Raw genomic sequence first — 141,048 nt, forward strand, 5'->3', positions numbered from 1 at the left:
ACAGTTCCCACTCACCCGAATGCCGTCGGAACCCTGCTCCGGGCGCCCCTCCTGCTGGCATCTGTGGGGGGGCTTTTGAAAAGAAGCAGAAGTCTCCCTTCTCCCCCCAGCTCATTGCAGAAGCACAATTTCAACCTTTCTGAAAGGAAATCCTGGACTCGGTCTGCCTTCCCTGCTGGATTACTGAGCAGCGGGGGAGGTGAGCAAAGGTTCAGAACAGTAATAAAGGTCATAGCACCTCCCGAGGAGGGCTCACAACTCACTTCAGCCTTTGCACCTGGGGACTCGCCATGGATTTGAGGGCGTGCTTTGGGAGGTCAGGAGAACTAGCCGGGGCCTGTCCTCACTGCCCAGAGGTGCAGAGGGTGATCCTCTGGGGCCGACTCAAGGGAGCAGCAAATGCTTCTTGGGGGATGGGGCTAAGGCCCCAGGAGCAGGCCTTGTGCCCAGAGGAGTTCCTAGGACCCATGCCCAGGAGCGATCGGTCTGGTGAGGGAGAGGGGCCATGGAGGAAAGGTCGACGAAGGCCAGGCAAGGGTCCCACAGGGCTGGCTTCAGCAGGACCCTCCGGGGCAGCCAGGGGAGGCTTCTCAGGCTGGGGCTCACCCTTGCCACCCGTGGTCAGTCACTGGTGGAGGGCTGCCCTGGGCGGCTGTGAACCCTCGGGCACCTTCGCTGTCAGCAAGTGCAGGCGAGGGGCCTCTGGGAACCTAGATGGGGAATGGACCAGACGGGATGTGGGTGGAGAACTGGGGGAGGGAGATGAGCCCTTCGGGGCTGAGAGCCAGGTCATTGGCCTTGACTGCCCTCAGCATCACAGAGTCACCAAACGACAGCTGTGATGACAGATAAGTACACAGCCACCTAGGCCAGCCACACCTCCAGATGCTCATAGGCCAGGAAGGTCCCAACCTGGGAGAGCACTGAGCTGTCCACGGTTCGGGCCTCCTGGGCTGGGCTCTGAGCTCACTGCCCTGTACCCATGGGACCAGGCCTCCCTCTCTCTGGGCAAAAGACACTGTCAGCGTGGCAGCGGGCTTTCTCTCCTCGGGTGGTGTCCTGAGCCTTGGACCGCAGGCCCAGCCACATGCAGATCGAGGTGTGTTGAGATGGAAATTCGGTCATGTTGTTATATCTCAGGAGCCAGGAGGTGGTCGGCACCCTTGCTCCTGGGGGGCGTTTGCAAGCAGCGCCACCCTGGGGCCAGCTGCAGTGGGCTGTCCTTTGGCCACTGGTCAACATGAAGGGCACTGTGCTTTGTGACTCAAGACAGGACCCAAAGGACCATATGTGACCGGGCACAAGGCCCTGCACACGAAGCCACAGGGCAGGGCTGGGTGCCCTGCAGGGGGAGCTCACAGTGCTGCTGAAACTGCCCCGTGCACGGCTCACCCTCTCCCTGCCACAGACGAGCCCGCTGGCCCTCACACAGGGCCGGTCAGCATATTCAAAAGCCACTTCCTCTGAGCCCCACTCCCTGCCTTTCTGCAGAGACATGTGTCCTCACCGGCATTTTGCTAGAAGACCCTTTCAGCTAAAACCGTCTCCTCCCTGAGATGAACAACACACTCGCCCCACTACACCTGTGGGATCCTGGCGGTTTGTTAGACTCCGTCCTCTCTTCCACCGGGAAGACAAGAAGCAAGGACAAGACCTTCCTCCCCGAGCAGATGTGGCAGTTTTGCTAAGTGACAGTGAGAAGTAATTAGCACGGATCCCCCTGCCTGCAACCTGTCTGCAGCGAGTCCCGGATGCCGTCAGCCGCCTCTGGAACGCATGGATAATTCATGGCTGCCTCCCGCGTGCTCTTGGAGAGAGGGGCGGCCACACTCGGAGGCAGGGGTGAGCTCGGGCTGGGTGGCTCCTGCTGGAAGGGTTTTCCGCGTGCAGCTCACCGGCGAGGACCCACTCCCGCTGGCCCTTTGGAACGCAGGGGGCACCCATCGACCCCCTGGAGCTGGGCCCTGAGGGTGGCTGAGCTAGTTTTGGGGTCCCCACCTCTCTCTTACAGCTATTGAGGACTCGTTCCATCGCCCAATGAGTCTTCCTGGAGCACTGGATGAATGAGCCCGGTCTGTCCCTGGGCATCAGCAGGGACAGGTCGCTGACGGCTCCCAGTGTTCCTCAGATGCAGGAAGGAGCCGGCAGGGAACCTGCAGGACAGTGAGGAGCAGGGTCCTGGCAAGGGCGCAGCTCCCAGCTCTCCTGGGGCCGTGGCCTTTCTCCACACACGCGACATTCGGGGCGGGGCCATTCCCTGGCTTCAGAGGTTCACTGACTCACACAGCACACATGTTGACCATGCGAGGGTCTCGTAGACAGGTGGCCACTCTCTGTGTGGTACATGCGTGTGCTTGCATGTAATCTATGTGCACATGTGTCTATGCATGTGCATGCTGTGTGAGTTTGTATACGTGAAATCTTCCGTGTGTGATTATCCTTCCTCATGTGTTTCTTTTGGGTAGTGCACACACGTGTCTGTCTATGTTGGGTGCATGCCACCGCCTCAGAACTCTGGTGCCTGAGCCCTCAGGTGTCGGAGCAGCCGGTTCCTCTGTCGTCCGGCACCATGTACCCACGAGGAATGTGAGGTGACTGTCGCCGCAGTAACAACTCATCTCGTGGTTGTTTTTTCATTGGAGGGATTTTCTCTTCTGATTCTTCCTTAGATAAGCAGCAGTGAGGACAAATGGGCAGTGAAACATTTCTCCCAAGGACATCGCCTGCCTGTGTGACATGGGTCACGGTCGCCATTGAGCTTAAATAAAACGCCCTCCAGTTGAAGTTCATGCCCCTTGGTCGTTATCTGGGAGGAGGAGGATGCGAACTTGCGAGCTGTCTCAGGCGGAGCCGAGGAACTCACACTGAGTGTTTCTGGTGTGGAAAGGCCCTGGCTGGAGTCCCCCAAGTCCGGGTGCAGAGGTGGGGAAGCGGGTCCCGGGCATTGCTCACCCGGGTAGAGTCGGTTTGGAGACTTTTCCTCAACTGCGAGTCTCACTTGGATGCCGGCCGCACCCGCAGTGCTGCTCGCTGAGCAGAATAATGAATGCATTTCACTATTTTAAAGATCCCACAGCGCAGCGCGGTGAACTGGTACCTCTGCTGTCCATGGTACCTACCATTCACGAGGCATGTTCTTGCCCAGCGTAAAAAGGCTGAGTTCCGAAGTCGTGGGATCAAACTGTTTTCGTTTTTTAATTTACAACCCGTCTGCACTGCTGAGCTGGGAGAGCCCCGGCTCCTTCACGGGTCAAGTGGGCACGAGAACCACGTCACATCCCCGGCATCCTGGTGAGGACTGAGGGGATAATTCAGGGGCGATGCCTGCATCCGGCTCAGACCTAGCCGGTCCTGACTCACGCTGCCGCGGCCATGGCTCCTAGCGGGGGCGCTGGATCGATGCGGGGCAAAGAAGTGGCCAGCAACGCTGGGTGTGAGGGACCCATCAGTGCGGAAGGGCAGGAGTGCTTGGGAAAGTATTTCTTGGAGAAGCTGCTGTTGCAGAACTCCTGGAGGTGCGGGGGCATTCTGCAGAAAGCAGCAGGGGAGGGACAACGTCCGCCCAGTCTCCCGCGGGGCGAGGCCGGCTGGGCGGGCGTCAGGTGTGTGCGCACTCTCAGCTGCCTTCCTCCACCTTGCAGGGCGGCTGCTTCGTCTGAACGTGTGCTTGTCTTGTTGCCGAGTCCCGTGGCCCACGCTCCCTGCGTTCTGTGTCTGTGCCTTCATTTGGGTCCTGAATGCAGGGGTCTAGTTCCAGCACAAAATAGTGTGTGTTGGTTGCTGCTTCAGAACACACACGTGTGTGTGCGTGGGGGACGACGCAGATGGGTGGAGAAGGAGCTCCAGTTGGAGCTGAAAGGTGGGCGGGGCCTGCAGCGGGGGTGGGGCCTGCAGCAAGGGTGGGGGGGGAGGGGAGGTGAGGGTAGACGCTGCCCCCCTGCGACTAGGATGAGGGTGCAGGTAGAGCTGCCTTCGGAGCCTGCTTGTTATTCACGGAAGAAAGCAAAATCTTGCAGAAATAAGATAAATGCTCCGTGCAATTGCACAGGTTGTCTTGTCAAATTAAAAACCCGAGCGGTGCAGCAGCAGCTTAAATTCTTTCTGCTGCTTTGTGCCTCCTCCAGCAAAGAGAATAATAACCAGAAGCAAACGTCGGGAGGAGACGGAAGCGGGGAAGAAAATTCCAGCACAGGTGAGGCCGGGCTGGTCTGCCTCACAGATCAGCAGACTGTTCACACGCCACGGGGGCTGCCCCACTGGGCGCAGGGAGGCTGCGACTACTTTGGGAACTGTCGGTCTCTGCCTCTGAAAGCGCTGGGAGCTGGTGCTTTGGTCCTGCTGTCCAGGCGAGAGACGTGTGAAGGGGCCAACTCACAGCGGGCCCACCCAGCACCAGATATGTGCAGAAGCAACGCCAACTGCGGGTCTTGCCCCAAAGCACGTGCCAGACGTGCGAGACCCGCCTCCGGACACCAGCCGGTTCCCTGCAGAGGTGCCAGAGCCGCTGGTGGAGGGCGGCCTGCCCTTCCACACACGGCGCCCTCCATAGAGAAAGCAACCCCACCACGACCAAACCGCGACCTAAACCTGACACAGAACACGGAAATGAACTCGAAGTAGATGATGGAGCTGACGTAAAGCTAAAACCGTGAAACTTCTAGGGGAAAAACAACACAGAATAGTCTTTGCAGTCTAGGACAAGGTGAATAGTTCTCAAACTCAATACCAACCAAGAACATGATCTCTTTAAAAAGCGACAGACTGGAGTTTTCATCAAAATTAAAAATAAAACTTTCATGGAAGCCCACGTGAAGAAGATGAAGAGAGGAGGTGCAGCCTCGGGGAACAGGTTTACAAACCATACACCCGCTGAGGGGTTGGTACTTAGGATACACAAAGCCTTCTTAACACTCAGCAGTGAGAAAACCTTCAACAGTCCGACCAGAAGATAGGCAAAACTCCATAGAGACAGTTCACCGGAAGGACATACAGACGGCGGATGAGCACGTGGAAAGATGCTCCACATCACCAGCCACGAAGAAGTATAAACGTCGGTCACAGCAAGGTGCCACCTACTCAGCTCTCCCCTACTTCCCACACGTAAATTGGGCCCTTCAGGTGCTGATTCCCAGGCGGGTGGGCTTGTGTACATTCTAGGACCCTGTGGGCCTCTCCAGTGAACTCTCCTGTGAGTCTGGGAGTTTCTGCTGCTGCCATAACCCCCACAGGTTTTTAGAGCCAGAGAATTCGAGGCTTCATTTCCCCACACTGGAACCCTGGGTTGAGCCGTCTGCCACACTCCCCAGTTGTTCCTCCCAGTACACCCACACGCAAATGTGCGACCGCCCGCTCCACCAGCCACTGCCTTACCGGGACTCCTCTCCTCCCTGGCTGCCCGTGTCCACCCCTCCTACAGATAAGGATGAATGTTTCTTTTTTAACTCCTTGGTTGTCGGACTTCCATACAGTTCTATTTTCTGGCAGTTCTGCTTGTTTTTGTCTTTAAATTTGTTGTTGTCCTTCTTTTGGTTGTGCAAGGAGCCAAAGTATGTCTGCCTACACCTCCATCTTGGCCAGAAGTTGCACATGTTGTTAAATGAAAAGAAAAGCTTGTATGAACATCATAGTGTGAATATAAATTTATATAACTTCTTTGTGAGGCAACATGACAATGTTAATCAGGAAGACACCTACGACAAGGGGAAACAAACCATAAGTCCAGTATCCAACTTTTATGAGTTGACCCTAAGAAAATAACTGGACAGGCCAGTCATTAAAGTATTATCCGTAACAGTGAACAAAGCAGAAACAAGTGAAAAGAAAGATTGGTTGGCAAATGAGGCACACGCGGAAAGCTCTTCCACCTATCATGACGCTGTGGTCCTGTGTTTACCAAAGTGAGACTCTTTTCCAGCTAAATCGGGTTGACGTCATCGGGCACCAAAGGAGGTGCCACGGCTCCATGCCTGGGTTCACGCTGCACACGGCGGGGGCTGCTGGGGAGGGGAGAGGCCAGCCTCCGCCGTGTAGTCTGCGGGTGGCAGGTTTCAGCGAATCATATGTTTTTAAAATGTTTACCCCTTTGGGCACTTGTCATCATTTCTGCAGTGACGACTTGTACACATAAAACCATAAAGCCTTCTGAGGTACCCCACTGTGGGGGATTTTAATTTGGTCGGTTACAGTCTCTACTTTTAGGAGATGTGTTGCCAGGAAAAACCTGAATGGAAGCGGCCACGTTTCTTCTGGGTCTGACAAGGAGGGACAAGCCGCCTCTGAGGTTAGAGCCGGCTCTGCAGCCAGCGCCCCGCGGAGACTCGGGCACGGTGTTTAGGGCGCTCGGTGGGATGCCCTTGAGGAGGCAGGGCTGGCATTTAGTCCCAAGAGAGGGCCCACGAGCCAGCCCAAGAGGGGCTTGACCGCAAGCTCGGAGAGGGCAGAGAACGTGTCTCCAGGTGCCGCGTGCCTGGCCAGTGCCTAGAATTCTGAAACACTTGCTACGTCAGGTAGATGAACTGACTTTGCTAACTGCCTGCCCTGCGCTGGACAATGTTCTCTGCATGGGGAGCAGGACTGGGGGTACAGAGTCCTGGTGTCTCATGAGGGCGGGGGGGAGGGTAAAGAGGTCAGCAGCAGGGGCAAGCCCTGAGGAAGCTCTCAGGAAAGGAACCATTCCCGCCCAGGTGGCCTGGGATGACATGGGGTGTGGGGGGTGGGGCTTCAGCACCCAGGAGCAGAGGGCCCGGGGGGCTGGGGGGCCGGACCAGGGCAGGTAGTGGGAGTTAGTCACGGGGAGCGTGGAAGCCTCATTGAGGAGCTGGGTTTCGTCCCAGGGTTTCTGGGAAGCTATTAGCTGGCTTCACTTTTTTTTAAACCTGCAGTTTTAAAGTAGATTTAGAGTTACAGAAGAGAGAGGTCCTCCGCACTCCTGCCCTGGTCCACCCGCTGCCGACGTCTCACCGGCCCCTGGTGCATCTGTAACAATGAAGGAGCTGACACTGGAGTCTGACTGCCAGTCTCACTGCAGGGCTTCTCCGATTTCACTACTTGTTTGCATTCATGTCTTTTTTATGGTGTGGGGTCTAACCACATAGTTGTTCTGCTCTCAACACGACGCTTCTGACCATGGGAAACTTGCTCCCCGGATGCATGCGTGAGGAACTCGATGTGGGAGGGGACATGTCTGTCACATCCTCAGAGGAGGTCGCCGGGACCAGATGGACGGGTGACGGACAGCAGTATTAGCATGAAGGCCGGGTGTGCTGAGGACCGTGGGTGCCTGAGAGCAGATTCCTGTGGAGCTGGGAGTGGGGTAGAGCTTGGGGGGGTTCTGATTGCCAGGCTAGGGAGTCTGGAAGTCATCTGGTACTTCTCCAATGCTGGCCCCAGTGTTTGCCTTCCAGCAGAACCTGCTAAAAAAAATAGTGCAAAACACCACGAAACTTACCTATCAGTTCCCCTCACTGGCAAGGGAGCACCAGAGCACAGAGTTGCTGCAGGCCCCCGAGGCCCTGAGTGGGGAGCCCCTGAGTGGGGAGCCCCCTGCGGGGCAGAGGGCATACCATCAGCAAGCCACAGCTGTGGGCCAGGTGAGTGACATGCATGGGGCACTAGGGGTTGTCACACTTGTCGGGGACACGAGGGGGGCTCGTTCCCTCGTCCGGGGCGGGAAGCACCTGTATCTGGATCAGGTGGGTGGAAGGGAAGGCGTGGCCTTTGCAGGGTGGGGAGAGTGGGAGGGGGAGGACAGAGGAGTCTGCCTGCCCGTCCGTGGGGACGAGGGGCCTGGGCGATGCTAACGCAGGCAGGAATGAGGAACCCCCCACCCCAGGGGGGAGGGAAGGTGTGTGGGCCCATTTAGAGGCACGGGTGGGGCGGCCGTGCTCCTGGGCGCCACGGGCTGCACCTCCTCTGGCTGCGATCTCAAGGAGTAATTAGGCGGGACACTCAGGACCTCAGAAGATACATGGTGGACCCAGCCGCCTTTGAACTGAACTTGAGTGGCCGTCGCCCAGACCCATGTCTGCCGTTTTTGCCTGAGGGTTTTTGCAACATGGTGGCAGACAGGGCAGGATAATGACCACAAATGACTGCCCGCGAGGAAACCACGTTTAATATTTAATATGCAATAACAACCACTAGCCGAAGGGCTCCTTCTCCTCAGGGGCCGAGCGGGGTTTATTGGTTGGGACGTTCCAGTTCAGTAATGAGCTCATTATCTCCCGGGCCTCCTCTGAGGGACCTGCGCCCCAGGAAGGCGCAACCCCTGCATCCTCTCCACTGCCTTCCAGCAGGAGTCGGACTCACCCCGCCCTGACCCCAGCCCCACACCTCCCCCAGACACTGTCCTTGCAGCTTCTCCGCAATGTCTCGGCCCCTCCCACCATGCAGACATAAGCACCGGCCCTGTACTCGCTCTCGCTTTGTGCAGAGACCAGACCGTCTGGGATGGCCTCCGCTAGGGGGACCTCGCAGCCCGTGGGTCGTCTGAATCAGGACAAGCTGAGCTGCGAGTGAGCCTGTGATGTGCTCTGAGCCCCCCACCCGAGGGCCTTCGGAACCAGGAACTTCGGGGTTGGGTCTGGCACTGTCCCCCTGATACAAGCTGTGACCGGCTGGCTCGGCTGAAGGGCCGTGCCCCTTCCTGAACTCCTCGCCTGTTTGGTTGTGTGGCCCCTCCCTCCCCAAGGAATCTCGAATGGGGGCTTCATTCGTACTCGTTCTTCCTGCCGCTTTGATCGCGGTAGCCTGCGCGCGCAGTAGGCGCTGGTCTGCGTTTGCTGGATGGACAAGTGCGCAGGCCACACTTCCGCAGCGGGGGTGGGCTCCTCTTCTGGGGTGAGGGGTCGGTGCCGTGCAGCCCCTCAGGTGCTGCTCTCCTCCAGCCACTTGAAAGAAACCCTCGTCTGGCTCGTGGCGTGGAGCTTGTGTCTGGTGGTGGCAGATGGGACTGGCTCTCAGAACAGAGACGCAAATGGTAATGGCAGCAATGCTCCGTGGAGGGAGGGCTGCCATGTACCCAGTTCTGTGTCTGGCACTTCACATCGGTTTCCAGCTGCTTCCCACCGCAGCAACGCCGCCACTACCGACCCAGCGCATGGAGGAGGAGAGGGGACTCGAGTCCCAGCTACAGCAGCGTCAGGACAGCCGGGGGACCCGATGGCCAGAGGTCGGGGCGTTTGTGAGAAGGATTTTTTAACCGCCAGGGTGGTTAGCCCACGGAGGCTGGCACTCGGTGCTCACAGCGGCACAGACAGCTTCTCGGTGACTCGTAAGGCGGCTTCCCGTCGGACCCCCCAGAACAAAGCAGCAGGGACATCAGCAAATGTCATTTCACACCCGGACTTGCCAGGACCTCACGACCTTCCTTCGTCCTTGTTCCCCTTTGAGTCAAGCGAGCACCTCGGGTGAGTGACCTGCGATGGTGACATGCCCCCTTCCCTGAGAAGCTGGGAGTCCAGCAACTGTCACCGTACCTTCTTTTCTGGGACAGTCACATGCACGTGCCAGACACGGGCTTTGCGCCCATCACTGTAACTGCGCTGCTCCGGCAGACGACAAGGGCAGTGACCTCTGTCCATGTGCACAGGTAGTGGTGTCCTCTCCCCGACCTGGGGCTGAGTGCGAGGGGCTGGCAGCCCTGAAACGTTTCCTAAATAATTACACAGGCTGGACTGAGACAGCCTAATGCCACCCAGCAGAGGGGTGTGGCTTCGTGGTCCAGGGCGGTGCCCCCTGAATCTACAACTAGGCAGTGAATGGGGGGCGGCAGTGGTGAGACCATGTGTTTGCTGATTGGCCTTGAATAATTTACACTTCCTTCTGCCCGTGAGCAAGCAGCCCCTCGCGGCCGGAGTGAGCCAACTAGAGGGCGCTGCCGTGTGCCTGCAGGTGCATGGCACCACGGCAGAAATTTGGGGAAGGGCGGGAGGGGAGACCAGCTGTCCACTGGGGACTTGACCGTCAAGGACGTAGCCTTTCAAGTGCCCCAGGAACAGATGGGACCAGGGTGCGCCAAGGGCTGTGCTCTCCGTGAGAGGCTCCAAGGTGACAGGGAAGGGGTCTGCCTGCCGGTCACACTGCACAGAGAGTGGCCCCTGTGAGCCAAGAAGAGTGGTGTTCGTGGACGAGAGAACTCAGGGCCTCCAGTCTGTGCTGAGGGGAAACAAAAGAGCTAGTGCAGCGGAAGGGGGCTCCTGCCCCCGAGGTTCGTGTCTCGGGTTTTCTGGTTCCATTTTCCGTGAATTTTTTTAAGTGATCAAAATGCGAAGCGTGAACACTGGGTACGCTTCCATTAGGTGGCAGCACGCGTTCTTTTAAAAACACTCTTTGTTCAGCACCTACTGTGTGCTGGTGTTCTGGGCAGGCAGCAGGGCCCCAGGCCGGGAGAGCCCCGGGCATCTTGCCGCCTAGAGGGTAACAGGGTAGCAAGTGTTAGGGGCTTATAATCTGTCACGAGAAACAGCAGCTGGCTTTACATGACATATGACAGTTAGAGAAAAAGTATTTTATCTAACTCAGAGATATAATTTCATTACAATGTTATAAAAATGCGTGGCAAGTAAATATTAAAATAGTTATTAAGAAAGTCAGAAATCATCTTTAGTTATAAAATTAAGTGGTGCTCTTCCAATAGGTTTAAACTTTGTGCAGCCAAAATTACGAAGTGAAGCGAAAGCCACAAGTCTGGAAGATGAAAAGAGCTTTCCAGTTTGCAGTGGGAACGGTGGTGTTGGGGAGCCCCTCCCCCAGAGTCGGGCATCCGGGCTCCGCAGAATGGGCTGGCCAGGCGGGGACGGCAAGGTTCCCGCCACCAACCCAAACACCCGCCCTTGTTTGGTGCCGTGTGCCTCAAGCACAAACCCTCCTCAGGTTCTGGGGCACTGCTTCCACCCCCCAGTGGACCCCTTCCTTGTACGCAGACCCCCCCGAGCCCCTCCCCTTCCCCGTGCGAGGACTCCAATCACTACACGGCCGCTGGGCTGAGCTGCTCTGAAAGACGTCGCGGCCGCAGCTTTGGCTGCAGAAATCCGTCCTTTGTTTTTTCCAGCCTTCCGGTCAAGCAGGCCCACCCAGGATTTCAGTTCCTTTGGAGGCTGTTTTTCAGCCAATGAAAAGGAAGAAGGAAAATACCAGTAACATCGCCTAATGGCTGCTGGGGATGAGAAGACCCCCTGATGATTTCTATCCCCCTTCGACCAGAGGCGGGGGCCTTCCACCCCCTTCTCTGCTTCAGCGTTTCCTTCTGTGTTATAAACACAGTAAAATGTTCGCTTGTTTGGAAAGCAGAGACATAAAGCACCAAAGACCCGCAATCCCCGTCTTAATGACGGCACTATTGTTTCGATGTGTGGCTTCCACTGTTCTCCCCAATACTTTACTATTTATTAGATGGTTGCAGTCCTACTCAGTATGATTGCAAGTCATGATTTGAACTTAAGCTTTTCATCTGAGTGGTTAGTTCTCTGACATCTACATTGCTCCCCTGTGTTTAAAAACCCACGCGGTGGGGAGCATCGGCCCGTCCAGGGGAAAGCAGCATCCGTCGGGACAGATCTCCTTCAGGACAGATCTCCGCTTGTCTGGTCGCCGGGTCCGGTGCCGTAGACATGGGCAGGAGCTCTTCATCTGTGCTGACTGATGCTTTCCAAGAACTCGTTATCCCCGTCGGCTCATGGCAAGTTGTCGGAACTGCTGTCCGAGAGTTCGTCCCCATTTAGGTCTCTCTGGATTCATCAGCTTCGCCAGATTTGGGGGGGATGGTGGGGGAGGGGAGAACATTTTCCTCGGCCCTCTTAGGGTCCCTGAGTGGATGTGAAGGTTAAGCCCTCAGAGGCAGGTAAGCCGGAGAGCCACACACGTATTTAACAGGACGCGGGACCCTTTGCAAGCACAGGACGACCGAGCAGACCTGCGTCATCGTGCACTAGGTTTGACGAAGAAGATGGGACAGTGGCCATGGAGGAAGGTGACGGGTGGGGAGTCCGAGGTCAGCGCCGTGCACTGGGAAACAGCGAGGCCTGCTTGTTGGGGTTCTTCTGGGTCCCTTGTCCAGGGAAACAAGGACGCCCTCCCTTGGGGGAAGGGAAGGCGCCCGTCCCATGGGGGCTCCGTGACCGTTTCAGGGGAGAAGGGTGCGGCGGGCAGAGCAATCTTCCTGCTCCCGCCGGTTTCTCAGTCTCCTTCATTCTGAGCTATTCCGCCTGCCCAGGGGCCGCGTTCTGGGCACTGTGTCCTGAACCCAATCAGCGGTTTGCCCCGGGAACTCCGTTCTCCAACGGGCCCAAGATACGCCACTGATTTTCGGTTTGTTTGGCTTTTTCCTGCCGGAAGGACTAGAGTGATGACTTTCAAGCCCTTGACATGTAAGAACTTGAAAGGCGACAAGTCTTCTTCTAATTGAAGGGCAGACTCCCACTTGCATGCATGTCTCGAACTCGATCGCCCATCCTCTCCTTCAGGTGGTAATTTATGTGCTGGAGAAACCCAGTTCTTAGCATTTTCCAAGTGAGCTGGAGACGCCTGGTTTCCCCCAGGAAACATTACCTGGCGAAGGGGAGGCGGAATTAATTCCAGGTGGCACTTTGTGGGGCAGCCTGAAGGGACAGAGATCAGAGGAGCAGGGGGAATTGCTTCTCCCTCTCGTCAGATGAGCCCCGGCTGGGGCACAGTCACTTCAGGGACATTGCCCGCCACCCGTGTCCACCTTCCCAGAGATGCTGCGGTTAAAACGTACCAGTGCAAACGCACTGGAAAATGATGCCTTTTCTCCACCTCCCGGGACTGAGAAGCGTAATCGAGACGGCCCTAAAGTGCTTCTCCACTCCGCCTCCCTTGTTGCCTCTGGTGGTCACTGCATCCTGGGGACCAGTCCCCGAGTCTTTGCGGGGAGCAGGCCAGTGCCCTCCCAGGCTCCCAGTCTCCCGGAGGCCCCCGCCGGCCTGCTTTGTGTGGTTGAGAGCAAGGGCGCACTTCAGGTGGTCGGGAGGAGGCGCCTGCATGCCCTGGAGTTAACGTCCTCACAGGCAACCCCACCCTGCCCACAGCATCCTGTTACCGCAACAGGAGCTGATGGAGCAAACACCTGACATGCAGGGCCCCGCCGTCTTCCTCAGCGTGGTGCTGGTGTCTTCCCCAGACAGCATCCATCACAGCCTACGGGAGTTCGCTACGCGCTCTCACTCAGCCTCAGGCCAGGCGCAGGGCCAGGGCTCCTGAGTTCACCTCTCCCCTCCCCCACTCCCTCCTCGGCCCTGGACCACGGGCCGGCCAAGCTGGGCAAGCAACGCCCACCTACGTACGGACGGACACATAACTGGAGGGTGTTGATCCACTTCCTTTGCACGGGGCAGGCCACCTCCGCAAGTGCCCACACGACGCCCGGGGATCCTTTCAGGAGCCCTGTGAAGTGGGGGGTGGGCACCGGGGAGCTGTGCCCCATGCAGGAGAATAGTCAAAGCAACTCAAACTCCCAGTTTTCTGTGCGAGGCCAAAGCTTGGAGGGTCTGCCTCATAAATAATAGGCCAAGGTGAGAGACAAGGAGAGACAAGGAAAGATCCACAAACGGGAGAAAAGGGGAAAGCGGGCTTCTTGGGGGCGGGGGTCCTGATCCTCTGGACAGCTGGCAACTCGGTGATCCTCCTCACGTTCATGGGGGCGTGTGGATTTCTACAGCGGGACAGACGCTCCTTGGGAGGTGGTCCGTAAGCATGCCCCGTCCTGCCTGCTTTCAAAAATGAGGAGAATTTGGTTTCTCTGTCTGCAGGCAGACGGGTAAGCGACCCAAACGAGAGCGTCTTGGGAAACCCTCTGTGCCGCCCGCAGGCTGCTCAGGAAGCGTGTTTTCGACGGCTCCCACCCGGCGCGGCGGGAGGGGCCATCAGGGGGGACAGCTGCCGCCGAAACGCGCCCTGTCTGCTGGCCGGGCCGGGCGAGATGGTGCTGCAGCGCGGTGCCCCACAGCCATGGAGACTTCCTTTCCGGTTTTCGGGCTGGACCTTGGAGTGACGAGTGAGGCGAACGCAAGAAGTCCATTCAGTGTGATTTGAACCGAACGCCAGGCTAGTCCATCGCCTCAGGTCCTTCGATCCAGCTGGTGGGCAGGGCCAGGAGGAGGAAAGCTCAGTCTGGTTACCCCTCCTCACCTCAGCGCTCATCCGAATCACTTGGGACGATTCCAACCAAGGCGTCACGTGGAAGGCGCGAGGCCAGGGCCACCCGCAGTGACGTCCTGACAAGACAGAGCCACTCGCCCACAGGGCTGTGCTCTGAGGACTGAAAGAGACTGCCAGCTGGACCGAGCTCTCCCTGGAAACCCCCGTGGGGGTGACATGGCTCCTGCCACAGGACCAGGGATGACAGTGACCAGGACCGAAGTCAGACCTACTGTAGTCACTGCTGGCCTAATTAATAATGACCACTGCGGAGGTCACACCTGGAGGATTAAAGAAAAGAGGATATTAACATTTTTTAAAGATTTTATTTATTTATATTTAGAGAGAGGGGAAGGGAGGGAGAAAGAGAGGGAGAGAAACATCAATGTGTGGTTGCCTCTCGTGTGCCCCCTACTGGGGACCTGGCCCACAACCCAGGCATGTGCCCTGCCTGGGAACTGAACCAGCGACCCCTTGGTTCACAGCCTGCGCTCAGTCCACTGAGCCACACCATCCAGGGTGGATACTAACACTTAAGCACCCCACAAAACGCAGTGCTGAGTTCACAGAGTGGAGTGCAAGTCTGCAAGCCGCGGGTTTCACAGCAAATGAACTGGATCAGGGGGAGGCCGGGATCGGCCTAATTAATGCCGGCGTCGGGGCCTGCCCAGAAGCCTCGGCAGCAGAATCAGCAGACGATCAAAGGGAGTTTTAGAATTTCTTACACAGAATGAATACGTGCGAAATTCTGTCCTCTAGTCCCACAAAACGCGTACCAGGCGAAATCAAATTTAGCTAACTAAATTAGCATTGCGTGAACCCATGCTTTTGATTTACCAGGCTGTACTAACGTTTACTGAAGACTCATCACAAAATTATGGATTGTTTGAGGTGTAAGCACCCTACTGACTGCTCTGGCCCCCCTGCCGCCCCAGATGCCTCCCTCGCCCTCTTTTTAATTCCCTAGACATGTTCTTGTCCTCTGTTCACTTGCTGAAAACACCCAGAGACCGGGGACCAGGGGCCGGGGGACCTCTCCTCTCCCGTCTCTCTCTGAAACGGACGGGGGTGGGGGGGGCATACGCTATGTCAAGTGCTCAGAGAGGCGGACACTGAGGGAAGAGCTGGTGGCGAGGGCGGTGCAGGGCGGGTTCCTTCAAGGCTGCTCAACAGGGGAGAGCAGTCACAGACAGCCGAGCACCGGCGGCATCATGGCGGAGGGAGGGGCTGGGGGAAGGGGACCCGGTTTCGTGAAGGGGGGCTTCTGCTGCAAGGACGGGCGCCCTTTCCTTTACTGCCATCGGGGAGGTTGAGCCCCTCCCAGGGAGCAGTGAGGGCGAGGTCAGAGTTCGCAGCGCGGGTGGGAGGTGTTGGACGCCGAGGTCATCTCCGACCTCCTTCTCCCCCACCGACGCTGCCCCCTCTTGTCTGAAATGTCACCCACTCAGCGTGTAAGGGACAGACAGTTAAAGAAATACACTTTTGCAATCAAAGATCACTTCACAAACAACACGATGCCCAGGGCTTGGATACTCAGTTGCAGGAGTTCTGTCCTCTTGTGATGACCCACAAAGGGATGTGGGGTGCTTCTGTCACCCCCAGAAAAGGGTCCCTAGTTCCCTTCCCCAACTGATCTCCCAAGGGGACGAGCCCTTTTGCATTCCGGTCACTCTACGTGAGTGGAGTTGTTTGTAGCTTTATTCTAAGATCTCATAGAAGCACAATCCTACAGAGCGCATTCTTACATCCAACTTCTGGTGATCCACCGTGTGCTTGTGTGTTAACAATAGTTCATTTCTTCTTATCGACACGTATCATTTCATTTTGTGAATAGACCCCAATTTCTCCCCCACTCACCGGCTGCTGTGGAAGTTCTCATATACATCTTTTTGTGCACACACCTGTTTTCACCTTTTCTACTCTTAGTGCCTAAGAGTAGAATTGCTGGGTGGTGGTGGAGTTGTATATTTAAGTGTGTACACAGCTGCCCCACACGTTCTCCGTGGGATGGTTCTACATGCCGTTCTGAAGCCCCCTGAAGCAGCGGGGCACTGGCGGGCGATGGTAGTCAGGCCGGTGGAAGGGAAGCCCCATCTCGTTTGAGTCCAGATTTCCCCGATGGCTTGCGACCCCTCTCCAAGCCTAGCAGTAACCATGAACTTATCTTCTTTCGTCAAGGGTCTGTTCACGTCCTTCCCCCACTATTTTAATCATCTTTTTATTATTGATTTGTTGGAGTTATTTCAACATTCTGGACACAAGTCCTTGTGTTCGATAAATGTGTGAATATTTTTCTTCCTTTTCTGTGGTTGTCTATTCACATCTCTAATGGGGTCCTTTAAAGAGCACATTTAAAATGTTTTAATGAATCCCATTTCATCTTTATTTTGCTTTTTAGACGTTTTGTCTAAAAAAAATCTCAGCCTACATCAAGGTTGTGAAAATATTCTGTTTGCTCCTAGAAGCTACACGGTGCCAGCTTTTGCATTTCGGTCTATACACAATTATTATTATTGTTAATTACCATTTCCATAGGGGCCAGGTGGGGTCACACTTATTCTTTCCCACCATATATAGCCATGCAGTTGTGTCGACACTGTTTATTAAAAACACGTTCCTTTCCCTACGGAACTGACTCGGTGCCTGACTCAAAACTCAGTGCGACCCCGTCTATTTCTGGACCTTTCATTCTGGTCCATGGAGATTCTATTCACATCATTTTGGTGTTTGTTTAACTTATTATTCAGTTCGTCTACCATTCTATTTTCCCACAATTTTTTTCTCTTTAAAACATCATTTATTGATTTTATAGAGAGAGGAAAGGTTCCGGAGTGGAGAGAGAAAAAGGAACACTGATGTGAGAGAAACATTGATCAGTTGTGTCCCATATGTGCCCTGACTGGGGATCGAACCCACAACCTAGGTGTGTGCTATGTATGTGCCCTGACTGGGGATTGAACCTGAAACTGTTTAGTGTATGTGGGACAACACTCCAACCAACGGAGCCACCCAGCCAGGGTTGATTGATTCTTTGACTCATGCATTATTTGGAGGTACAGAATTTGGCTTCATTTCCAACCATTCTGAGCTTTCCTAGATGTCATTGTTCTATTAGTTCACCCTATTTTCGGCAGAGGACCTATTCTGCCTGTTCCAGTCCTTTGAATCTCACGGAGACGTGTCCTCACGGTGCATCACCTCCCTGTCTGTGCGTGTTTGTGCGTGTTCTGCGTGTTGGGTACTCCACGTGGTTGGGAGTGCGGAGTCGTGTTTGAGAGAGAGAGAACTGTGAAGACCTCAGACTGAGACAGCAGGTTATTCTAGTTCTCTCATCTCTGCCAACTCTTACTTACGTTTCCTCGGTCTCTCGTTATTTGCATACATGTGGGATTGTCATGTCCTGAATTGACTCTTGAATAATTATGAAATAGCCCTCATGGTCTCTAGTGATCCTACTTGTCTTAAATTTTTCCCTGATATTAATGTAATTTTATTTTGCTTCTTTTTTACCCAATACATCTTTTTCCACTCATACTTTCAACCTGTGGGTCTACATTTAGTGTTTTCAGTAAATGGCTTACAGTCAGGTCTTGATTTTTTTCCCCCTTGAAATTTGACAGTCTCTGGCTTTTGTGTGGAACGTTCGTGCTGTTACCTTTCAATGTGGTTGTTCGTGTAGTTGGTTTTAGGTCTGGCCTTTTGTCCATTTTCTCTATTCCACTGTTCTTCTTCGTTCCTGTCTTCAGCTGAGCTAACTGAATGTTTTTATAGTCCTCCTTTTATTCCCTCTTTTTTTGGCAGCTATATCTTTCATATGTATTTTAGTGGTTGATTTAGATATCGCAAAACTGATTTTTTAATTATCACGAGGGCTTCAAATAACGTTACCATTTCACGAGCCGTGTAAAAATCTCCGTGTGTAGCCGTATAACCCCATCCGTTCCCCAAACGCTCTGCGCCCTCACGGGCACGCAGTTTACTTTTGCGTCTGGTGCGCACCCTTCGCTACCCTGCCCTCTGCGCCCTGAAGAGCCAAGAGTCCAGGGTCAGTTCCCATCACCCCGAACGACGCACAGCGGCATTTTGGGGGAGTGCATACCTGCTGGACACAAATTCTCTCAGCTCTGTCTGTCTAAAATGTCTTTGTACGTCTTCATTCTGAACTAGGGGCTTCCACGGGCTCTGCTTCCACTCTTCTGGGCGCTTTCCCTGCACGAAATGTCTTTCCCTCTCAAAGCGTGTGTAAGATTCTCTGTCCTGGACATCAGCAGCTGGGTAGGATGTTTCCAGCTCTGGTTCCCTTGGGTCGAAATTGCCTGGAATTTGCTGAGGCTTTTGGATCTGCAGGCTGATGTCTTGCATCACTGTTTAGTGGCCTCCACACATGATTTCAAGCGCTTTTCCCCCCACTTTTTCTTATTACCACCTGTCTTTGGGGAACTCAAGTTACACTTATATCAGACTCCTTGGTTTTGATTGGTAGTTCTCAGGCATTGGCTTCTGGTTTTAGAAATTCCTTTTATTTCGTTTTGTGTTTCAATTTGAAGAGTCTATAAGGTCATCTCTTTATGTTTACTGACCCTCTGTTCTGCTGTGTTTTATTAAGCCTGTTGATGAAATATTAACATCTCATATCGTGTTATTACTGCCTTTCCAATTGTTAATGAAGTTTTCAGTTCATTTATCTGTTCCTATATGTTGGTCATTCTTATGCTGGTTCTTTTAACACATTTTTCATAGTTACATTGAAGCCCTTGTCTGCTAACCCAACAACTAGGTCACCTTTGGGTTTGTTCTGATGCCTATTTTTTCCTTTGAAAATACGTCACTTTTTCCTCCTCCTGTGTCTCACGATTTTCCAGATATTTTATATACAGTAGTTGGCAGTGAATAAAGGTCCCTTGCCCCCGATACGGCGGTACCGCCTCTTTTTTCGTCAAGATGCTGTCCCTGGGGCTGGGCCGGCCTCCGCTGTGATGGAGGCCGGTCCCGGCTGTGCAGGGATACGTCCCATTGGGGACATTGGCTCGTTTCATGTTCCTGTGTCCTCACCTCTCTGACGGGTCTTGAGAAGCCGCGACATTGTGGCATGGCTGTCTTGTCCTCACTGTTTATACGGTATCAGCAGTCCCCTGTGCCTTTCTGCCTTCTTAGGCTTAGAGAGCTCTCTTATCTTTGTCATTATGATTATGGTGATGATTTTATTACCTGCAACAATGGTTTTCCCCCCGCATCGAGTAATGAAGCTGTAATATAAACCCTCTGATAGGCCGTGTGGCCTCAGGACAACTGTTGGCTGTGGAACCCGTGGGCTTTGTGGGAACCGTGCCGGCTGTCGTCCCTGAACTGCACGGGTGTGGCGGGGGCCACTGGGTCCCAGCTGGCCTCCATATCCACCTAAAGCTGACACTGCACCCGAGGAGGCCGTGTCCACTGCCCAGCTCTCCGCCCGGCCCCTCGGAGGCCAGCTGGGAGGCTCCACAGTCAGATCCGACCTGCAGGCAGCTGCGGTTCTGGGGGGAGAGCCTGGGACCTGAGTGGGGGCCGCGGGGAGCCCTTGCACGTGGGCGTCAAATAGGAAGCTGGCAACTGCTTGTAACTCTTACAACATTTCAGAGACGAGGGACAGCAGACTGGGGGGGACAGAGGCGGCTAAGAGAATTAGGCTTTTTCTAAGAGGTTCCCCAGGGTCAACTGAGTCCATTCAAAAGATGTTTATGGAGCATCTGCTCCATTTCAGGCTCTGGGTTAGGACAGCTCAGTGTCGGATCCTGTGGACTGGATGCCGGTGGTTTCCCCAGCGGGGGGTACTCAGGGCACATGGTCCCACTCTGCCTGCACCGCTGCCCATGACGCAGAGGTCGCCCCAATGCCTGCTGTGTGGGCTCGGAGACAAACAGAAGGCGAGTTGCTTCCCGAAGTTCACAGCTCAAGCGGCGCCAAGCGGAGCCAGCGCTTGACTCGAGGCCGGGGGGATTACAATCATTCTCCCCGACAGGTGAAGAAACCGGGGCGCTGCGGCGGCCAATCGCGCACTTCATTCATGTCGGCACGGACGGCCTTTGCCTGTCTCACATCTCGGTCTCCTGTACCTGCCGTAATGTCTGGCGCGCTGTCGGATGTCAGTGTCCATCTGAGCGAAGCAGTTGAGTTATCAGTGAATGCCGGGCACCAGGAACCCGGGGGTGAGTCAGGGGCACTCCTGCCCCTCCCCCATTGGAGAGGCGATGGGCAAATACGTGAGATGCTGACAGGGGTCTCAAAGGAAGTGGGAGACATCTAGCACAGTGTCCTGTCATCGTCCCCATCTCTTTATTTTGCTGTCTCCCCCACGAGACCCTGAAGCTGCTAACGGAGGGTCTGACCCATTTCATCTTTTTATTCTCTCAGGCCTGGAGCATGACTCTCTGTGCGCGGCTGGTGGGTGGGTGTCCACCGGGGAAGCAGAGAGACTTTCTAGACCAGGGCAGACTGTCACCCAGCGGTGGTGGCAGCTCTGCGAGGTTTATTAGGACAAAGTGGATGGGCTGCCACCTACCTGTGAAGAGGAGGAGCTTTGTCTGGACCGAGGAATCGGGGTGGGGGGTGTGCTGGGATCCCGCGGCTCGGGGAAGAGGAGACGGGAGGAGGAAGAAGGAGATGGTGGAAGGAAGGGAGGCCCTTGACGTTCGTTACCCGGACCCCTGGACCAGCCACGTCTGACACAGGCCCCTGGGCTTCTTGGTTCTGGGCTTGTGAATTCCCTGTTTTTATTCATGTAGTTTGAGTTCAGTTCCCATTTTGCAACTGAAAGGATTTTGACTTTAAGTTGATAAGCCCCTGTTCGGCGACTGTGTTTCCAACTGCTTTCTGCGTCTGTTTAAAGCAGAAGTTGGCAGACCGCAACCAGCCGGCCGAATCGAACCCCCTGTTTGCTGACAGCCCCTGAGCGGAGGAGAAGGACGGCTACCGAGTTTTGAAATGGCTGAAAAACAAAAAGGGCATTTCGTGATGTGAACGTGATGTGAAACTCAGATCCCGGCGTCCTGAACACTCACCCATCATGTCCTGTCCACCCTGCTTCCTGATTCCCGGGAGGCAGAGTCGGAGGTTTCCCGAGAAGGTAGGACCCCAAAGCCAGACACACCGACTGTCCGGTCCTTCACCGAGGACGTCAGCCAGCCCTGGTCTAGAGAACGTCATTCATGGTCCCTGAAGACGTGCCCTTAGGGGTGTGAGGGGGCAGGGGGCCCCTGCCCCGCCAGGGGAGGCTAACCTCAGCTCCTGTCCCCTTCTCCTTCCTCCTTCCTCCTCCCTTCTCCTCTTCCTTCTGATGCCCGTGAGTTCTAGGCTCTCGGGCACTGGCGAGTGGAAAGAGCACCTGGCTGGGCCCTGAAAACCATTCACCAGCCATGACACCCCTGGGTCCCCGTCACGCTCCCTGACCTCCCGTTTCCGCATGGGGGGAAGCGGGGCTGCTGAGCGAAGGTCGCCTCCTGGGTGGGTGGCGAAGGTGAGTGACAACGCAGCAGCCACCTGCAGTCCGCAGGAACCGCCCACAGCGCCGGCTCTCGCTCCTTCCCTGGGCGGAGCCAGTGAGATGCGCCTCTGGAGTAAAGCGTGGGGCGGGCAGCTGATGGGGAAGACCACTCAATGTTGCAACAGGCGCTGCGTGTCCAGATCGCCTAGCTAATTTTACATACTGAACCCTGACTCTGAAAAATCTAGAATAGTACAAATTATAATGTAAAGCTCCCCCTGTCCCTCAGATATTCTTCCAAAGGCTGCCGCGGCCTTCACCTTGTCTGCCCCGGGGAGGGTCCCTGCGGGCCACCACGGAGCACAGGACGTGCGCAGGGGCGCGGCCCTCTGCCCCGCCCCTTTCCCTCCGTCCCCCGCACCAGTGCAGAGGGACCGCAGCGCCCTCACCCGCACCTGGCGGAAGTTTACTCTGAAAGACGTATGGTCACATTCGCCAGGGAGCTGCACGAGGACAGCGACAGCAGCACTGTTTGGAACAGTTTAACGTTGGAAAGGACCCAGCTCGCCATCAGCGGCAGGGCTGTGGAGACGCTGCGGTGCATTGAATACGATGGATCAGCAGCCAGCGACGGGCATGGGGAACTGCAGCCATGCCAGCAACGGGGCGAAGGGCTCCAGCACTGCGCTCTGGGTCAGAAGTCAGGGTGGGGGGCGACCCTGGGCAGGAGGGACAGAGCCAGAGCGTGTGGCGTGCCGGCGCACGCCATGTTCTGACACCCCAGGTGCGCGTGGGTTACCCATGTGTGCGCACTTATGGTTTTGTGTACATTCCTGTGAGTAGGATTCTCTTTAATAAAATTCATAGTAGAAAATTTTTAAAAACATATCTTGGAAGCCGATTTCTGAGCAGATGGGTTTACCCACTCCTTTCGGAGCTGCGGAGACCGGCCGCGCGCAGAGCCTCGGCATCTTCCCTTTGCCACTCGCCCTCTGATGCACAATGAAGTCGTTTCCAGCTGCTCTTTTCCAAGATGTTTCCTAACCGCCCTTCTCAATGGAAACAGGCTGTTAAGAGCACAGACAGATGACACCTGGCTGAATAGAATCACTTCTGCCTCACTGCTGCCAAGAGGCAGGTCGCCTGCCGCGGACCACCGTGCAGGTGCTCGGGGCTCTGAGCCGCCCCCCACGGGTGCAGGCGTCTTGTGGGCCGCCTCGCCCCCTGCACAGCCCGGGGCCTGCTAATGGGCATTCCCCAGGCCCCGCGCTGTGGTTTGCATATTTCTTCACTGTGAGGAACGCCCAAGTGTTCTGCATATTAATGAAACCATTCACAACCTCCTTTGCAGGCGTAAAATATTCAGCATCAGACATACTGTTTTGCTCCTATTTCAGCCAAGTTTAATTTCTCTTAACCGGCTTTGGTTTTTTTTTTGTTTTGTTTTGTTTTGTAAAGCAAAATTAATGTATAATCTCAGTGTTTAAATCTCAATTCTCAGCAATTCACGACAGATTGCAAGTGAATCTGATTTGTTCGTTAACACCTAATGGGTTGAAATAATTTATTGTGCAAACATTTCCAGGAAAACAACGCCACTTGAGCAAAAGCAAATCAGGAAATGTTACTTGTTTATCTAATAAACTACCCCAGGGTGAGCAAGTGCATTAGCATTGCACAAACTTTGTGACTTATTTATCATCACTATTTATTATTAAAACTTTATCTGTTTCAACTTAGTGAATGGGCGCCTTGGGATACACTGCTTGCAGCAACAACAACAAAATAAAGTTTATGCAATTTGCATAATATTGTACAAAGAATATTAGCTTAGAACAATATGAATCCCTGGATCATTTGCACAGCCTTTTGGTGTTTAATGCTGGTAAATATTTAAATAACAGCAAGCTCGTGTAATTATGAAGATTTCTCTTTCTAATCTGCCCAGATGTACGGCTGCTGTGAATCACCTCGACTGACCACGTGGTCTGGCCAGGAAGACAGGGGCCTTGCAGCCCACACTCCGCTTGGGAGAGGGGTCTCAGGCAAGGTGCTGCAGCCCGCCTTTCTCCTGGCCCGCCGAGATAACAGCATCAGTGCTTCACACGAATGGGGTGCTGCTTACGATGGCAGGTGGGTCCTGTGCTGGTGGGTCCTTTTTCAGGAACGAGGTGGCTGCACATGAAGAGCTGGTCTGAGTCACACCGCAGGGTCTTTGCATGAGCTGCCTTCTCCTCCCAACCAGCTGCTGGACTCCCAGTGACAGCTTCCGCAGCTGTCTGGCCGCATCTGAGTGGCTCCATGTCTGTCCTGACTCCTCCCCTCAATCTGGCTGGGTCTCCCGGTTATGTGCTTTCTAAGATCACTTATTCAAATGTCTTTCCTCTCCAGTGGACTCTGAGCCCCAGGAGAAGGGAACGCACCTGTGTTAGACCCCACTGTGTCTGGGGTATGACCAAGGACAAGTGCCGAATTACATGTTAGTTGAATGACAGAGTCAACAAATGGATACCTATAGCCATCCATTTAGAGAAATGTCTGCATAATCAACAATCACATGCTATATTACCTTTCAAATTAGACAAATTAAAAAGTGAATTAGAATGCCTAGTGTTGGCAAGAGTTTAGGGATGTAAGAACTCTCAGACACATCAGGAGAATGATTTAGCTGCATAAAGTCTTAAAGTGATTGTTTTATTTTTTATTTTTTTGGCTCAGAACATAGATTCCTGGGAATTTAGGCTAAAGCAGTAATTTGGGAATGTGCGAACATGTTCGGTCCCAAGGATATTCATCATGGTGCTGTTTAAAATTGTGAAAAATTATAAACAACTTAAATGGTCAACAGCAGAGGATTAGCTGAGAGAGCCGCAATTCATCTCTGTGATGGAACACCGTGAAGGCGTTACAGCAGCGATTGAGAAACATTGTAATGACTTGGGAGGAGGTCTGTGATACATTCTGGAGGGAATAAAGCAAACACAAAGGCCAGTTAACTGTGGTGCCACTTCTGTAACGATATTCGTGCAATTACAAGATGTACATTAACATATGAGCTAAAATGTAACAGAAGTCATGGCGGTTTGCTGAGATTTTGGTTTGAACATGAGCCTTCCTGAAAATCGACAGCAAAAAGGAAACAAATGCACCTGGGCCTTGCATGTCTGGCTTGGCCCGCACGGAGAGGAGTTATTTAAGGGACTGTGGGGGACCAGTGACCGGGCTGCGCAGCCGAGTGGAATGTATGTTAAGGACAGAAAGAACATTGAAGGAATTTTCTTTTCAGTGATTATATTGTTAATTATTATATTGGCATTTTTACTTGGAAGCTACTTAACTAAATTACAGGAGAAAACAAGGAATTATGTTAATGTCATCAGTCAATAAGATATTCAGCTTAAGAGAAGTAGAAAAAAAATTAAAGTATTTAGAAAAAAGCCCGGAAACCTCCCATTTGAACGAGAAACAGCGGTGTAGACTCCTGGTGTATTTTCCGTCCAATGCACCTTCCTGGCCCTCCCTGTCCAACTGAGCAGGGCCAGGCACCAGGAATGACCGGGCAGCAGGGAGTGACCGGGAGTCTGCTGTGAGTGCCCGACACTTCCCACAGAAGGAGCCAGAGCTCTCTGGACCAGTGGCCGACTCCAGACTGGGAGGGGCGGGAAATGCAGGAGAAGAAACTGGGTCATCTTATCTTGTCCCTGGAAGCAAGGCTCCCGGGGCAGGGCTCCGAAACCGGCCTGCGTGCTCTCCGCCCGCCAGCCAGGGCTCACCCAGACCATCCATAAGAAGAAAGACGACAGCGGATGAAACCACATGGGCTGTGCTGAAATCCACGCAGAAGACAGGTAACGAAAACGACGATGACGATTTGCTTCCTTTCGAGGCACAGAAGGGAGCCGGCTGCCTTTCAGAAAGACCAGCAAATAACCAGAAGGGACCTAACATCTTCCCTGCCTTCGTTCCACAGCAAAACCTCTGGGTAACCAAATGGTTTCTCTTCACAGTGAAGGTTCCTGGCTGGATTATGCAGAGGGAGCGACAGGGTCAGGAGGCCGCACTTCCCGACCCCAGATGCTGTCACTGCCCCCTGCCTGCTGGCTTCACACACACAGAGACAGCCAGACAGTGCGTGGCTCTGGTTGGAACTGCTCGCCACCACTTACGGCAGTGTCTCCCCGAAATACGGGACCCGGAGACAGGGGACAGGGAGACGTGTCCAGCGGCACCACAGGGACGCAGTCGGCCAAATTTAGAATGTAAGGAACCCTGTGACCTCACAGACAGACGGCAGAGAAATTAAAAAGAGAGGGGAGAGCGCCTATAGAGAGATAGATGCGCAGCGTGGCCTCGTGCGGGTTCTACCTTGAACAAGCAGATGGTAAAAAAGAAAAGAAAGAGAACAATTGAAACACACACCTGATATTTGGTGATATTCACAAGCTATTGTCATTTGTCCTGTGTGATCATGGTATTGTGCTTATTTTGAAAACAACTTTTCCCTTCCAGAGACACACACTAAACTTATTCCCAGAACAACTCACCGGGATGTGTGATGGATACTGGCCTCCTTTGCACTCGGGGTTTTCCAGGTTCTCAAGACCCTTTCGTTTGGGAGACTCCAAGTGGGAATCTTTGTCTCTTCAGTGCTTACAACGGTGCTCTTGTCTTACTGACCCGCACCATGCCTGCGCTTCTCCTGCTTTCCCGTTTTGTAACCCCCTTGGGCACGGAAGGTAACCCAGACCGGTTCTTTGTCTCACTTTCCTTCTCTGTATTCACCATCCGAGAGTAACCACATTACGTTGAATGAAATGACATTGACCTGAAGGGACTCGGGTCCAACCTGGGATGTGCCAGCAACTAGATGTGACATCGGCTCCTGCTGCTGAGCAGCGGCCTCTCCAAACGGGAAAGCAGCGCCACCGTCACCTTCCACGCCGCAGGGAGCGGCGCGGCCCTGGCAACGAGGGTACGTGTTCACGCCCAGTACACAAAGGCAGCTAAGGATAATTCCGTTTTCTTGGGCCAGTCACGGACTGTGGTATAATGTTCTCAACACGTTCGTCTGTCCTCGCTGGGAGATGTTCATGGAATGCTCTAGACCAGGAATTTGGGAGTACCGGTGCTCCCATGAAGACACACCTAAATGTATGGTGGAGGGCCAGGCAGATTGAGGATGAGGATGGCGGTTCCGGAATTATCCGCATAAATGCAGCCACAGCCTCCACAGCTATAAGGCATCGGCTTGACCTGAGTTGGTGAGAAAGGGTTTCATGGAAACAGCTCAAACCGTATCCCTGATCTAATTAGCTTGTTTACAAAGTTTAATGGATTTATTTTCCCTGAAAGACCTTTCTCTGGAGTTCCCTACAGTGCTTTTTCTGGAGAGTCTTATAGTTACTTGTTACCAAAACCCAGCTCAAAAAAAAATAGGTTTTTTTTTCTTTTAAAAGGGACAATATCGTCCCACTGAATGGAAAGGCCGGAGGCCAGCTTGCCGGGCGTGGTTGACCAGGTGTACGGCAGCGTCTTCAGGAGTGTCACTGTCCCGTCTCTGTGTTCTCGGAGCATCTTCATCCTCCTCAGGCTCTCTCTACGTGGTGATGGAGGGGTCACCAGTGGCTCGCCAGCCCTGTCTCACCTGCCTGGCAACCCCACTGGAAAGAGCGCTGAGCCACAGATGAGCCTGGCTCCCATTGGGTCTGCATCCCTGAACAGCAACACTGGCCAGGGGCACGAGGTCTGTTGGCCAGGCTGGGGTCCCACGGTCAGCTCCAGAACCACAGTAAAGGCTCCACCCACAGACTGCACTCCTTGAAAGGAAAATAGATGCCTGGCAGGCACCCTCACATCGGACAGGCACCCCCACATCGGACAGGCACTGTGGAACGTGCAATGATTTTTGATCTATAACTTCGCTCCACGGTGTGGCCTGGCCTGGCCTTCCAGGCTGAAGTAGTGGCAGAAAGACAACTTTGGGAGCGGGTGGAAGTGCGCTGTTCTGTAGTTCGGGATGGGGGAGGAGCCGGAGGACGGGGCACACTGCCTGATCGCCCTCTGTCGTTCCCCCCCAGGATGCCAAGGCAGAGATCGTACCCGGTCCAGTTATTGGCGGATCGTTATTTTCTGAGGTCTTACGAAAAAGAAACTTCTGTTCTTTGAGATTTTAGGACCGGCAGTGTCAACCCCATCAAGCTATCCTTCCTCGTTTCAGCCTGTGGAAGGTTACCCAGTGATGTGACTTCATCGGAGAACGTGGAGACTGCTGACTTAGAACTTGTCCAGTGGTCAGAGAGTGGGGGCGACACAGCCAGAAAGTCCTGTCGGCCGCCTGAGAAAGGCGGCGTCCGAGCAGTGCGTGGGGACAGGACGTTCAGACAGTGAAGCGTTCCTCCGCGTGGGCAGGTGGCTGTGGGTGAAATCTGGGCTCATGGGTACTGACCGCCGAGTGTACTGTGTGCTTTGCTGCGCACTAGCGATACAAACAGAAATGCGTGCGTGTGTGCTGGTGTGACATGGTGATCTACAATATGGAACATGTACTTGAACTTTGTCCCCCTTTCGGCCACACAGCCCCTAAAACCCTTGGGGTTTCCAAAGTGGGCAGAGCCCTAAAGGTGTCTGTGAGGTTAAGGAGGGGACTTCCGGAAAGCACCTGCGGATGGGCCTCCTGGAGGTTGGCTCAGCCACCAGTCACCAATGGCCAGTGAGGTCATCGATCATGTCTGTGTGAAGAGACCTCCATAGACCCCCAAGGACGGGCTTGGGGCCCCCGGGCTGGTGAACAAATGGGGGTGGGAGGCAGCGGTACTGGGAGAGGCCGCGGAAGTTTCCAACCCTTCCCCACACCTGCGCACCCCCCCCCACCCCCTGGCTGCTCGTGGGTCACACCCTCCTACGATAACCTGGTGATCCAGTAACCAGCGTGCTCCTCCGAGTCCTGTGAGCCAATTCATTGAACCCCTGAGCGGGGGGTGCGGGGGGTGTGGGAACTTCTGATGAGTCCATCAGAAGCACAGGGAACAACCTGGACTCACAACAGGTATGTGACGCGGGGGGAGGGGAGCAGCCCTAGAGGGCGGAGCCTTTAGCCCGTGGAATCCGGTGTCATCTCAGGGTGGACGGTGGCCCAAGTGGGCTCATCTGCAGGGCACCAGCTGGTGTCCAGAGGATTACCTGGTGGTGTGGGGGAAAGAAACCCCCCCACACACCGGAAATTGGCCTCAGAACACAAAGACAAACTCGGGGTTCCTGGCGTCAGCTGCCTCGTGCCCTGCTTGTAACAGGCGGCTCAGTGTAATTTTAAAAAAAGACAGAGAGGGCTGAAGAGGCGAACAGCTGGGACCTTTCTGTGTTTAAATAGAGTTTTATTTCTAGATCTGCCAATAGGCTCAACAGAATTAAAATCGTCTTCGATTTTAGGATTTTTACGCCAAAGCTCCTTAGACCCGCAGTGTGCAAGTGTGAATCTCTGGAACGGGTGAGTTAATTTGCCGTGCCGCGGCGTGGCGTGGCGTGGCATACCGTGATGGCGGTCTGTAATCGCTGTTCCTCTCTGCCTGCCCAGCGACTCAGGGTTGCTTCCGTCTCTGCATGTCTAAGGGCATGTCCACCTGGGAGCCGGCTGGCTTGTGTGCAGAAACACATACTCAGCGGGCTTGGGAAGGACCAGGCCAGGGCTGCTGAAACCCTGGGGGCGAGGCTTAAGCCTGTTAGCACTTAGCGGCCTCTGGTTCCTACACATCGAGCTCACCGTCCACCTTCAGCAGAGAAGTCAGCACACAAACACCCAAGGACGCTCCTTTAATGTCCTCCAGGGCTGGTGCAGGAAGGTCGCTCATCCAAAAGCCCGGAAGACCTGGGCTAATTTGGAAGTCTCTATAAATGCCCGATTCCAAGGAGCGTCCCCAGCCCTGTGGGGGCTGGGAGCAGTGGCGGAGTGCAAACAGGGTCTTCCTGAGCTCATTCACTCCCTTAAATCTCTGTGGGTGATATTCGGGATGGTCCTACTGCTGTCACCTCCGGGACACATTTTTCCTTACGTTTGGGGGGAGGCAGGAATCTGTCGCCTGGTGCATTTCAGTCTGTCTCTCCACTGAAGCAGGTTTCCAAATATGTGTCTGCCATACTAGGACGGACTGAGGTCCCGGCAGAGTTTTTGCACAAGAGTTTTCGGAACAGTCGGCGGTTGCATTGGCACAAGGCAGTACCTCTCTCTAATCAAGGAGGTCTGGGCTCTCCTCTGGGTCCGGGGGCTCCCGATATACTCAACAATGAAAACATCTTGAGCCAAGGTGTTAAGAATTGACATTTCCTTTAAATATTTGCCTTGAAGCCAAGGTGTTAAGAATTGGTATTTCCTTTAAATATTTGCCTTGAAGAAATTCACGCCTTTTCCACAGCAAAGTGCAATGACGGTAGGCATGATGTCCCCCTGGCAGCTGCTGGTCGGGCATCTGAGAATGTGGGCTGGCCCCATGCGTGGCGGGGGGCGGGGGGACGCACAGCGAGGGCGGCTGGGTACTCAACCACATGACGGACCCCCACCTCCCGTGGGGTCTTCATGTGGATGCCCTCCACCCAGACTCTTTGCAGTTGAGCCCACCGCCTCCTTATTTCCTGGGTCCATCAAGTGTTGCAGCTGAAATGACCCTGTTGACATGGACCTGGCTCCGCCCAGTGCTCCGCCCAGTGCTCCACCCCCAGCTCCCAGGCCACTGATTGGTGTAGACGTGGCTCCGCCCAGTGCTCCGCCCCCAGGTCCCAGGCCACCAGCCCACTCCTTTGAACTGATAAGATAATTAGAGGCTGGGTCTGCTGGGTCTTCGGTCTCCCGCAGTAAACACAGTAAACACGTCTGGCAAGTCCTCGTGCTGATCTGCTTAAGTGGATGGATTGTTGACAAGATGCGATTCTAGCTATTAGCTGCCGACCCTTTCATCTTGGAAGGCACTGTTTTCTCTCTTCTTTACACTGGTTTGACAATTTATACAACTTGAAATGTTTTCCCATGCGTTATCTCGTCCGATCGTAAATTCATGCTTGGGGCTTACACAACAGACATTTCCTACGTTTTCAGAGGAGGAAGCGGAGACAGGGGGCCGCCGGAGGCCAGTGCGAGAAGGGGGCCCCTGGCTCCCCAGGAAGTCTGTGTTCCCCGCGGCGCCTCGTGGGCTGGGCGGATCCATGAGCATCGCGCTGGTTGTCGTGAATTAAGCTGTAAACGGCGGGACGCTGCAGCTCGGGCTGATCCAGCCTCGGGGACATTCGCGATGCTGCGCATCAGAAACTGCAGAGGCAGCCTGGGATCCGGGCGCGGATGGCAGGCTCTGGAGACTGTATCTGCCCTTCTCCGGGCCACCCTCCCTCGGAGTGTTGTCCTGCCCTCCAGCAGACAGGGAGGCGGCTGCGGGCTACTGAGGCATCACGCCCAGACAGAACACCCCCAGAGGAGCAGGGGACGTTCCTGTCTGTCTTTGTCCTTGGAGCACGGAGGCCTTTCTTGTAGGCGTCCCCAGCACGTTTCTGATTTTCCAGTCCGGCATTCGGTCCAGGTTGCACCCCCCAAACAGCCCATGGACAGGGAAGGGGCGTCCATGACCCGATTAGAACAATCGATCGGCTCATTGGAAGTGCATGTGGGTTAGTGAGGCCCAGAGGTACCACTTTGCTGATTTAAAACACGTTGGTTGCAAACATCTGGCTGTTCAAGGAAACAGGGTCTGGGGTCTGGCAGGCTGTTGCTGTCACTGTCCTGCACTGGTCCCTGTGTCCACACATGCTAGTCCCCTGCCACGCTGGCTCAGAGCCTGGCCATGAGACTTCCTCTGGCCAATGAGAAAATAGGAAATGTCACACAAGGAGCTTCCTTCTGGTTGCTTTTGGGACCTGTTACGGATTGAATTGTGGTTTCCCATGGCCCACAGGTTGAAGTCCGAACCCTCACTGTGACCATAGTGAATGAGGGGTCTTTAAAGAGCTGGTTAAGGTTAAAGGAGGTCCTAAGGGTGGGCCCCTGACCCGACAGGATTGGTGTCTGCAGGAGAAGCAAAGGGGCCACCAGGCCGAACGTTCTCCGAGCACAGAGCGAAGGCCATGTAGAGACACGGCCAGAGGCAAAGCCTCACCGTGAACCAGACTGGCCACCACCTGGGGCTTGGAGTTTGCCTTCAGAACCTTAAGAAAATGGATTTCCGGTTTTTAAGCCACTCAGTTTGCAGGGCTCTGTTATAATGCGGTGAGCAGACTGACCCAGGAACCGGGCCGCCCCTCACACGGACAGCTCTGGTCCGATCTGCTGGATGATGGAGGACATCAGCTGGTCACCTGCAAACCTCACCCCAGAGCCAGCCAGCCGACCTGCAGGCGTGTGGCTGAGGCAGCTGACCACCGGCTGACCACAGAGTGCATCCAAGCCGATCCACCCAAATGGCTGACCCACAAGCCAAGAGCCACACAAATGGTTGTTTTAAGCCGGGCAGTGTGGGGGAGGTCTGTTCCGCAGCAATAGGTAACACGTGTGTGGACATGTGGTTTCAGTCACAGGCTTCTGTACCCTGCAGACAGGCCCGAGGTACACGTGGTCCTCCCGGTCCAACGTGGAATGCATTCGTCTACCCTGCGGGTCAGAGCCACATTTACAGGGGTGTCGCCAAGTGAAGGAGCAAGGCAGGCTAGGTGTAAAAATTAGTCTGGAAGGAGAGTTTTGTCTTCCTCTTTCATTAAAGACACAGACAGACACATTCTTACACCAGAAGAAAACAGCAGCGGGGGCGAGATCCCTGCTGACAAGTGGCCCGCACAGTCTCAACAATGGGGACACTGCAGGCAGCCGCAGCGCCTGTGGGGGGCTGGATGTGCGCCACTGAAGGGGGTGGCCACGATTCAGCTGGCCCTTGTGGCCACATGGCATGTGGGCTCCGTGTCTTCTTACTAGGGCTTCCAGTATTCCAAGAGAAATCAGAAACTCGCTTTTTAATAGACTCCATTATTTTATTTTATTTTTTAATGTATTGCTTTCAGAAAAAGAGGGCAAGGGACAGCAGAGGAGAGGTGGGGAGAGGAGAGGGAGAAACATCCATTTGTTTTTCTGCACTCGATGGTTGATTATGTGCCCTGACTGGGGATCGACCCCACCACCGTGGCAAATCAGGACAATGCTGTAACCAACTGAGCCACTCTGCCAGGGCTTAACATTGATTCCATTTAAAGTAAACCACCGTACGGGCTAAATAAAACCCATGTTAGCCTCAACTGCTTCTTGAGAACACCTGCTCTCCACACACTCACTAACAAAGTTATGTAAAACACTGATGTCGAATAACAGGTTTTGACTTTCCCACTGGTTTGGGACTTGCACATTTGCGATGACAGAAGCAAATGGAAGACTTTTCAGAGAAGTGGGTTCCAAATCTGAATATAATAGAGAGGAAATAAAACAATGGAAAAAACTACAGTCTGTGATTGCAGGCCTTCCTGCCTCCAAGCTCAGAGCACACAAATAAATAAAACACAAAACCCTGATATGCATAGACTCGGCAGAAAAAGGTTTTCACGTTCAGAAAAATAAACAAATGAGGGTTTGTTCCTTTACATGCCGAAACGATTCCCTGCCAGACGGTGAGTTCCTTGAAACACGCGGGCGGGTTTTATTTACGTTGGTCTCCCTCACAGAGCCTAGTCGAAGGGAAGTCAACGAATGGACAAATGAGTATCCACATGGATTTACAGGTGACGAAACGCACATCGGGGACTTGGCTGGGAAGTGGGCCGGGGTGGGCTAGGAGCAAGCACTCAGGAGCCAGGAAAGTGGGCTTTTCTTCCCACCTGCTTTTCCATTTCGGAAAGGCAGTTACCTACCTTCTCTGCACCTCTATTCCTCATGTGTAAAATGAAGATAATAAAAAATACCTACCCGACAGTGTTATTACGAAGATAAAATGGAAACCCACACGTAGGCTGTGCAGCAGAGCCTGAGATGTAATGTAGGTCCCTAGACATCGTTACCGAGGTTGATGGCTAGTTAGCATTAAACAGTGGATTTCTAGGTGCACGGGGAGGAGAGACAATGGCCCATGCAATTCCTCAGGGACGTAGCTTTTGAACAAGGCCGTATGAATTTGGACTAGATTAAGTAAAAGCGTTCTTCATATGGATTTTGTGAGAATTGACTTGAGTCGCATCTTGAGCGCAGGCCCGAGGAAGCCAGAAGGAAGTACAATGCTGTTTCTAAAGCATTTTCTGCAGCAACGAGGCCCCGATCCTTCCCCGGGGAAAGATTCTTGGCTACAGAATTGGCCGTTTTCGGCAGCACACGCTGATGTCGTAATGAGGGGATAAAACATGCAGGTCCATAGCGGCCATTCGCAGAGTAGTCAGTACAGCCTAATTGTCTTCGAACCAGCAGAGAGAAATTGCGTTCTCTACGCTGGGAGAAGCTCGCGGCTTTTCATTTTCTGCATCCTTTTGGGTGTTATTGTTTTCCTTCTCCCTTTGTCCTAATAAGGAGTGTGCTCTCCAGAGCAAAATAGACTCTAGTCTTAAGCATTTCTGAAGGAAGAGCTATTGTAGCTGGAAATTACTGAATAATTCTCAGAGTATTATTTTGCAATTATTACTGCTTTTTAGCTATTATATTCCTGACATTGGCTGGGACCTCCTAGTCCACTGAGAGGCACGCAAGGTCAGGACCAGCACCCGTCACTTACTCCGCAAAAGAAAAAATGCTCCTGACACCCAGTGGGTGGGGAGTGGTCAGCAGGTGGCTGCCATTCTGTCCTGGGGGTGGCTTTCTTGAATGTGGGCTATTTTGAGCCTGATGGAAAAAATTAGCTTCTTTACCAGTTCTATAAATTGATCCTATGCACACATAATGTGAATATAGCAAACTTAAAAAAAAAACAACCCAAAAACTAGAGCTGAGAGTGGTGAGAATGGTGGAAAAAATTGCATTGGAATGAGGCTAAAAATTCAACAACTTCTACTGAAACGGCAGGTGATATCGCCCTGCGACCACCCCTACCCTCCACCAGGGGGTTCCCCCGAGCTGCTCCACATTTCTTGCCCCTTCCCCAGGTTTGTCCTGGAACTCCAAACACTGGCAGCATCGCCATCGTCTGCCAAGGCCACCCTGAGAGCGCACACCTAACCCATCCAGATCCAGGGAGCAGAAGAGCACCCCTTAAAAGGCAGTGAAGTTACCAGAGTGATCTGTCACAAGTGTGTAACCAAATTTATTGAAGGTAAGCATTATGAAGGTAAGCATGCATCCTGGGTTATACTTCCTGTTCCGGTGTAATTATTCGGAGTGCCCACTTGCTATGCCAAGATGGTCCTGGTTGGATAAAAATCTCCTGTGGTCACCCTACATACTGCCCTTACTCGTTGTTTGTCTACAGTGGTGCTTTACAACAAATATATAAGGAGCCACATGTTTAGATTTTTCTAGAAGCCCTATAGAAACAAAGAGGTGAAATTAATTTAATAATATATTTTATTAACCTCATTACTACTCACATGTAATTAATGTAAAAGAAATGAGGTCATTCATTCATTCATTCATTCATTTTGGTCTTTGAAATCTGGAGGAGGGGCTGTTTCACCTGTAGCCCTTCTGGGTTCGGACGAGGAAGATCCAGGTGAGGACCCAGGCGAGGGGCTGGGGAACACTTGCTCCGCGGGACACTCGGGGCCTTGGGCAGCAGCCATTCGCCCAGTACTTGATGGCTCAGCAACAGCCCCACCACCACTGCTCTCATTGGCTCCATCCCGAGACCTGCTCTAGGTCCCGGTGCCAACAGGGATAAAGCCTATTGTATCAGGCGGGAAAAACAGGCCAAGCCCGAGCGTGGAGTCACCACAGGGTCAATGTCCAAGAATGCGCTGAACTGATTGGCTGCCACTGCTCTCTGTCAGGGGGCTGGGGCGGGGCTTCCTGGTTCTCGTGCTGCTCTGGAAGTTCCCGGGAGAAGTTGGAGACTCCTTGCTCCGGGCGAGGCGGGCTGAAGGCAGATGAGCGTGGGTTTGACCAGCCAGGGGGCGGACGTGCGTGGCTGGCGTGTCCAGGCGGCTGCGGGGCAGCAGGTCCCCGCCCCACGTGCCAGGACTCTACAGGTTACAGAGAGGCCTTCACGGGTGGGTCCGGCACCCTGCGCCCCCCCAGGCCGACGTGGAACGGCTCCCACTGTGGGAACAGCACAAGGGGGGCTCCGTTCCGGGGAGGCCAGCGCTGCGCGTCCCCACTGGAGGGTCGGCCAGAGAGTCGGCGGAGGCGTGTCTGCCCGATGACCTCGTCCCCTCGAGCCCCCTGAGCGTGCGCCCCAGGACTGCGGGCCCCCTCGGGCTCCGCGGGGAACTGGACGCTGCGGCACCCGCGGAGAGGGGAGGCGGCGGTTGGACAGACGGCCCCCTGCCCGGGAAGTCGTGGAGGACACGTGCACCCTGCGTCGCCCTCTGCGCCTGGTGGACCTTTGCGCTCTGCTCCCGTGCCCTGTGGGGAAGACCACGCGGACCTGCACAGGTTCGTAGGTGTGAGTTATGAACGCTTCCGCCTCACCTGGCTGTGCCTGCCACGAACCAGCCAGCGAGGCTGACCCGCGAGCTGGAGGACGCAGGAACCAGGCGGGCTCCGTGCAAACTCAGACTCGTGCCCTGGCCCCAGAGCTCTGAGGGGTGTCCAGGAGGTGCCAGCAGGGCGGGGACCAGGTGAGGCTCGTGCAGCCAGCCTTGCCAACAACGGCTGGGAGCAGCCCGCATGTCGTTTCCGGGAGCACCATCCAAGGGCTAACATATCCCTGCAGCGGTTTACCGTCTGCACAGTGCATCCGGAGATGGTTCTGAGGATTTAAATGAGATCATGAAAACGGTGAGCTCGGAAGTGGGGTTAACACAGAGGGGCAGCCCCGGGGGATGCCAGCCCAGGTGGAGGTTCTGAGCATCACTGCTGGGGGTGGACGAGGGGCCTCCCTGTCTGGGGGCTCCCCGGTCTTGCCGGCAGTGTGGGGCACAGGGGCATGCACTGGCTGCCCCGCGGGCTTGCTCGGATGGTTTTATGTGAGTAGAAGGCGAAGTCCTTGCATTTTTAAATGTGCGATGCTGACCCACCCGCCTTCTGAATCGGTGGAACGCGTTCTAGGTTAGTAAATGTTCCAGAAAAGTCACAGGCGGAACTTCATTGCATGGACCTTGTGAGCATAGCCTAACCCGGACTCTGAGTTCACATACATCACAGTCAAACGTGCACGCTGCTCTTCACTACGCAGGAGTTGGGGGGAAGAGGTAAAGCACATTTTAAGAAAACGACGATTGAATTAAACCCTGGCAGAACCCTCAGACTCCGGCTCCTGCCCCTTACTTGGGTCGTGACCCTGGGTCACTTAGCCCTGGCGAAGGGTCTCGTAAATGAGGTCACTTACAACGGGTCCTGGACTTTTGTTACTGAGTGATTGAAAACGAACAGACAAAAACACTGGATTTTAACTTTGTCTTCAAACGATGACATGAAAATTGTAGGTTGAAGTTATATTTTCTATTTAGATAATAATCACAGTTACGAGTTCATTTTCAAGTAAAGAATGTCTTGATTTTCCCCCAACATTGAAAATTATGGTAAAATGCACGTAACATAACAATTCCCCATTTTCCCCTGCACAGTCCCATGGCCTTAAGCACACTCATAGTGTCACACCACCGCCCCCCCACTGGCTCCAGAGCGTTTCATCTTCCTAAACGGAAACTCTGCACGCCCCTCCCCCAGCCCCTGGTGCCCACCCGTCCACCTTCAGTCTCTAGGAGCTTGTCTAGTACCTCATGTAGCTGGAATCAGACAGCATTTGTCCCTCTGTGGCCGGCCCGTACCACTCTTCCTCACGAGGCTGGGTCACAGCACCATAGTGCCCCAGAGCTGTCAGGAAGGGGCTGTTCCTGCAGAGTCGTGCAAGGCCTTCCTCGGCCGTGCAAGAACACGCCTTACATGCTCTCCTGAGCTGTAACTTACAGTGCAGTGCTTGTGCCTTCAGTTTTCCGCTCCATGAATTCGTGCAAGTGAGTGTAGCCATGTTGGCTCCGCCCAGGTCCAGAGTCTTCCCTGTGCTGCTTTGGTCAGTAACTTCTCCCCCCCACCACCATGAGAGGACTTCCTTTCCATGGATGAGTGCTGGCTGCCCTTGGACTTCATGGAAGCGGAAGGAGCGTTTTGTGCCTGGCTTTCCTCGTGACCTCACCTTGCTGTTTGTTCGGGTTGCTGCTCTCGGCAGTTTGTGCTTTCGTACACCAAGTGCGTCTTCCTGCTCGGAGTGCGCCACGGTTTGCTACTCGTTCTCCCCGTGATGGGCATTTGGGTGGTTTTAATTGCTCATTATAAACAAAGTTGCTATAACCACTCTGCCAAGAACATTTCTAGAGTCAAATAATTTTTCTTTTAAAACGTCTGTGTTGTCATCACCCTTGCAAATTTCTTTTTCAGTTCTTGGCTCTTGTCTTCATCTGGGAAGGCTTCCACGTGAGACTGTGTTTCCCAAAATCGTGGTTATGTACTTTGTAAAATGCTGCGTCATCTGCAAGATTTCCACATTTCCTTTCAAACCAATTGGTCCTGTCCTTTCAGGGGCTGTGCGCGGATGGAAGGAGCTGGCTGAGGAAGACGGGCGTGGCGCCGTGGCGGCGCGGGGTGGGAGCTGGAGGTGAGTGGGCGCGGATGTTTCAAAGGCGCTCTGAGCAGTGTGTTTTTGTTATGACAACTCTTTCTTCTCTATAGGACCTTGCGCCCGGGGAGTGGGTTAATGCGGACTCAGCCAACAAGGCCCTCTGCACCTTCCCTCTGAAGCCTGCTGCTGTAGGGCTCCCTGAACTGCCACTTTGGAAGTTCATCTTCCTGACCTTTAGCCCCTCACGCAGCAGTCTTTGATTGGTGGCTCACACGCAGGGCGAGGGGGACAGTTGTCACTGAAATTACAGACTGCAGACTGGCGATTTGAATTGCATGAGCATTCAGGCCTTCCTGGAGGAAGATATGCAAAGCCCAGGGTTTTATTCATCCATCAGGAAGTGCAGCTAAATCCCCCTGACAGTATCACAGTGGGGGACGCGCTCAGAACCGCATTTTAATGAGGATGCATTTTGACTTTTCAAGTGAAAGGGAAGTAGGGCAGGGATTTCTTTAGATCTTCCTAATTAATAGCCCAGTGCATTCGTCAGGGCCATTGTGTTCCTCCAGAGAAAGTGATCCAATGGCAGAGACATGTACACGGGTATTTATGTGTACACGCACATACATGAGGTTTTGTAGGAATTGGCGCCTGCACTATGGGGGCCAAAAAGTCCCGTCCTCTGCGAGCTGGAGAGCCAGGAAGGCCAGCGGTGTGGCTCAGCCGCAGGTGCGGCCTGAGGGCCGGGAGCGCCGGCAGCGGCCCAGGGCAGGAGAAGGTGGATGTCCCAGCTCAGGCGGGGACCACCTGTCTGCTGCCCGGTGGTTGTGTGTGGGCCTGCCACAGATCAGGGGTGCCCACCCGTGTGGGGAAAGTGGCGGCTCTCCTCAGTGTACTGATTTACACGCTGATCTCTTGCACACACAGCCAATTTTATCTTCATGAGCAGGAGGTGACAGAGTATCTTTTTGTTACCAGCCTGGCGTACAAGTGCATCACGGCATCGCAACAGGAGCCCTGGGACAGCTGCCGTTCTGGGCGGAGCTGCCCTCAGGCCCCTCCGACTCGAGGGCAGTCATGTCTGTGACGAAACCAGACATCTCTCCGCCCTCAGTCCATGACCTCTGGGCTGTGTCGGACCATTCGGGAGCGGTCACTGCACTCGCTGTTTGGGGGACGTCTGTGGGCAGCGCAGGGAGCAGGCTGGACTGTCTCCGTCCTGTTGGCCCTGGAGCAGCCTCTGTGGGGAGCGGGTGTGTGTCCAGCAGGATAGAGGCCTCTGGGGCGTGGTTGGAGGTGGCTGGCCGAGTGGTCCGTGTTCGGTGAGTGGTAGGCAGAACCCGGAGCGGCCCCTCTGTGAGAGGGAGCTCACCTTCTGGGGAACACGCGTCTGGCCCACGTGTGTTCCTGGTCGCCCTCACTCTGTCTCCTGTGCCGGCCAATGGGGTGGCAGCGTCCCTGTCCACGCCCCTCCCCCTGTTACAGGAGGTGTCGCCCTGGGCTGTACAGGAGACTGTAGACACAGATGCTGTGCGAGATGGCGTGTTTCTTTGTCTTCTTTGAACTGAATTAAGTGGGACTCCGAGGCAGGGTCCCGGTGGCCCGGAGGGAAGGTCAGTCACTGCAGTCTCCTCTGTCAGGGCACAGAGATTCTGCAGATGTGGGAGAACCCCGGGGTTGCTCTGCTCCTCCTCAGTCTCTGGGGCCCACTGCTGATGCCCCCCCGTGAACCGTGCTCTCTCTGGAAAGCAAACCCAGAAAGGCCCCTTTCCTGCTCTGTTGCAAACCGTTGTCCTCGCCGAAGCGTGGGATCAGCTTTGTGCACCGTGCTCCCCAGCCCCCCCCGGGGAAGGGACGGATCGTAGATTCCAGGCACGCGCTCGCCTGGGCTGTCGGCACCCCAAGAGCAGGGCAGGGCCTGCCGCAGCCCCAAGCCCAGCTCAGTGCCCGGTGAGGAGCAGGGGTTCTGTCGGGAGCTGCTGGGTGAATGACACGGTGGGACAGGTGTCAGGGCCCAGCCGTTAAAAAATGGGCAGTGGCCAACTGGGGGGACACGTTCCTGAGATCCACGAGCCCTTTGCTGTGCAGAGCAGCCCGGGGGCCCCCGAACACCAGGAAGTCCAGCGTGTCATGTTCCCCCTTCATGGGCTGTGCTCTTCTGTGTCATGGTGAAGGAACCCTCGGCCCGGGGCGGTGAAGATACCCTCTCACATTGTATCCAGATGCTTTGTCTTAACTGTCACCTTTCACCGTTAGATCTACGGGTCACTCGAAACTGTTTCCTCTATAATCGGAGACAACGTTGCTTTCGTCGTGAATTAAAAACCAGACAGGAGGGTCCGTTTCTCATTTCCCTGTAGTGTTGTGGGTTCTCTTTGTTCATTCCAGGAGTCCTCAGCCGGGGGTGATTGCGCCCCCTCCAGGGCACATTATTCATTATTGTCGTTTGTGCGTGTGTGTGTAACTGCTGGCATCCAATGTTCCTAGACTTCCTGCAGCGCACAGGTCACCCGCATGCCGCAGAGTCACCTACCCCGAGTGTCGCAGTGCCGAGGCCATCTGTGCCGGCCCCCAGCCTTGGCTGTTCCTTTGCTTTTGTGTTTCCGCATGCAGTTTGTAAACCACTGTGCCAGTTTCAGAAAAGGTGTCTCCTGGGATCTCGACCAGGTGGGTTGGAATCTGTACATCCATCCGCTTGGGAACATTAGCATCTCCCCAATACCTAGTGCTATTATTCACGAACACGATACATCCTGACACTTGTCAAGCTCTTTGAAATTTTCTGTTATTTTTGTAATCTCTATATGTTGCACGTCTTTTTTTAGATTTATTCCTAGGTATTTGATATTTCTACTGATGTTATAAATATTATCAATTCTTTCCATTTCAACTTCTGGTTACTTGTGGTTGGCATGTAAAATGATGTTGCTTTTGCATGTTGACGTGTGTAGTGGTGATGCTGAATTCTCGTAATAATTCTGTGAGTTGGTGTCTTCTTCTGGATTTTCTATATATTGGTATTAAATATGAGAGCTTTATTTTTTCCAGATGTTAGTGTGTTTATTTGTTTATTGCTTATTGGTGAGAATGTCCAGAACAATTTTAATGAATGACTGTCCTTGTTTCCAGTGTTGGCGGAGAGTTTCCGTATGTTACCATGAAATTGTCCCTGGCCACTTGTCCTGCTTTGAAGTCCGCTGTGTCTGAGATGAATGTAGCTACTCTTTCCGTCTGTTGATTAGTGTTAGCATGGCATATTTTCCTTTACCCATTTACTTTTAACTTGAATATCAAGTGTCTTTATATCTAAGTGGGTTTCTTGCAAATGACATAGTACTGGGTCTTGTTTTCTGATCCACTCTGACAACCCCTGGGTTTTAACTGGTGTCATTGGCCTGTTGTTGTGCAAAGTGATTGTTGATACAGTTGGATTAATATCTATTGTCTTGTTACTGTTTCCTATTTATTACCCTTGTTCTTTGTTCCTATTTTTGTCTCCTACTGTTTTTCTTCCTGTTGTGGTTTTAACTGGGCATTTTATATGATTCCATTTTCTCTCCTTTCTTACATCAGTCATACTTCCTATTATCTGCGGTTAATCATCTCCCTAGAGTTTGCAACACACATTCACAGGTCATTCAAGTCCACGTGCAGGTAACACTGTATTGCCGCGGCCATAGTGCAGGTGCCTCGTAATGACAAAGTAATTCACATTCTCCTTCCTCTCCCTTGTGTTATGTTACCATTGATTTACTTAGATACAAGCTTGCGTAAGCATATATACATCAATTATGTGTCACATAAGTATCAGCGTACATAATCTGATACATTGCCGCTGTTACTACTTCAAACAAACTGTTGTCTGTTAGATCAATTAAGATTAAGAAAAATAAATTTTTATTGTACCTTCACTCATCCACTTATTCCTTATCTAAGGGGGCAGTGTGCGATGGAGTCCCAGTTGAGATTCTGGGCCGCTGAAGGCTTGGGTGAGCTCCCCAGATTGGCTAGACTTGAGAGTGCGGTTGTGCGTCACAGCTTGAAAGGCATGACGCTGTCAGGACGCTGTAGACTGAGCGTGGCCGGGAGGTTTGCACTCACACCTCTCCCAGTGTCCACTCTGCATGTCCTCCTGTCCGCTGGTTTTGCTTTGCAGCTTTCTGCTGGACTGCAGTGGTACCGGTCAGTTCAGCACTTTCCTGAGGTCTGTGAGCAATCCTGGTGAATTGCCAAATTCAAGGCGTTTGTGGGAGCCCCTGAATTTGTGGCCCATCGGTCACTCGGGAGGGAGGCTGTGGGGTCTTCGAACACGTGGTGTGGCTGCCCAAGTGAGGTGGCTCCCGGGCAACTGTGCCCTCAACTTGGAGCTTTGGCCCCACTCTGGGTCGCTGGTGCCAGAAGTCCCTTCAGCTTTGCAATCTGGTTCCCTTTCCAATGGTAAACCCGTTTTGCGTCTCTAGAGTAAATCTGGCTCAGCCACCGTGCGTTATCTGTGTCATCTTCCCACGTACATGTCACCAAAGACTCGCTGATGCTGGGGTCGGGACTGTGCACCGGGCTCATGAGTGGGGTCTGCCTGCAGGTGCTCCTCTCGCAGAGCCCCCCACACAGTGCTAGGGAGCGCCTTTTCCCTGTGCCCTTGAGCTTGTGTACGACTGACACCCTCTGCTCCTTCAATACTTGGAGCGTTTTTACCAATAAAATTTCCTGTATCCAGAGTGTTTTTTTAAGAGATACAGGATATTCATATAGCTGTTTCTTACTCTGTCAATTTTGGAAAGTTGTGGCTTTCTAAAAAGCTGTCAATTTCATAAACATGTCTGTGCTTACAGGGTAAAGCCATCCATAATATCCTTCAGTTAACTTTTCAGTGTGTGCAGATTCTCTCGGCCGCGATTTTCGATCTTGTCCATCTCATGGCACATATAAAGTAACTAACAATCCGTGGCACACCACAAACATGTTTTATACTGATCTGACAAAAAATGATATAATCTTGATTCCTTCACACAGGACAGCTGCTGTTGTGTTGCCATTCTCATCTTTATTTTTGGACCATCTGGGGGAAAAGAGGTCGGTGCCCCTCACTCGGTCAGGAGCTGCACGCTCTACCGATGCTCCTGGAACCGCCGCATCAGAAACGCCGTCTCTCACGTTTCCGCGGTTGGCCGTTTGCTGCGCCCGCATCTTCCTCCAGATCGGTCTTGGTGGGGACCGACCGGTTCTCTCCCAAGGTGCCAGCCCTTGGCTTTGCCGACTTCCTCTCTCGCACATCTGTTTCCTGTTTGATTCCCTGCTGCCCTTGCCTCCTGCTCCTCCCCTCCCAACGCCCCGATTTCTCAGTAGGAATTTCTCGAGACTGACAGTCAGGCAGCAGGTGTCTCGGTTTTTGCCTCTCGTGCGCGCACACCGAAGACCGTGGCTTTGTTCCTCCGCACAGCACAGCTGCGTGCCGCACACCCCTGTTTCCACGGGTGTGAGTGAGCGTTTCGTGTCTGTCTGAGGAGCGTGCGGATTCTGCGGTTGTTGGGTGTGGCGTTCCTGTCAACTAGGCCAAGTTTATGGCAGTGCAGGAAGCTTCCGTGTCCTCTGCGACACTTTGCTCCTTTTCCTGTTTCCTGGGAGAGGAGTGTGGCAACCTGTCAACATAATCATAGGTTTTCTGCTTCCTCCTTTATTCTGCCCGTGGCTGCCGTACAGATGCCTCTGCAACCAGAACAGCGCCGGACCCTGCTAGCAGCCGGGCAGAACCGGCTGTGGGGGCGGCCGATCTGTGAGCTCAGCGAAGGGGAGCTGCAGGCTCTTGGGGGGTGTGCCCCGTCCGGAAACTGTGGGAGCCCCACTGGCAGATGAAGGTTTCACTCAAGGCCTCTCTCGGGGGTGGGGAGGGCTCGGCCCTGGAGCTGCGTCTGCCCAGGGCGGGGAAGCTCGTCCCTCCCCTGAGGCTGCTGTGTCGTCCATCGTCCTTGCCGGTGGACAGGAGCTCCTCAGGCCCCCCACCTCTGTCTGCGTCTGACACCCCATCAGTGTGTCTGCCGGCCGGTGCTGCCCGGGTGCCGGAGCCTCCTGCTCCCCACGGGAGTCACGTCCAGTCGGGTGGGCAGACGCATGCTCTGGGGCACGATCGGGCTTTGTGCTTCTGTGGTGGGACCATCAGGTCGTGGGGAGGCGGGTTTCCCAGTTCCCATCACGGTGACAGGACCTCGCGCTGCCATTTGTGGAACAGTCCCCCGGGGCCGGCTCCCTATGAAGCCCATGTTCTTCAGCCGCGTCCTACAGGTGAGGAAACGGAGGCTCGGAAAGATTGGAACTTCGCCCAAGGTCAAGTGGTGGCGAGGTCGGAGCTGGGCCAGGCGGGCAGCCCCGGCCCAGAGCACACGCTCTGTCACCGCCCTGCACTGGGGCCGTGGCCGGGGCACCCGAGGGGCAGGCGGGCAGCCGTCCCTGCTGGGGAGGGAGACGAGGTGCTCTGAGGTGTGGGGGGCCTTGCAGCCACCCTCCCTGGTGGGGCAGGAACACTGGGCCTGGCAATGTGAGGGTTCGTGGGCTCAGAAGAGGGGTCTTTGGGGGTGCACCTGGTGGACTTGAGTGGGGGGCCTGGAGAGCCAGTCTGGGGAGGGCAGAGCCAGGCTCTGGGTGGCGGGGACCTTGGTGGCCACCTAGCTGAGCGCACCTGGTGGGACTCACAGCCGCTGCTCTCCACCCCGGGTCACCTCGGGTCATTCTGGTTAGTAATCAGACTGTGTTCTGGGGGGGGTGGGAGGGGGCACTTGCTGAGAGAGAGAGAGACCCACTGAGATCGTCCCAGCTTGAACCCCACGCCCCACCCGCAGCCCGCTGAGCAGTGCCAGGGCACCCTGCTTGTAGCCCACCCGAGACTGCGCGCGGTAGGAGAGGCAACCCCCTGGCTTCCACGGCAGGGGCAGAGGGCAGGGCGCAGGGCCCACAGCCAGCACGCTGGCTAAACCCAAGGGGCGGCCGGTGCTCCGGGCGGTGCTGCGGGAGGGTGGGCACCGTTCACGGCGTCACTGCCCACGATCTGATGTAGTCCCCCCCCCCCGGGAAAACTCCGGTTTTCATAAATCATGTTGAAATAACAAGACGACATTACCAGACCCAGGGCACATTCAGCGCGTGTGTCTTTAAAGTGAAAAACAAAACAAAACTACTTAGAATCTTCTATTCCTCCTCCAATACTTTTAATTTCCGTGTCAGTGTTCGTTTTCAAACCAAGTAAAATTCTCAAGAAATTTGATGAAAATGGCTTCTTATTGGACGCGTTCTGCAGATCAAAGCCCCTTTGGGCAGAAATTGCCTTAAAAATCGCCCGAGAGCGTACCCTAACACTAGGCGTGTCTGTGGGAGTGCAGGCAGGTGCAGGCTCGTCCAAAGGAGAGGTGAAAGGAGATGAAACAGCAGAGATGTTCCCAAAGGAAGGGGCTTCAAATGAGAACGTCCCAGGCCCTCAGTGGGGGGCAGCTGCCGGAGACACAGGTCCCCGGGCGCCGCGGTGTGGAGGTGAACCGTGGGGACTTAGTCGAGAGAAGGTCACTGTCGTATTTATATCCTCCGCAGACCAAAGACCAGCTATTTTATCAGGAGCAGCCAGCTTTAATTTTTATAGAGGCTTTGAAATCAGCAAAAACGGGCTGCTCGTGCTCACCAGGAAATGCCCGAACTTCGCAGGGAAGGTGTCCTCAGAGTCAAGTCCCCACAGAGCCTGCGGTGGGCGACCCCATCTACCACCTCCTCTCCGCACCTCGAGTCCCGGCTGGTCTCGGGGGCAGGGGGTGGGTGCCTCGTTGCCAGAGATAAGCCTTTGAGAAAATCTTACAGAAAAGAGACAGCGAGGGCATCAGTCCTCAAAATCCAGCCCTACACAGTTTCATTAAAATCCCTTTTTCCGTGGTGCGGTAAGAGGCCCATTTCACCCCGGTCTAGGGTTGTACGTATTAGCACATTAGGGTTGCTCAGAAACCCGCACACGAGAACCTTGACCCGTCCTCGAGCTCCTCCGAAGCCACAGGCGTGGCTGCTGCGTGTGGGGGGCTGACTCTCGGACTTGAATTATTCACATCACACCTCAGCTGACCACCCCCCGAAGTTGGGAAGGAAATTACGTGCCGTAGTTTATGGAGATACATTAGAGGTATTTCTGATGTCAGTCTGAGCAGGTCTAAACTCAGTTCAAACCAGAGGAACTGACAAGCCGTTGGAAGGCCTGTACTGCAGAGCTGTTGCTTGAAGCGCTGCCAGTTTGGACGGACGCTTGTGGAAGAGATTTCTCTCGTCTCGAGGGAACAGAAATGATTCACAGGTAGAAACTTTGAGCAATGCTCACGAATGGCATTGGGAAGAATGGGAATTCAGCATCTGATGCATGTTCTCTCTTGTATAATAAATCAGGCATCATTGGCTTATCTACATAATTGCCGAACTTGTTTTTTATAAAGCCAATAAAGAATGTGAAGTCAGAAACTTTGTTAAGATTTTAATTTAAATGGATGGTAACAGACTCTTACTACTGCTGATTCATCTAATAAGAATTGCAGGGTAAATTAATCTAATTCCCTAAAATCAAGGCAAATAGAATAACTGCTGTCTGTCTGTGTATGTCTGTCTCTGTAGAGTCACAGGGGTATGCGGTCATAGCCGCTCTTCATGCCAGAAGTTTCTGTCATGCCAAACAGGAGGTCTGTCCTCATTACACACTGTCCCCGTTCCCCGGCCCTCTACTTCCTGTGTCTAGATTTGCCGAGTCCCCGTAAGTGGAATCGTATGACACTTGTCATTTCGTGCCTCGTTTATTCCACCAGCACCAGGTGGTCGAGGTTTGGCCACGAGGCGGCACATACCCGAGGTCCATCCTTTTTCAGGGCTGAATGATATTCCAGTGTGTGGACAGGACATGGTTTGTTTAATCATCTGCTGATGGCCCTGCAGTTTGTCCTGACCGGCTGAACGTGAACACGGGCGGGCCCCGCTTTCTCCCCCCTGGGGCACTGACCTAGAGGCAGGATTGCTGGGTTGGGGTCCGAGTCCACACTTCACTCTGCGAGGAGCGCTTTTGTACATGTTTGTGCCGCCGGAGTTGCCGGGACACAGAATTCCCTGCTGGTGGTGAAGGAGGCTCCCCGCCCTCTCATTTCAGTGACGAGCTGGCCGTGTCCCTGTGGCCTGCTGCCCACTGGACTGCGTGGAGCCCTCCTTGCCGCCCACAGGGCCCAGACCTGGCTGCCCCAGAACTCGTGTCCCAGTGTGCAGGCAGAGGGCCAGCGCGCAGGAAGGCGTTGTCAGGGAGACGGGCCTGGGAGGGAAAGCAGAACACGGAAGGGGCTGTACAGTTGATGGGACTTTCCCTTCTCACTGTCAGCTGGTTAGGGAGGGTTCTGTGGGGCGGGAAGGGCTGGAGGCCTCTGTGGGATGAAGGCGTCCTGCTGGGTGAAGCTGGGGGAGCTTGTTCGAGCTGAAGGAGCAACAGGCGGGGACCCCCAGAGGAAGTGCACAGGAGACCAAGCCGGGCCATGGGAGGGCGAGAGGGGTGGGTGCCAGAGGGGAGCAGGGCCCAGGTGGAGGAGGGAGAACTTGGGGGTTCGTTCTAAGGACAGTGGGAAGCTGCTGTCGGGCTTGGGGCTGGGAGTGAGGGGACCTGGCTCGTGTTTTGAGAGGGTCTCTGCCTTCTGACTGGGCACCGGCCTCAAGGGGACCAGGGGAGGACGCAGGGGACCGCTCTGCAGTCTGTGTCCAGGTACCGGGGATGAGGCACGTCTTCGAGGCTCAGACAGCAGGGCGTGCTGGCCCTGGTCTTCTGCAGTGACATTCAGGTGCCTTCCAAAGAGGACGCATTCTGTCCACGGCTGCGTGGGAAGGGCTGAATGGACCGGTCACCTCGAGTTTCCCATGGCTTGTCTGATCGGTGCCCAGTGACCGCGCACAGGGGCCCGGATGAGGAGCACTGACCCAGATAGAGTGGGGGTGGGGGGAGGCCCCACCACAGCCCGGGAACAGCCCTGAGGAGACGCTTCCCTCCTGCCGGCTGCTCCCGGGCCGTCTGCCGAGTGACGGCTGTGCGGAGCCGTGGAATAGAGCCCGAGAGACGGCCACAGTCGGTGGGCACCAAAGCCCAGCCTCGGGGTCTGCGTGGATGGTGCTCTGGGTTGTAGTAAAAGAGAGAAAACTCAGGCTTTTACCTGCTTTGTTTATTCAGCAAGGGTTTATGAACCTGGGGCCAGATGGTCTTCACTGCGGTTTACTGCTGGAGGAGGGGAAGGGAGCAGGGGAGGGGAGGGGAGGGGAGGGGAGGGGGAGGGGGAGGGGAGGGAGGGGAAGGGAGGGGAAGGGAGGAGGATAATTGGTTCACTGACGTCCACGTTGTTGTTGCTGTTGACGAGCGAAGAGTTACTGCCGAGTCTGATCTAAAACGGTGTCGTGACCTGACGGTTATCATCCGGTTTATTTGCGGTAACTTACTCCCTAGAATCCAATAACCCTGGGAAGCGGAATGGAGGTGAGTCCGCGGAACGGCCACACCTGCCCTCTAACCTCCCGTGGGGGTGCTGACCTGGCCCCACCCGGGAAGCCAGCGGTGACGGACTCTGTGCGAGTTCCCGCTTCCTTCGCTCCGGAAAGCTGTCCGACCGCAGGGCCAGTGCGTGTTGCATCCCATCCCCCGTCATAGGGGAAGCCCAAAATGACATTAAAAAAAAATAATCCAAACAAGATGAAGCAACAGCAAAGGACCAGAAAGTCTTGAAAGACAGAAAGCAAAGGGAAGGACCCTTTCTGGAAAACACAAGGGAGGGGACGCAGGGGCGGGGCGCCGAGAGGGCGGAGGGTCCTGGGTGGAGATGCAGAGAGGCAGGCTGGGGGTTGGCCGTGGTCCCCACTGGTCGCGAGGGGCAGCCGTCCCCCCGTTCCCGTCATGGTAAGTAGGAGCAGCAGCACCGGGCCTGAGTAGTTGCTGAGGACTGCAGGGTCACACGGCCGGGGGACAGTGGCCTGGGAGAGACAGGGGGCCTCACGGCCAGAAAGAAGGCCCTGCCCCTCACGCCCAGCACGGGCACCGATCTGTGGGACAGGCAGGAGAGGAGGAGATGCTCAGGTATCAGCAAACCCTTGAGGAGGGGCAGCCCGTGGGTGAATGAGAGCCCAGCACAGCTGAACGCGGACCCCACTGGACACCCCCGAGGTTCCCGGAGACTGTCTGTGACGTGAACCCCACGGCCAGAGCTCCCAGGAGTTAAAAATGGGATCCTGATCTGTGAAGAGCAGTGCAGACACAGCAGAAGCTCACGGGATTCCTGCAGCAAAGATGAGCAGGGCGGTGGGAGGAAGGGGAGGGACTCGGGGGCACCCACATGCTTGACAGGTGGCTGAAGGATTCGGGAAGGAGGGGGAGGGAACGTAGGGAAGGAAGTGAAAAACCGGTGTCCGTGGGAATTCCTCAGAGTGGCAGGGGGATGCGAACCGTCACGGGAACAGACCCACTGCTCAGGGGCAGGGGACATATCACAGGGTATGCCCTGGACATGTGGCGCGCTTTCAGAACACCAGCACGGAGCCCAGCAGAACCCCCGAGAGCTCCCGGAGAGAAGGACCGCGTTTCTTGTTAGGGAGCAAGCTTCAGGCCCGGGCTGGACTTCTCAAGGCTAATACCAGATTCGAGGAGACGGCAGGGGAGTCCTCGGCTGCTCCCTGGGAAGCTGATTTGCTCTCGGAATCTTATGCTCAGCAAAAATAGCATCTGAGGGTGAGGGCAGAATGGAGACGTCTCCAGATCTGCAAGGACTCGGAGAGCTTGCCTTGCAGCGGTGCTGGGGGATTATGGAGCCGTCTGCAAGTGCCATGTGTAATAAACCCAAAATTAGGACATGCGTGCGGTGCTCTGCACACAGGACCGAAGTGTGCAAGGTGTGGAGCACAGCGTCGCCTGCTCCCAGGAAAGGCAGTGTTGGGACCATACCTTTCAGATATTTGACACACACACGTATAATTGGCAAGATTGCTGTTGTAACCTGGCGTCTTGCTTCCAGCACGCGGCTGCCCCGTCCTTTGTAAAGTTTGCACAGGCGTCCATGCCATGCACGGCCCTAATTTATTTAACTGGTCCCTATTAATGAGTGTTTAGATTGCATTTATGTCTCACTAGAAAATGAATCCCGCAGTGACTATCCCCAGGACTTTCATCTCTGCTCACGAGCTAATATTGATGCAGGGTAACCCCCTAGAATTGGAGTAATTGCCAGATCAAAGGGAATGGGCGATGAAAACTCTGACAGATCTCGCTGACTCTCCCTCCGACGTCGGGTCCCAGTCCATCCTTAGCCCCACACTGGGCTCTTCCAGGGAGGGAGGTGGGCGGCCTGGGCTTCCCGGGCTGTGCTGAGCGCACTGCGAAGTCTCTCCTACAGGTGGCGCTGTTGCCTTGCCCTCCCGTCGCTCCCACCCCAGGAAGCGCAGTAATTAGAAAACAAAAAGAAATGAAGCTGTGCCCGCGGGTGGAGGGCAGCGGGGTTTTTTGACGTTTGTGCAGACAGCGAAGATCTGCGTTTCCTTACCTTCCCGGCTGCGAAACTCAGATAACTTTGTGATCCACTACTCCTTAGAAGGAAAAAAGAGAAGGTTATATCTGACCGTCTATTTTGAAATTTTCAGAGTTTCATCCTTTGAAAATAAGCGTTTGAGGATTTCCAAAAATGTGCCTCCAGTCAGTGTGTTTCAGAAGAGAAGAACTAATTTAGGTTTCAGCTTAGTTTTTTACTTTTTCTCCCATTCTTCTGTTTAAAAAACAAAATCAAACAAACTGAAAAACCCTCGTGATCCGAAGGGAACAAACGGAGGATTCTACCACAGCTCTGCAGAATCCGGTGCTCCAGGTGGCATTTTGTGTCTGCGGTCCTGTGCACGCCACACACTGGTGCTTAGTCTCCAGGCTAATGCCCAGCGAGGTGGGAGCCCGGGAGCTCCGTCTGTGGGGACAGGCATGGACTGTCCAGTGAGGGACAGCCTCTTTTAAGGACACACTTGGGGCTTCTGTGGTTGCCTCAAGTGTGTTGGGTGACAGATTCCACCTGGAAATGAACCCAAGTGCCCCTCGACCCCTGCAGAAGTCCGGGCGTAGGGCAAAGGGGCGCCTCAGACAGTGAGCGTGGAAGCAGACTGGGAGCAGCTCCAGTCACGCTTGGTGTTGGGGAGAGAATGGGAGGAGCCGGGCAGCGCCCACCCTCTTCCCCCTGAGACACGCCACAGGCCTCGCTGCAGGTGCAGGGACCGGAGCGCTGACACAGGTCCTCCTTGGAGGGCCCGTGCGGGAGAGTGCGCAGGGAGGGTTGGGGGTCGCTTGCAGGCAGAGGTCTTTATCCCAAGCCTCCGGTAGAAATGAAATGTGCCGCCCCCAGGCCTCTCGGCACAAAAGGCTCCTTTGGGATGGGGCGACCTTGGTGCAGCCCAGTCAGGATGCTGAATAATTTAGTAGTCATGAATCCCGGCCGGAGACGGCGCTCTCAGACATGCCGCCGGCTGCCCGGTGTCTGAGACAGGCAGTCGAGACGCTTTCCTGTCTTGTCTTTCTCTGTGGGGACCAGAGGTGTGGCTGCGTGCGCATGGAGTGGAGAGCTGGGCTGCACTGCAGTTACAAGTTAACATGTTTCTTTTTCTAAGTTGCTTATTCCACTGAAATAGAGGGTAGGTTTTTTTGGTTCTCGTTACTGTAGACTTAATTTACACACAGGCAAGGCAAACTGTCATTTTAAAACCACAAACACATGAGCAGAAGCTGGAAGAAAATCTGACTTTAGATTTTGCAGTGGGAGGCGGGCTTTCTGGGTGCGGCACCATTGAGGGTGGCCTGGAGGGACGGGGCAGGCCCTGCACGTGTGTCTGGCGCGGGGCTACGTCCCACACCTGGTTTCAGTTTGAGGTGCTGGACGGCGAGGGCGGAAACCTGAAAACGACCTTGGAGCAGCAGACTAGCGTGGCAGGTGCAATAGACCTGGGCTGCACAGAGGGGGCCAGCCTCACGGGGGCACCCTGGGCAGCTGTCGGGGAGTCCAGGGCCAGAGGCTGTGTGCCAATGTGGCAGGAGGTCAGGAGCAAAGTGGCATTTTGGGAGCCAGAAGTTCAAGGCAAAGGAAGTCAGTGTTGAATTTGAGCCAGAAACCAAGTCAAGGCCTGGGAGGCAGGAGGCGAGCACAGCCGGAAGGAATAGGCGGGGCACCCAGGAACAAACGCCAGGGGAGTGGGAGGGTGTGGGAGGGCGCGGGTCACGTCACAGCCCCAACCCCGTCCTCAGGCCACCGGGCAGGGGCACAGCCCTGGGTGCTTCACCTGGGGTTCCCACCTCCTCCCCGCAGCCGTGGCCTGTGCGCACCCAACTCTTGGACGGGACACAGCGGGGAGTGGAGCCCAGGCGGCAGACTCTGGGGCCGTGCCCTCTGGCAGCGCACAGTCCGTCCAACCAGGTGCCACTGCGGGGCCTACTCGTCCGGGTTCGCCCCCTGCCCACCAGGCCCTGAGCTCGGGGTGCCAGCCTCAAGTTTCCAAAGGGCGGTGGGAACCGAATGCTGCTCTGCCTGACTCGGAGTGGTGACACCCACCCCCAGCCACTCTCTCTTCCCAGCTCTCGTTGGGGGGCTGTCTGGGGCCCCGCCTGGGGAAGGAGCCCAGGCCGAGGCGGACTAGGGGTGTCTGCCAGGGCCGCGGGTGTGGTCAGTGGGTGAGTCCGCCACCTCTCCAGGCTCCTCGGAGTCACTGGAACATGCTCCGTGTTTTTGTGAGCTGAAGTTTTACAAATGTTTCTTCCACTTAGTGGGATGCTTTCCCCCATTTAGATCATCTTGCAAACCTTTAACCCCTTCAAGACTCTGCTCTGCAAAGCAACGCCTTTGAAGCTTCAAATGACCCCACCAAGCATCCTGGCCCTGGTGGCTGCTGTCACCCTCTGCCTCTCTCTCCCCACCGACCCCTTCGCTGTATTACAATCCTCTGTGTGTCCCATTCCCCGCCCCTTCTCCGGGGTTTGCTGTGAAGATTTTAGAAATGCATTCTTCCCAGCACCTGACACATAATCAATAATCAAAAAGGAGTGTTGAGTTTTGGAAATCTGGATCCTTTATATCAGCCTTTAAAATCAGCACAGGTAGCACGATCTTATTTAACTTTATCAATGGAGTCTTTTACCTGGCTCAACTTCCATGAAAGTAGGGGAAGGAAATTAAAATGCCAATTGCTCAACAGGTAGGGAGGAACACAGGCACCCAGACCCCTGGGCTTCGGGGCTGCGGGGGGCTGCCCGCCCCGCCGACCTCGGGGACGGAGGGGGCCTGAGTCCGACCCCAGAGCAGGCGCAGCCTGTGTCCGCACCGCCGTGCGTGCCGGGGGGCCCTCCGTCCCCCGGGGCCTCAGTTTCCTCATCGGGAGTGGGGTTGGTCACAACCCTGCCTTTCAGGGTCACGGAGAAGGTCCCGTGTTCGAGCCGTGTCCGGGGCTTAGCACGGTGCCGACCCCCCGCCATGTCCACGCCCGGCCGGTTCTCAGGTGCTCAGACTCACCACTTCGCAGCCATGAGGAGGACCGGACCGGACCTCTGAATGCCGACCCGGGACGGTTCCGGGACGTGGAGCCAGGTGACAGGGCGCGGCGCACGCCACACGCGGCTTCTTCCTCTGTCGCGTCCTGGGGGACACACTGGCCGCCCTTACGCATGTGCAGACGGTGCTCAGTGAGCGTTCGCCGAAGCTCCAGCTGGTCCTCAGCCACAGTGCCCCTGTTTCTCACGTCCGGAACACGTCTGTCTGGTCTCACCGGGGCCCTGTCCTCCCTGTCACCCGAGGACCCGGGCACTTGGGTTAATGGAGATGAGAGCGTCAGGAGGGAGGCAGTGATGTGGGGTGGGCGCCGGGTGTCCACTGAACAACGGAGAACAGCCCCAGAGCAACCGGATCTTTGGGAACTGCCCCTCCGTTGCCGCCCCGCGGCCTGTGCCGCCCGCCCTTAGGGCCGGCTCGTTTCTCCCGCCAGGTCTTTCTGGCTACTGAGAGCAGGGGCCTGGGTGGCTGATGCTTCGTCCCTCCCTGTCCTCTGCCCCCCCCCCCCCGTTTGTGTGCCCAGCACACTCCCTGGCAGCGACGAGGGCCTGAGCCAGCGGTCCGGGCCGGGCACACTTCGGCACTGGCGGGATTCTGCGTGCGTTCGATGCCCGCGCTTCCAGCTGGGCTGGTAGAGTCCGTGGGGACAACAGGCCGGCCCTTCATCACAGCCTCAGGCGGGTCTGGCTGGTGCAGGAGCCTGTCTGCAGTGCCTGCTGGGATGCGGACGCTCCCTGCCCCGCGCAGGCTGCGCTTCTCGTGGACGTCCAGGTTAATCCTCACCGTGACTGCTGTTTCCGCAAGGCCGCTCACTGAGCTCTGTGACGGCTTCTACACCGCACGCTCTTCCGGGTGAAAGAAGATAAATAGCTCAAAGAAAAGTGTTTCCCCTTCCTGCCCCTGAAAACATGGCCAGATGATGAAGAAAAATGACTCAGGACCTGCCTGCACCTCCCATGAAAGGTTCCGCTTCCCGAGCGTTTTATGTAACCGGCATCCGCCTGGCACAGCCGCCGGCACTGCAAATTTCCTGTGATGTTTCCCAGCCGACGACAGGTTCCTCTGTGGTCCTCCGTAAAAACCGAAGCAGTAACGAAGAAAGCAGGGCGTTTCTCTGGTCCTGACAATGTCCCCAGTGTCGGATTCCCCAAACTGGGTGGGATTTTCCTAGTTCACAGGCCTCCCAGGGGATGCAGTGGGTCGGGGCCCCTTTAAAATGCAGCCTTTGGTCACCTTAGTCTGAAAACTGGGAACGGGCTAGAGGGCCATTGGCCAGCCAGGGTGGCAGGAAGGTGGGGGCCCGCTGTCGGGGGCCCTGGCTCCCAGGTCCTGGGCAGGTCCTCAATCAGCTGGGACCCCGGGTGTCACTGTCCTGTCAGCTTCCGTCAGCCAAGGGAGGGGGACCATCCGGTGCTGTGTGGGCAGGAGCGGTGCTGCCGGGCCCCACCCATGGGCGGCAGCCCTGGTTGTGACGACCCCAACTGTCTTCATTCGGCACCCAGTGGCTCTGGAGGGAGAGGGCCCGGTCACTGCTGGCTGCCGGCCCCGCTACGGTCCAGATGCTCTGGTGACAAGTTCGGAGGAGAGAGTTTCCACAGTGCCTTCCTCCCCAGGCCTTCCGTTTGTCCCGGCTCCCCACGGTCCCCAGGGGCCCCTCGCCCCCACCTGGTGAGAATGCAGCACCCACACCTGCAGCAGGGGTGGGACGGGGCAGGCCCCGCCCCTGCGCCCCGCAGACACCTGCCTGAGCTTCAGACGCTGCAGACGGACTTCGCCGGGGGTGGGACTGCGCAGAGCGGAGCCCCCAGCCCGCAGGGTTCTGTGCCGGGCTCCCCCCCGCGGTGCCCTGCTTGTGCAGTGCCCGTGCCGTCCTGGCTGTGACCACTTGCTTCATTGTCACCACCCCCGTTACTGCCATCAAAGGAGGTGCAGGGCGCCACGGCCGTTGGGTGTCAGTTCTGTCATCTTCCATTTTTCTGTGCTTTACTCTCAATCACGGAGGAGGAGGAGGAGGGGAGCGAGAGGAAGGAACAAAGTGTGTTCCGTGAGTGACCCCCAGGTGTCCCCCTGAGCTGCTGACAGTGGGGGGTGAGCAGCACACACCGGGGGGCGGCTTGGAGACGGGGTCAGCCGTGCCCAGGTGTGGGCTTCTTTCTGGGTCTGGTCCTGCAGGCACAGAGCGATGGGCTGCCTGCGCCTGTGTTGGCGAGCCCCTGTGAGGTGGGGACCACCGCTGCGAGGGTGGCGGTGGGCGGGGCATCGGTCTGGGTGCAGGACCTTAGCAGGAGCCAGGGGGCCCACTCTCACCGTCTTGCTCAGCCTTTCACGGCCCCACCTGTGGGGCCTCGTCTGCTCCTGGTCAGTGGTGCTCCGTCTGGTGAAACGAGGGGCAGCTGGGAGATGGTCCACCCCCGAGCCCCCTCCTTTGGGCACGCAGGCGACTCCTGTGTACAGAAGTGCATCATGGGGGGGGGCAGGAGACCCGATTCTGCTCCTGCATCACCTGGAGACTTAGCTTTGGGGGCCCAGGTAGGTCCTTGGTCAGATGGCGAGGAGGTGGAGGGTGGGACCTGGCTCGCTACCTGCTGCTGTCACTCAGGCGGCTGCCTGGGAAGCAGCCTTGCAGTCGAGCAGGTGGCTTAGCACGGAGCCTGGAATCGGAAAATTATACGTATTTACTAATAGATTATATGTGTCCGAATATATGCTTGATACTGTGTAAACATAATACCTTAGTAAATATATAATATAACAGGGTAGAGTTTTTATTTGAAATGTGGGTTTAAAAACCACTTCTAATCATGAAATTACACCACTTGTGAAGATGAAAAGTTACAAAACAGGACAGGAAACCAGGAGAAGCAAGTACGTACAGACCAGGGAGGAGGAAAGTGGTGGGTGTTCAGCGTCTGGCCGGTGCCCCTTTCCTCCGTGCCTGCGTGTTTGCTGAAGACCTGGGTCCCCCAGCTCCCAGTGTGCTTCCTCCCCCTTCCCTCCATGGGGCCCTGCCGCGGGCACTTCCCCTGCGGGTGAGCCTGTGACTGCTGGCTAGGTTCCGTGCCGGAGTGTCTGCCGCTCTCAGCGGACAGAGCAAGGCCCGTGGATTCCGGAAAGCAGGGAGGGCCTGCCGGGAGGGGCAGCAGGGGGCAGTGCGGGCGCCCCCGGGGCTCCCCTCCCTGCAGAGGGGCCGTTCCCTGCGTGAACTGCCCTCAGCTTGCAGCTCCTCCAGCGAGGGGCTGTCACAGTAACACTTGCCCGTGGGAAGGGGTGGAAATTGCCTCCTCGTAAATTACTCATTTATGTTCTGACCAAAGTTGTTGCTTTTTATTTTTTTCCTCGTTGCTTTGTGTTAGCTTCAGGTGCACAGCAGCGGGGGAGACCGCCGTGCACTTTACGTACAAAGCAAAGCGATCTCCCCGAACTGCCAGCGCTCGCCCAGCACCGCGTGGTTGTTGCGTGGTTGTTACAATGTTGCTGGCTGAGTTCCGCGCCTGCACTGCAAACCGCTTTCTGTTTCCTGCTCTGCATCCCCTTCTGGGATGTACCAGTTCTCCTGTTGGCTTGAGTGCCTTTTGCTTAATAAATTTTGGGAGGTTCTTTATATAGTCTGGGTACTACGTCATCTCTATGCTGGCAAATACTTTTTCTAAGATTGGAACTTGTCTTGAATGTGGTATATGGTGTCTTCCGTCAAAGAAAGATTTTGAGGTTTGAGGTAATCAAACTCATCAATCTTTTCTTGTGTGGGCTGTGCCTGGGGTCGAGTTAAAAAGCACTTGCCTGCTCCGATGATGCAGAAATGTTGCTCAGTGGGAACACGCTGGGGGCCCGGGATACTCAGTCGTCCTGCGGCTTGGCAAAGGCCTCCCTCTGGGCCCCGGTTTCTTATTTGTAAAATGGAAATGATGATAGTGTGTGGTTCATTGAATTATTTTTCAGATTTAATGGAATTAACTTATGTAATAGCCTCAGAAGAGTGTCTGGCAGCTGCAAATCACTCAGGAAATGTTAAGTAATTGCCATTGTTGCCCAGAAAGTTTGAGTTGTGCTTTAAGCATTTACGGCTCAAAGCCTCCTGGGGTCCATCTGTGTGCAGCGTGGACCCCCTTACACTGTTTCCACGTGGCTGGCGTACTGTCCAGGTGTCAGCTGCTGAACCACTGACCCACCTTTGCGCCACTGGTTTTCAGTGCTGCCCCCGCCCCACCAGGCTCCCAGGGGGCCACTTCCACGCCGCTCTGTGCCGAGGCCCTGTTTTTCTGTCCCCACACCAGTAATGTCTCTTTGACCTGGTGTGGCCTTAATTGCTGACAGCAGAGAGGCCGAAGCCCCCTGGGAAACTTCTTCGCACGTGCTCATCCACGCAGCTTGTAGGAGCAGCTTGTCAAGCCGCGTAAGTCCCCGCACCCAGGACCCCCTCTGCCAGCCCTGCCACTTCACAGCACTTCCCACTCGCTCGCTTCACAAGGTTGTCATCTGCAAAGTACTTGGCCTGCTGAGCCATTCCTGGCCCGTCCGAGTCCCCGGTGTGACTGTCCCTCTCAGACGGCTCCTGGGGTGCACCTGAGCCACGGAGCGCAGAGCACCAGCTTCCTCCACATGGTCCCCAGAGTGTGCGGCGTGTTGGGGGCTTCCTCCTAGGCCAGGCCCTGTGTGGCTGCGCCACCCCGGCAGGCTGCCAACCGTGTCCTGTGTGGCCGTGTTCCGGTTCCATCCCAGACTCTTTGTCATACACTGGGCCTGGCCAGATTTCTGGAACCTCTTCCTCTTCCTCTTCTTTGATGCTGTTACAGCGCTTATAAACCCCATGCAGGTGGGTGAATCCCACAGCAAAATCCCTGTCCTTTAACTGCAGCGTTTCGTCCATTCACATTTACTGCGGTCAGTGAGGAATGCAGGGGTTAGTTCTGCACTGTTCTTTTGCATTTTCCACTGTCTTTTTCTTTGACAGTTTTTCTTCTTTTCATTCTCGAAGCATGGACTGCGTAGCTGGTCAAAGTTTCTTTATTTCCTTTGCTGTCCTTTGCAGTTGAGGTCGCGCCTTCAACTGCAATCCTTAGAATGGCCACCCTTACGTTTTTAACTCGCCGTAGGAAACTCTGCGGTTCAGCCACAGGAAGACAGTCGGTCTTTCCGACGTGGCCGCCCTCTGTTTTCCAACGTACCACTGTGAGTATTTTACCGGCACATTTTCTAGCCTCCCTGAGCTGATCATAGTCATCGTGAGTGATCAATCATCATCAATACTCATGATGGTGGTTTTCACCATCGATGCCCATTTCGTTCTTGCGTCTCGATCGCCACTCTCCTGATTCTCGCTCTTTGCTACTCGCTTCTTATTGGCCGAACACTTCTTGTCACACTTCTTCCGTGAGTGTCAGCGGTGCCCTGGGCCTTCCCACTCTGTCGTCTCTGTCCCCTCGTCTCCCGCGGGGATTTCCACTGCCGGTCTCTGATGCGCTGTCGCCGTGGCAGTCGGCCCTGTCACGCTAATCTCTTGCTTCGTCCTCTTTGGGTTTTAGGCGCCAGTGACCGCATTTCTACTCTTCTCTGGCTGTTCCGTCTGGTTCTCCCCGTCAGGGCCGCCATTTCCTTCTTTTGTAGGTTTTGTTCACTCACAGTGGCCGATCCTGATTATGTGTCCTTTCGGACTCTTCAATTTGTCCACGTTCTTAGAAATGTAAATTCTCCTTGTGACGCACAGTGGCCCCTGTAATGGCCTGCATTTTCCTCCCGCTGTGACTTTGACTTTGCTGTTGGCTCGCATGGCCGCCAGCTGTGACACTGTCACGTGACTTGGGCGAGGAAAGTGTTCCTGCCAATTCAGACGTTCTGTTCATTTGGGGGCCAGTGCTGCATCGGGAGTCACGTGTCCGTAACCTTGAACCCTGTATCCCAGGCAACGTCGACCTGGTCAGAGCTGTGAACATGACCTGGCTTCTTCGTTCGGAGCCAGGTGGTGCTTCCCGAGCTCCGGGAGTGACGCTGCTCGTTGGGTCTGGCCTGTCCCCTCGGCCGTGCGCAGCTGGGGAAGCCCCGCCCTGGACCGCAGGGCTGGAGGTCAGGGGCCGGGCCAGACCGGGCCGGGCGCCTGTGTCCTCTGTCTGCATACCGTCCGGGCCGCCCAGTGATGCGGCTGCCTCTGCAAAGTGTCCGGCAAGCACTAGCCCATGAAAATGGCTCTCACTGATATGACTGGTAGGAACTGGCTCTAATTTGCATGTTTTGGATTGCTAACGAGGCAGGCCTTTTTGTTCATTTTCCTATGTTTATCGGTCACTGTGTTTCTTCGATAGCAAACCAGCCGCTCACTTCCCTTGCTGAGGTGGACGTACACACGCCTGTGCACCATCTGCCGCTGGGGGGAGGGGCGCAGCGGGTGCACCGGACGGTACCCAGGGGTTCACTCTGCGTCCGGGCAGGCGTCGGACCTGCGGAGGCACGGCCACCGCGTCCAGCTGCCTGGGCGGCTCCACCCTCAGGGAGGGCGCTGGGCCTCGTGGGCTGGCTGCTCTCCGCACAGAGCGGGCTGCGGCGCTCGGGGGTGTGGCCGGCACTCTGCTCTCTCAGACCCGAAAGGTCGCCAGGTGGGTGTACCTGTGGCGGCGGCAGGGCTCCCATCTCTGTTTAAATGGACCGACTCCTCAGGGGCGTGGCCTCCGAGTGGCTCTGGGTGAGTTTTCAGTCTGAGGTTTCTGTCGGTCCTCACACCGCCCCGTGACGGTGGCCGGGGCGGGGGACTGTCGTCAGCAGGGGAGGCTTCGAACGCCTTGGGGACACCAGCAACTTCACAGGGCGAGCGGGTTCTCACGCCTGGACGCCCCTCCCGCACACCTGCCCCGCGTCCGGCATTAGAGGGTCCACAGGTAGGACGTCAGCTTGGGCAGCCTCCTCCTAGCACCCAGAACATAAAGTTGACGGGGGTCTGGGGGACGTCTGCGAGAGAAGGCACCTCGCATTCTGTCCCCACGGACGCATCAGCTCCCACAGAGCGTAAGCGGGCCTCGGAAATGTCCCAGCTCTGTCTTCTTCAGGGGCTCCTGTGGAGCCCAGCCCCGCTGCTGAGCCAGAAGTCACCACCTGCCCACGGCTCAGGGACCCCTGGCAGTGACGGTCCCCGAGAAACCTGCCGTGGGCTGCGGACCAGCAGGACTGGCTGGTTTCACACCAGACTCAGGAGCTTCAGGTCCCCAGACAGGTTCGGGACCCCTGGGCCCCCGGGGTTCTCAGGAGGAGCTGCCGCCTGTGCCAAATTGGACTTGAACAGCCGTATCCAGGGGTGTCAGAGGCGGATGAAACGTCACCAGGCAAACAGAGCCCAGGTGGACCCCTGTTCTGGTCACGTGCCAGCCGGCCCTGGGGGCGGAGCATGCTCCCAGCTGCCCTCCACCTGCGGGGGTGCGGCCACCTCGGGCAGTCTCCGTGCTCAGGGAGCGGGAGAGCAAGCGAGTGTTCTCTCCGTCTGTCGCCCACAGCTCATGTCCAGGTGTGGCAGGGGGCCCTGAGGAGGGAAGGACGAAAGGCGCGTCCTCATCCTTCATTTCCTTGTCCCCATCCGCGGTCCTGTCTCAGGGCGTTTTCCTGCCGGGGGGCCGCACTGTGCCCTCCACCGAGGTGCCGTGCTCCCCGCCGCACCCTCACCCGGCGGCCAGTGCGCGCGTGACCTCCGAACGCTTCCCGGGGCGCCCAGTGAGGAGTCGTGCGTTGCTGCTGAGCTCGTTTCCGTGAGTGTGAACACGTGCATTTTCTTTTGTGACTCGCCCGTTAGTAGCTTTTAACCGTCTTTTTATTGGGGCGGTGTTTGTTTTCCTACTGAGGACATCTCTGTGGTGAAAACATTATGCACACAGAGGAAATGTTTTCTCCAAGTTCATGCTTCCCTTTGGACTCCGGAATTAATCCGCGGCGAGTCTCGGAGGAGGGTCCGGCTTCCTTTCATCCTGAACGGCCGTCACATCTGTCATTCACCTCTGTGCTTGGGTTTGAAATGTCACTCTTATCAGACAGTTTACTTGTGCTTGTTTCTAAATTTTGATCCTGGTGGTCTTTAGGGCTGTTTCTGGGTGGTCCAGGGTATTTTAATTTAAGGTTCACGTTTCGTTGGGACAAACCACCCCTGTGCCCTTCCTCTCCCCCTCCCCCTCCCTCCATTTCTCTCTCTCTCTGTCTCTCTCTCGGCTCATCTTATACGTTTTATTCTCTTACAAATTTCAGAATCATGTTGTCAAGCTTCAGAAAGCCTCACATTAGGATGTCAAGGGGAATTTCATTAAGGTTGCAGTTTAGTTTAAAAGGTTTGCTGTTTTTACCGCCGCATCTTCCTGCATCTTTCTATCTCTTCATCATCTTTCATGTTTCTCGGTGAAGCTGTACAATATTCTTCACGATGTCCGGCACAGCCTTGCGGAGGTCATCCTGACTTAAGCTATGTTTTTCTTGCATAAGCACTTTTATGACTACTTCTTCTGCCTTTACCTTTTCCTCGTCACTGCTCAGTGTGTCTGTGGCCGTGTGTGCGCCAGTACGAGCCGCTCCATCCTTTGAGGAAGGGTGGGCCCGGTTTTCACTGTAACGGGTAGGATGACACTTGTCCTCTTTTCTGTACGTATGCTTTCCATTTCCTTCGTTTGCTGTGTGGATTATGTTGTCTCTGGTCATTTTTCCTGTCAATCTTGAAGATAGGTGTCCTGTTTTTCTATTGTCATGAGTAGTTAGTCACCTTCCATGGCTAAACACCTGAACTTCTCTTTCTGTTACTGTCACCATGAGGAAGACTAAGTATCCATTATATCTCCTTCTCATAAGACAAGGATAGACCAGTGAAGAAAACTTTGGCCAAGAGAAACATGCCATGCTCATTATGGCTTAAATAAGCAAGGGTTTATTTTTTCTTAAGTGATAAGAAGTCTGGGGGGAGCTGTCAGCGTTGGTTCAGCAGATCCATGGCTAATGGTCCCTTTTTCATGGTCACAAAGTGGCTGCCACTGCCCCAGGGACCCCATCAGCATCCCAGGCAGGAAGGATGAGTGATGGTCTGTGACAGCTATTTCTGGGTCAGTAATCCAGGCACCTAGAAGACTTTGACTAGACTCTCATTGGCCAACACTATGGCGCCTGTCCCTCCCACCATCACAGAGGGTGAGCCAGGAGTGGGCATCTCTCCCGCCTAAGCAGAATGGTGGCAAGGAGGGCAGGGCTGCAGCTTCAGAGAAATGGACTCCCTTTTGTGCCCTCCCATCACTATGCCATGCGTGGGGACTTTCCCTGCGGATGAACATTTTCTGTTACAGATTATGACATAGCGTTTGAGTCATCAGCTAGAACAGGCGGCGAGGGTTTCACATTTTTCCAGCACAAGGTGGGTGCTTAAAAAACATTCGTCGAACCACTTGTTCAGCCTATTCACGAACCACCTACCTTTGCGTGGCTCAGCTTAAATTGCCAGATTCCATATCTTTTATTCTATGATCTCATTTTTCATCTGCATTTCATTCCAACACTATTGCCTTTTTTATTCCAAGTAATAAGAAAATACATTTTCTTTCAAACAATTTGTATTGAATTATCTGTGAAAAAGTCCCTTCAATAAAAACACACGTAACAAACACTGTCGGGCGGCAGGAGCAAACCCACACCTGCCTCCGCGGGCGCTGCCGCCTGGCGCGGTGACGTTCGTGCCTGCAGCGCGCTCTGTGGTGGTTGCATTGCTCTCTGATGTTCGATGTGCGTGCAGTTAGATTCACGGCACTGCATTTCAGTTAGGTTAGGGTCTGTGTCCCTGCTCCCCGCGGTGGCCCTGCTCCCCGCCCCTCCTGCCGACGCCCCCTCTGCCACCCCAGCGACCTCCACAGCACGTGTGTGGCTGGGCCTCTCGTGTGAGCTGGGCTCCCTCTGTGTTGGTCACGGCTGCTTTTTCAGCACCTGGGACAGTTCATGGCACTTATGGGTGCCCATTATGAAGGCAGCAATGAAAAGATGGTGGGGATTGGCCGCTTCGGGTGGAAAGACGGCCAAGGCGACCCGCTGGCCCAGTTTGCCTGGGACTGGGGGCTTCCTGGGCAAACAGTGATGAGTTTGCCACCCTAATGGCAACACCCCCCCCCGCCTCCCCCTCAGTGTCCTCACAGAGTTCAGGCAGCGTGGGAGCCCCGAGGCTTTGTAGGGGTGTTAAAGAGAGGGGCAGTCCTCAGTCCCCCGTCCTCGGTTCTCAGCCCAGGGCCTCCCAGCCACAGTCCCTGCTCCATAGGGCCGACCGTGAAGCCCAGCAATGGAGGACGTGGTAGGTGGTTGCCCTGACAGAGGAAGAGCGGTTTCCGGTTCATCTAAGCCGCTCACAGCCCACGCTGCTCTGACATCGCTCAGAACTGCTGGCAGGGCGTCTGCAGACTCTCCTGCTCCTGCCCTCCCTTCCTAAGCACAGTGCTGTGCTGTCTGTAAGTCCCTGGCTTTGCAGGGGGCTGCAGGGCGCTTGGGCTCCAGGAGCTTCGAGAGACAGGGCGGGGGCGGCAGGGGCTTGCAGCCTGAGCTGAGCTGCAGGTGCCGAGACCCTCATGCTGGCTGGGGCCTTGGCACCTCCCTGCTCTTTGCACCTGTCAGCAGAGAAGACAACCAGGAGACATGCCCTGCTATCTGCTTGCCTCTGATCCGGACTCGGAGGGTCCTGTCAAGCCCTCTTGTCTGTGGGGAGCAAGTATAAATAAAGCCGAGTGGAGAGCATGAAACCACACAGGGAAGACGCAAGGAACAAGCCTCCCGAAGGCTCGGAGAGGGGCCCCTGGGGCCTCCTGGACCGTCTGGTTTACGCACATTTACTCTGGCACAGCGCCGGCTGCAGCGGGCGGACCCCCGCCCTGGGCCCGAGGTTTGGCTCCATGGCCCAAGCAGGTGTTGGGACTGTGCAGCAAAGCAGAGAGACTGACTGCATCAGAGTTGGCCGGGTCCGCCCTGAGCCACAGCCAGGTCTGGGCTGAGGGGACCCTCCCGCCCCCGCCCCCGGCTGCACCCTCTGCTGGGCAGCGCCCACAGCTGCTGTCACTAGTCGGTGCCAGGGTGACAGCCAGTCACAGCCCAGTGACTTCCTCCCTTATTCCTGGAACATCTTCCGAGTGGAAGGCAGTCTCCAACTCTGCGCACTTCCTTTCTCCTTCCAAACTGAGACAATGATCAGTGATTAATGGCGTAGGTTTCGAACACTTGGGGAGGCCTGTGTTTTTCTCTGAGGAGGCAGGACGTGTGAGCACGTGTGTGGACACCTATCCAAACCCGGCCGGGCCTGCCACCGCATGGGACTGGAGAGTGTGTCGCCCCACTGAGAAAAGCCCTTCGTTGTTGGCGGGTGGCAGCGTGTGATGCTGCAGAGGGGGCTCGGCACGGCCTCTGTTAAAATTTATTTCTCGTCTTTTATTAGCGAGATTCGGTTCAGAGAGACTGTCTCCTGGGAGAGTTGAAATGCCGCCGTGGAAGGCAGTTTTGAAGAGGCACCTCGTGGGGTTTGGTGACGAGTGACTCAGCTGCTGACATGGGTGTTCTGGCCGCAGGGGGTGGTAGTTGCGGGGGGGGTGGTCCAATGGCCCTGCGAAGGGTGGCTGTCAGGAGACAAACCCCCGCCCTCGCACCAGCGTCCACATGGCCCCCACCTGCTATTCCCACATGGGTCTCCACAGGGTGACCCAGCTGAGGACACGCTCTTTGGAGCTGGAAGAGCTTGGGTTTGAGTCCGACCTCCCCCTCTCCAGCGCGTGACCTCGGGCAAGCCTCAGTTTCCCCTCTGTAAAACGGGGGCTTCGTCACAGGGTCCTGAAGGGGATCATTCCCTGTGTGCCCAGGGGAGCCCTGCAGCTTCTGGTCTAGATCAGAAGAGAGAGGCCGTGCCTGAGAGTGACAGGAGACAGGAGTGGGGGTGCAGGGAGGAGACGGGCGGGGGACTAGGGGAGCAGCAGACTGGGGGAGAGAACCAGGGGACTGGGCGATGGGGGGAGCAGGGGACCCCAAGGAGAGGGAAGCAGCGGGCAGGGGGAGGAGGATGGGAGATTGCCGCAGTGCAGAGGGGCTTTCTCCCCCTCCCTTCTCTCTGGAACGTTCCCTGAGGCCCCTGGTGCACCAGGCCGTGGCATAGCTTCCCAGGGCCCACCCTGCTGGCTGCAACAGCACCCTGGTCTCGCCCAGGAAAACCATGCCCACTCTCTGCTCCCCACAGGGAGCGGCAGGCGGGCTTGCAGCCGCAGCAGCCAGGGTTGCCCGGCACTTCCTCCCCTGGAAGGGCCGAGGGGGAGATCGCCCTGGCAGTGCTGTGACACGCCCGCTGTATCACTGGCAGCGCCCGCCGCCGCGCTCCGGGTTCCCCGGGATGCGGCAGACAGGAAATGGCTGCTGGTGATGCAGCTCAGGACTCCGTGCGTCAGTGAGAAAATGCAAATGGAAAGCTACTGGAGCTGAAATTCTGTTGCAGATGTATTTATCTTCGTTATTACTTTCTGAACCCTTTTGTGTTCTTTGTGCTCGAGATGGAGCCAGGCGCATTCACCGACCAGCTCGGCGCAGAGGGGGAGGAGGCGCCGCCCGGCCTGTGCTTCCCCCCATTACAGCGAAAGGTCTGGCGATGGAAATGACAGTGATAAAAAGAGTTTCTCAGCCCTTTTCACAGACAGTTCACGTGGCATCCTACTGATGCCACACAGCACTTCGGATTCGAGCAGCGATGATAAAACCAGGGTCCCGTGAGGTCGGGGTTCGTGGCTCCGGGCTGCTGCTCAGGGCGCTTCCGGGGAGACGACAGGGCTGGAGACTTAGCCCAGCCCGACCACCGTGAGGTGGAACTAATCGTAACAACGTGGACAGTGACGTTGATGTGAATGACAACAGCCCCCCTTTTACGCCTTCACAGAGCCGTTTTACCTCTCAGGGCGGCGCCTACACTGTTTGATTTTTAAAAGGCAAACTTTTATTAGGTTTAATCACACACCTTGTATTAGGAAGAAAACTAACTATGTTTGCAAACTATACGCTTAAAACACACGCATTCATACACACACCTGGTTACATTTTAACCAGGGTCCGTGTGTGGTTTTTCATCGGAGGGTGTCCTGCCCTGAGGAGCAGGAGGCCACGGGCCGCCAGGACCCCGACCCTCGGAACTTGCAGCAACCTTTGGGGATGAAGGGGCTCCTCCTAGCGCTGTCCAGTTCCGGCGGCTCCAGCTCACACGCGCGTGTGTGCCGACTCCGGGGAGGGGAGAGGCTCGGAGGCCCGGACCCTTCGACCGACTTCCCATTTATTGGTGTCAGAACCCATTAATTGGGCCTTCCCACTGTCCTCTGATGCAGGTGTAACCACGACCTTCGTTCCCAGGGGAGGGTCCCCAGCGTGCACAGAGCCCGGTGTGCAGACCTGCGATGGTGCCCTCTGCGCCGCCGCCAGGGCTTCCGGTTGGCGCGCGCTCGCTCCCAGCCGCACCTCCGCCCTCCGGAGCCTTGGGAGGCTTCTCGGTGCACTATCAGGAGGAGTAGGAAGAGCGGCCATGATGGGGTGAGAGTTGTGGGAACTGGTCCGTGCGCCGAAAATTTATTTGGTGCCAAGTGTGTTTGCTTTCTGCAGGGGTCCCCTCCAAGTCCCTGGAGAGATCGCTCACTTGCTTTGAGAGGAGGCTGAGTGCCCCTCCTCCCACCGTGGGGGTGGACGGGACCCGGACCTGCCCCATCGGGACGTGGTGCCCGCTGGCCTTGGTGTCTTGTGCAGTGTCTCATGGCTGGACGAGGAGGCTTCCTGTAGGGCAACGGTGTGGGGGGCGGGGCAGGGAGAGAAGGTCTCCGCCTTCCAGCCCGAAGGCTGGGGTGCATGTAGCACACCCTCCGGTCTGTGCAGGAAGACTGTCCTCCTTCACCTCCAGGGGGAGCACACGGGCCCCCCTCCACGTCGGCCCCCGAAGCCTGTGTGGGCCACCTGCCCTGCAGAGCGGTCGGACCATAGGTCAGTGTCACCTAAGCCACGAGACTTGTGGTCACTGGCAGCAGCAGAGCACCGCTGTGGCTGGAGAAAGACCCCGCTGTACCGAGTGAGGGGGGGCCCTGCCGTCCAAGCCGCCCATGGCCCGCACTGGGTGGGGGCTGGCCTCCGGCCGCCTCGCGGGGTGGGTGCGAGCACAGTCCCCTGTACGGTACCCGGTGTAGCACCTGGTGCCCGCGATGGACTCGGTGACTGTTAGGTGGCAGAGGGGAAACAGAGAGAAGAGGGGACGGGTGCTCCTGCGTAGGTTTGGACTCTTAAAAAAAAAAAACCACAGATAAACTAGGTCAAGAAGAAATATAGCTTAAATATATGTTGTAGGCTAATTTGGTTTTGAAGTCTTTTGAGAGTTTTTATATTTTCATCTCATAAAATCAGAGGGCTGAAAATACTGCCAAGTGCATCGGAATTTCATACAAATAGTGCCTGAGGCCACGCCTCATTTTTCTTGAAGGAAAAGGGGTGTGAGGGGGCGGGCACAGCAACACCCCCACGTTGAAATGCCACCGCCGAGCACGTCTGTCCGTTTGTGACATTCACAGGAGCAACCAGACGCCCACGCCTCCACCGCAGCGTTGCGGGAGGTCGAAACCCAAACACCGAGCCCATTAACACGGGACTGTTTCTGCAGGAAAAGGTCGACCTTGTAGGAGCTCAGATGTGTGTGTGTTTTTCATTTCTCAGGGCTGGGTGTGTGGCTTCTCTCTCTCGTACCGCACACACCCCTGCGTCCTGCTTGTTCAATCTCCTCTTTATTGGGGTCCTGGGGGCCTGGGTCCGCTGCCCAGCGGCTGTGCTTCCGAGCCTGCCCCTGGACCATGCAGACGGGGACTGTCTGATTTGAGGGGCTCGCTGCGGGGGGGAAGCCAGAGGACCATAAGTGGCACCCACTCCTACTGCCCACACTTGTCCCCAGGGCCCCTGAGGGCCTGGGGGCTGACCCGGCCACTGTTTCAGCACAGTGGCTGCCGAGTGCATGGGGTTCGAGGGCTCGGGTTCTCAGCACCTGGGTGTGCTACCGTTGGTGCATCGCCCGACCTGCGTGCACTTAAACACGCTCCCCACGCTCATGGCCCGCGCCACCCTCACCTCCCCCACCTCCCCTGGGTCCTGTCTGGGACAGGCCTGACCCTGAAGCCAGCCGGGCCGGCCTCGCGTGCAGTTGCGGGTCTGGTCTTTCCTCCCTGGTTTATTAACATGAAACCATCTTCTAACTCTTTGCTGCTGCAGTGACAATCACTGCAATTGAGTTGCAGTGCAGGGCGCCCCGTGGTGTTGGGGTGATCGGTTCTGTCTCCCCAAGACCGTTAAGACCTCGGGGGCTCCACTCTCACCCCCTCGGTGAGAGCAAGTTCTGTTAGAGCCGACACTGTCCCCCTTCCGCGGGGCCACGGCCGGTCCCCAGGTCAGTCTGCGGGTTCTGCCGGGTGCCCGGGGGTCTCCCTGGAGAGACAGGCACCGGCAAGACGCGGTCCCACCGAGGAGCCAGGTGTGGAACGTGGGAACTTAGAGGTTGTTAAACTCCCCTCCTGGCTTCGGGGAGAAACCCAGGGATGTTTCCTCCCCGCTCAGGATCCTTCTGGGAACCACCCAGACCTCGGACAGGCCGTCACGGAGGTTTTCTCTGTCGACAAGGATGACGCCTGGAACGAGTCTTTTTACCTCTTCGAAGGCGGGCTCACCTGGCCCGAAACTGCCCGGCGTGTGCCCATCTTGCTTCTCCACCCCACGGGTGGATTTGATTCGGGAGGCAGGTGTGCCGTGGCATCTTTGAGAACCTACCAGCCGCAGAGTGTGGAGTCGGGTGCCGGGGGCAGTGCTGAGTGGGCTCCTAGTCGGTTCCCGGTAGGTCTCTGCCACCCACGTGGCTCCTGAAACGCCTGTGGGCGGGGGGAGGGGGCGGGGGGCCAGGCCTCCGCACCTGCGGTTCATTCACACGTTTCTCTGGGGTGAGCGTCACCCACGTCGGGCAGCCCGAGGGGCAGGCGATGGGCCCCGCTGCCCGCGATTCTGGAAGCTCGCAGGGGCACAGCCTGGCCTTTGGGACACCTCCCTCATGTGGGGCGGACGTGCCTGGGCCCCGGGTCCCGGGTTCATGGCCCCCACGCCCCGTCTGTCAGCAGGGTGGACTTGGAACCACGAGCTCCCTGACCTGTGCTTCCTGTCGGCGCGATGGGGGCGGAGAGAACGCCAGGGGCGCTGCCCACGGCCCACCTGGTGCAGGCAGGGGCTCCGTGCGCGTGGTCGGGGTGGGGCCATCATGCCCACGGCAGTCACCCAGCGCAGTGATCGGGAGCAGGAACGCCAGGCTGAAGCCCAGGGATGCAGAGGCAGCAGGGGGAGAGCGGCCCGGGCAGTCCCCCCATGTCCCCGCGTGTCCCTGCATGTCTGCATGTCCCCGAATGTCCCCGTCGTCTCCATTACGCAGATCGGCTGCAACTGGTGAGTGTGTGCCGTATCCAGGCTCTTCTCGCGGGATGGCCCGTGCAGTCTTCAGTTCTCTCCAACCTCCCTTCACAGGGGTGCACATGTGTGCGCACACGTGTGTGTAAGTCAGGTGCCATTCCGTGTGAGTGCAGTGTCGGCCGTGGCAGCTGCCACACCCACGGCGGCGTAGCTGGGACGTGAGCCCAAGTCTGCGCGGCTCCAAGTTCCTTCTCCCGGCGGGTGCCAGGTGCTGGGACCGCCGCACCGGGGGTCCTAAGGGCGTGGGCGCTCTGCCTGCCTGGCTCTCCCAGGGGCCTGGTTTCTGCCCCCACCCCCCCCTGGGGGAGAGAGCCTCACAGGCTGTGGCAGCGGAGGAGGCCCCGTCACCCCCCATTTCTGCCGTCAGACACGGAGTGTTCCTGTCGCCCCCGAGCCAGCAGAGGGACGTGGTGGACCCTGGGACAGCGTGGGTTTGAGCTTCAGGGGCGCTTACGAAGGGTGTTCCCAGCAGGTGCACCTGCTGCCGTGTGTTCTCCCCCCCCACTTCCTTCCCGGTGTGGTCCTCCCCGCGCTCGCTCCACTGTGAGAACACAGCCCACAGTGCATGCAGCATGTAGCATGTAGGAACACAGGGCATGGCACACGCGACATGCAGAGGGTGCGTCAGTCAACTGTCGATGTTACTGGTGAGGCTTCGGCCCACGGTCGTCTACGAGTAGTTCAGTTTGGGGGAGTCCATGGTTACACACGGGTTCGCAGCTGCAGGAAGAGCGGGTCGGCGCCCAAACCTCCATGTTATTCAAGGTCAACCACGGTGCTGAAAGGAGGTGGCCCCTCGTGCTTCCAGCGCCATCGAGTGTGGGGACGGTCAGTTTGGGGGGCGTCAGAAACCACCCGCCGCGTCCACTGTTCTCCGCGTCCTGTTCCTTCGGCCTTCCTCTCCCGTCTTCATCATCTCTTCCCCCCACGTGACGGGGCTCCCGTCGGAGGCTCCTGTCGGCTGCTCTAAGACCTCGCCGCCGCCTGCAGAAGCCGCCGCCTGCCGTTCCTCGGGGCGCAGGTTCCTTGGCCCTGGCGGTGGGGGGGGTGCTGTGGGCGGCTGCCCCTGCCGCCTGTTGGTTTTAGGGTAACTCCTGCTGTGGTTGTGAGCGTCGGGGTAGTTTTACCAAGATTTCCTTGCTCTGGCCTTATTACTTGCTTTCTTGGTTACTTTATTAAACTTTAAAGTCTCTTATTAAAGCCACTTCTTTTCTGGTGACAAGAGTACAACTTTTGCAACCTTGCTCTGAAAACTTGCAGACCAGACTCTTCCCGGGGCCTCCCCAGGGGAGTGGGGCAGGCCAGGCAGGCGGGTCGGGAGGGAGGGCTCTTACCTTTTAGACTAAATGTCTTTAGGCGGCTTTACTCGTGTAGCCACCAAAACTCTCTTATTGCATTGCTTTGAGCAGTAAAAGAAGACTTTGGTAATGTTAGTTTTTTTTCCTATAACCTCTTTTCAAAAGCAGTCATTGCTCTCCAGAACAGGTGTTTTGTGACGAACTTTAAGGTGGCGCAGGGACCACCGACTGAAGCCACCTGTCCGAAGAGAACAGTGCGCACACCAAAGCTCACGGAAGTCAGGCACGTGCCTGGAGAGCACGTCCGATTTGCCGGCTGGCCTTTTGAGAAAGGACTAAGCAAGCACACTCATGTGTTTGGTTAAGTGCTCTCACCTGGGCAGGTGTGTCCCTTCTGCAGGTGGGCGTGTACGGCAGCTCGGGGCCATGGGAGGCAGAACTCCTGTGGATGGAACTCCAGCCGGGCTTGGCGAGCGCCCCCGGGTGGAGCGGGAGCCTTCCTGCTCCTCACAGACGGGTGGGTGGGAACCTTCCCCCCACCACCCGCCTCCCCCCGTCTAAATAGAAGTGAATTCTTGAAGCTACAGGGGCTGAAACGTTGCAAGTCTTCTCCCTCCCCACCGCCCTCCCCACACACGTGAGACACGGGTGTCTTAGGCAGGGCCCTAAAACGAATGCAGTCACGCTTGGGCAGAGGTCCAAGTGTTTTCTGCAAACGTCTAAACCAGTGGGAAGTGAAACAGCGGAACTCCCTTTGGGAGTCACCCGGCCACCCATCGTCCCCACAGACATGCTGAGTCTCTGCCGCTCCCTGGGGCGAGTCCAGCTGGGAATGTTTGATGCTGTGGATCTGAATGCCCAGAGGGGGTCCTGGGGGTGCCCTTGGACTCCAGGCCAATCACTGGGCTGGGGTCACATGCCCCCCCACCCCCACCCTGCAGAGACCCTGCCACAGGCCCAGGGGCGGTCCCGCTCTCAACCGGAAATCTTGATTGGGATTATCCGGGCCATTACCCCACTCTGCATTTGCTCTGCCCTGGGGCACTCCCGACTGCGCAGGGAGGGGCTGGAGCGCTCTGTCGATTGGCACTCGAGCCTCCAGATCGTAATTGGAGATGTGCCGAAGCACCTGACTTTAATGGGGGAGGCTGGCTGGCAGCCCCCTCTCCTCCTCTCCTGCGTGTGACGGCTTCATTACGGATCGCTGTCCACAGCCGTGCAGAGCTGAAGTTCGCTCCGCGGAGTTGCACGGAGGCTGCCGACACGCCGCTGCCTCTGCGGGGCAGGCTGCACGCTGGGCTCTGTGCCCCCATCCACAAACCGGGGAGCCCAGGTGTCAGCGTGGGGTGCGCCAGCCGCCCCCCCCCCCCCCGCCTGCACACAGCCCCTCAGTCGGCCTCCCAGGCGATGCCCGGCAGGGAGGATGCATTATTCATGGGCCAGCTCCCGTCCTCAGATAATTCAATATTCCACTCTCAGTAATCTTCTCCCGAGTTATCTGTATTCATCCTCTCGTTTTGTAAAGGAGGCTGCTAAGTAATTGTTAAATATCTCTCCTGCTCCTTGAATAAATTGGAGATACAGAGAAATAATAGGGATATGATTGCAACATTTTCATTTGGTCGCGTTCGCCCTGATTTACCGGTGCAGGCGCAGCTGAGAGAGTGGCCACGTCCGCACGGCCCCCGGGGCCCGAGTCACAGCTCCGCTGTCAGCAAGAAGACACCCCTGGCGTGGTGCTCCTTCGAGCCACAGGACACCCCCTTTTCCGGTTGGCGGCTTCCTGTCCGCTGAGGAGCCAAGTGTGGTCCCCCCCCAACACCACCGTTCTTCCTCTTACTCAAGCTGAACCTTTCCTTTGGAGCCGGGGCATCTTAACTGTTCTGAGTTCACGCTCTGCGAAGGGCCCGGCTTTCCCAGGCCAAGTGTCAGCTGTGACAATGGTCAGCAGAGCCAGACCTGTGTCCACGACACTTGGCTGGGAGGAGTAGGCGGCACCGGGTTCCGAGAAGAAAGGAGATCTCGCCCCGGGACTCCCACGAGGGGCGGGGGACACGGGCCTCTGTCCCCAGGAAAAGTCACTCGGAGAAGAGACAGCTGCTGTGGCCTTTTCACAGGGGAGGACAGTCGGGGACTGTGGTTTAGAGTGACGACAATGGACTTGACCCCTTTCCTAGGGAACCTAGCACAGGCCAAACCTGGGGGCTGGCCAGGGGCAGTGCCCTTCCCATGAGCCCTGGGGCAGCCCCAACGGGAGGGCGAACTGGCCCTTTCAGGGGAGAGCCCCTCCGTGTGCTCTGTGCTGTCTGCGGGCGGGGCCAGCGGGAGGGCCGTGCGGGCCCCTGGGCGGCGGTGGCCTCCTGACAGCTGCCCCACATCTGGGCTCAGCTCTCGTCAAGGCTGTTCATGGAGCTCCTGCTCGGCATGGGCCCCGAGCTGCCAGACACACGCAGGCTCCGGTCCTCCTCCCCCGGCACTCACAGGCACTCGTGCTGAGTGAGCCTCCTGTGACCGGACCCTGTGTGGTGGCTCTTCAGTCACTGTGTTCTGCCCCTCGACGCCGGCAGTGCCGACACCAGCCGCACCGTGGTCTCCCTGGGTGTGTCCTTTCTCTCCCGGGCCTCGATGGCAGCTCCTCCCCCCCTCCGTCATCACTGGTCCACCAGCCGGCCCCACACCCCCACAGGCCCTTGGGGAATCTTTGCGGCACTCGGTGGGCACCTCAGACTCACATGACCGGGTTCCTGGGCTGTGCCTTCTGCCAGAGCAGCGCCCCTCCGCCCCGAAAGCCCTTCAGCAGCGTGCGGTTCTCCCGCGTCAGCTGACCTGTGGTTCCAGCCCCGTCCGTCCCCCTCCCCAGGTCCGGCCCCGGGCCCTGGCGCCCTGGCCTCTCACTGTCCACTGGCGAACATGGGCCTCTCAGAGCCCCGTGTGTGGGCGTGGCACTGTCAGTGGGTGGCAGCGTGCCTGCAGAAACGCCCCCAGCTGGGGCGAGCCGCTCTCCTCTGAGCCCCTCCCCTGCAGGAGGCCGAGAAGACGCACACGGCGTTTCCCTCTTGGGGGCGGGCTGCAGGCAGGAGGGCTGTTGAAGCCCACCCACTGCTCTCCCTTCTCTGCTGGCCGGGCCCCTTCTCCTGGTGGGGGCTGCTCCGAATTGGGATCGACCTTTCTTCCTCCATGTAGGGATGGGCACAGGACCCCGCCTTGGCCAGGCCAGTCCGCCTGGGGACTGTCACATGACTGGCACTGAGGGCCAAGCTCAGGGACACTTCCATGATGCCCAGTCAACTCCGAATTGCACGGTGGACCCAGTAGCTCTGGTCCTCCCCTCGAACTGGTACCTGGTGTTCACCCCCAAGAGGGAGATGGCACCTGAGGGCGTGGTTGGCACAGGCAGACCCAGACTTGCCCGGGCTCGCGGAGCTGTCTGGACGCAGCCGAGCGCTGCTGCCTTTCCGCCCGGGCCCCTGTGGTGGGCCCCTGTGCCTGGCAGCCCGCCCAGGGCAGAGCTCGGCGTCTGCGGACGCAGCGGCCGCCCAGGCTCTGGGGAGACGGGTGCCACCACCGCCCCCGCGGGGCCTGGCAGCAGGTGGCTGCGGGCCTGGGTGGCAGGCGCGGAATGGCCCTTCACATTAGTCACACAGGCCACTGACTCTGGAACATCTGGGAACCACAGGGGCCCCTCTTTCGTGGCAGGATGGAGAGCCACATCCTTGCAATGAGGCTGAAGAAACCTGTTCTTCAGTGCGGCTGGGAGAGAGGTTTCTCCCGCCCAGCACCCTCGGCAACCCAGGGAGGCCAATGGAAACGCCTTCCCTCCGGGCCCCCCCCCCCGTACCCCATCCCTTCTCGCCTGTGCAGGGCACCGCCTGCCCTCTGCGCCCTCGGCTGCAGGATGGGGGGGGCCTCCTCGGGCGTGAGCCGCGCCCCCCAAGAGAGTGACTGCTCAGAAACCCCTGCCCTGACCTGCCTGGTCCTGCTTCTCTCTCAGACAGCAGAGTGTGGCTCCTCAGGACACTTGGCAGCTTTGTCACCGATGCCCCTTGGGGGCTTACTAGAGCCGTCAGCTCAAGGGGTGGAGTTTAGTGGCAGCCAATGTGGGGACAAGCACTGATTTCTTCTGGGGACGGGTTCCACCGTGTCTCGGAGGGCAGTCGGTAGTGACAGGCGGAATCGGTCTGTGCCCCTGGGAAGGGACCGGGCTGCAGCCACATTAATGTCAACACATGCCGGCTGGGCGTGGGGGCGCCTGCGAGCCTCTCCGATCTCCGAGTGCAGCGGTCAGGACTGAGGCTGAGCGCTGACCTTTGTTCCCAAGCACACCCGGGGCCCAGGGTCGCAGGGACTCGGAAATGGAGCAGAGTGCCAGGCCACCAGCAGACCGGCGGCTGAGAGGCCCGGGAAGCTCCTGGTCCTGCGGAGGCCCAGGACCGCGGAGTGGAGTGGTGAGTGAGAAGTCAGAGGTGGGCCCTGGGCCCTGGGCCCTGGGGGGTGCGGCTCTTTAAGAGGGAAAACATCAAGATCTCTCCGCTTCCTGGTGACCTTGTTTTTTGCCCAAACGAAACAGAGCCAATTGTTGGGGGGTGTGACTGAGGCCGGGCAGGTCTGCTCCGGAACTGGAGCCCCTGGGAGCGTAGGCTGCTGGGGAGGGAAGCAGCTTTATTTCTTCCAGCTCGGAACCTTTGCTGAGCCCTCGGGCCTCCCCGTTTTCTGAGTCGGTCGCGACGGTCTGAGGTTAACGGGTTGACTGTCGGTGGTGCCAGATGCCCCTAAAGGGCCTGCATCTATCAGCACTGCTTCCCCCAGGCCAAGGACACAGGACACGCGGCTCAGCCCCGTGCTCCGCACAGACCCTCCCTCCCCACGCTGGAGGGAGCAGACCCTCTTGTGGGAAGGTGGCGGCTCCTGTGTAACATTTACCTCCGGGTGCCCCTGTGACAGAGCTAAAATTGGGGAGCTCTGGGGGAGGGAGGGACTGGCGGTGGCCTCCAAAGGCCCAAAGACATGCTTCCCCGTGGCTGAGGCTGCTGAGAGCGGAGAGGAACTTCCAGGAGCGTGTCCACAGAGGTCTTCACGGAGCTCTCGCCCAGGTAGCCGAGGCTGCTCGTGAAGAAGCATCGTTTCACAGCAAACAGCCAGCATTCGCCACGGTGGCGAGCCGTTTTCCCAGCCCTCTGGCGCCCAGGGTCCCCAGTCCCCAGGAGGCCGGGAGAGCAGGTTCTGCTGCCCCAGGACCTGAGAGGGCTGAGTGCCGCGGCCCCACGGCTGGGGGTGGAGCCAGGACTCAGGCTGGGCCTCCCACCAGCTGGGTGCCGGGACCCCTCTTGCAGCAGCGTCCACACCCGCCGCCAGCCCCTAGACCACGGTCCGTAGCAGAGAAACCTCCAACTCCAAATTTCTTTAGAATATAGAAATTGGGGGAGAGGTTTTACTTAAAAAGATTTTTCTCCTCTCCTATGAAGAGTTTGCCGTGGGTTTCTTTATATGAAAAGAATATGTTGCAAATTATCATCCAGTTCACACACCCACGGCGGGGGTGGCTTTTCTGGAGTGTGTGGGTCAGGCTGCTGGGGGCCCAGCTGAGAGGACCCGTCCCGCCTCTGCTGTGGGCAGAGCAGGCCCGGGCTCTGTGGGCTTCAGCCTCGCGTCCACCTGGCACATGGGCTGTGGGGTTCCGAGCCCTGGCCCAGTGACTGCGGCATTGGCAACCTACCCCGTGGCCTGACTCTCGGCAGCTCTCTGCTCAAAACTTGGCAGATGCGGGTGCTCCTGACGGCTGGGCACCACCCTTGGCTTTCAGGTTCTCTCCCACCACAGCCCCTTCCTTCCCGCCGACACACAGTGGGTGCTGTGTGCATTCACGGATGTCCCTGTGGTCGCTGGCCGACCCGTGGCCTCTTCGGACTGCCGGCCAGCAGAGGTCCCGGTGCTGAGCCCTCTGTCCACAGCCCTTGCACCCCTGCAGTCCACCCTCCCTTCTCTCTGGGTGGCTGTCCTGCAGAGTCCACTTCTGTTAAATCCAGAGTAGGGGGTTTCAACTGGGGCGATGTCCCCCTTCCTGGGGGACACTTGGTAACACCCGGAGACATTTTTAGTTGTCACAACTGCAAAGCCTGCCACTGGCGTCTGCTGGGGAGCAGCCAAGGACACGGCTAAACCCCCTGCAGCACACAGGACAGCCCCCCGCAGAGAAGGGCCTGGCCCAGATGTGTCTGGCGCTGGGGCCTTTCTTTGGAAAGCTGGAAAAGGAGGCACGCCGTCCTAGGAGGCAGAAGCTTGTTTGACTCATGGAATTATTAAACTTGCCACGGGCCGCACAAGCTATACTTAGCTGGATGTTGAAAGGGTAGAAGAGGGACCTGTTTAAAAAAAAGGTTTGGATGCTTGTTGAGTACACACCCCACGGACACCCCTCTCCACAAGTGGAGAGCAGGGAAGCTCCGACCACGCCTCCCTGGATGCGCACCTTGGCTCCCGCCCCGTCTCCGGGACGCGGGCGCGGCAGCGCTCGCCAGCACGGCCTTCGCGGGAGAGAGCTGTCCGCCGGGCCCAGCCCTTTCCGTGGGCGTGGGACTGCCACTTACAGCAGCCCGTGCGACAGCATCTTTGAGCTTTTTAATTAAAAATTAATTAGGAGACTTAAGAACAAACTCACTGGGGGTTACTGTGCAGTAACGTGTTTACAGAATTAGGCCTGGGCTTTCTGTTCCAGCTGTGTTTCAATCAATTCTCTGTCTATTAAATGTAATTATGTAGGCTGCTTTCTCAAAATTATAATGTAGCATTTGGAAAAAAAGGAAGCTACAGTCTGGGAAAAGTCTATAACTTTAAAATGCAAATAAAGGCAACTTTGGTTACGCGGGTGGAACAGGAATTTTAAAAACCAGACTTCCGGCCAAGATGGAGGCGTAGGTGGAAACACTGTATCTCCTCACACAACCAAATTTAAGGACAGCAAAGATTTAGAAACAAAAACACAACCAGAACAGACAGAAAACTGAACTGTATGGAAGTCCGACAATGAACCATTCATTCAGACCGGTAAGAGGGGCGGAGTCGGTGGCCAGTCGGAGGTCCCGGGTGCGGGGAGGAAATGGGCAGACCCAGTGAGGCGTGCAAGGCACTTGGCTGACTGCAGTCACACATTTGCGTGCAGATAAACCAGGCAAAAATGGGCAGCAAGACAAACTGCACAACCCAGGGCCCCAGCGATGGGAAATAAACCCTAAAAGCACCAATTGAAAAAACTTGCAGGGGTCGAGGTGCCGGGAGAGACTCCCAGCCTCACAGGAGAGTTTGTTGGAGAGACCCACAGGGTCCTAGAACGTACACAAGCCCACCACCCAGGAATGAGCATCAGAAGGGCCCAGTTTGCTTGCGGGAAGCAGCAGAGGGGACTGAAATTTGAGAGAGAGCAGAGCAGGCCCCATTGCTCCCTCTCTGACCCCGCCCCCACATACAGCGTCACAACCCAGCCACTCTGCACGGTTTCCGTCTTTCCAAGAACCGGGTGGCTTCTTGTTCTTCTCGTTCTCTCCACAAGGAACACCCAGTAGACAAATAAATCCCTTTGGGAGAGATCTGTTGGTGGAGAGTGAAAAATTAATTTTCCCCAAAGAGACCTTGGTCTCTGCGTCCCGGGCTCCAGAAAGGTGGCCTCCAGCCCCTGGGTCTTCCTGGCCCTCAGCAGTGGCCTTGTTTGCTGGGGACTTGGCTGCCTGACTGTCCAGCACTGTGATTCATGATGAGGCTTTGGGAGTACACCGTGTCATTTCCCACCTATGAGGGCCCAAAGGCTACAGGTGTTAGTGCGACCCTCTGGGAGGGGCTGAGGCGTGGGTCAGCCACACGGGCAAGGCGTGCTCAGCCCCCACGGAAACTGTGTACGGAAGGCTTGTGGGAGCTTCCGGGCGGCTGCGCTCTGGCCAGCTGTCCACCTCGGAGTCTGGAGGAGGGAGCACCGTCCGGGACTCCCGGGGAGGAGATGGCCAAGACCTGCCCACTAAGACCCCCCACCCCGACGTTGCCTGTCTCCTCCTGGCTGCTTCTGGCTGCTATCCGTTCACCGTGTAAACCCACGGTCCCAGATACACTGCCGCCTTCAGCTCTGCGAGGTGTCCTGGTTAATCACCACGCCTGAGGGAGGCTTGGGAGGCCCTGGAATTCGTAGCCAGCTGGTCAGAAGTCAGGGGGCCCTGAACGTGGGGCTGGCATCTGAAATCTCAGGTGGATGTGGCAGCCAGGGAGCTTCGCCCTCCAACTGGAGCGCGGTCCCCATCCTGCAGGGCACGGCAGCCTGAACGAGCCTCCAGCACAGGGCTGGGGCAAAACCGAGCCCCTCAAAACCGCGCGCAGTGCGATCCCATGCACGCCGATTTAAAGAAGGATAAGACACCGCCGTGTACAATTGTGTCACGTGCACGGGGGTCTGGGCGCAGATTATGTGCAGACACGTATGTCTACGCATTTCTGCTTCTGCGTGAAGAATTAGAATATGGGCTGGAGAGGCACTGGTTTCACAGGAGCAGTGGACACTTGTACTGTGACTCTGAGCGTCTCCTGTATTGAAAATTACCGTGAAAACAAAGACAGGTGTGGAGGCAAGGGACACGGCGGGCTTCCAGCACACTGTGGCCAGACCTGGTGGCCGGGGACTCGGCAGAACCAGGCGGCCACTCAGCAGGGACAGAGCGTGACCAGAGCGGGGTGCGTGTGCCAGGTGTCAGTATGTTCTCCTGTGACGACGGTTCTTCAGCACGGCCTCAGCCCTGCAACAGGAGGCGCCGGTGTGGCCCGCGGATGCGCCGCTGGTCGCCGCAGACCTCAGCGGGCTTTTCTCGGTTCGAAGGTGCGCGTTCACCGAAGGCACAGGGCCACATGGCCTCGGGCATCTGCGTTAGGTGGCTGTTCATGGAGATGCTCCCGCACCAAAGCTACGAGCGAGGCCTCCTGGGAACACTCCCTTCAGAGCAGGGCTCCTGCCCCCCAGGCTTGCCCCTCCCCACCAGGAAGGGACTTCACCCGGGGAAAAATGGGGGCAGCCAGGCAGTGGACCAGAGCCCCCATGATCTGTGCAAGGCCCAGGCACGTGACAGAGACCCGACACTGCCTCTTCCCGACTGTTTTAAGGTAAAAAGCCGGAAAGGTTGAATGTTGCCCAAGCTTGACCCACCATCATGAGAAGTCTGGTCCAAACCTGGGCAGGCGAGGAGAAGGTGGTCAGAGGTTTGGTGACTGTGGGCACTGGGCTTTTCCACCTGCTCACCCCAAACCTGTGCCGGCATCACCCCACGACTCCTGCTGCCCCTTTGATCTGACCGGCAGTTACAGCTGCCCTGGGTCTCGGTTTTTCTCGTGAGAGTGACAAGGAGGCGCCAAACGACTGTAGGCAGAGTGGGAGTGGGGTTCAGCTCTGAAGGGGGTCTCTCCCGCCAGGCGCACAGGGGCCCAGGGGCCAGAGGGGAGACTCCCGCTGGGGGCGGGGTGAGCAACGCCGGGTCTGCCTGCCCACGGTGCCGTGTGGGCTGGCGGAAACCCTGAGACGTGTTCATCTTCTGTCGCAAGTCTGCAGCCTGGCTCAAATGGCTTTTACTCGGGAGTGAGAGCCAGTCCCACTCTGAGCAGAAAGGAGACCGACCAGGAACCTTCCGAGCACTCTCCTCTCCTCCCACCGGGAAATCCATCGCAAAGGTGGGTGCTCGCCTCTGCCCCCGTGCAGACCCTCTCCAGCAAAGGGTAAAAAGTGGGGACACGTTTGGAGTGGAACCCGCCTTCTTGCAGAATGGAGTGTGAGAGGCAGCTTAACACCAACTGGAACAATATTTGCTATAAATGGTAAATGCACCGGATACGGCAAAATAACTTTTTTGATGTCGGCTATTTCTTTGAAATGTGAAGAGCCTCACTCTTGAGCCGCCTTCTTTCAAGCCACCCCTCCTCCCCCTGTAAGCATCACGTCGCAGATGAAAGCCGCACCTGGCGTGTCTGCCTGGGGGGGATGGGAGCCGATGTGTGAGTGGCACTGGTTCCTCAAGGGAGAGGAGAAATGGGTGGGATGAGGGGGTACCAGGTGGGGGCCACAGTAAGGGGCTGAGAGGCGGGCTGCCTGCCGCCCTCTGCTGGCCAGCATCTCTCAGGGAGAGAATTTGGGGCTGGAGGCCTCCCGTTTTGGGGGCGGGACGCTCAGAGTCCCAGGCCAACCTTTCAAGGGCATAACATTGTCAATTTCTTAAGCTTATTTGTCGCGCTCACATGGGTGCCATAATTAGTTATCTAATTATGATGTGTAAAACCAGAAATTAATGAGGAGACAAATGACGACATTCAATCATTTTCCACCCCACGGTGATGCCCTTCTGTCGAGACCTCCTCAGTCGGGGCTGGAAAGCAGGTTTGTGCACAGCAGCTCCCAGGGAGCAGAGTCAAAGATGTAGGGACGTTAACCCCCCGCTTCCCGTGCCCACTGGAGGGGGACAGAGTGGCCATGGCTACAGGACCGTGACCTTGGTAACCAGAGGCTGAGAGGGGCCGGGCAGGCTCCACCCAGGTCTGTGTGGTGGCCTTGACGTTCTCAGCCCTCGCGTGGGGCAAAGGGACAGTCAGGGTGGCTTGGTGTGACATTGTGGTTTGTGTTAAGAAATGCACGTTCGGTCTGAGCACAGAGCGCCGAGAAGCCCAGCTGGCCAGAGCTGCCAAGGTGGCCCCTGGTGTGTCGATGAGGGGACTTGGGGACCAAGGTCTCTCTCTGTCTGGGAGGGTGGTCCCCACACTGCCAGGCTGGCTGCGTCTCCCTGGGAAGCGCTCCGTCCTCCACAGGTGTTTTCCTTCCCCCGTGTCCTGGCAGGGGAGTCAGAGTGGCATGTGGTGACCTTCCCAAAAGCGCAGCCCCGCAACCCCAGGGCCGGTCCCCATGACTCTGTGGCACCCAGAGGCGTAGGGCCCAAACAGGGTCCATTTCTCCGAGCCCCGTTGTTGCTGTTTGACTGCACCATCCCTCGTCGGAGGGATGTGGGCTCTAAGTCCGTCACCCGTGCACACCTGGCAGGGGGGATCATGCGTGCAGGTTTTATGTATGAAATTCAAAGATGGAAGGGACGCCCCTGCAACATCCACGACCCGAGGGTGAGTTCCACGCTGAGTTTCGCGTCTGAGCCGTGCGTTCGCAGGCCCGTGCGCCTCTGCTGTGCCTTCCGCTCTGAGCGGGAAGGCGGTCCCTCCCTCTCCCCCCCTTCTCCCTCTTTTGTTCAGCAAACGCAGGCAGTGCAAACACAGGAGGTGCGGCCACCAGGTGCCAGGCCGTGTGCCACACTCGACAGGCACGGCCATCGCCTCGGCGAGGGCTTCCCGAGCGCCTCCCTGCAGCCGGGCCCTCACCCCGACTCCGGCCTCCTCGCCGCCCTTTCCCTCGGCTGTCCTCACGCCTCACTGGCCACTCCTTCCATTCTCAACGCCGTTCGTCATCCTGCTGGTCAGGCCCAAGGTAGGGGGTCTCTTCTCGTTCTGGTTTCTTACCGAGGGGTCTGTGTGCTTCGTGCAGCGATGTACCCCGTGCCTGGTATCTGTACTGCAAACATTACTTTTCGTACATCCTTCATTGACATTGTTTGTAAAGGTTTTTGCGTGAAACTTCTGAGTTTCTACATAGCCAGGTGTGACTTTCTTTTGCTCGGCATCTGGGCCCCCCCCTTGGTGAGGGCTGTTTTCCCCGCCACTGGGTTCCAGGTAGAATTTCCTAGGTTTCCTCTGAGATGGCGCCCCTCCCCCCACACCCGGCAGAGGGTTATGTTTTCTGAAGCTTTAATTAAGTTCGGAGTGGGAGACCTATGAACAGCTACGGACATGTTGCTTCAATATTATTTTATAATCCGGTGTCAAGAGCCTTTTGGTATCACTGGAAAATGAGTGTTTTGACAAAACTTCTGGCAGGAACCGGCTTGACAAGACTGTAGCAGTGGGCGGCCAATCTCCTCCCCTCTGGTCGGTGCCCCGGGTCCTTCGGGGCAGTCAGCGCCTCCTGGCCATGGCGGTGGTCCGGGTGAGTCCAGCGGGTCCTTCCCGGCAGCAGCCGGGGGCAGCCGTGCCCACCAGACGGGAAGAAGGGGCAGGATGGTCGGGCTCCCAAGCCGTTTCCTTTCACCTCTCGTGTGTGCGACGGTTTCCGGATGCAGCCGGGTGGTCTCCGGGTGGGATACTCTCTGCTCCCACCATCAGAGCAGACGCTGTTCTGGAGGGTCCCGGGGGCTCTGCTGCTCCCCCTGCATTTGGAGGCGAACTGATACAGAGAACAGCCGTGTGGCCGGCCGGGCATGGCCCCGGGTGAGAACTCGGCGGGCCGTGGCCTCCCGGCGAGCTCGCGGGGCCCGAACTGGGCAGAACACGGGCGGCTGCAGGCTCCCCCGGACCCCGTGGTTTGGCTCCTGAGGCCCAGGCCGCGTCCTGGAGCCCTCGCGGGGGACTCGGGGTGGACATGCGCTGCCCAGCCCTTCTCAGAGCCGCCCCATCAGGCCTGCGTGGACTGAGGGTGTCGCCGGGGAGGGCCACTCCGGCCTCGTGGCTTCGATTCGAGCGTGGGAGCCCCAAGGCGCCCGGGGAACTTTCCCAGAGTGTGAGGATGAGGGGTCGGTCGGGAGCCGGGGCCACGGTCCCTGCAGTCGATGCTGGTTTTTCACATTCAAGGCTGTTCGTTCACGAGGCAGGTTCATTCCTAATATTGCATCGCCCGGTGGCTTATGGGTAAAAGGCCAATCTGCTTGCCTTCCTTTTCCCAAACTGCGGGAGGCTCTTCTGGTCTCAGTGCTGGGAGAAGGCAGGGGAGGCCTGAGCTCCTGAAGTCTCCGGTCACAAATGGTGACCATCCCTCTCCCTGCCGGACCCCCGTATCCGAGGACAGGCTGGGCGTGCTGCCTCCCTTCTCCTGGGTGGTCTGCATCTGTGCAGCCCCCCTCTGGGGCCGTCGCTCGTCTCCACCTTTACCTGTGGAAAATGCTGTCTGCGTGCTGGTTGCAGACCCCACGGCGAGCAGACCTGGACGTGGCCCCTGCCTGCGCCCGAGCGGCTGAGAGCCGGTGGCAGGGAGGGACAGGAGTTGCTGAGAATGCCATGAACACAGGTGCACAGCAGGTGCACAGCAGGAAGGCGTGGTGACTAGCGGGAGGGTCCGAGCTGGTCCTGGAGAAGATGAGGACAGGAAGGCTCCCCGGAGGAGGTGGTGCCTGTTTGGGGATGGGCGGAGGCGGCGTGAGTGTTCCAGGCAGAGGAGGTACTGGAACTTGGGACTCAGGGGCAGGAGGAGGTCCTGGGGTGGAGACCAGAGTGAGGGGATTGTGTGTCAAGTGCAGGGACCGGGCTCTCCTGTCCGGGTGCCCCCACCCCCGTGTCTGACATCAAGGAGGTGGGTGTGGATGTCAGTCTCAGGACTGGCATTCCCAGGCCGGTCCCCACCCCCCAGTGCCACCCTCCTGACCTGGCTCTGACCTCTGGGACCCCTCCCCCTGCTCCCTCCTTCGGACACCCTCAGCTCCCAGCCTCTGACCTCAGACCTCCCCCCCACCGCCTGCCCCCTCACTGCTCCCTGCTGGCCCTGGTGCAGCCCACTCCCCTTGTCTGTGTCCTCCTTCGGTCCCATTGCCTCCCGGAGAGAAGGGAGTTGAAGGACCGCCCAGGATATGAGCCCCATCCCCCTGGGGACTGGTTTCCCACCAGACGCACAGCTGCAAGGGGCCGAGGCCCATCTGGCCCCCGCCCTGGTGCAGCCTGGTGCCAGCACCCCGCTCAGGGCATGGGACCCGAGGAGCTTAGCCAGAGAGGAACCCCATGCGCTGCTACCTCTGCCTGTACATAGACACCCACGGCCTCTGCCCAGCAAGGCCGGCAACAGAGCGTCCGTTTTCCATGCCCACACAGACAGACAGACAGACAGAGAGGCAGCAGGCTGTGCAGTGGTGACAAACAGACTCCAGAAGCATTCTGGCTGTCATGGTTCACACCCGGAGCTATTTCCAGATGCTAGTCACAGACACTTCGAACCGCATTAGAATAAAGAGAATTCTGAATTATCTTCTCAGCAGTACATGAAATAACTGTCTCTCACCCAAAAGGAGAAGGTGGTGAATTTTTAAGGTAAAAATCCCAGAAGCGGGGAGGATCCACAGCAGGAGTCTGGCATCTCCTCGCCCACCAGGCGGTCTCTCTGTGTCCAGCCGTGTCCCTGGCCACTTGGAGGACGGAAGCCGCCAGGTGGACCAAGGCTCTTGGAAACCTGTCTGTTTGCTCGTGTTAATGGACAGCGGGCAGGATGGGCAGTGCTCGGGCGTTGCCGTGGAGCCTGTGAGCGATGCGCGGAGGGTCCAGCCACCTGCCCGGGGCCCCACGGTGCCAGTCTTCACACAGCGGGATCTGTGCGAAGGGTGTGCGTGGGAAACTGGACGCACACCTCAAATGCCTCTGCCTTCTCGTCCCTGTCTCCTGTCCAGGCCACGCCTGCCCAGTGGTACCTCTGTGCCCGGAGGCTCGGAGAACAGCCCCCTCAAGTTCTTGCGTCCACTTTCACGACGCTGGGAAAACAGAAATATCGTGCGAGTCGCCCCTCCCCATCCCCGCCGACGAACCAGCCTCGCAGTGAGAACAGGACGGCAGGGACCGGAGTCCCTGTTTCCAAGGAGAAGGAAGAATGCCGGTTCCTTAGCTTAAAATTGTCTGTGGAGGGACCGGGTGTGGGTAACTTCAGAGGAAGGAGCACACAGTCACTGCCACCCGGTTTGGAGCAGGACGGCCGCCTCCAAGTTGAAAAGGAATCCGTCCGGCTTTGATGGCTGCAGACAGTCCACCGTCTCGGGCGCCTGCCGTGTCTGCATGAAAGTCAGGGCCTGCCGACTGACACCAGAGAGCCGTCCCACTGAAGGGGTCCTCCTGCCGCCCGGGGCAGCGGGGACTCGGGGACCGTGGCCAGGGAGGGCCCTGCGTGCCGTCAGTGTTGCTGCCCACATCTTTGGCAGGCGGCGGCGGGGAGCACCCCAGAGCCTGCGCTGGAGGAGTTTCCCATAATCGTGAACAGAACGCAAATACCTTTGGGGGCCACGCTCGCCTTTTGGGGGTCACGCTTGTCTGTGGGGGCTGCTCTGTCCAGCCGCTTGTCTGTTTTCTGGGAGGCCCCAGGGGACGTGATGTGGGAAGTCCCTCAGCGTGGCGGTGGGCTGTCCTGTGCCACGTGGACTTCACCGAGCCGCCCAGGGTGGCCTGGACTGACCAGGTCTTGGCCGTGGGGCTCACTTGATCTCAGCAGTAGCCTCCCGCCCGTCACTGCCTCCAAGGTCATGGTCAAACAGCTGAGGACGCTGGCTCTGGTTTGGGACATGCCTGAGCTCAAATACCTGCTCTGACAGCGGCTGGCTGTGTGACCTAGTGCCACCCCCACCGTTTGCACACCGCCGAGTCCCACGGGGTGGGTCTCCCGGGTGCCGTCACCCACGACCACCAACGGGGTGGCGGGAGCAGACAGGAATCGACAGAGGCCAGAACTCGGAGGGGGCGTGTTGGCGGGCCGCCTCCACTCTGGGTGTTTGGGAGGGGCCCTCCTCGCAGTTCCCCGGCTCCTGGTGGCGGTCGGCCATCCGTGGCTCGTGGCTGCATCCCTGCCATCGCTGCCACCCTCTCTACTCGGCTTTGTCCCCGTCACTCCACATCCTCACCCCTTGGCACGTTTCCGCCCCTGCATAGGAGGTTTGACGGCGGCCACCTTCGGACCCAAACCTCCCCAATGCTGACTGGATCGTGTGCTACCGGCATCGGGTCTGGGCATCACTCGGAGGAAACTTCCGTGGCGCCTGCCTGAAATGGGAGGGGCTCTAATGGGGGGGGGCGAGGCAAACTGGGCAGCAGTCAGAAGTCCTGCCAGACACTCTGCGTCTGGTGTCCCCTTCTGTCCAGAGACGTCGGCAGTGCTGGATATGCGAGACAGCTCGGCAGCAAAGGGAGGTTCCGTGCCACGTGCGAGAAGAAGGATGAGGAGGTCACGGAAGATGCCGTAACTTTCACGCCGTGTGACTCAGCGACGCTCAGTGTTGTGTCCAAGCTGCATGCCGAGCCCCCTGTGTACCGCCGGGGGCGTGGCCCCGTGGCCCACCCGCGGGGATCTCTGCGCTGAGACGTGATTGTTCTTCAAGGGGGCAAGGCTGTCGGGCTGACGAATGGTTTGTTTTGTTGGTTTTTGGTTTTTTTTACATCCCCCCAAAGTGTACCCCCTTTTTCTCCTGTTTGGAGTAATTGCTGAGGACCTGGTGTTACTTTCTGAAAAACGTGAGACGCACCTAAACCGACTGTTCACCGTCTTTCACCGAGTCCCCCACTTCGAGTTTCAACTTGGCGGCTCTCTCATTGTTTCGAAACCGCCTGGCATGTCTCTGAAACCAGCGGCGCGAACCCCGTGTGATAAATTAAAATGCTTTCCACTCTGTCACACTGCAAACAAGCAGCGACTCCCAAGTCTTTGAAAAAGCACTTTCAAGATAAAATATGTACTTGTGGATTCTGCACGTTTTTCAAAACTCCCGAATCTTTGCAGATTTACTGAGGAGGGAGGAGGGTTCTGTGTGAAATGCATTTTGCGTTGACATCAGAGGTCTTGCAAAGTGGTTTATTATACGTTTTCGTGGACATCTTGATATTTAATTAAATTTTAAGAAATACATCCTGGGTTCTCCCAGGAAGGAGTATGAAGAGTGTATTTATTCCCTGTCTATTCGTTATTCTTCTTCGCTTTCTAACACAGAATTACCAGTTGGAAGTCAGTCGTCAGAGGCACTTAAAAACGTTCAGGGTCAGAAATCTAATTAACCCCGCAACTGTACTCAGAATGTTGAGTAACATAAGACAAGTCCTTACAGGGATCTTTGGCAGTGTTCGGTCTGGGTGACGTATTTACGACCATATATATGTTTTGGAAACTGACCTTTGTGTCTGTTTTCAAAAGGCGTGAGGGGGCGGGAGGCAGTTTGGGGAGCAGGTCCCTGGCGAGGTCCCCTCCAGGGCGCCTCAGCGAGTCACTGCTGAGGGTAAGCCACTGAGTATGTATGCTGTTTCGTCCTTTGCATTTTAATGGACGGAATTAAGTGTGAATTCACCGTCCAGGGAGCATAGGTCTGAGAACAGTTCTTTCTCTCGGAGTGAACTTGGACTCAGCAGGACTTGAGCAGACGTGCCCATCCTACCCCGTGGGGGCAAGCGTGCTCCCCGGCCGTGGTGCCACTTCCGGCCTCTGTCCCCGACAGGGAGGCCGACCTCGCACGTGCTTGGGGCTCCGTCCCCTCTTCCCACAAGTGGGGTTCTCGTGGGAGTGGAGCGGCCTCCCCCTGTGGCTGCTTTTAAAGCACCGTCAGGATCCGACGTGTTTCTCTCCGGAGGCTGGTGTGCTTCGTCCCTGACTTACTCAGGGGAAGAGCTGGGCCAGCGTTCAGAACAGGACTGGAACCTGCGAGGAAGACGCAGAAGCTGAGAACAATCTGTGCGGGGGGGGGGGCTGGGGAGAGGTCAAGAGGTCAAGCGGCCAGGGGTGCAGCCAGCAGCTTATCTGGCCAGGTGAGAGGGGCCTGCCCAGCCAGCAGGGGCTTGGCCTCCTACCCACTGGGACCTTGGCCCTCAGGGGCAGGCGGAGCCAGGGGCGGGTGCCCAGGGCGGGACAGACTGTCCAGGAAGGCCAGGCAGCTGTGAGCAGAGGCAGCGTGGGCTACAATCGAGGAGGGGGCGGCCAGGCCCCAGGAGAGTGGGCTGGGAGGGCCCCTTCTGCACGGACAGAACTAGAGTTCCCCACGTCTGGGCTCGTTCGACACTCTGCCACGGCCATGCCTTGTTTTCTGTCACTGCTGTGACAAGTCACACAGGCCGGGAGCTTCTACAACACAAGCCTAGTGTCTCACATGCTGGAGATCAGAGTCTGACACAGGCCCTGAGCCAAGTTCGTGGTGCCGTCAGGGCTGCGATCCGTCCTGGGGCTCCAGGGCTCCCGGGGGATCCATTTCCTCACCTGTTCTTGCTTCGGGGCTGCCCCTTCCTCCGCTCTAGGCCCCGCCTCCTTCTTCAAGCCGACAGCCTTGGTCAGAGCCCCTCTGACTCGGACGTCCCCCTGGGTCTGTCCCCTCTGTCCGTCTCCCGCCAGGTGGGGCCCCGTGATGACATTCGGCCCATCCAGAGGCCCCAGGACCCCCTGCACCTCAAAGTCACTTCAACGGTCTCAAATCCATCTGTCCCCGTCCACTCGTCCACGGGAGGGGCCATTCCCCAGGCTCCGGGCGTCAGGGTGTGGGCATCTTTCAGGTGCTGTTACTCTGACCGTGTGCCAGTTCAGGACAAAGGCTTCCCACCCAGAAGAAAAGCCACCGGAATGACGCCCGAGGTGACAGGACTGGGTGCGGCGCGGCCCTGGGCTCTGCGGCGGAGCACCCCACCCTGCCGCACAAACCCCTGTTCGGTTAGGAACTCAGGATCCGTGGTCAGAAGTCCGTCTGGAGCGGGCAGGCCAGCCTGCCTCTGCCCCACGGGGTCTGCGGCTCCAGCCGGGACAGTGGCTGACATTTGGTGCCTGCTGTTGCTGGGGGTCATGAGGACACTTCCGGCTGCCCACGGCAGCACTGGGGGTGGCCTCTCCACGTCACCTGGGCTTCCGCCCAGTGTCACCACCTCGGGCTGAACAGCACATGTGTGGCCGAGGCCCCACAGGCAGGCACGCCAGCCAGTGAAGTGGGGTCAGTGTCGACTCTGGCCGCGTTCTGCCGGCAGTGAGCAAGTTAGGAGCCCCCACCCTCGATGCACAGGGGTGGTGACATGTGACAGAGGTCTGTGCCGGGCAGCAGGAGCCCAGGCACTCGTTTGTCCTGGGGGGCAGTCTGCTGTGTCCTCTGGGGGGCCCAGCCCAGCAGGCGCACAGTGGGAATGTCCTGGTTTCTGGCTGACGGCCAGGAAAGGGCCCAAGCGCAGCAGCCTGCGGTGAGAAGTGTGAAGGGGGCGGCCTTGCCTCACACCGGCTGCCTTAGGGTCCGTCCCCACCTTGCCCTCGGCCGCTCTGCGGACCCTGGGCTCAGTCGTGGGCGTGGGGACAGCAGACCGCCCCCCGACAGAGAGCTGCGCTCTAATTTCCACACCGCGTCCTGCCAGTCAGAGTGCGTCCTCCCGCTGGCCCACCGGCCTGCTGCCTCCTGCACCCCGGACTCTGACGCAAGTGCGGGGGCCCAGGAGCAACACGCTTCCCAAAGAGCAGATGCTGCCGGAGCTCGCACACGGTGGCCTCACGGTGCGTCTTGCAGGGTGGAGGGTCTGGACCTCTGTCACTGTCCCGGCCTCCACGGGGAGTCAGGAGTCCAGGAACCGGCACAGAGCGGGTGGCAGCCATGGGCCCCACCACGGATCACCCCACCTCTCGGATCAGCGCTCAGCGCCCACAGAGATCCGGGTTTGTTTCCACACGGAAACCCAGCAGCCGGGGAAGAAGCAGCGAATGTTCCCAGGTAAAGGCCACCCCAGCAGAGGCGCGTGGGAAGAAGGGGTTTTCTCTACAATCACAGAATGTTGGTGACAACAGCAGGCGACGGAGCAGCATCCCCTTCAGCGCTTGAAGGCACCAACTGATTCTCGTTGGGCAAAGCGCCCCCGTGCAAGGACCTCCAGGCCCTCAGAACAGTGTCTGTGCCCTCCCATCTCCTGCCTGTGTGATGATGGAAACCGGGGAGACTCGGCTGGGGGTGGCAGAGGGAACTCATCTACTATCCCCCCCTTTTCATGAGAAAAGGAACCACAGGACCTGGGAGAGAGTGATGATGAGGCCGGTCTGCACGGCGTGGAAGGGGAGAGAGCGCCCCCGCCCTGCAGGCCCCGGGGGTGCGTCTGTGGTTCTCCGCGGAGAGGGGAACTGAGCTGTCTTTCTAGAACGCTCCTCCTCAACACCAGGCAGCTCGGTTTCTCCAGCAGCAGGTAGACTTTCGCAGTGACGCACTTTGGTTTTAATTTATCGCTGTGTACAGTGGATGCTCCGAGTCCGGGCCCCCTGCGTTTGGAGGCCGGACAGGCAGGGATGGGAACATGCTGCTGTTTCCAAGCGCCCAGCAGTTTTCTGAACCGTCTTCGGGAGGGAGGCTGCTCTTTAACTTCAGGGAAACAAAAACGAATCATTTCTACGAGCCGCTGATTTTGCGGAAGGGAAGCCGGAGCCCCGTCCGGGAATGGAGAGACTGTAAACATGGAAAGTGGCGCTTCCCTACGTGGTAGCGGAGGGGGTCACAGCTGTGGACACAGCTCACCTCTGGGTGGAAGGCGCGTCCCGGGAGGTGAGTGTGTGCGTGTGTGCGTGCACACATGTGCGGTGGGGTTCTGTTGGTGCCAGAACCCTTTTGCTGACAGCAGGCGGGAGTGAGGTGGGATCCTGGGGCCGACAGACTGGCTGCAGGACCCGGACCTCAGCTCCCACCCCGAGCCCTCGTCCGCCCTGCGCGCCCGGAAGTCCCCTTCCTCACCGTCGCTTGCAGGCCGAGCGTGTCCCTGCCTGACCGCACGAGCTCTTCTCTCTCTTCCGACCTCGCTGTGTGTGCCCGGCCCTCTCCCTCTGAACCACAATGGAGCTCACCCACACCCACGCGGTGAGCCAGGGGTGGGCGCCTCCCATCAGAGCCTGTGTGTGGCCCTCACGCCCCCGCACCTGCCCTGGGCACCTCTGCAGTGGCATCCACACGGCCCCTGTCTCTTCCTCCTCGGGCCCTCCCGCCCTCTCCGAGCTCTCCAGCCCCGGGGCCTGCTCCTCCGGAGACTCCTCCACCTGCGGGAGACTCTGTTCCGGCTGCTTCATCCTGCAGAACAAGTTATGCTGAGAAATCCCCTTACTCCTGCTCTGTCATCTCCCGGATGACGGTGCCAGCCAGTGGCACCATCTCCGTGGATGGTGCCACAGAGCGTGTGGCCTCTTCAGAAGCCAGAAAACAGAGCCACTTGTTGGCCGTGCTTGAAAAAGGGCCGTTCCCACTCCGCACCAGCCGCTGTCCGAGGTGCTGACCCCCAGGCCCTGTGCTGGAAGGCCCTCCGGGATGGGCACACTGGGCTGGGCTGGAGCCTGCGGCGTGCGGAGCGGGCGTGGTCGCCTGCCTCGCTTGTTCCCGGGCATCAGGAGGGCAGACGCTCGCCTGGCTCGTGGCCACTGTGCCCCCAGCGCCCGGCCCTCCGGGATGCCTGCGTGGAGAGGCGGCCGGCAGGCAGGGCTGAGGCTGCATCTGCTCACTGCAGGGCGAGGCACAGGGGGAGAATTTCTGTAGCCTCCGAAAGACTTTGCTGTGAAGCGAGGGATTACCTGTTCTCCATGGGCCTTCAGACGGCAGAGCCGGGGCTCCAGGGTGGCCTGTCAGAGAGGGGATGTCAGCTCGGACGAAGGGGCTTCTGGACACAGGTGGCGGCTCACTGCACGGCGGGCCGTCTCCGGAAGAAGCAGGAGCCCGAGTGGGGAGGTCGGGACGGCTCGCGCTGGGTTTGGCCTTGCCCTCTGCGAGCCCACGGCAGCCCAAGTCCACACCCGGGTGGAAACAACCCCGCGTTGTCCCTCGGCAACTCCCTGGTCCACGGTGTAAGCTGCTGTGAGGGCTGCTGGCACTGAACTGCAGGTCTGCACAGCCGACTCCAAGTATCTGAGGGTCTCGGTCATGTTTGTTATTTTCCCTGAGAAGCCCCCAATCCAAACTGCTGGGTGCAGCTCGGCTTTCTGTCACAAGTCCAGCGTCCGTAACAACGGAAGACCACATGGGAAGGCCAAAGAGGGGCTGCGCCCCCCCTGCAGGGGCGAAGGGGCTGGCATGTGCAGCTGGCGCTCGGGCACGTACCAGCACAGGGCCGTGGACCCTGCACACACACGCGAGTGATTCTTCATCGCAGAGGGTCACATGCAAATGTTACATGCCCCGTACATACCTATACATCCACATGGACACAGGAAACACACACCAGTGTGGCATGTGCGTGTGCCAGGCACGGGTCTTTCCACGCGCCTCTAGGTCTGAATTGTAAAAACCAAGGTTAGGGAGGGCGTTCCCCAGACCCTGCCTTCCCAACGTGAGGCCTGTCGGTGCTGGGACTGTTTCGGTCTCTGTCCAGCGGGGGGCGCACAGGCGCGGCACCGTTCCTGCACCTTGGGGAGAGCCGGCCTGGGGACTCATGATGAGAAGGGTGCAGAGACCCCCTCCCTTGCCCCATCCCGAGCACAGGCCAGGAGGGGTTGTGGGAGCCGAGCTCTCAAGGGCGGATAAGATGCAGCCAGCAAAGGCAGGAGAAGTCATTTGGTTGTGGGGGGTGAACCAGAGCTGTGATGGTCGCCAGGCAGGGAGGACTGTGGCAGACATGTGGCACATGTCATTTGTCCCCTCTGGGCTGCCCAGAAGGGGAACCCGGCCTGTGGAACCCCGGCAGGGGTGGGGCATTGTGTCCATGAAGCAGCCAGGCCCCCAGCCCCCCTCCCAGACCCTGAGCCCAGGTCACGGCTGCAGCCCTTTGCCATGGGGAGCTGAGGGTCTGTCCAGCTCAGGGGGAGGGCAAAGGCATCCAGACCCCGGGTGCCAGCCCGGCCTGGCTTCCCAAGGCCTGGTTCTCCGGCATATGCCCGTTGGCCCGCAGCCCAGGGCCCTGGCCACTGTGGAGGGCCCATGTGGCTGGGCTTGGGCAACTGGGAGCAGGTGCCGGAGGGGTGAGCGTGCCCTCCGTCAGGGGCACTGAGCAGGGGACTGGGCCCTGAACAGTCCTGTCCCTCCCAGGGGGCAGGCTTCGAAAGATGGGACCGGGGGAAGAGTCTCCTCTCTGCGTCACCTGGGCATCTGGAACTGTATGGGGGCCGAGTCTTCCGCCCACGCTGGGCAAGGCAGTGCAGAGATGACGGCCGGGCTACACGCCTGCGGGCCGTTGGAGAGCAGCCCTCACTCCCGACCCCGAAGTGCAGGGTCTGTAACAATCTTTGGGGAGCAACAAATAAGCCCAAGTGCTCAGTGCCCTCCTTCCTGAGCAAGTCCTTGTCACCAAAACCCCACTCAAGGGTCTTTTCATGACAGATTAACTCTGAGTTCCAGCTGCGGGCTGCAGCCCCCCCCCCCACGCACCCCGTGGCTTTCTCCCTGCGGGACAGGGTTTGCTAATGGGCACTTTATTGCTAAGTGCGCTGTGCCTTGGGGGGAAAGTAATTTTATTCCCATGCGGCCCCGCCCGCCGGCTCTCTGAGCGGCGGTGTCATTATGCCTGCAAGGGCCATTTGTATGCTTGTCAGGGACAACCCAATGTCCTTTTTCCAGGTAAAAGAGGGAAAAAAAACCACTAAAAGCAAAACCTGTATGGGTGGGGCTGTTGCTGCGACCAAACCAGCGTTTATCTCACAAGTGCCCAGCCCCCGAAACACCCACACACCGCGATTCTGTGCGTGTTCCGAAAGCACCTCACTGCTGAGTGGCAGTGGGGAGGGCGACCAGAGAGGAACTCAAAGCCCCGTCACACTCGTCCTCAGCTGTCAGGTGGGGGGACAACGGCCGGGGTGGGGGGTCCCAGCCTTTGTTTACTCACCCCCGAAAAGGGACGGTAGTGACCTCGGTTCCACAGGTGACTGTGAGGACGATGTGACATTATAAAGCACGCAGAGCCCAGCTGCTGTCCGGAGCCCGTGAGGAATGACTCTGGCCGCAGCAGTCCGTGCCGCTGCTGCGCTCAGTTGGGTAATTCTTGTCCAGCCCCGCCTCCACCCCGGGGACATGTCTGTCAATTTTAGAGAGAGAGGAGGGGCGTGGGGAGGGGATGGAGAGGGAAACGTCAGTTGGCGACGTCCTGTATGTATCTTGACCGGGAATCAAGCCCACGTTTTGGTGCACGGCACTTTGCTCCCACCAGCTGAGTCGCTGGGCCGCAGTGGGCCCCCCAACTTTTGCAAATGCCCCACACTCATGGGTAGTCGATGCTGAAGACTGTTGCTTCTCACCTTTTCTGTCGCTCGCACACCAAGGTGGAAAAGAGCATAGTATCAGCATCTTTCTTTGTCCTTTGGAATCTTGCAGAGTTGATCAAGAAAACCAGGTTTGCCGAGAATTCCTGTGTCATGGGCCCGGAGCCCACGGAAGTCTCGCGAGCCCTTGCTGCTGTGACCTCTGGGGGTGGGGCGTGTGTGTGCGTGCACACTTCTGTTTGGTGGGTGAGTGGACGGATCTTCAGGGGACTGGGCCACCTGCCTGGGGTTTGCCTGCCAAGTCAGCAGGAGCCAGACTCAACCATGAACCCAGGGCCTCTGTCCCAGGGGCTGCGTCCGCCCATCTCGGGAGCCCTCGGTCCTGCAGAAGCCAGTCGGGCTCTGGCCACGTTGGCCGGGGCGAAGGTCTCTCTGGCCCTCAGTCATTGTGGTTCATCAGACTCAGTGCCCATGGGACCCAAAGCTGTGGGTGTGGCCGTCACACAAGTGTTCTGACGGTGGAGGGTCTTCCATTGAGCCCCCATGGGCTGCCCGGTCCACCGTGCCTGCCCCACCTGGTGGCTCGGACTTCCTTGGTGGCCGGGGACAGAGAGGACAAATGGGCGATGGGCTGATGTCGTTGTTGCCGAGCCATTCACACGCACTCGCTGCCGGAGCCACAGCTGGGACGAGGCTCCCACTGGCAGGGCGGGCCCCTCGCTGCACCCCACGCTGGCTGCCACCAGACCACAGGGGTAGACCAAGGGGAAAAACGAGTCCATTTCTACCAGCACACGTCATATACAGGGAGTTTTCCTTCATAGGACCTCTCGAGCGATGCTTTCAAGGAACTGGACTCTTCAGCGGCGTGCACTCCGCACCGTGGCGTGTGCCCGGCCGATCTCCGGCTCCTCTGCAGACCCCACCGTGCTCCGCACTCCGCAGGGGGTTTCCGGGAGCAGCTGGGGGCAGGTCAGTCCGTTGCGAAGCTGGGGGCGGGGCTTTTCCACCTGCAGGAAGGACCACCGGCCCCTTCGCCGTCTCCCACAGCCTCGCTGATCTCCCTCGTCAGAGGTCCCTCCAGCCGCTCAGTGTGGCGGTTCCTCTCTGCAGCTGGGAGACACGTAGCTGCATCTGGGACATTTTGGGTTGTCACAGCTGTGGGGGGACACAGGCACCAAGTGGGCAGAGCCACCCTGCAGCGCACAGGACGGCCACCCCAGGACACACTCCCCACCCCCGGGTGTCAGCTGTTCGAACGTAAAAAGTCCTGCTGTGAATTTACAGACAGAGAGCCGATCACCGAAACAGAGCGGCACACCCCGAAAACGTCCGCTCCACCCCGACTTACGGGTGAAAATAACGCTCGGTCACACCAGCCTCTGAGTGGGACAACCGGCTCCCAGGAGGGACTCAGGGCGGTGGGACGTGTTGTGTGATGTGTGAGGACACAACCCGCAAAACTCGGACTCGCGTGTTCCCAGTCGTCACGGGAAGGTGAGACCAAGGCAGCCCTTCATCAGCCGCAGTGTGTGAGCCGCGTCTGTGAGGCGATGGCCGTGGAGGGTGACGGGACGCGCTTTGCGGTGCTGAGAGGTGGCCGGCCTTCACGGCACCCTGGCATCACGCCTGCACGCGGACACGCCGTCGGGGATCCACCTCCGGGGCGCACGGCGGAGTGAGGCTCCAGTCCCGCTTCAGGACCCTCCTGGAGGAGGGGGTTCGTGGGTGTGGAGGGAGCTGAGTGGGTGCGTGGGAGGAGCCCCTGCTGCTGCCGGCATGGGGAATCTTCTGTGGTTAAACGGTTTCAGGAGCAAATGGAGCCCCACGCTTTGGGTCACACCCGCCACGCTCCAGCCGCCCACGGGATGCTCCACAGGGAGGCAGGCGCACACAGCCCGTGACGGCGCCCACCACTCGCCTCCCACGGGGGCGGGGAGGCTGGGGAGGCTGGGGCACGGACACCTGTAAGTCGGTGGTGGAGCGGCAGTCCCAGTGGAGGTCCTCCTGTCCCCCAGTGGGTGCGGGGCGCCCTCTGCAGCACCACGCTGGCCGGCACCCACTGCCCCACACAAGGCGGGTGCACTCCCACGGGCGGTGGGGGCAGCTGCCCCCCCAGATCTGCAGGAAGCCCCCTGTCAGCCCCAGCCTGGGGTCTGATTTTTACCCAGAGAGCTGCAGATTAATCCCAGGCTGCAAATGCAAACATTTTCCCACGGGGAGGCTGCTTTTAGCTGATTATAAATGGGAAAGGCTGGCAGCTGTTAATATTGATGGTGGTTCCTTGAAAAGCGACTTGAAGGTGGTACTAATGAGTTGTATCTCAGAGTGAGGAGCGGGCACCCTGTGCTCCGGGGACCGGGCCACGAGCTCACAAACACAGGCGTACGGCCGGGGCGGGAGACTCCAGCCAGGCCTCCGGCACCGAGAAAGCGATTACGAGCGTCTGTACTGGACTTGGGTTTGCAGAGTCCCGTCTGCAGGAGCCAGGTGGCGTTTCCGCAGGGTCCGGGCAGAGTCACCATCCTGACGGCGCTGCAGGGCTCGCTGCTGGGTGCTGGGAGGTAGGGACGGCTGCTGGGTGCTGGGAGGTAGGGACGGCTGCGGCTGCTGCTCCTACCTGGTGGGCAACCAAGCAGCTTCGTCCCACTTGGCCGAGAACACCTGGCTGAAGTGTCACACCCTTTGCTAGGCCCTGTGTCTGTAGCACTGGTGTTTGGTGGAACGCGCATGGCAGTGTGCCGCTGTGGGGAGACGTGCGCGGGGACTTAGGGTTCTTCCCCCTTCACCGAGCCCTTGCCGGGAGCTGGGGTCTGGGGTCTGGAGGTGTGGCGGTCAGACTCTCAGGTGACCTTGTGGAGCCCACGCCCTGTGACCCCTCTCCCCGAGCGTGGGTGTGGCCTGTGGCTGTCTTTTAACCGACTGAACGTGGCAGCAGTGACCGGTGCCCTTCCTCTGATTGGCTTACAGAAGAGTGTGGGGTCTGCCCGGCCAGGAGACACTCCCTTGCTGGCGTTGTTGAACCACCGGGAACTGCGGGCAGGGCGTCTGGCTGACCGTCGGTGAGAGACAGCGGCCTCCCGTCCACCGGCCTCCGGGCTGAGTCCCGCCAGCAGCTGGGCTCCCTGTTGGGTTCAGTCTGCCCTTAGGAGGCTCCCGATGACCCTTTGTCACAGCGAGCAGTGTGGCAGCGACTTCCAGACCACAGCATCCTCTGTCCACAGCATGGGGGGCCCGGCATCCAGCGCTCGCCCGACGTGCGTCTTCCATTCAGCCCCCCTGACAGGTGACATTCCTCGGAAGCCATGGAACTTGCATGTCGGAACACGAGGCCCCTCAAAGAAGTCGACCAGCCGCAGCTCCGGCTGCCCTTCCTCAATTCTATGACTCAGGCAGGCTTTAAAGAAAAACAGACCAGCATTCTTCTGAGGCCCTGTGGAAGGACCTCGAGGTGAATCTGAGCATCGTGATGAGAAGTGGCCTGTCCCCTGCCCCCTGCTCCTGTGTCAGGGCTCAGGGAAGTCTCCAGAGCGTCCTGAGCCCGAGAGGCAGCACGTCGTGTGGCCCTCCCCACACGGCACTGGGACACCTGGGAGCAGGAGGTCCACTGGGAGCAGTTCACGGGAGTGACCCAGGCGAAGGTCCCGCCTGACAGCGGCCTCGTCTGCGGCGTGGCTGTGTCCACACCTCTCCTTCGTCCGTCCACTCACCCATTCATGCATTCAACGCACATTTATGACCAGCTGCAGGCCGTCTGTGGTTTAGGTGCTGAGAACAGAGCCGTGAACTGACCGTTTGCTACCTTCATGGGGTTTACGTTCTCTGGTGCGGAATTTGAATCTGTTCGCCCCGGTACCCAGCGGCTCCCGTCTTGCAGGTTCATTTGACACTTAGAACATCTCGTCCCTCTCCATGACAAGGCTGCGTTGCCCATCCCCTTTTCCGAGCGCCCATGCCCTTGGGGACGATGGGACAGTTCGAGAAAACAATGGAGAGCAGGCAGGACCCAGACCGCGTGCAAATCCACGGGCCACGATGGGAATTTTTCTTAAAGATCGATGGAAATTAAAACTAGGAGCGCGTCACGCTCTAACTGATATTACTTGAAGACACTCTGGTTTTAACCTGGGGTGTGACCGAGAGGGGGAAGGAGGGTCTCTCCTACACGTTCTGCTATTCAAGCCTGGCAGAAATCGTGATTTCTGCACTTGACATCAAACATTGTGCCCATGTCTGTGTGACGTGAGTACCACTGACACTGATATAAGGTGATACGTGGGCTGTCACTGGCTGGCCTTGGAATTCGCCCAGTGGGCAGTGGGAAGGGGGGAGGTGACTACAGTGAGGCTGCCCCGCAGTGATGAAGGGAAAACACTTTGGGCAGGGGGTCCACCCACCAGCACAAAGGCCCTGAGGTTGGAGTGAACTTGGTGTTTGAAGCCAGAGATAGGAGATGAGCATGGGGGAGGGGAGACGCCCAAGGGAGAGTGGGCGGGGGGGGGGGGTCGGGAGGCCAAAGCCAGGGAACCTGTGGATCCTGAGCCCAGTGCCCTGTGCAGCTGGGAGTGGGTGGAAAAGCCGTGGGATGGAGTGAAGTTTTCAAGCCGTGTGTTGCTGTGTTTTTGACATGCAAACAGGGGCTGCTTCTCAATCCCTCCTGACAGACCCCTGAAGATTTTGGCACAGGACCGTTGAGGGTGGGGGGAGGGGAGAGAGGGCCGGGCAGGACCCGAGCCCCGAGCCTCTGCCCCTGGCACACAGGAGGTGTGAGTGACCTGCTTCGGGACTCCAGCCGCCCCCGGCTGCTCGGGTTTGGGCTTTGCCGCCGCCGCGTTTCATGTGCTCCCACGCTCAGTCCTTGTGTTGTGCAAAATGTTCTTACCTTGGGAATTCCAGGTGTTTCCCTCTGGGGAAAAGTCGCATGTTTTCGATGCTCTAAAACAAAATTATGCAGAGGGAGAGGCTTGTTTTGCTCATTACTTATTTGCTTGATCTGTATTTCTTCCACCGATTTCACACCGGGCTCTCTCTCGCCATTTTCAGTTAGACTCGGTGTGCAGGCTGGCGTGAGGCCGGAGTGCAGTACCGCGCAGGACTCCGGTCCACACCTGCTCCGCCCACAAACTCTCAGAAAGCCCCGCCTGCCCTCCCCCGGGCCGGGCAGCGCCCCTGCAGGGCTCTGAGTGACAGCGTTCACCCCGCGATGACCGAGTTACTGCCTCTGACCAGTCATGGAGTCACTCCTATTAATTCTCAGCCCGTCCGTGGAGGGACAGTCCATCATCCGAGCAGCCAGACGGTTGACTTCTTAATGAAGGCCAATGACACGGATGTCACAGGGAAGACTCCGGGGCGGGGGGGCGCACCGGTCAGGCAGCCTGGTCTCCCGTGGAATACCGAGCCCAGACAACACCCTTCTCCCGAGAGACCCTCGCCGTGTGTCCTGAAAAGGGGAGCGGTGTGCGGGGGAGGCCCCGGCACGGCGGCGAGGCCGGAACTGCGAGGCGGGATGCAGCCGAGCGGGTCCGGGGCATGTGAGAGAGAAATTTCTGAGAGAGAGTTCATTCTTTCCATCGACTCAACAGTAAAATAAAGTAAACTCTGACAGTGTGATTTAGCAAAGGCTCTAAAGCGTGAGGGGCTGGAATGGCCGTGTATCAGAATTTATTTTTCTGTCCTATTACCTTTAATGAAGAGCCCACGTGGCTGAGTAAACCTGCCGAACCACGGCCCAGTGCTCCTCTGATGAGGAGAAAGGGGCCCCGCGGGTTTCGGGGTAATTTTGTCTGTGGCGGCGCTGCGCGCTCGATGTCACACACACGCGGACTGCCTGTGCCACACTGAGGACGCACACGCTGGCCGGCACTCGCGCCCACGGGAGCTTTCTGCCAGTGGGACCCCCGAGTCAGAGCAGATGTGACCATAGAGGACTTTATTGTGCTTTCACCTTAAGTAAACAGAAGTGCACGAAATCCTTCATTGCAACTCGCGGAAGGGAGGCGTGTTATCAGACCAGTGCCCAAAGGCCAACTGGCGGCGGGCAGTGGCGAATCCGCCTCAGACTCCTCACGTGGGCTCAGATCTTTCAGCCCGAGGCCTCGAAAGGACCGTCTCCCCTTCCCGAGTCCAGCCAAGTTCAAACCAGCCCATCCCTCGTTTGCAGAGCTAAAACTCGAACTTCTGGCTGGCCTGCTGGTCAGTCTCATCCCTCCTGCGGTGGTATCTTTTGGCTGCTGGGAGGGTCAGCCAGTGACTGCGCCCCTCACCCCATCCCTTGCAGCTCCTCGCCCTGTACCCGGGCCCACACCTCTGGGCAGAGCTGTGGGCAGATCCTCTGTGTCGGCTCCGCGCGGCCCGGGCAGTGAGCCTCAGCCCGAACACAGTCCCTCCCCGCCACCGTCACCCTGTCACCCGCTGCGGGTGCCACAGGGCCCCCTCCGGGTCACACCTGGGTGCTTCTGCTTGGGCTGTGCCTTCCAGGCAGTAGGACACCCCAATAGGTGCACTGTCCCTGTCCCTCGGACACTCCCCTGTCTCCATTCATGCGCCTCCTGTTTATGGGCGTTCCCTGGAGGGGCGGGTCTGCCCCCGAGCCAGGTGCACGCAGAGCTCTGGGTGACCCAGACTGGGTCACGGTCCCGGTGGGATGTCCTCTTGGCCGGGGAGGCGGTCCCCGGCGGACGGATGGAGGACACGCATCCTGCCGCACCTGCCCTGTGGTTGGGGCGAGCCGGGCGTCCCAGCGCACACCCCGCTTTCCCACCCGGCGTGGGCAGGCTCTGGTGGAGAGCCGGGCTGCGCGAGGCTCTGTCTACACGGCTGGGGCCCAGGAGGCGGGGGCTTCTAGAAAGTAACCTCAGTCACCCATCCTACAAGTGGGGAGCTCTTGCCACATAGCTCCCCATGTTCTGGCCTCGTGGGTGTGTCATTTCCTACTGCTGTCCCGGCCGCAGTCACACCCTCGGGGGCTTCGCACAGCACACGCCCGCTCTCGCCCAGGCCCGAGTTCCGAAGTCCAGCACGGCCTCCCCGAGCTGAAAGCACAGTGTCGGCGTGGTTTCTCCTGGGGGCTCCGGGGAGTGCCCAGGTCTCCTGGCCTCGCCCACCTTCTGGGGACCACTGTGCCCTTGGCTTGTAGCCCCTCCCATTGCCAAAGCCGGAGGCGTTGGGCCGCATCCCCTCACTTGCTGCCACCTGTCTGGTGCTCTCTTCCACTTACAGGGACACTCATGGCTGCGTGGCCGCTTGGGTCAGCCAGCTGCCCTCCCTGTCCTGACGTCGCTGACCAGCAGGCCTTGGGGGGAGCACTGTCCACCTGGAGTGTGTGCTGTATGTTTACAGGGGACCCCGGGTCCCATTTGCCATGCGGGAGGAAGGGAGGGATGGATCAGGGGAGCCCTGACCAGGCTGCGCGCCCTGGGGAAGGGGCTGCAGAGAGGAGAGTGTGCGAGCAGAGCCGTGGGGGATGAGGGCTCAGCGCGTGGCCCAGCAGCAGCGTGGGCGGTGGTGCCCGGGGCTGAGGAGGGGAGGGAGCCGGAGCGGCGGGGGAGGGCCAGGCCCGCGCTCTCCGACCCACTGGCCACAGACTCGCTGGGGCTGGGGCTGGAAGGACATGACCCTCACTTTCCAAGAAAGAGGGTGTAGCTGGGACGGCCCGCATCTGAGGGACTGTCCCTCTGGGGGTTGGCACTCACTGACCTCCTGGGTCAACAGGAATCTGCACCGATGCTGGAAAGTTCCATGAAGAAAAACAAAGTGTTTGGAGACCCCCTTAAAAGGCAGTGTAGGGGTCTGGGGTGGGCACTGGCTGGCCTGAGTTCGACTCCCAGCCGGGCGCCCCCTGGTCAGGCCACCCTGTGAGTGTGGCCCATGTCCCGCGTCGCCCCCCATCCCTGGTCCGCTGGGCCTAAGGGACGTGTCTGCGGTTTGTGGGGGGGGGGGAGGCTGGCAGTGCTGTCTGCGGTGCCTGGTGCTGCCCGAGGGCCTGCCCTGAGTTCCGGCGGCTCCACCTGGTCGGAGACCGCGTGTTCATCTGCGGCTCTGAGAGGCAGTGTTTTTGGGCCCCATTAGCATGGCCCTAGAAGGGCGCCTCAGTGCAGCCAGGACTTAGGGAGATAAAGGTTGTTTCCTTTTTTAATTTCAGTATCCTTAAAGCTATTCTTATTATTCCCCTCCTGGACGGCACCCAGACAGGTCTCTCTGGTTCAGTGTGCGAGAATCTCTGTAGAAGTTGAGCCTCCAGAGTCTCTGAGAGGCAGACACGTTAAGCACGAAGACAGCACGTTACCTGGCGTTTTGCGCACTGACTCACCTCTCGGTCATTTCTCCTCCCCTCGGCGTCCAGTCCCGTCCAGAACACGAGCATGTACCTCCGGAAGAACCAAAGCCATCTTACCGCGTTTGCTGTTTCAGATGGTCGGCGGGGGGCAGCCCACAGGTCTGGTTTGGGTTTTCAGTTCAGCCCTGCGTCCTGGCCAGCCGAGCGCGGCAGCTGCCCCAGCCGCAGACCCAGGGGATTTGCTTCCCCATCCACACTCACGCCGATTGCCTCCCCTGACCCCCCCGCCCCGAGAACTCCGCGGGGCCGGCTGCTTCTGGCAGAGGCCGAGCTGTGCCCGACTCTGTGCCCCTGTCCACCCACAGCATGCGGGCCCCTCTCCCTGGGGGACAGCTGTCCCAGCTGCACTCCCTGGGACACCATGTCCAGGGGATGGAGGCGCCCGGGGCTGTCCCTCCCACTGAGGAGAGACGAGGGGGTGCCCCCCCACCCTGCCCGGGCACTGAACAGCTCCCTCTTGGTGCTTTGGGGGCTTCTTTGGTTTGTTATTTGTTTGGTGTTTGCCAATACATTTCAAACTCTTACTTTGTGATTATTTTTGCAGAATCTAACACTTTGGGATGTGGCTTAAAAACCCACTCTTTATTAACATTACAAAGGTAACAAATACAATATACAGTTTATACAAAGTCAAGTACAGAATTTGGAGAGCTACCAAGGGGTAAATGAGGGTTTTCTTCACTCGCTTCCACTTGATTCTCATTTTTCTGAAGTAGTGTTTTTAGCTTTTAGCTATTTGTGTTTCTCCTGTGTCCTTACAGAAACATTTATGCTGCTGTCACCTGTCAGTTGTGAGATGCTGGCAGGGTGTTTATAAACCACATCGTCGCTCAACGTTACGTCTGAGAGGCATGGTCCCGGGGGGGGGGGGCTCCTGTTCCACGTGGACCTTTCCCTGTTCGGTGACGGAACAGGGAGTGTTTCACATGCACCAAGAGTGTGGGTGGCGCATGCACTGCACAGCCTGACCGTGCGGGAGCCGGGAGGGGGCCCACCCCACCCTACCCCGTCTGCAGAGCAGGACCCAGGGGTTTGCGTAGCCGGCGGCACGCGGCCAAACCCCACGTCCCTGCTCTCCAAACCTCAGGTCGGTCCATTTCCGCCTTTCTTTACAGTTACCAGACTCGCACACACTCCAAAACCGCCCAGGTTTCCCTCTGTGCACATGGGGTCACGCACTGTGCCCGTGTTGCATTGTCTCCTGGCGGAGCGTTCCGTGACGCTGATCTAGATGGCTGCGCCTTGGTCTAACGAGCTGATTTCCACTGCCAAGTGTGCGAGGAAGAGGAAGTGGTCAGGGCAGCCCTAACGTCCTTGACCTGAGTCCTCACACCGAGTTCACCTGTACGAGAGGAAGGGGCGTGGGTCGGGACGACCGGGAACTCTGGCTGAGATGCGTAAATGAGAAACGCCATTCACGCCCCACCACCAGCTCTTCCTCAGCTGCGCCGTGAGTCCCGGATGCCGGTCCTCCGGCCACCTTCTGTGCTGCCTCTTGGCCCGGGGACCACCGTCCTCTCCTGCCCGGGTGCCCAGCTCCACCAGCACCCCCTGCAGACCACCTCAGCTGGGACAGGCGATGGCACACTCAGCGCAAGGCGTTCCCACCGCGCCTCCCCTCGCTCAGAGCCGCAGCCCCGGCCTTGCTCCTCTCCAAGGAGCCCAGGGAGCTGAGCTAACTTGCCCAAGGTCGAGCAGCTACTCAGGGGGAGCTGAGCCCCCAGCCCGGCGGTCCGGTCTCAGAGCCTGCGTTCTCATGATGTGTGGCGTCCCTCCTGAGCCCCGTCTGTGGCCAGGGATTTGGGCCCCGGCCACAGGCCCTCCGTGCTGGACCCAGGGAGCAGGGGCACCGCCTGCAGAACCAGAGGGAGCGGCAGAGCCGGCCACAGGGAGGGCCTTCACCCTGCTGCTCCGCAGTCCATCCCTGGTTCATCTCCCGTCCAGTGTTTCACTCTACAGAGATGCGCGCACACGGAAAAGCAGACGGATTTTACCGTGAACACCTGTCCGCACCACCTGGGTTCTCCCGTGTCGCCTTGACCGCCCTTTGCTCCGTCACGTACTCACGTAGCCACCGCTCTCTGCAGCATTCGACCCACACACGTTTCTTTGTGCGTCAACATTTCAGAGAACGTCGCAGGCGTTGGCATGCATCCCCCTTCCAGGGCACACACCCACTCACGTCGCCACCGGCGCCGTCGGGAACGTGACGGCCGGAAGCCGCAGCACGTGTGGTGGAGAACACGGCTCTCCCAGGTCTCGTTCTCGCGCCGGCTCCCAGTGCCTCAGTCTGAGAAACACCGTTATTCGCCGTCACTTCTGTCTTCTTCTTCGAGTAAGAACAGTGTTCTGTGGGGAAGCACTAGTTTAACGAGTGACTCTCACCCTCATTCCCACCAGTGTTTTCTCCTGGGATAGCCAGCGCTGTTGGCTGTGCAGCCCAAGTGCCCCAGGGGGCTTCCAGTCCGTCACCCGGGACAGCAAAGAAAAGTGCAACTGGTTGTGTGATACGATGACATGGATGCGCCCAGCAGTCAGCAGCTCCCGTCTGCAGAGCAGGCTCGTGCGCAGCGGTGAGGCAGGCGGTGACTTCCAGGAGAGCCGGTGCCGGTGCCAGTCCAGGCTGAGGCCATCGGTGCGAACGTCAGCACGGAGAAGCAGGTGACGGATGTAGGGACGTGGTTTGGCCCTTTCAGACCCCGCCGAGCGCTCCCCTGCAGGTGAAGTGTGTGGGCATTAATGTGAGAACTGTTGAATGAGGGGATTATTTCCATAATCCGCTCTCCGGAAGCCCGCCCTTCCCATCGTCTTGAACTCTGGTGCCTCCGCTCACTCCCAGGGGTTCCTTAATGAGACTTTCAAAGATAATCTCCCCACAGCACGAGGACACATGAGAGGGAATCGACCTTGTTAGACAGAGCCGTCCACTTCAACACAGAGGAGAATCCGCATGTCCCATCTTTAAGGGTGCGGATGGTCTCTAAGTACCAGACAGTGGGCAGCAGGTGGGGCGCCAGGGCAGCGTGCGGCAGAGGAGTGGGCAGCCCCACGCCCAGCCTGAGAAAGCGGCCCCCGTGTTACCCACTCCACATCCTCCACAGGCTTGGCAATGAGGAATAAGTGGCCCGAAGGACCTTCATTAGCTCCGAGTCCACTGGGGTTAAATAACCCCGACTTGGCACCTGGTCATCAGCTCCCAAGACAGCAGAAGTCACAAGGTCATGAGCTGAGTTCTGGAGGGCCACAGCGAGGCAGAGCGGAAAAACGGGGGGAGCCATGGCTGGAGTGAGTAAGGGGCAGGCTCTGATCTTGGCCTCGCTGGTTGCAGTTGTGTGAACTTGGTCAGGAGACCCCTCTCCTCGGAGCCTCAGTCACGTCCTCTGCAATGCAGAGATGTAAATACTCACAAATGTGCAACATTCAAGAGGGTTAGACATGCTAAGTTAAGGTAAGTCAGGTATCTGGTATAACACCTGGTTCATTTAAAATACCTGATCCCATAAATGGGTGGTGGTCTTGCTTGTTTTCCTATCAGCAAGGTGGTCAGGAGCCTGGACGTCGGACCTGGCCAGTCAGGTCTGCATCAAAACCCCTTTACTTGGTACGTGTGTGGCTTCCGAGAAGTCAGTCAACTTACTCAGGGTTCCCTCATCCACTGGTGAAGTGAGAAGGATCGCTCCTACTTCGAGAGACCATTGTCGGTTGAAGGGGCCAATGTTTGTAATTATAGCAAGAACCATGCAAGTGTCAGCTGTTGTTCTTATCAGCCACAGTATTGTAAGTGTCGTCATGCTGTAATCACCATCATCACTACCATCACCACCATCTTCACCATCACCACCACCACCACCACCATCACCACCATCATCACCACCAGCACCACCATCACCACCGTCATCACAGTCTCCACCATCATCACCACCACCATCACCACCACCACCACCACCACCACCACCATCACCACCACCATCACCATCATCATCATCATCATTTAAGGTGACCAGGAGCCCCTGTTGGCCACAGGCCCCCGGTTTAGTACTGCAAGTTTTGGGTGTAAGCACGTGTCCCCCTGCATCAGCAGGGACCCTCCCTGCCCCCGGAGTCAGGAGCCCAGTGGCTTTGGTGCTCACGTCTCACCCTCACACACCAGACCTGGTCATCACAGAGCGACGGCGCCAGGCCAGCACGCGCCCACACGCTCCCACGACACCACGTGACGCAGAGTCTCCATTCTGTCCCAGGCGAGTCCCAAGCCTGTCAGTGGGGGCCACGGGAGGGAAAGCGCCTCCTCACAGTGGAAACATTTGCGCTGAACGCCCTTGGCGCCCGGTCTCGCTCGGCTCCGGCAACACCACTGTTCGGAGGAGGCCAGGCGGCTGTGAGCCCCTCTCGCAAACCAGTCATTTCTGAGTAGAGCAATACCACAATCTGAATTTTCCACTCAGCGGTGAAAGCAGACGCATTATTCAAAATTATTCATCAGCGCTTAGTAATTCACGTTCCGAGGCAATCTCCGAGTGCTTTAATGTATATATTGCAAGCGAGATTTATAGCAGGAATTACAGTATGGCAAATCGCTCTTTTAAATGGTGCTCAAATCACACAAGTTTAAAATGCTAATTATGTAAAATATAGTCTGAATTTTTAATTTCTACCTTGCTTAACAATGCTCCTATTACCGACTTCAGAAAGGGAATCACTCCGTCTTCAGAAACACTCTCCCTGAGCCTGCCCACAATGGAAACACCTAGTGTTTTTACAGTGTCGCTTCTGCCCCTGTGGCCCCCATTTAAAAAGAGTAAATAATGATCATGTAAAAGTCACCATCACTGCAAGATAATGAAGCATGAAACTCCGTCCTGAGACAGAATCCATCTCAGAGATGTGCCCGGGAAGCCTCTGAGGGCCATGAAATAACTAAGTTAAAAGATCAAATGTAGGAATATTTCTGCTAATGACAAAGCTCAACAAAATCACCATCACCACCGGGTGTCCCTTGTGTGCCCGGCACTGGAGAACCTTCGGGGGAATCGGCCGCCTGGGAAAGGCTGGCCCTCTTCTCAGGGCCCAGGAGGATGCCGTCGCTTCCCGGGGGCCCTGGCCTGCCTCCGTCTGCACGGCCCTTGTCCCGGCGAGGCGCTCTCGGGGCACAGCGAAGATGCAGCTCTTCATCATCATTCCCAGTGGCCACCCACGGCAGCTCCTCCCCTCCAGGCTCACACCCGGGGGCCGGGCACCTCGGAACTTGGGCTTATTGGAGTGAGGAGCCCACGCCGCTGGAGGATGGGGTGCTCGGACCCCAACCCGGCCCGTTCAGTGGCCAGCGTGCTGAGCCAGAAGAGTGGGCTCTTCTGGAAGATTCTCGAAAAGTCACAGCAGCAAGTTCTCTCTCTTTCAGGAACGAAGTGGAGCTGACGGCAGGGGGCTGGCCTTCCGCCTGAGAACCTCCCTGCTGAGCTGGGCGGGGAGCGGGCACCGCGCACCGCGTCCTCCTCGTCTAGTGTCCTCGATTGCACGGAGATGGGGCCGTTTGCGGCTGCGCGTGTACATCTCCACGTGTCCCCGAGGTCCCCGGGAAGGCAGCCTGCTGCAGGTCTGCGGGGCGCGGGCCTTTCTCACCAGGCCTCACCAGCACCTTCACCTCAGAGGGGACTTTATAGCATTTTGGAATTTCTGCCGTCACATACTTCAAAATGAGCCAAAGCCCTGAGTGCACCCAGATAACCATCTTCTGTTTGTCTCGCAGCCCATTCCCATCAGGAGACACGTGAGGGGCTCTCGGGTCCCTGGCCTGCATTTTAAGTGTCTAAGGTCTTCTCTCTTTTCTTCTTTGGCAAAATATAGATCCGCCCCCCCAACCCCCCTGTCTCCTCCCCGGGCCCCCCTTCTGAGTCTTATCTTCCCCGCTCACCTCTCCCTGGGGGGCGCGATCACATGGAGCTTCTGCTGAGGGTTCGGTTGGAGGCAGGGGCGGCACCGCGGGAGGGGGCGCTGACCTGATTTCTTCCTTTGCAGGAGCAGCTGACTCGGATTAATCAGCCGCAGCTGGCACTTCGTGCTGACTCTCGGAAGGGGTGCGTGTCCCCAGGTTTCCACGGGAGAAGGTGCAGGGGCAGGGGGAGAGCAAGGCAGGAAAGGGTCCAGAGGAAGGACCGCTGGTTGGTTATTGCTGTTTACTCAGGGAGGAGGCGGCTGTTGGTTCAAATCTGTGTCCGTCCCGGTTCTGGGCACTGAAGACCATCCCGTGACGTGGCCTCCACTGAACTTGACATCCACGTGTGGGTGGCAGCTGAGGGGCCCCCTGTGAAGTCTCTCGCCCCCCGGTGTTCACCTTGTGTAATGAGCGCTGAGTAACCTGAGGTCCCGGGGTGGCAGGAGCCTGCAGGGCCACAGAGTGAAGACCCAGCTGGAGCTGCATCATGGCCCCACGCCCACCCTTGCCCCCCGAAGACCCCTTCTCCAGGGCTCGGAAGCCCCAGGACCAGCCCAGTGGGAGGAGGAGCTCAGAGCCATGTTGCCCAGGTTTCCAGGTCCTCAACGAGGTGGCGTCCTGCCTGAGTTTTGTGCGGCGTGAGCTGGGCTGACGGGAGAGCAAAGCTCGCACCGTTTACGCCGCACTCGGGCTTCCTCCCCGGGAAGCGGGCAAAACCCTGCACCCCAAGATGGGGAGGACCCTCACCCTTTCGTTCAGGCCAGGAGTGTCAGAGTGTGGCTAGATGCCGCGACTGTGGAACACTGGCCCAACAGCGCCAAGTTCTGGTGGGGGTTCCCGGGGGGGAGTGGGCCATGGGCTTCGGCCACGGGCTGTGTCCTGTGCGGCTTCACGTGGTGGTTAAAGAACAGGCCTCTTCTCCAAACTGCATGGGATGGATAAAGAAGTGGTGTTCTCACCGAAGCTGAACGGGGCCTGATGAAGACGGATTTCTGTGCGGCGCCGCAGCCCTCGAACCGCCAGAACCGCGTTCCCTTTTGACCTTCTGAGGCTGGGCTCTGCGGGCAGGAGAGGAGCCGGGTCCAGAAGCCACCCGGCCCCCACGGCTCGGCTTCTTCACTAGCCCACTTTGAGGAGGTTCCTGGCGCTCCTCAGACAGACCGGCTTTGTCCCTGAGAAATGTCTGGTGTAGTTCTTCCAGGTGGTTGATGTTACAGGGGCCAGAGTGCACCCCAAACAAGGCCGTGTGTGTGTGTGAGAGAGAGAGGCAGAGAATAAAACATGCATAGCAAGTGGTTACATGTTTGTGTGACTTATGTGTGATGATTGCGTGTATCTGTATGCGATACACGCAATGTCAGCGATGCTCACGCGTGTCGAGTGCGCACCAGGCGTTGTCCCCGAGCTCTGCACGTGTTCCTTCGGTCTCCCTCACTGACAGCCCCAGGGTGGGGACCGTCCTCCCTCCCACACTCGGGAGGGGAGCTGGGAATAGTTCTATCCCCTCGTCCTCTAACGTCTGTGACCGGGGCGTGCGTGTCTGTGTTGAGAAGTGCTTATGCAAACACAGTTGCATCTGGAAGCACCTGGAACTCGAGTGCATGGCTCACACTGCACACGCCCACGTAACCACCTCGAATCAGGAGCACAGAGAACCCGGAATGACCCCCCGAGGCCCCGTCTCGGCCTCTTGCTCACGGTGACCCCCTTGTGTCTGACGGCTCAGGGTGTCTGAACCAGACGCCGCACGCTGGGTGGCGGAAGCCACAGTCCTGTTTCTCCCAGGCTGGAGCCCTGCAGTCTGGGCCGGGGCGTGGGGCCCTGGGTCTGTGGGGCCTCTCTTCCTGCCTGGTGGACGCCACTGCCTTCCTGCTGGGGCGCGCCACAGTGGGGGCGCAGAGGGGGCTGCCCATTCGGGAAGGTGCACGCGTGCAGCCCATGTTTGGTGCACAGGGTGCGTCCACCTTCTCGCGCTCACACCGTGCGTGGGGCCCACGCGTGCCTGGGCAGAGCAGTACCCAGAGTCCCCACGGCCACACTGCGTGCTGTGCCCACTCGGCTACTGGGGGTCGGGCCGCTTCCAGTGGTCGTGCTGCCGAGAGCCCACCCTGGTGCACCCTCCGGTGTGCCCGGTGTCTGCCCACTAGTGTGCTCTGTGTCGGGGATACACCGGGGGCACTCACAGGTGGGGGCACAGCCACGCAGCGTCCAGACTGCATGGGCACCCGCTCTGCAGGGTGGCAGGGTGTGCCGGCCGGGCCCCCCTCCGCCTCGCCCAGAGCCCCCAGGCCTTTCCCTCGGCCTGTGGCCCTGTGCTCCGGGACACCTGAGCCTCCGGGGTGACAGGGGGAGGCGCCTTCCTAGCTACCGGCCACTTGCATCTTCAGGAGGGGCCCTTGCACGTCCCCCCCCCCAGCCACCCCCGGGCTTCCCGTCTGTCATTTCTTCTTCCTCGCCGGTGCTCTCGGTGCCCGTGAACAGTCCCTCTGACCACCCTGGTGTCGTGCACACTGTCTCCTCTGTGTCCTTCTGGGAGCGTGTGCCTTCACTCTCATGGCTGACGCCTAGTCCCAGGGAAGATGTCCACGCCGCGTGGGGAGGAAGGGAACTCAGCACCGCCCGGCGGCCCAGGGTGCCCCGGAAACCAGGCTGCTGCCTCGGTGCAGGGGGCAACGGGGGCCGTCCGCACGGAACCGTCCCCTTCCCCACTAGGCCGTGCAGAGAGGGTCCCAGCTCCAACACAGACCGTGGACAGAGGCCGCTGGCCTGCCGCTCCCTTCCGCCGTCTCTGGGTCCCCGCCGAACCACGTCCCCCCCAGGAAGCCTGCAGTGTGGGCAGCGCGGGGAGCAGTGGTCCCGCCTCCGCGCCTCCTGCCCAGAGCTGCCGCCTCCGCGTGGCCTGGAGAGTCACGCACAGCCAGGGCGTGACGGTCGAGTGAACACGGGGACACGGTCTCAAACGAGGTCGTACCGTTCCGTCCGTATCCTGCAGGATTCCTCGGAGCCGTGCCCCCCACATCCGCCACCCCGACGGGGCCCAGGAGTGTGAGGTGTCCCCTGTCCCCAGGAGGGCTCCCTGAGTACAGTCGGGGGTGCCCCCGGGCACCCTGATGGAGGAAGAGGGACCTTCCTGGCCCCCTGAGGCTGTGGGGCTCTCACCCCACGGGGGCAGCTCGAGAGGGGGGCCCTCGACCGGTGCCCTCCCAGGCCCGGGTCTCCGCCTCCACGGCAGAGCGGCCCTTCTACCTTCTGCACACGGGGTCTCTCCACAGCTCGGGCCCCGGCTCCGGGGGTCTGTCTTCAGAAGCTGGAGGGGACGAAACAAACCCACCTTTTCTGTAACATCTGAACACAATCCCTGGACACTCCCCCCGGCTCCACATCGCCGTCCTGATGCTGTGGGGACCCCTCGACCCACGGCGCCCCGATCCTCTGCAAGGCACCAAGTTCTCTGCAGTGGTTTAAACACCTTCTCTGCTGTGAGTGCACACCCACACACGCACACCCACGAGCACGCCCACAGCCTCGCACACTCAGCCGTCTGATCCCTTCTTAGGACGGTCAGCAAATCGTTCGCCCCGAAGACCCTGTGGCATTAGAGAGACACCGAGTTGATCACAGTCCTGATGATCGTCTGCAGGGGTTACTCAAGAACAACAAACGCTCCGCACCCATCGTCACCTTCCCAGGGAGGCTTTGCGTGGCGGGGGCTGTTGTCTCTAAAACAGAAGACGGGGTGGGGGGCGGTGACAATGTTAATGGCAGGCCATTAGGTCGGAGCTAAACTGACCCCGCTTTTAGATTCGTGAGCTTCTTGCCGACCCCATCTACAAATACCTACTGTGCAGTTACGTAGGAGTGTGTGTACTTAGCATTTGTAACGGTCTCCCTGACGGTTTGGGGCAGAGCCGGGAGGGGCTCGCGCCCAGAGACCAACCCCCGGCTTTGCGGAGGGGCTGGTGCGCGTGGGGCCCCAGGCTTGACCTCGGGCTGTGGAGACGAGGGGACAGGTGGCCTTCCCGGGGGCGGGGGCGTGCGGTCCCACAGAAGACACCGGCATCACACCCACGCACGCCTGCACGCGTGGGTGAGCCCAGGATGGGCCAGGAGCACTCTAGCACGGAGGTTTGGGCTCCTGTTCCGGGAAGAGGCGCCACAGGGCCAGTGGAGGGGCCGGGGTCCTGGCTCCCTGATTCTTTAAGGACTGGGGTTCCCGAGGGATCTGGTGCCCAGTAGACAAAGATGGTCTTTTCCCATTTCTGAAAATGCTTCTCTTTACCCAACTCACGTTACACCATCTCAGTTCCCGGCAAGTGCCGGAGAGCTCCCATTTCGGCGTGAACACCTGCGCTCTCCCAAGGGGCAGCCGGGAGAACCGGGCAGGGCCGGCCTGCGTAGGGCCTGCCAGACGCAGGGCTCTGAGTCACAGAACCCACCCGTGCTCCATCTGTGCCCTCAGCCGGTGCGATTCTGCCCCTGCACCATGCCTGGCGGGTGTTTGACAGGGCCCGGGACGCTTTTGGTGGTTGTACCTGGAGGGGTGGTAGACCCGGCAGCTACTGGGCAGCTGCTCGGCACCCTGCAGTGCCTGGGTCAGCAACAGCCCCCCCAGGGCAGAAAGCGTGAGTGACCCTGCCTTCCCTCGTGTCCCTCCCTGGACCACAGGACCCTGTGGTGACCCAGGGGTGGCAGCTGGTCACGCCGTGGGCACTGCTCAGTCCTTCCGCTTACCTGCCATGCACCTGGGTGGTTTCCTAAGGTCTCCCAGCCCCCGTTTTCTCCCGGGCTGCCACAGGACCTGAAGTTACTCCTGGCACACAGTAGGTGCTCAGTAAACGTTATCAGCCCTGTTATCAGCCCCGGAGGAGGTCTCCAGCTTCCAAAGTCACACCCTAGTTTGTGCTCCCTTCGAAGAGCCAAACCGAAGGAACACGCCGGCTCAGACTGGAGTTGGGGGGCGGGCGGGGATGCAGACGGGCGGTGGCCTTTGACGGGAACCTCACCACTTCTCGGGCAGGGAAGCTAGTGAAGGCCCAGGGTGGGAACGGGCGTGGCCCGTGGGGGTCGGGTGAGAGGTGCGTGATACCAGCTCCTTCTTCAAAAGCACCTGTGAGCCTGGCCTGGGGACCCCCGGGACGATTCCCGTTTGTCCTCGGTTTGGTAGCCACAGAGGCCGGGGCCCCTGGTGCCGGGGCTTCGGATGGTCTCAAGGTGGTGGGCAAGCGTGGCTGTGGGAGGGGCGCTGTCCTCGCACAGCCGGGCCCCTCGGGCAGGGCCACTCTGAGTGCCGGTGCCACAGAGGGGTTGAGAGTCGTCAGCTACCTTTCCTGGGCCCCGCGGTCCTTTGTGGCGAGTGGTCCTCGCGTGTTCTGGAGCGGCCGCCGAGTCCAGCGCCTGTTTTGGGAACACGTCTTCCCAGGCCCCGGCGTCGTGCCCGAGCAAACGCTGAATTCCGGCCACGTCCAGCACAGCTGTTTCGTCTCCTTAAATTAAACCTTAGGTTTTAAAGTACGTGTGGATTCAGGCGCAGTTGGAAGAAATAGGGCAGAGACACTGGCGTGCCCTTGCTGAGTTTCCTCTCGCGGTGACACGTCGCCCAAGTGTAGTTCAGCGTCCCACCCGAGACACCGACATCCCTGCAACCGAGGCACAGAACGCGTCCCTCCTCCCAGGGTCCCGGGTCCCCGTGGCCACACGCACCTGCCTGCCACTCCCGCCGCCTCCTGTGTCCGGGGAGCGCGGGGCTTCTCACACTCACACACACCCCTCGAGATTCCTCCGGGTCAGTGCCAGCGTCCGACACGCGCCCCTTTTGATTTCCGAGTGGCGGTCAGGGCATGCGGCGCCGTGGTCCGCTCACCCGAGAGCCCCGAGCCCATTTCTGACAGATGGCGCTGCCGTGGGTGCCACTGCCAGGTTCCACGTGGACACGAGTTTTCTTTTCTCCAAGGCAATCACCCAAAAGAGCAACTGCTGGGCCTTTAATAATTCCATCATCGATGTAAAAAGAAGCTTTCAAATTGGGCCCCAGAGCGACGCAGCCTCTCGCACACGTGCCGGCGATGCAGGAGCAGCAGTTTCCCGCACCCCGGCAGCTCTCGGGGTCCCCACCCTCGTGGCGTCTCTGCTCCTTGTCGGGAGCTCGCAGTGATGTCTCGGAGCCGGTTTTTGTCCTTTTTCCCAATTCCCATTCCCCTGAGAGAGACGGTCAGACATCTTTCCAGGCACGCGCCTGACCTCTGAGTCTTCGATTTACTGAGTGTTCATGGCTTTTGCTCAGTTTTAATGGATTTTCAGTGATAAATTTTACAGTCTTTATGTAGTTCAAAAACAAGCCTTTTTTTGAAATAGAATTTGCAAATATCTCCCAATCCCTAATTTATCTTGTTGTTTTCTTGATGCGGCCTTTTGTTTAGCAAATGTTTCTGTGGAAGCTCACCGAATTATTTTTGTATCAAAGCAAAAACTCTTTGTTAAACCCTAAATCCTCAAGGTTTTCTTCTAACACAAAGAATTTAAAGTTTTGTAGTTTTATCAATGTGCTTTGCCCTTTATATAAACATACTCTGTACAAATGTATTTATACAGTTTTATGTGAAACTGTAAATGCGCGTTACGTCGACACTTTTGTTCGTGGTTCGTTTCGATTAAGTCCCGTGGGAATGGCGTCTCGGGCCAGGGGACAGGCTGGGTGCTTCCCTGCCTTCCCCGTCTCTCTGTCCTGCACTGTTTCGAACGCCGCCCTCAGCCGTTGCTGCTTGTTTACAGCTGCTCCTCTCTTACGGGGCTTTAACTACTAAGGCAGTATTGCCTATGTGCTCACCAGTGCACCGGTGCCGGTCTCTCCCCGCCTTGGGGGACGTCCAGGTTCCCGCCTGCTCTCTCCCCTCCTGCCTGCAGAGCAGCCGGCCTTCTGCGCTCGGCCCCGCCCGGCTCGCTCCGCCCGGCCCACCTCCCCGGTCGCTCCGGCTGACCAGGTGTCCGCAGCCTCGCAGGGCTGTGAGCCTCCTGGTTCCTGCCCCCGGTTAGCAGCAGCCGGTGGGAACTGCCCCGGCTGGAACCGGGGGCAGGCGAGGGGGGCAGCACGTTCCTTTCCCGTCCGTCGGGGCCACTGCCTGTCGCTGCCCGGTGTCCGGCTGTGGTTTCACACAGTTGGCCAGGGGGTGACTTGTTGCTCGTGGGAGCTGGCCCCTGCTCTCTGAGTCAGAAGTGGAATCCAGAGTTCTCCTCGCCCTCATTTAAAGTGAACCAAATGCCTCCGTCTCCCGCCCACCGATTTGAAGCCCCGGCTTCCTTGCTCAGACCCACATTTCCAGCCGATGTTACTTCTCTCCCCCTGCACAGCCTTGTCTCCGTGCCTCGTAGTCCAGGTCTGCGGGCAGTGTGCTTAGCCTTTGTCTTAAAGCCACGTCACCCCCACTTATAGAAGACACTTGTGCTGGGAATCGAACTCTAGGTTGGTTTTCCCCGGCACTTGGAGATGTCACCCCACTTTCTTCTGGCCCAGTTTCCGAGCAGTTTTCTCATCGCCCCCCCTTTCCGTGTACGTGGTAATATGTTACCGTCCCCTGATGGCGTTCACGGTGCTCTCTCACGGGTCTCTAGCAGCGACACGGTGTGGACGGTATAACATGCTTCTCCTGCTTTCCTCATGGTTTCTACTCGACTTGTTTTAGTTTCCTCAATACGTCGGGTCGGGTGTTTACTCACCTGTTACAGCACTTGAAGCTGCCCCCCACCTCCCCGGACCCCACTCGCCTGCCCGTCGGGCCCGGGGAGATGACCCCACGGGGCAGTGACGTCCCCGCCGTGGTTTCGGCCGTCCCCCCGCACGCCGTGCAAGGGGTGGCGCCTGCCGGCCGAGCGGGCCTGGGCTCCGATTCCCCGGGCCTTTCTTCCGCCGTCTGTAATCTTTTAATCCTCCTTTTATCCCTTCGCCGTGGTGATTTCATTTTTCATCTCTAACTCTGTGTGGGCAGCGTGAAATGTTCCTTTTTCCTCCTCACGAAGCTTGTTTCTCCCCGTTGCATCTTAAGCGTATTAACAAGATACAAAGTCGTTTCTTCAAGGTTTTTGTCATCATCTCTGTAATTTGTGGGTCTTTCCGTTAATTGATTTTTTATTGTCTTGGGTGTTTGTTTTTTTATGCTTCTATGCCTATCGAGACCATTTTAATTGGATGCTAAACCTCATAAAGTGTTTCATTATTGGGTGATGGGGTTTTGCTCCGGCACTAGGTGAAGTGAGTGGTGGGTTGTTTTGACTCTTCCCTGACTTTTATTCAAAGGCTGTGGCATTCGCGCAGCCCTACTACGCACCTGGCACACCCTGGGGACTCTCCGGGGTGCCCGTGCCTGGGCTCTGGGGCCTTGGCTGGCTTCGCGGGCTGCTGCCCACCCCCCGCAGGCCCAGGAATCGCACCCCTCCCACAGCGGCAGCTCACAGCGGCAGTTCGGTGCTGGCCAGAGACCTCGGAGGGTCTCCACTGCGCGCCCCGGGCCTCCCTGTCCTCCAGGGTGCTGCCAGGGCATTCAAATTGCCTCGGCCTCCCCGAGTCCCCCCGATCTCATTTCAGAGAGAGCACCAGCCCTCGGCCCCTTTTCTCACCCTCTGCGGCAGCCCCAAAGCTGCCCCAAAGCTGCCCCCTGGGCCGTGAGCCAGGGCGTTGCAAGGCCGAGCCCCGCATTCTCTTCCTCCGGGCGCTGGGCTCTGCGCTGCGCGGCCCGTGGCTGAGGACCGCCGTTCTGTAGGCCTTCGCGTTTCTCTACCTGCTCCTGTTAGAATCGCCCTTGCCGCCCGGTTCCTTTTTCATGAACTTTAATTATTTTTTAACCCTCAGAACCACCTCCTGAGGTGGGTTGAGTTGATTCTGTTTTACAGCTGAGGTAGCCACAAGCAAAAGAGTTTTAATTGGTTTCATAAGACACGGCTCACGGTGGAAGGGGGAGGATGCGCACCCAGGTCTCCGACCTGAAAGCTGCCCTCTCCGCTCCCTCCACTCCCTGCGTGGGCAGTGTGTGCGGTCACGAGGGACCCGCGGGAGCAGTTGCCCACCGTGCCGGCCTCGCTGCCAAGAGACACACCCTGTGGGGGCGGAACCTGCCCTCTGCCCTTTCTTGGTGGCAGTATCTTTCCTTTCTTCCCTGTCGTCTTCTGAACGTACCTTCAGCTGGGCCAGTATCTTACCCCTCACAAGTCAGCCAGTGGGTTCTTTCACAGAGAGACGCCCTTCGTTACATTGTAACACACACAGTAAAACGTCTCATAGGCTTTAGATGGAAGCCCCTTCGCCCACCACAGTGACCTTGATCATCTGGGGGAAGGAGGACGGACTTTTCCTCCGAACGCCCAAGGCACTGAGGTGCAGAGAAGGGGCCGTGAAGAGTTGCATGAATCCTTACAGTCAGAACCAAAACTCTTCCTGCTCCGCTCAGAAATAGGGGCCGCGTTCGCCAGCCCCTTTGCCTCCCTGTGTGGATCCCCCTGAGGATCAGAGATCCCGGAGGCCGAGCTTGGGGCGTGGGCCCCCCCTTCTGCTGGGGCCCGGGCTCACTGACTGAGCGCCCTGTGGAGCCTGCCCCCCACCCCATGAAGATCTACCACCTGAAGGAGAAAGGGTGGGTCCTCGGCCGGCGGGAAGGCAGCGGAACCACCGCATTTACAAATCCTGGGACCAGAAAGACGTCACAACTTGCAAAGCCCCCTCCCCCGCCCCTCCCCGTCACCAGATAGAGTCTGGACGCCCTTTGAGTCAGTTCCACCAGCTTCAAAGCTGTCGGTTTCCACGCTCTGCCATCTTCAGGAAGCGGGTTTGCCCAGAGTTGTTCACAGTTCGAACGCAGGGTGGGGTTCGGAATGTCTTGCGGCTCTACCTGGTCACCGCCTTCCTATAAGGAGGATGCAGCTTGAAGCCCTAGTGGGTTTTAAAAACGTTAGATGCAGGCACACGCCATCGCCCGTGCTGGGAAGAGAGGTCTGCACGGCGGTGGTGCGAGTGGCTGGCGCCGGTGCACTTGCTGCCCGTAGCGATGCCCGCACCGCGGCCTTGCCCCGCGGCCGGCAAGGGCACGCCCTGGCCTCTGGCCTCTGAGCGTTGCCGCCTGGCCCCTTGTTCGGACTGTAATAAGACAGTCGTTCCATGGAGTTTGCAAATATCTTGTTAAAATTGTATTTGTGACATTTGACTATCACCACATGCAAAGGTCACTAAAGCAATTTTGCTTAAAAGAAAACACTTTAATGGGAATAAAGATCCCACGTCTCATGCAGTCCATCGCGTTGGTCTCCAGCGCTCCGAGTACCATTCAGCCTCTGCTGGTTCTGGACTTCGGTGGCTCCGACATCAGGAACGTGAGTCACCGGTGACGTGGAGCTCCGCTACGAGAGGCCAGCCCACGCGGCCGCAGGCTTTCCAGCCAGGATTCTGCACCCCCGCCTGCCTCCCCGCCCCCGGTCTCTGCCGTTCACTCTGGTCTCTCTCCTCCACCCCAGGGCACAAAACAGTAAGTATGACTTTTCATCTTTCAACCTTTCTATAAAGTCACAGAGCAGAGCATGTTTCCTTTGCCAGGGGCGTCCCCGTGTCTAGAGCGCACATTTCTGCGAGTTAAGCTGTGGGGGCCAAAACCTCTTCCTCTCGCTGCGCGGCCCCCGCACCTGAAACGATTGTGGGCACGCGGCAGGTGCTCACTGAAGCGTTAGAAACCTGGCACCCGGTCCTCGGCGTCACCCCAGGCAGCTGGCTCCGAATCCTGGAGGGGACTGTCGTGGTGGCCTCGTCAGCGGTGTCATCCTTGTTCCGTTTATAACAAAGTAAGGGGCACGCTCTACAAGGACTTGGGTCCATTCGTGACGTCTCAGGCCACACTCATTAACGACGGGGAGGGAGGCAACCCACTCCCGGAATCCCGGTCCAGTACCGGTCCAGGCAGACATGTCAGTGCGCGCCCACACACGCCTGCAGACGTGTGGGCTTTTGTCACCCCGTCAGTCCGCCCCGGTCGGCACGTGACCCTGCTTGTCACCCGGAGACACACAGACCTGATGACTGGCTCCGCAAAACGGCATGTGAGAGGCTTCCTTTCAGAGGACTGTCCCTCTGTCCAGCCGCAGCACCAAGCTACCGACGGGACACAGGAGGCCTTGGGAAGGCCCCCGGCCAGGCGAGAACCCCGAGGGGGCCCTGCCCCGCTGAGCCGGGCCAGACGGAGGGCCATGGCGCTGGCCCGATGTGGTGGCCTGTTCTATAGCAGCAGATGGTGGGAACGAAGTTGGTCATTGGAACAGGGCTTCCGGAGAAAGGCCCAGCACACGAAGCCCGCCCAGCGAGCACTTGGTGGTCACACGGCCCCTGGCCCCATCAGTCCCCCGAGTCACCGCGGGCCTGCCCAGATGCCCCATTCCTCCAAGACTCAGTCGGGCAGACTGATTTCGATTTGGTTATCCAGCTCGAGGGCGTGTAAACCATTCATAGTGGTCTCTTCCCGTCCCGAGTGCTTCTGTGGTGTTGGTCGTAACCGCTCCTCTTTCGTTGTGACCTTATTTATCAGACGCTTCTCTCTCTCTCGTATTCCCAACAAGTCCGAGACAAGGTCGGGTGACACTAGCTCGTGCGTCTGCCGCTCCTTCCCGGCGGCCTCCTGGTCTCCGTGTCATTTATCGCCGCCCTCGTCTGCATGATTTTCCACTTCCCGAAGGAATTCTGCCAAACCCTTAAAGAGCAGGTGCAAATCCTCTTCAAACTCCTCCCCCAAAATGAAATCTGGGGAAGCTCCCAAGCCCATTCGGTGAGACCAGCATCCCCTTCGTTCCGACGCCCGATGAGGACACCACAGGGAAGAAGCGCACGGGCCAGTAGCCCCGGTCGGAACGGAGGCCAAGGCCCTCTCTGGGGCAGAACACAGAGGGTGACTTCCGAGGCATGGCTGGAGAGGTCAGCGTGGCCTTCCTGGCCCCGTCCTAGGCCACTCGCTCTCGGCACCACGCTGCTGTCACACGGGCCAGGGCTGTGCAGAGCCAAGGGTGTCTGTCGCAGCAAAGAGCCTTTGCCAAGGTTGTGGTTGGGGACAAGCATCCGTGGTGACGGGTGAGTGAGGAAGCTTCAGCCGCACTCCATCCCTGCCCCCCGGTGACCTGAACCCCCTGAGAAACCGCACATGCCCAGTGCCTGTCGCAGCCCACCCCGGAGCCCGCGGCGGCGTCAGCCTCGTTCAGCTCCCGGCACAGAAACTAAGTACTAATATTCTGCGGCTCACCAAAAAATGTATTTCTTGCCAATCTGACAAAAGAAATAGGTATAATTTTGATTCATTGACATTGGACAGCAATGGCTGTGTTGCCCATTGTTACTTTTATAATTTTCCAGTCGCAGGGAGAGGAGGTCAGTGCCCCGGCTGCACAGTCAGACACTGTGTTTTACAGCTTCCCACGGCCAGTGTGCCGCAGGCCATCGGTAAAATCACCACCCGGAACCCCTAAAAATAGCAATGAGAGTGGGTGAGGGGTGCTGTCGGGCACACTCAGCCGGGCTGGCCCGTTGGGCAAACAGCCCGAGACTGTGGGTGGCGTGTAGGGGACACGAGAGGACCGCGGGAATTCGGGGAGCGCACTGTGCACACGCCTCTGCTCCCAGGGCAGCCCACCCTGCTCGGGGGAGCTGGGAGTCCTGATCCCTCGTGCTGAAAACAGCCATGAGCCAAATAAAACTCGAGTGGGTTGATGCCGCCCCGCGACTGGCGGCTCCAGGGACCAGCACCCACCGGCCAGACCGGCCCCCAAGTCCAAACGGCAGAGCCCCGCTGTCCGCCAGAGTCGGCTTTCAGGCGGCATGGCTGCCTCTCCTCCGGGCGCCTTCAGCCGGAGAATTCCCATCCGGCAGCCACAGGCAGAGCTGTGAACGGGGCCGCCGACCTCCTCCGCAGCCCGGAGCAGCGAGAGCATCACCATTCCAGGAATTACGCGCTGCGGCCCAGAAAGCCTCAACAAGGGCCGCAAATGCTAAACACGGGCAACGCGAGCAGGCTTCAGGGTCTGGCTCTGTTCCACCAAGGCGATGCCTGTTTGTTCATTCTGTTTAATACAGTTCAGTGACCTTTGGAAGTGTTTTGAAATCTGAAATCTGAAGGCCTGGGCTGCTGGCAGAGCCGGCGGCCTTGTTGATTTGCAGCGTGTGGCATTGCTCGAGGCTCTGGAAGTGAAGGGCCTTGCTTTCCTCTTTTCTTTTCTTTTTTATCTCCCCTCCGTCTTTCAGGGAGTGCAGCGTTCTGGTAAAGCCAGCTGTGGGGAAGCCTTCAGACCCCCTGATCGCCCCCACCCGCCTGACAGGTGGGCTGGCGGGACCCTGGGCACAGCCTCTGTCTGCTGGGGGCACTCCCAGCAGAGAGGGTGACGTAGCGCGATCGCAGCTCCCGGTGAGGAGAGCAAGGCCTGCGCGGTTCTGGGGCGGCTCTCCTCCAGAAGGCCGCGTGGTCCCGCGTTTCACCTCCGAGCCAGGAGATGGAACGGAGTGGTGCCCGACCACCAGATGAAAACGCCGCGCGTGGACGGACCTCGAGTTCCCGGATGTACAACAGGGAGCGCAGGCGAGTCCGTGGAGACGGGAAGAGGAGAGGTTGCTGGGCCCAGTGAAGAGGGGGGGCTGAGGGCTAGTGGGCACGCGGGTCCCCCCGGGGCGGGGGGTGGGAATGTTCTGGAACGATAGGTGACGGCTGCTCACCACGGGGAATGTACCGCTGAATTGCACGCTTCCGATGGCGACTTCACGTGACGTGACTTTTACCTCAGTGGACGACAGTAAAGAAAGAAAGCAGCCTGGGCGTCCAGGCCAACCCGCCAGGAGACGCGGAGGGCGACTCCCACCCAGCCCAGGACGGGTTCACCTCCACCTCCTCCTTGTGGCCTGGGCTCCCACCTGTGCAGCTCCCACGCTGCCAGGCCCCCAGCTGCAGAGCGCACTTGCGGTCCAAGCAGGGGCCCCTTGTCCACGGGGGCGAGGGGGTTCCAGGTGGGACCAGCCACCCGGAGACGGGCACAGCCGCCGAGCTCAGGCTCCGGGGGCCGGTGGGCCCGGCCTGTGTCCTGCAGGGGCGCTGCCCAGCTGCGTGGCCCCCCCACCCTCCTGAGCCTCCGTCTCTCCCCCGTGGTGGGCTCCCCCGCCCCCCTCACGGGGGTGTCCCGGGCACTCACAGGGAGTGGTCGGGCTGCGGGGGGCCCGTGTCCATAATGGCACGGTGGGGCCGTCAGGCAGGCACAGGCCTCGGCCAGGTCAGAAAAAACAGGCCAGTGACCCTGAAGGCCCTCCCCCAGCAGCCCCACCAGTGACCTCCCCAAGGACGCCCTCCGCCTCCCTGGGACAGGTCTGGCTGTGTTAGGTCGGCTCCCAGGGGCCCCATCCGGGCCCACAGACGCCCAGCAGGCGCCGTCCCTGGGCAGACACGCCAGCCCACAGGCGGCGGGTCCCCCGCACCCTCCAGGCCTCCCTTGGGCAGCAGCTTGCGGGAGCCATGGCCGTGACCATCCCTTCCTCGAAAGACAGAGGGTTTGGAGCGAGTCGCCTTGACCAAGGACAAAGCGTCCTCCTCCCAGGGCCGACGGTTTACTTGCAACACGGTGTCCCTTCCAGCGTCTCCGAAGCGTCCCCAGGACTGACCTCGGGCAGACCGGCTCCTCCAGGGCCACTTGACCTTGGGAGGCAGCTGTGCTATTGTCCTCTGCCTCTGGGACAGACGCGTAGCACAAGCTCTTGAGGATGCTTTCCGTATCCTTGTGCGTGGGGGCAGGGAGGGGAACATTTGCTTGTCTCTTGAATGAGAACAGAGAGCACAGGGACGTACTGCCTTGGAAACAAACCCCCCAGCCACGGGGAGGGGGAGGGCAGCGTCCGCTGGACCCTGCGGGAGAGCTGCCCTCAGCTTTGTCCTGAGCGATTTGAAGCCCTGAGAAAAAGTCGGTCTCCAGCTCCCCAGCTGGTGGGCTTTACCCAGCCGGGCACAATGAACCCGCTGCCATGCTTCTCTCCACCTGAGAACTTGGCCAGGCCCGCCCGGCCCAGCTCGGAGCCTGAGCGTGGACCCAGCCTCGGGCTGCTGCTCACCTCAGACGCCCAGCATCTGCCCACTGGCTCCACTCACACCCCTGAACCAGGGTGGCCGCCTGGGGGGGCCTGCAGGTGCTGCGGCGTTCTCCTCCTCGGCCATCTACATGTAAGCGTGTCAAGGGGACCCCTGCGCTGACCTGGGAGTGGCCGTGTCACCCTGCTCTCTCTGTCCTTTTACGCTGCATGATGGGTCCCTCCCCCTCACTGCGCACTGCTGAGCTCACGGGGCTCTGAAGAGGGCTGCACCGGGCATCGGAGAGTCCGAGAGCTTCAGGTGCACCAGCAGGAAGCTGCCAGGGCGGGCGGAGCCAGGAGCACGGTTGCGGAGCGTGGGGGCGACACGTCACAGCTCAGACCGAGAGCCGTGAAGCGTCAGGAAAGCTGAACGAGCCGGGAAAGTCTGTGCGTGATGGGTGTGGTCAGGCGCCACGAGGCTCTTAGGAAACCGTGTGGACGCCTCGATCGATGGCCAGCCCCGCATCTCTCCCACGCGTCCCCTCCGTATCCCCCGGCCTGCTCCAGCCGCCCTCCACCTCCCACCCCCTCAGGGTTACACTTCCCACCATTTATGTTTCTCTGTGACTGGGCCCTTGGCCTGACCCTGTTCTGACCCACCTCCCTGAGCCTGTGTTTCCCTGGGCACCTCCATTTCCACCAGGGTCCCGGGACGGCACAGCAGGTCCCCCCCGGGTGACGCCGGAGCCTGCCAGCACTGTCCCGTCTCCGTGATGCCTGCGTCTCCGTGATGCCTGCGTTGCCGGCTGCCCGCACTCGCCGCCCGGCCCACAGCAGGGAACTTCGGGGCACTTTCCCCTTTAAGAAAAAAGCCTGTGGAAACCCAGCCTCTGTTCCCACTCGTTTCAGTGGGGCCCAAGGACAGATGGTCATCGTCCTCCATGTTGAGAAAAAAAATCTCACCGACAATTAAAATCGAAATGACCAGCATGTAAAAATATCATCTCCCCAGAATTCCAAACCAGAAAATAAATAGCAACGTTCCCTGGTCACAGTCCAGCCTCAGTTAGTGTCCCCTCCGTTTCAGGACAGGCTGGCCCACCTCAAAACCACAGAACTTCCAGGGAAACAAAGATGAAAGATTCCTTTTTTTAGCCAAGGATGCGAAGGGGCTAATTCACTCAACCTCTCTCCCTCTGCAGAGGGCCTTGTACGCAGTGGTCTTCACAAGCAGGCGCCAGGGGCCCCTGTGCGCCCCGAGCTGCAGGCGTGAGTGAGCAAGGCACCCCCGTTCCGGGGTGCGGGGAGCTCCGGCCGCTGCAACCCCCAGGGACCTCTCCGAGGGTGAGCGGTGGCTCCCAGGCCCCGGGCGCCGACGTGTTCAATTTCAGAAATCAGTGCACACGAAAGATCACCTTTTATTGGAGAACATAAACTTGTCCTCTTAAAAACAAACAAAAAACCAAAACACCAGTGACCTTTCTATGCCTTCTGGAGCTGTGATTTTAGGGGAACGAGAGGAAAAGCCGCCACGTGCTGTGGAAGAGGGAGCAGGCGGACCCCACAAATTACACCCGTGACATGAGCTGGGACACCAGCTTGGACCTGTGCGTGCGGTCACTGCTACCGTGATGTTTTTTCCATCAAGAACTTGACATTTAGAATATTCAAGAAATACGACTGCCCTTTCAGACATTAAATTTCGATTTATTTCCCCGCAATTCTGTGTTTATTTAGCCTTGTATTAATGTCATGCATCAGAAATGGGTTTCCATGAAGATAAAATCCCTTACTTGACTCCTGCTATCGAAATTCAGCTCAAATCCCATTAAAAGTATGAAATGTTAGGTTAGGTTTGATGCGCTAATAGCTCCTTACACGCAGAATTTCAGCGGCTAATATCTGTTCTGGTGGGATTTTTCCATCTGCCATGTTGTTTACGAGCGTGTACGAGTCAATGAGCTATCAGGAGCTAGAAATTAAATGAGGCTTAAAATCTAAGGAAACAGTGGAATGAAGAGGAGAAGAGGCTGACGCGCGTGTTGGGGAAACACTCAGATTTTGATGGTTTGGAGAAAAGCCGGTTCCCCGTGCTAGCCTTTACCCTCGTTCCTGCCCGTCTGGGCACACGCAGGCCCGTGGGTTTCCCCGAGTGTGTGGTTACGGGACCCCAGACGGTTTTCAAGCCCAGTGTGTCCTTTACCTTTCAGTTCTCTTGTCTCTTGTTTGTTTCTCAGGTTTCCAAAGAGACAGAAGCACCCCGCCCACCTCGGGGCCAGGAGCCCACCGGTCATTGGTGACCAGTGACCAAGGGGAAAGGCTGGTCTGTGTCCGGCGACAGGGCACAGCGTGTCCCCTGGAGCTCCACTCGTCAACTGCGGTTAACCATCTAACTCCCCTGGAAATGGAGTGCCGCACTGGCCGATGACCCGCGTGGAGGGACGTTTCTGCACGTGGAGGGCGCCCAGCTTGCAGATCTACTTTCTTACCCTCGCTGAGCACAAGCGTGTTATTTTGGGCCGCGGTCCTGGGCACCAGGAGGTGCCGCAACGCAGCCACCCCGCTGTCGGAAACCACGCTTCTGCCGAGGACGGGGCAGCCGCCCAGAATACTCAGCCCTTCTTTTAATTGATCTCTTTTTAGATTTTGCTTAAGCACATTCCTCATCTCTGGGGTGTTCAGAAGCTATGATGCTACAGTCCGGTGTTTACCGGGGTCCAACGCCGTGGCTCCGAGGGCAGCCACGAAGGGACAGAGGCTGGCCGCAGGTGGCCCTGCTCCGAGACGCACCCGGCCTGTGAGGGCCAAGGGCAGATGGCCCCGATGAGGGTCTCTCACCCGCTCGTCCCCACACGCGGTGCGGTCGGTGCTGCGGTCACTCCATTTCACAGACAGGTGAGCAGAGGCTGAGAGAGCCCCCACGCCTCGGCCGGGACCCCGCAGCGAGGCTGCGGCCCACTCGGAGACCACGCCTCTGATCCGGAAGACTCCGAGCGGGCCAGCTTGTTGGCCGGGCTGGGATGTGCGTCCTTGGCTGCGCTGCGTTCAACGGGAAGCCTGTCCTCTCCAGGCCGTCGTTTAGGTGTCTGGGTGAGTGGTGGCCGTCTCAGGAAGTCGGGCTTCCGTGCCGAAGTCAAGTTGCCCACAGACTCCAGTGCAGCTGCCGGCATAAGATACATTTTCAAAATAGTTACATCTGAACTAAAAGAAAAGAAAGAAGCACGTGAGCCCACCCATTTCACGGTTAGGAATACATTTTCTAAAATCGGGAACTGCGTGGGAGGGGCCTGCAAAAGTCACCACGACCCAACCCCGGTTTGGAGGCAGCAGCCACAGCCGTGTGTCGAGGGTCCAGGTGCGGGAGGCACCAGCTCCGCCCCGGTTCCGAGCAGCGCGGGCGTCCCCTCACTGTGCCCGTGGTGCCTCCACAGAACGTGCCTCACAAGGACACACGGACGGTGTGAGGTCAGAGCATGGCATCAGCTCCTTGTGGTGCCAGCTGTTCGAAGCTGCACTTGTGTCCTGAGTCACCTGCGTGTGACGCTCCACGCTGTGAGTGGTCTGTATCTGGGGCTTTTGTTTTCTGCTTAATGAGTTACTGACCCTGAAACAGGAGAGGACTTCACATAAAATGAAAATGGAAGGAAAACTTACATTTCTAAAATTTGACAAAAGAATGGGAAAGAGCAATATGCATTAACGGGGAAGCTGCTGGTTTGTGTGAACAAAGAAGTTGTCTACTCAGATGGCAAAATTATGTGGGCTTAGGGTCATGGCCAAAGTTAGAAGTGACTGAATTGAACATTTTTGATAAAATCTTCAGTTTATGTCTCGATATGGTTCTGTTAAAAGTTTAACTATCTGAATGGTTCATCTAAAACCTACAAACAAACGTGAAAAGCCCAGGACCACATGGCTCTACTTGTGAATTCTAACAAACATTAAAAGAAGAATCAACACCAATCTTTCTCCAACTCCTCTGGAAAATAGAAAAGAAAGGAACACTTCCTAACTTATTCTATGAGGCCAGCATTACCCTGATACCAAAGCCACAGTCATCAACATAAAAAGAAAATAAAAATTCCTACCAATATGTCTTATGAATAAAGACACAAAAATTCTCAAGAAAATGCTAGCAAATCCAAGCCAGTGGCAAATGCACCACGATCAAGTGGGGTGCATTCTGGGAGTGCAAGGATGGTTCAGCGTTCCAGCACCGGTCAGTGTAACGCACCACACTCACAGTCTGAAGGGGAAAAAAGAACCGCGATCGTGTCGTTAGACTAGAAAGTGATGAAATCCAGCACCTTTCACGGTGGAAACCAAGCCAAACTAAACACATCCGATCCAAAGAGAACTTTCTCGATGTGATGCGCAGCGTTTACAAGAAACCCACAGCCGATGATACTCACATGCGCCATTTCTCAGCATTGTTGTGGACAAAGCAATCAGGCAAGAAAAAGGAAAAAATATCCAAGTAGGAAAGGAAAAGGTAAAACTATCTGTACTCATCGATGGTACAATCAGTGATATTTCTATCACTGGCAATGAGCTGTCTGAGAAAGAGATGAAGGAAATAAGTCCACTTAAAACAGCATCAGAAAGAGTAAAATACTTAGGAATCAGTTTGACAAAGGAGGTGCGACGCTTGCACATCGAATCTACACAATGTCACTGAGAAAAGGAAAGTAGACCCCGCGTAGAGAGAGAGAGAGACCCCGTGCACACGAGGTGGAAGACTCACTGTGGCTAAGACGTCAGAGGACTCAAAAGCAGCCTGCTGACCATTTCAGTTCCCGTGAAACCCCGGCAGCTTTTTGTAAACACGGACATATAAAGCACAAGAAAATCCAAGAAACACAGAACAGCCAACTCTCCCCTGAAGCATGAGGACAAAGCCGAGGACTTCCCCTTCCCGGGTCAGACCTCAGGGCCAAGCACTGCAGTGCTCAGAACAGCGGGCCCTGGGGCGGGGCATACCCGGATCGGCGGGCTAGCGCTGCGTGTGCAGGGGCAGCGTGGGTCTGTGCGCGCAGTCTTACTGGGTGGGGCTCCACCCGTGTGACCCCATGTAACCAAAGGACACGGGTTTCAGGGCTTCAGTGCAACCCCAGCACTTTGAAGGGGGGGACACAGCTTCGTTCCCACGTCCCGTGGTGCGGTGCTGTCCGTCTGCTGTAAAGGCCGGCTCACACTGGTGTCCCTAGCCATGGAGACGCCAAGGGGCTTCCTTTTCTCCCACCAGGGGAAGAATGGGTCGTGTGCCCAGAAGGCTCAGGCCCCGTCCTGTGTCCTCGGGTTTCCTCCTCATTTTTCTCAAGGCCTGGGGCCCACCCTCAGCTGCTAAGAGCCAGGTTCCAGAGCCCTCCTCCAAGGGAGGTCTGCCTGCGTGGGCTCAAGTTCATGTTCATGTGTGTGGCTCAGTCAGGTCTGTTCATGCTCTGCTCACATGATGGCTTTGGTTGACTTTTCCATGTAGTTGCTCCTCCAGCCTTTTTTGGGGGCCCCCCTTTTGCAGGATGATAAGTGGGGTGGGGTAGTCCAGCCCATTAAGCTCAGTCTCCAGAAATAATTTAAGCTCCGAGCTCAGGACAGCGATGCCCAGTCTTCCAACATCTGACAGATTTTGGATGGCGTTGGGGGGAGGGGGCGAAGAGGAAATCTGGATTCCAAGTTGAAGGTGTTGAAAGCCCTCCAGCCTCCCAGCCCCCACTGGCACTCACAGCCTTTTGAAGTAGCTCAACCTACTTGAACCAGAGATTAAAAACTGAATTTCAACTGCTGTTCATTCCTTAGTGGAGATTAGGGAAGGCAGATCCTTAGCTTGTTAGCTCAAGGCGTCTGCCAGGGAATGGAGTAGGAGCCAGTCGGGAGGACGGTCTCTCGGAGGCCCAGCAGGCAGGCCGAGCCCGGCTCCCTCGCCATGCAAGTCTCACCAGGATCCAGCAGGAGGACAGTGGTCACAGGGCGATTACAAATGGAAGAGACAGAGGGCCATGGGGGCGGGGGGGGGAGTGAGAGAGGAGCGAAAGCCCAGCCAGACCCCGTCCCTGCCTGATCCTTGGCGATTCAGCACAGGCACCCCTCGCTGTGGCCGCGGGAACCTGTCTGTATCTCATTTCCCTTCCTGATGCAGACACGCCAGTTCCCTCTCATCTTCCGGGCTTGTGAGCAAATACATCTAATTTGGAAGTGACGGAGCCGTGAGGACAGTTCCTCCTGAGAGCAACTGAAGCCCCGACCAAGGGGGGATTAGGCAGCCCCTCCCTCAGATCCTGGGAGGTCTGCGGTTGCAGGGGCCCTGCCTCCAGCCTGGGTGGGGCCTCTGATTGGCTGCTCCTTCATTTCCATGGTAATTATCCAATTAGTTACTGCTCCTTCCCCATGGGAAGCTCTTGGGGACAAACAGACCAGGTGGCGAGTCAGGGCCACAGCGCGGGTGGGTTCTGCTCCTCGAGGGGCTTTCTGATGGGCGTTTCTGCACAGGACTCGGCTCAGTTTTGACTGTGAATCAGGACGACAACAAAACAAATCTAACGCAGTCGATAGAACTTCTCTGCGGCAGATCTCAGGGCAATTTCAGAGGAGTTGGTGCAAAGCCGCTAAATCAAAGCCGGTGCTTCCCGCCCTCAGGAGCGGGGTCTCCCGAGGGCCGCTGCAGAGGAGAGCGCGCAGCCGGAGGCCGCAGGTGCGGCCTGGGGTCGGTGCGGCCCTAGAAGGGCCCCCAGGACGACTGGTGTGCGCACGTCTGGGGTAGGGGGTAGCCCTTTGTTTGTCCACCAGTCTTTACAGAAGGGCCCAGTGGTCTCCCCATGTCAGGCAGTCCAGAAAGTTCCAAGGACAATTCCAGAATCGACTGAAGGCCACGGGAGGAGAAATAAATATCCCTAGAGCGGGGAGCTTGTGGTGGGGGCAAGCCCCTGTCCTGTGTGAAGGGAAGGGGACATGGTCGGCATGTGACAGGCCTGCGGGGACAGTGAGGAGTGCTGGCCGCAGCCCGTGCCTGTCTGAACTCTGCCTCTGCCACCCGCTGTGTGACCTTGGACAAGTTTCTCAGCCTCTCTGTGCCTCGGCTTTTTAATCTGCAACCTGGGGATAGGAATAGCCTGCACCTCACGGAACAGATCTGAAGATGAGACCCCCCGCACCACCTCCTCCCCCACGGAGTTTTGCACAGACTGGGGCCGCTAAGGGGCGCCTGCAGCTGACTCTGGGTCCTGGGTCCCCCTCGTCCTTCACCGTCTCTGCCGCCGTTAACGGACAGTCGGCGTGCGGCAGCGTGCCCGGCACGGCGGGCAGAGCAGAGTCACGGACTGATAATTCAGGTGCATTTTTCTTGCGTCCAGCGCAGCCTGGCAGAGGAAGAAGCAATCGCATGCCTGGGGGAGCCCAGATTTCAAATCTGATGAAGGCTGCAGTTCTAGAAAGCCCCTCCCTCTTTTGTGCTGAGGGCAACGACTTTCACGTGTATTTCATTGTCTTTCCCTTGAGAGATAAATTTTGCAGTCTGCCACGGAGCCCGCCTCCTCAAATGTAGCTGGGAGATTTTATCTGAGATAAACTACCGTGTGAATAAAGATAGATAGTATATTTTAATCTGGGAACATGCCACTTGGAACCTCTTTTTTTTTAAGTCAACATTCATGGTGCAGTCATTCAAAGGTTATGGACCTGTGGGGACAATTTACGTCTGACGGTGACTGTGAACCTTTGCCAGCCCTGGAGAACATCGTGTTTCTCTCGGAAAATGGCCATGGCCACAAATGTAACACAGGATCCCAGACCTCGGTCCCCAAACCTGAACCACTGGCCCGCATTGCCAGGCCCCTGTGGCGGGTCGTGGGGCGGGCCCTGCCCTGTGGAGTGTCCCTCTGAGGACACTGAAGGCGGGTCAGTGGTGTGAGACTTCTCGGGGCTGAGGGCAGGCTGGCGATGGGCCACCTCAGTAACCCTTGGAAATGGGTGGGGGTGGGGGGTGGTTGAACTCAGGCCTGAGGGGGGCTTGTGGAAGGTGCAGGAAGTGGGGGTCGGCTGGGGGTGTTTCCCAAGTTGAAACCAACTGGCCTTTTCTCAAAACAACAGCGGGGCCGATGCCCTGGCGTCTCTGGTTCAGGTGGGTGTGGGCGCTTCCATGTGAGTGCTGCTATTCCATGGAAAAGGGTCCTCCCTTCGGCTGCACCCCAGGGCCCTGATGGGGAACACTGCTCGTCGGGGGGCCCCAAGGCAGGAGTGTGGGGGGCCGGGTCACTCTGGAGGAAATGCACAGGAACCACACCCTCTCACCCGTGTGCGTGCCATGAGATGCCCTGAACGAGCCCCGCAGACCCTGGAGCTGCTCCCGGGCACCCGCAAGGATGTCCTTCCGTCAGGTGACAATGTGTGATGGCAGCAGCTCGGGCTGCCGCGGACTTCCGCTTGCCCTTGGGAACAGTGGGCGTGGGGAACCGAGTGCGGAGAAGGTCTCCCCAGAGACGCCAGTGTCCTGGGAACCACTGCAGGGCTCTCGCGACCCCCGGGCCCCTCCCGTGGACAGCGGGTCTGTGGTTCCCTCAGTTTCCCGTGAGGGCGTGACACCCCTCAGGGTGATTCAAGTTGGCTGGAATTCAGTCTGCGAGGGGGATTAATTTGTGTCTGGCTAGAACATAAAAGCAAGTTCAAGTTCGCCGGGGTGAGGTGGGGTGAGGAGGAGAAGGACTTAGTAACAGAAGAAGACGCTGGGCTGAAAACACATTCTGAAGGCGGGGAGTTGCATTGACAGATAAGGGGGGGCTCCCAAACATGTGTCCGTTCACTTTATTCAAACACCGAGGCCAACGCTGGGGCCTGTCGAGGAACAAATACGACGCAACTTTGACCTTCAGGGCCCTTGTCACGAACGGGGGAGCAGGTGCACCGATGGCCAAGGGCGTGTGCTGCCGTCTGGCGCAGGGAGGAAGCTGCCTGGTCGCACTTCTGAGGGTGAGCTCTGCATGGCAGGTGGGAGAAGCTCCTGGAACGGGGTGGGGGCACCCCCGGAGAAGGACAAAGAGCGTTCCTGGGGGGCGGGGGGTCCGCAGTGCGCACGCCACTGTGGCGCTGAGCAGGGAGCAGGTGGAAGGGGCGACTGGGGACGTGAGGGGACCCACCGCTCTTTCAGAGACGGGCTTTGGGGCAGTGGGTCTGTGGGCCATTCTGCAGGTTACAATCTGGGGGCACCCACGGAAAGAGGGGTCTCCTTCATTTAGAAACTCAGCCAGGCTCCTGATGCTGTAAATGACTGTCAGCGGTTGGGACTCACCTTCGCTGGCCACCAAATCCGGCTGTAGCACCAGGCCGTTTCAGGTCACACGAGCGGCACAGAGGGAAGGCTTGCTGTCCTGGTCACTTGTCCTCCGAACTTTCTCTGTGAAACCAGTGCTCCTCTAGGATGAAGCAGGGAACCCCGTGAACACAGTTGGAGCAAAACACTCTCATTCCCGGCCCCTCTCTCCTCCCGTCCTGGCCCTGCCCTGGCTCTCTGGGCTCCGGAGTGAGTGCAGGCAGGGAGGGGGGACCGGTCACTGCAGCGGGACCCTGCTTTCGCTGGTCTGGGGACAGACTCCGAGTGTCCCCATGGTCCTGTGCAGCTCTTAACCGTCACTCCTCCGAACGCCGTGACGGAGATCCGTGACCAGAGCACGGCTGCCTCTCTCCGGCGTGCGGTGGGGGCGCTGTGGTTGTTTTCACTGAGGCTGAGCCTGGGTGTTTGTGGACGTTGCGTTTCTTCTGGAAAAGGCTCCGATGGGGCCAGTACAAAGGGAATTTTTTATGCCTGTGTGAGGAGATGCCAAAAATATATGTGTAAGAAGAACAACAAAAAATCCACCATCCCATCTAGTTCTTAAGTTTACTGACAGCCTGTCATGGTGAAATAAAACATTGATATTGCTCTGTGGACTTAATTTAAAATGACTTTGTTGAAGGGAGCAGGCGCTGGCTTTGAACCGCCTTCGATCCAAGCACAGAGCTTGACTCAAGAGCAAGGAGAGTGTGCTGGGCACAGCAGGTTGCGGCCCTGCCTGTGCATCCCCTTCTCTCCGTCCCAGCAGCCGGGAGACCCTTGGGGCCCTGGCGCCACACCTGTCACGCCCACGGGGTGAGGGGTACGTCTGAAGTCCCAGTGCCCGGGGACCACGCCCTTCTTTGGGACACTGTGCTGTTTGGGGCTGGCAGGTGCTGCGGCCCTTGGGGCAGAGGCGGCGAGCCTGGGGACACCAGGGACCGAGCCAGTGTCCACAATGAAGTCCACTCTGAACTTGACCTCCTGCTGGACTCCAGGGAAACGAGCCAGAAATCTGCCTCTGCGCTTCAGCCGCTCTGAGTGGGGGATCCTGGCCTTCACCACCCAGAGAACCCACATGGCCACGAGCTGCTGCCGAGGCGCTGGCTGGTCCCAGGAGGGTGAGGGGCCCAGCAGTTCAAAGGCACAGGGGTAGCTGCTCGGCTTCTAAGGGCCTTGGGGGTCACCTCTCCCCGGACACAGCGAGCGTCCTCTCCTCCTGCCTGCGCCCCGCTCACCTCCAGCTGCAGGCCCCTCCAGGCTGTCAGCAGCGGAGGCAAAGGCTGGCTGCCTGGCTGCCTGGCTGCATGTCCCCCAGGCACCAGAGTGGCTTTGGTGTTTGTCGGGACAGCAGTCCCAGAAGGCCACCCACTCAATGGCCAAGTGCTTCGGAGGGGCCGTCACTTATTCACACACCCGGGTCTCCCCACACAGCCCCTGCATGGGCCCTCCGAGTGCCTGCCTGCCCCGGCTCAGACGCCCCTCATGCTCTGGGAACTCGGGCAGAACGCTCTCCTCCGGAGCCCGAGCCCGGCCCGACCTGCGGGGCAGCCTGTGGGGGAGGCGGCTGGGTCCGCTGGGTGGGGCAGCAGGGCCTGTCCTCGGTGGGGACGTTGGGGAATCACATCCACGTTCACTGAGCTCCGGCCACGTCCTCCTGTGACGTGTCTGTCGATTTGGGTCGCAGCCCGGCCAGAAGAACGTAGAAGGTGGGAAGAAAGTGAGCGTCTCACCCTGCGAGGCCACGCGGGGACGCTGTCACCGCCTCTGCCCGAGGGTCCTGGACCCTGGTGCACACGAGGTTAATCCGCACCCACTCGCCCCCCGCCTGTCCGATCCGCACCAGCACAGGCCTCGGTGCAGATGAGCCCGCACACCGCCCGGCTCCGGTGCTGGGACCGGTGTCCTGACCCCGCTGCGTGAGGGGGCAGGGCCACGCTGTGATTCTTCAGTCATCAAGGCTGCATTCGTCAGCCTCTCGGAAACGTGACCGACTCCGTTCTCCACTCAATGTGGGGCCGGCACTGGGCCCGCAGACCCCAGCTCCCAGTGGAAAGTCCAGGTCCTACCGACTGGCTGGCTGTGGACCACCCCCAGGGGCCCCAGAGCTGTCCGTCTCCCGGGAAGGTCGGCCTGACGCCAGGGCACAGGGACCACTTCTCCGAGGCCATCGGTTCCTTTCCTCGAATCACACTCGGAAGATGCAGAGCAGGACATTGGTCTCAGTTAACGTCCGGTGAGAGCCATAATGACCCCCGAAGTGGGAGGGCTGACCCGGGGGCCCACCGACCCATCAAGTCTGACATGGTCGTTTCTCTGAAGATCAAGCAGGCGGCTTCCTTACCCCGGGGAGCACGTCCGGGCTCCAAGAGGGGCCTTGGAGGGACCCGGGGGGCTGCGTGCAGGACCCTCGCCTGCCTCAGGTGCTTGTCAACACCCCACGGGGACGGCGCTGCCCCAGCCAGGGTCTCCGACGGCCTTCCACGACCTGCAGCTGAATCCTGCCTCTGAGCACGCCTGACAAGCAGCTCATTATTCAAACAGATGTTCCTCTTTCTTTCAGATTGCTATTCCGGAGGGAATAGGGCGTTCTCGTTTACAGACTGAAGACGGTACTCCAGTTTGTGCGAGATGTTAGCCCCCCAAATACCCGGGCCCTTGGTGGGGAGGCTGTGGTGCCGGGGATAGGGGTTCGGAGGGAAACGGCTCCTTCTCCAGCCGCTGCACACGTAAGGGGCGCCTGGTCCTGCCTCTGTGTGTCCCGCGTGTTCAGAACCATGGCTAGCTTCCTGCAGGACAAGGGGCCCTCCCACCCCAGCAGGCTGGCTGCCCCCGCCACAGCTGCCTCCCAGCCGCACCGCCCCCAGCCCGAGGGGCGCAGGACCCCTCCACCCGCCAGCTCATCTCCACCATGTTTTTCCCTCTTAGTATATAAATAACTCATGATCATTATTGAAGCATGGAAAACCACATAAAAAGAAGAAAGGAAAAGTTTTCTGAGTCCCCAATACCCTAATCTAAACCCCGCCCAACTTCTGGTGATTCTACCAGGCCTGTCTGGAAAAAGTCCAGCCATCATTAATACAAGGAGAGCGGTTGGCGTGACATGGAGGTAACCCGGCAGCCACAGAGGGCGGGCTGCACGTGTGCGAACAATGACGACTTCACTGTACTAGTCAGTGGGGGCGGGAGATGCCACTGAGTGAGCGTGTGCACTGTGTGGCCGTCACATTCAAAGTGACTGAGCGAGTAGGGCAACGAATCTGCATCAGGTTTTGCGCTGAGCCTGAACCTTCCTCTGCGGACTGTATCCAGCTGATTCAGGGGCCGCACCTGTGGGCAGCTGGTGACTGGCGGCTTCATCTCGACAACACACCCACTCGTGCATCACGTCTCATGCAGAGTTTTCTGGTGAAACATGAAATCACCCAGGTGACTCAGCCCCCCCACAGCCCAGATTCGGCACCCTGTGACTTCTGGCTTTTCCCAAAACTACAATCACCTTTGAAAGGGAAGAGATTTCAGACCATCAGTGAGATTCAGGAAAATACGACGGGGCAGCTGATGGTCAGTGGGAGGACAGTGTGAGGTCCCCAGGTGCCTACTTTGAAGGGGACGGAGGCACCACTGTCCTATGTACACTGTTTCTTGTACCTTCTTCAGTAAATGTCTATTTCTCATATTACATGTTGGATGCCTTCCGGACAGACTGCGTTTTTTCATGCAAATCTTTTATTATTATTATTATTATCATCATTCTCATCTGAGGACATTTTATCATTGCTTCACTCTTTAGAGAGACAGGAAGAGAGAGAGAGAAGCACTTATGTGAGGTGGAAACATTGATTGGTTGCCTTGTACACACCCCCACCGGGATCAAACCCACAAGCTAGGTATCTGCCCTGACCAGGAATCGAACCAGTAACCTTTTGGTTTATGGGCTGCCGCTCCAACAAACTGAGTCACACTGGCCAGGGCTCATGCAGACCTGTAAACAGACAGTACGCACCTTGCTGTGCGCTCCTTTCCATTGTTTTTACCGAGGGATGGGTTGAGCAGTGCAACATTTGGGAAACCTGTGCCTCCATTAACAACGGAGGAGACTCGTGTAAAAAATGATCGCACGCTAACTTTCACGTGAAGGTACCATCACTTAGCCACCCCGACCCCAGGGGCGGACGTGTCTACTTTGTTTCCAGGCGTGTATGGCTCCCTGGGCCGTCACCCCAGTGGTGCCTAGCAGCACCCCAGTCCATTTCTGTGTTGTCTATCATGCGCTGGTTCAGCCCTCGAATTCCCAGACAGCGCTGGGCCCCAGGCCCCAAGGGAGACGGCCAGTGGTTCCCCACAGAGCTTGTTCATGGTGGGCCTGCCCCTGGGGGTGACAGAGGCTACTGGCCACTCCAGCGTCACCTTGTTCTGCAGAAGAGTTTGTCCCCGTTGCGCTGAAGACACCGGAGGTGCTGCTGGGCCAGCCTCTGTGGGCTCAGGGCTCTCAGCTGCCGCCGCCGCCGCCTTACGCTTGCTTCCCCCCGGATGTCAGCCGGCCGGTGGCTGCTCCCCAGGCCCGGGGCAGGGGAAGTGGGGGGAAGCGGCTGGCCGACGTGCACAGCACAGGTGTTGGGCGCCTCTCCGAGCTGCACCCCCAGAGGCCCGGCCCCTGTCCACCTCTGGCAGTGGTGCTGTCCCCGTCCATCTGGAGCTCGGGGACTCTGCCTTGTGAGCTTTCCACGGAACAGCTAATGGTCAGCTAATGGTCAGTGGGAGAACAGTGTGAGGTCCCAGGTGCCTACTTGGAAGGGAACAGAGGCACCACTGTCCTACGTGCACTGTTTCTTGTACCTTCTTCAGTAAGTGTCTCTAGGAATACTTCAGTAAGTATTCCAGGCTGGGAGGAAGCAGAGCCCCCATTTGCAGACCCTGCGCATTCCACAGACGGAAGGGGTGGGGATGGCGTGGGCGGTGGCTCCGATGGCAGAGCCAAGACTCTGAGACTTCGGGTGGGATTCGAGGAAGTGACTTCGGTTGGTTAGAAAAGGCACACACCTGCCTGTCTGTACTCTGGGAAAGGGTTTCAGGTGGTGGGTTCCGATGCCACGGCCCAGCAGGAGGGCTGCGTTCTTGGGACTTGGGGGTGGGGGTGCAGGTTGGACACGGCAGGCCTCGGGCACCGGCATAAGGGGATTCTAGCTACAGCCTCCCTGTTGGAAGCCAGCAGGGTACGGGCTAGATTTTGCATTTGGATCTAGGTGGACACCGGGTGGCCTGGGAGGCTGGAGGCCGGGCTCCGGGCAAGGGCTTGGAGAAATTCCAAGGGCAAGTGATGTTCCAGCAGGTCAAGGCACTCCCACTTCCGCCGACCCCTGCCTCAGCATCTCCTCTCCGCATCCCCACCGTAGGTCCTTTCCCCCAGGGGCCCAGCACAACTGGGCTCCGAGCAGGGCTCTCAGGTGGGGGGCGGGGTCAGCCAGGCAGAGGCAAACAGGTCGGTTCTCAGAAAGGCGGCGGACGGCCTCGGGTCGGGCAGGAAGTGCGGAGGGCGACGAAGTTTTGGCAGGAACGTGGTTTTGTGCTCTGAGACACCTGAAAGGCACTTCCACCTCGACTCTGTGGATGATGGATAAGCCCATTTACTGCTGTAATCCGGGTAACAAAATGAATACTCCATCACCGTGCTATGAATAGTAAATTAACCCAGATAAAAGTGTTCTACATCCAATCAAAGCCATTAAGGAAGCAGGAGGCTGAGATTGGTGAGGACATTTTGGAGGCAATTATAACTAATGAACACATTAACTTCAAGAGGGAGGGTGGCTTCCAAGGCTTTCTGGTCTCTCCGAATAGAATTGGGGTGGGTGGGGAGCGAGCTGAAACAACACTGCAGAAAGGGCAGGTTTCTTGACCGACGCAGGGCCCTTGGGAAGGGAGGCGCGTACTTGGGGGGGGGGGCGTGTGGCTCCTCCACCCCACCGTTAAGGGGAACGGAGAGAATTCCCCCGAGTCGCCTTCTACTACCGGGCCGCAGTGGACCACTGGGGCGCCTGTTCTGTGGTCTGTTTTCACCTCTCACTCTTTCTAAAGAAACACTGTTCTGGGATTGCGCTGAAGGAAGCAAGCAGACAAAACTCACACGCAGACAACAGTGCGGTGATGACCAGAGGGAAAGGGGGCGGGGGCGGTGGGGAAAGGAAAAGGGGGCTCAGCGGTGGCGGGAGGAGACTTGACTTGGGGCGCCAAGCACACGGTGCAGCACAAAGATGCTGTGTTGCAGAACCGAACCCCTGAAACCTGCGTGACCTTATTAGCCAGTATCAGCCCTGTAAGTGCAATAAAAATTAAAAAGTAAAGAAATACCATTTATTTTTTAAACGTGAAATTAATGCTCACTCCTTGTGGGCGGCCAGGAAAACACGCACCAAACCAAAACTGTGAAATAAAAACGAAACCGACCTACCGTCACCCAGAGGCACCCATCTGCACATTCTCGGGGGACTGACTTTTTTCTGTGTGTATTTATTATATGTTGAGGGGTAGTTGTAGGTTGTTCTGTTTACTTAGGAATAAAGGCTTTAATAGTTCGTCGAAAATGATACAACTTATTTAAAATTCAAGCCATACTGAAAAACTCAAGGAAAGCTGTTAAAAACCGCGACCTGAACCCCGTCACCCCCAGAAGTTGATCATCCCCAGTTCCTGCGTCTCTCTCTCTAGCACAGGGGCTGATAAGGGAGAAACAGATCGAGTACCTTCTACGAAAAAGGGCGGGACCTGGGCCTGCTACTCCAGTGCGTGAAGGTGCCCCGTGCTTACATTTAATGTGAGGGAAGGGACTGCAGGGACCGTCCCGAGTCCACACGGTCTCCCAGCGATCCTGGCCTGGGGGGGGTCTCC

The sequence above is a fragment of the Artibeus jamaicensis genome, unplaced genomic scaffold, assembly GCF_021234435.1.
Source record: "Artibeus jamaicensis isolate MK-2021 breed Jamaican fruit bat unplaced genomic scaffold, CSHL_Jam_final contig_685, whole genome shotgun sequence".
Lineage (NCBI taxonomy): Eukaryota > Metazoa > Chordata > Mammalia > Chiroptera > Phyllostomidae > Artibeus > Artibeus jamaicensis.